Raw genomic sequence first — 120,033 nt, forward strand, 5'->3', positions numbered from 1 at the left:
TGGGTCCTGGTTATTGAATTGTATATATCTGACAGTTTATTTGTTTTTGAATTATTTTGTTTATTGTTCTTATAAGTTGTTTTTGATGATTTTTCAGTGACATATTTATTTTGTGCTTTTTGTTTTTGAGAGCTTAAGTTAAGGTGTTAAAACAATTTGATGTATTTGATTTATTATATCATTGTAGTATTAATGAAGCTGCGGTCACAGCTCCTTTCAGCATGGCCGGAGGAGAGGTGCACTGGCAGACACATGACACACACGCAGATCACATCCATATTTCTGTGTTGCAGGTATGGAGATGTTCTTATGTTTTGGAGATGCAGTCTTTCATTAATTGTTTTTATAAGTACAGTGTTGTATTGCCTGTTGCATGGCGATTATTAATATGATTGAACTTAAGTATAATGTTTGAATTGTAAGTACCAAAGTATTGGGTCCTGGTTATTGAATTGTATATATCTGACAGTTTATTTGTTTTTGAATTATTTTGTTTATTGTTCTTATAAGTTGTTTTTGATGATTTTTCAGTGACATATTTATTTTGTGCTTTTTGTTTTTGAGAGCTTAAGTTAAGGTGTTAAAACAATTTGATGTATTTGATTTATTATATCATTGTAGTATTAATGAAGCTGCGGTCACAGCTCCTTTCAGCATGGCCGGAGGAGAGGTGCACTGGCAGACACATGACACACACGCAGATCACATCCATATTTCTGTGTTGCAGATGTACAGTAAAGAGCCAAAGATCCAGTACTGTCTCCTGCCTCTTACTTTCACGCCAGAACACAACGCAACAACAACAGGCGTAACACTTGAACGGGTTACATATGGCTATGTCACCTCCCTGTTGTATTAAGAAATGATGAATCAATCATGACAAACATGACCCCCCAAAACAACATTAGAAAAAGATGTTAATGTTAGTGCTATAGTGTAAGTGCTATACAAAAGCAAACTGTCAGAGAACATAGTGACAAAGTCAAACACTATCAAGCTCAGTGATGAGATGCCTTTTAAACAAAGCGCATCCAATACACCTCAATGGTGTGGATGGTGCGAGACAACACTTACCGGAAAGCCTTCATTCTGATGTCATACAAGAGTCTGAGTCCCCATTGTTGCTGTTGGTACAAGGAATAGTTCTGTTCGTCTATGTGTAGCCTACATAAAGCTTAATCTGCAAACCATAAAGGATGCCTACGCTCCTCCAAATTTGCTTTCGTCGGTTCTGTGGGTCTTTGTTCTAGACCTCAGGTGCGGTTACTATCAGGCTGAAATAAAGGAACCAGACAACCCTAAGACTGTCATGATGTGCTGTGCAGACAGCCAAGATTTGATCCAAACGCTGGACTCGTAAACCGAAGGTTAAACTCAAAATACGACTTTATTAACAGAAAGGCAAAGGGCGATACGAAACTAAACTGGAAAGAACTAAAACTAACTCACAAGGCGGCACGGGGAAATGCACACAACACTGAGGGACAACGTGACACAGAACAGAGGGAGAGTCTGACATAAATACACAAAAGGTAATGAGGGATGTGGGAACACACGGGGAGCACAGCTGAGGACAATTACGCATAACGAGGCAGGGAGGACACGGAACTGAAAATACTGACCCATACTGACCTTAAACATAACACAAGAAGAACACAGAGCTGCAGAGAGGAGGGGGGGAGAGAGGGCACAGAGATAACGGGCTGGGGAAACATGGAATAAAACACAAGGCACAGGAACTCAGAGCTATATGAACACAGATACACAGAGGAAGACACAGGACCAAAGACATGGGGAATCTAACAACCAAAAGCTAAACATAACAACCTAGGGACTAAGACTAAACTTTAAATTAACAAGGTGGACTCAAACCAAAATACAAAATGACAAAACACAAGAGACCAAAAGCGCTGGGTCATAAGACCCAGGATCATGACAAAGACTTTATTTGTTTGCCCAATTTAATAGGATGCCGCAGGAGTTTAGAAATACACCTTCAACCTTCGAGATATTGATGAAGATGTGCATGGGCAATATGAACCTAAAACCCGGTAAAATACCTTGGCCACATTGTTTCTGAAAGAGGGGTGGAAACTGACCCAGAGAAAGTTGAAGTCCTAAAGACCTGGCCAATCCCCACAAATCTTATAGAACTTCAGTCCTTTTTAAGATTTGCTGGATATTACCAAAGGCTTATTCATGGGTACTCCATCATTGCCAGAGCACTTGTCACCACTTAGGAAACTGAATAACAAACCAAGGACAATTGCAAACTCAGATTATAACAACCAAAGGGAGCCCTTTGGTCACTGGTGGACACCCCTACATCAGGAGGCCTTTGATGAGATAATAACAAAGCTAACATAAGCTCCAGTCTTTGGATTTGCAGACCCCCAGCTTCCATATGTTCTATATACGGATGCCAGTACCACTGGCCTACAGAACAGACTTCCTGTACACAAACTGCAGTCGAAGGATTTCTTTACATAGACTGTACATCACTCTCCCTTGACTCACTTTCACTTCTGTCTTTTAGGTCCACTCCTCCAAAACAGGAATCCTGTCACGGGTTGCTTAGAGGATCCACTCGCAGGACTCCTGGGTAGCGTTCACACAGAGATAGTTTATTACAAATCTTCACCGAGTGTATGTATAGACAGTGCGGGGTTAGTGCTATATACAAGACGTGAGGGGCAGGGGTCCAGGGCTCCAGGGCTCCAGGGAAAACGGGGAAACCACACTCGCGCTCCAAACATCCTCTCTCCTCTCCACTAGCGACCTGTCACTCCTTCCACACACCACACGGGGAAACACGGGAACGGGTCCGGGGAATCTAGGAACAAAGGAACACGTTAAGTCTCAGAGACAGAGGCACGGGAAACTTGAGCTGGGTGTGTACTGACAGAAGCCTTCACAACAATCCAGCGTTGAACAGCTGATCTCCTCCTTCTGATATACCAGCTGGTCTGATGAGGCCCAGGTGTGCACAATCCGAGAAGGCGTGGACCAAGGGCGTGAACCCGCCATGAGTTCCGCCCCGGCAAAACAGGGGAGAGAGGGGGAGAGAGAGGAAAAAGAGGAGAGAAGGGGGGCTAGGAGTGGAGTGATGCTGTTCAGCGCCTTGCCGATCCCGCAGGCCGTGACAAATCCAGTCAGTCCTGCTGACTGCTATTCTGTTCCTGACCATTGACGTTGTAGTTTCATGTTCTCAGTCAGGGAAAGCTAGTTAAGCCTTTAATGTATCATACAAACTATGAAGAAATGTGCCTTGGAGGGCCTTTTCATCCCAGACTATATCCAGAAATCCACAGAAAAATCTACCACACTTCTCTTAACTTGTGTGTGCAGGTTCTCAGTCATCCAGGTCATGATAATCTAAGGAGCTTGGAAAGAAAGAGACAGGACTTCCTTAAAGTTCTTGAAGATGTTTCAGCTTTCGTCTCAGAAGATTCCGAGAAGGGTGTGAAGAAAGGCATGGGTCATTGTCAACAATGGCTTCAGGTGAAACCATTGTGAGACCTTGCCTCACCCTTCATGTAACCTATTGGGGTCACCTGTAACAAGTCTTGTAACAAGACTCAGGTGTACAGCTGCACCTAAAAGACAAATGTGACTCTTTGGAGAATGCCAATGTTCACATTTTGGTCAGAGAAGACAGATAGTTTGCAAAATGAGTGAAACAGGCAATTTATGTCCACCCCCTCTGTTTAAAGGTGGATGACCTTTGAACAGAGGGGGTGGCTTATGACACCAACAGTCTGCCACTTAGATCCCCTCCCAGGCACCTCAAACACTGCTCACATCTTGAGTCAAGTGACCTCAATAGATCACATGATAGGGTGAGGCAAGGTCTCAAAATGGTTTCACCTGAAACCTCTGGTGATAATAACCCTTTTTTCACAACCTAGCTCACAATTAATAGTGGGTCCCTCTTACGGGACAACACCTACTAGGCTTTAAATACCTGGGAGTATCCACCATGTGGTTTTAAAACTGAAGGAGCTTCTTGGATTAGAGGTAAAACATTTTCAAGAAACTTAAAGAAGTCCAGTTGCTTTCTTTCCAGGTGAGTGGCTGTGTCACTCACCTCACTCAGCCTTTATGAAACACATTTTTGAAATTGGCAATAAGTGCACAAAATAAATATTTGGATTAGTCTTTGATACCACCTGTCCCCATCTTAGTGCTTATCTCTACAGCAGTTTTACCAAAATGGCAATTTTAGCACTATAAGAAGCATTTTTCATTTTTCTGTCACAAAAAAACAAAAAAACAAAACCATTCTTGAGATTCTTGAGAATCACCAACTCCTCTCTGTCTTACCTACAAAGACTGCTGATGTGGGTAAAGTTCTCTCGAGAGGATTTGAAAATAGTGGTGATATGGATTTTGAAGGCCAAAACTGAGTGATTGGAGGAGTTATTGGGAGATATTGATCCAGATTATTTTATCATACCTTTAGGTTCTGCGAGTTGATGAATTATGGTGCGGTGTTCTCCAGAGATGAGGTGTGGCATATGCTCTTGTCTTCTAAGTTGAGCTTCCTGGATAAACAGTGAACTTGGAACCATTGCATTGTTGCCTGAGTCCATTTCTTGGCTGGATTTTTCTATCATAACAGCTCAGATGGATTGAATTAAAACACATGTCTCCAAACTAAAAGTCTAACAAGTTTATTTACGAACACACAAATATTGAAATGGTTCAAGCAAAAGATTAGTGCGATCCAGGGTTCCAGATAATTAAAAAAAAAACAAAAGTGAATCCTCATTTCCTTTTAGAATCTCTCTCACCAGATACAAGTTCAGCTCACTAGCCTCCAGACAATCTGCACAGAGGACAGCACGGTAAGTGTCATGTACTGTGTGCAGTAGGCAGGAATAGTGGAAGTGCAGAGTCACGGAGGCTAAAAAGTGCACTCAACACAGCTTTATTACTAAACACAACAATAATAACTAAACTGAAAATACAAATAAACTAAAAACTGGCAGACAGAACACACAGTATGAGATGAAGTAGATCACAATACAGACCGAGGGAAAGACAGGGCTTAAATACACAGAGGAAGCAATCGAGGAATGGGAGACAGGAGGGAAACACAGCTGGGACAAATCAGAGCTAACAAGACTGATTTGTTAACCAGACACTGCACACAGGACAGGGACTATCAAAATAAGACAGGAAACACACAGAATGAACTCAAGACACGCAAGCTTAACACAAGGGACTGGAGGAATGAAACAGGGACAAGATTCACAAAAGACAAGACAAGGCTAGACACTGAGGGAGGTAAACATAATTACTAACAGCAAGGAATAAACAACCTAACATAAACCACTCAGAGAACCTAAACTTAACATAAGATCAGAACAGGCATAGGTGAGTTCTTTACTACCAGATGTGGAACCAAAGGGCAGGAACCCTAGTTCCTCTCCTGAAACACAGGGATGAGGTCAACTCGCACACAGGTACAAATAGACAGAGTAGAGGAGAGAGAGAGAGAGAGAGAGAGAGAGAGAGAGCAAGCAAAAAGGAAGAGAAAGACAGAAAGTGGTGAGCCAGGACAGGAGGACCAAGAGACCATGACACAGAGACAGCAATTTGTGGTCCCAGCTCGGAAACTGTATTTAGCTTCGCGTAACTTGTCTTTCTAAAGACTGATGCTATTTGGGACATCCTCAGAAACTGTTGCACCACAAAAGGCTGAGCCTGATCCTATACCTGTCCCTGTTCCCAGGGTCCTGGGCAATCCCATCGCTTCAGCCATGAGCGGGCCTCTGCTAAGTTGCTCCTTCTCAGGGCCTCTCAGCAGGCCCCTGGAGTTTCTCTATATTCACCACTGGGCTCTCACCCAACCCCCCTATGGAGTTGTACTGCCTCTGGGAAGCAAAAGTGTCCTGGGTTCAAATCCAAAGACAGTGGATATTTGCACAAAGTATTTCTTAATCTCAAGAGTTCAATTACTGATTAGGGTTAGTAAAAGAGTGGTATTATCTTAATAAAATGGCCAACTATACATTTACCATTTCAGAAATGTATGCACATTAGGCAATATTTTGCAAAGTCTCTCCCAAAGTTATATATGATATAATGGCCACAACATGGAAAAGAACTGAGTCAAGAAAACCACTGTGGTTATGTATCTAGTGGTAAGTGTAAATGTATGAATTTGTTTCTAACTGCATTAAATATCTGCTTCTGCCATTCAAATGTACATGTAGACAAAACTATGCCTATCTGCAAAGCTTTCTGCAATTATGTTGGACACGGTCCATTGAAGAGAGAAAAACTCCATGTCAGTTAGTTATTTAAAAAGTTAATTTTATTCCTCACATTGCTAAGTGGTTCATACAATCATCATTGTATACTAATGATTATAATAACTACTTTACTATCATTTCTATAATCTTCAGTCTTATTCTTTTCAAATTCAAAAAACATACTGTATAGCCCCTGTACTTCAGTTAAGTGAATAAGAGGCTCTGCTGTATTACTGTCTACATCCCAGCTGATTCAGTGGAATGCAGCAGCATGGTGCCAAAACTCAGTGGTAACTGCACTGTTATGGATTCACCCTACTTTTGTTGTTGTTCCAGAGGCCCCTACGAACCTTGGTTTTAGGGGAGATAACAAAGCTCTTAGCAGTGCAGATGGTTCTGTCCGTCAATAAACAATATCTGGTCTGCATTTTTGGCTGTTTGAGCAGATGTGTGAAGTCAAATAAATAGAAGGGATAGTTCATTAGATCCAGATTTCTCTCCAAGTCAGAGAACAACAAAAAAATTTCTATACAATGTTTGCATTGTGTTGATAGCAGAGGTCGGAAGGACTGTATTATAAACTCCTATAAACGCTTGTACTTGCTATGAACTAAAAAATACATTTTTTAATTATAAACTGGGCCTTAAACATTGTAGCTTCTCATCATAGTATTCACTGAGATCTAGAAATACAGTTTGAAAAGTATAGAAGTGTAATCATTATGTATTCACAGTGGACAATTGGGTAAAAATCAAAGAATAACCCCTCTCTGTTATTTTTGCTCTTACATTTTGGTGAATAAATTTGTTTATAAAACCAGCTATAAAACACTGAAAACCCTCTCTGGCCATTAATAATAATAATCATCTCAGTAATCTAATCTTACAGATGACTTACTCAGAAAGTGTGACCTGTGGGCTCAACAACCCTGCGGTCAGTGTTAATGGCTGATTGAAGCGTTGCATTTAACTTTATCTTTTGGAAGTTTATTTTTTTTAAATTACTATTCAGTATAAACCAAAAAAGATGGTGGTTTTAGACATTCAATTAATACAAATATAGTTTAAATTGATACTAAGTTTGCATGCAAGCATCTGGTTAATGTCCTCTGTTGTCTCCTTAAGACTATGTAGTTCATATTACATACCTTGTACATACCTAGTAAAGGTGCTTTTAAATTGAAGTTAGATGTCAGTGATGCAAAAATGCACTGCATATCCTGACGTATTTCACTATATGCAAGTAGACCCCAAGTTGGCATCAGTTTTCCTTTCTCAAACGGGTGAAATTAAAACTGGAAGTTGTGTGAAAGGTTCAGGATTTCATCTTAAGATTTCTTCATGATTTGACACACACAGACAACAATACACAGAAAATGCAGCAGTCATATCACAGGCTATGAACAAGAAGGGAAAAGGTCCCTTTAAACAAGAAGAAACTTTGTAGAACTATACTTTGCCATGACTGGTTGGGGGTGAAGGGAGGGAGATCTGACAAAAGACACATGGTGGAAGATATCCAGAGATTAGTAGTAACTAATGATTAAATGCAAAGTGGTGTATAAACCACCACTCTCAGTATTAGAGAGTGAAAAGAGGTGAATAAACAAGCAACAGTGTATCGTGGAAAGCCCCCAGCAGATCAGGCCTGTTGCAATGTAACTAAGGAAGGGTTCAGAGTCAGATGAGGTTTCATACAGCACTTTCAAAATTAAATTTGTGTCTTGTGGCAACTGTCAGGCAAATACAACCAAAACCATAAAAAAGTCACAGAAACAAACAAACAACAAACAAACAAGAACTGCAGAAATATTAGCAAAAATCAAATACCACAATATACAAGTGACACCCATTTCATATTATCAAAATCTGTTCAATAGAATTATTGAACAATTATTGAACAAATGGGTTCAACAGTAGCTGGGTGCTATTTTTGCTCATTTAGCTCAGTGGTTGCAACTACATGCCACAGAGCTGGAGTGCAGCAGCTTGGGTTTGAGTCTGACCTGCGTCTTTGCAGCATTTCCTCCCTTTCTCTCTCTCTCTCTCCCTACTTTCTTGTCCATCTTCACTGCTCCACTATTCACACAAAAATGCCAAAAAATAATCTAAAGAAAAAGACCTCTGGGTGTAAGTTGTTGTCAAAGGTGGCAAAGGTGGTACTCTGCACCTGGTTTTGAAGCAAGAACAGGAGGGGTAACGCTCCAAAAGTTCACCGTATTATTTCCATCATGTCTGTCCTCATATTACGTCAGTGCAGAGCCTGGGGTGGATAGAAGCTTGGGAACCACTGTCTAACTTTGTTCTCTGCTATTGTTCTCTTTCAGGATGTCCTTCAGGAATGTTACACAAGAGGTCAGAGGAGCAGCCTTGTATTACTGTGTGGAAAGGAGCCACTCGGGCTCAAATGCTCTGATGTCTTTGCGAGACAACAACAAAACATACTGCTTTTCTTTGACTGGAACTGGACCTTTGTATATACATTGACAACTGCATATCAGAATCAGAATAGTTTATTAATCCCTAAGGCAATTATGTGGGTTACAGAGAGTAACAGTAACAGACTAAACTATTTAAATAATACAATATGGTACAGAGTTTACAAATGTAAGAAATAGCACTGATATATACAAATCGCACAATTATACATACAGTTATTAAGAATATTACAGAGGTGATTATACATAAATATCAAGACTCTACCCTGTGAAGTTTGTCATTTTCTATTTTACTGCAGTTATATATTGATTGACTTTCATGATATGTTCTTTGAAGGGTGATGTTACACAGCAATCCTCTCATGTTAAGATAAGTACATACTATCTTGAGCATATATATATATATATATATATACATATATATATACATAGATATAGATATATATATATATATACATACATATATACACACACTTATCTTAACCCCAAGTCCCCTTAAAATTAAACACAACTGTCACCCATGCAGCTTTGGACTATAAGATGTGCCTTTGTAGGTTCATCCACAGTCTAAGGAGCAGGAAAGAAAGTGACTATAGTTCTCTATAGGATGTGTATATGCAACCCATGGGGTTCAACCATTTACCACGTTTTTTTTATTAAAACAAAATAAAGTATGTTTACAGCAATGGCTATTATTTAGTAAAATTACAAATAGATTTTGTGAATAGTTACTTTCATTTGACAAATCGTCGGCATGTTACATGTTCGGAGGCATGAGAGCCAGATGGAATGAATGTATACATGTAAATGTCTTTTACATTCTGATCATTAATTGCTTTGGAGAACACTATGTTGTAGGGTTAAGGTTAGGAGCCTGGAGCCTCTGCTTGAAGCGTGTGTTACCGCCGGCATTCTGTTGGATTCAACTGAGGACCCACAGCGTCCCATAAGGACGCGGAAGGGTACTTTTCGCATTACTATGAGATGCCTCAGTATCATCGGTATGTTATACATTGGGAATTAGAATGCTCTGTATTAAAAAGACACATCGGCCCTAGAGGTAACAATACTATACATGTACTTTTTCCTGAAGACTGATGATGAAAGGCTCAGTCAGTTATATTATATTATATTATACAGTTTATCATTTCATAATCTTTTATATCTTTCTAAGTAGATTTGGTTTTATTTTACAGTTTTATAAAAATCTTTTTCTCTATCAGTATAATGGACGTAAATGTCTATTACCTCTATTCATACTGTGAAGTGTACTGTCATTTTGATCTTAAATAATTTGTAAGTCAAGGTATACCTTGTTGGTTGGTTCTTTCTGACTGATAATCCTATAAGTCCCTTAATTCCCTATAAGTGCTGCTGAGAGCAAAATAAACATAGATATTATGCTGGTTTTGACAGCTGGATTGATTAACACAAGTAGACACAGACAATATGCTATCAGAATCCAAATTACAACCAGTGATGGTTGGAAACATCTGTCTTTGGTGTGGTTTTCTCTGATCTCTGTTCCCTGTTAATGGAGCATGCTCTGCTCTGTAATTTGTTCTCAATGAGTCAGGGGTACTGTGACATGGCAAGAGGGCATGATTTGATAATTTATATTTGCGTGTATTTTTGTGTAATACTATGTAATACCATGTTGTGGGAACATGCATCTGTTTACAGTCACATTATGAAGTAACCACGACATTATTCATTGTGTTTTAGTACACAGACTTGGTTTAAGGTTAGGGTATAAGTTAGGTTTCAGTAAGTAGTAATTGTGTTTACGGTTAGGAAAATTTTCCAGGAAATGGAGGAAATTCATTATAGAGGAAGCATAACTGTATGTGTGTGTGCATGTGTGGTATTACTGAGTATTTCTTATGTTGTGGGGACCTAAATCAACTCACTGTCACATTAAGGAGATGTGCCTTCCTTATAGAGGAAAAAAAGCAAGTTTTAAATTATACGGTAAAGGTTAAATTAAAGTTAAATCCTTTGAAACTCTCTCTCTCTTTCTTTGTGTGTGTGTGTGTGTGTGTGTGTGTGTGTGTGTGTGTGTGTGTGTGTGTGTGTGTGTGTGTGTGTGTGTGTGTGTGTGTGTGTGTGGATAAGCAAACCATGATGGCATTTACTGTTCTCAATGTTAACATACACAACAAGAAACACACACAGGCTCACACACTTTGTGCATACGCTTGTAGGACCAGGCTAGACAGTGTTCTTCTTATCTGTCTATTTTTTTTTCAGTCAGCAGTGAGACAGTGTAATCTGTGCCATCTCATCATCCTAAGAACAGTAATTATCCACGTATGTAGATGTCAGTGCAAACATCAAACCCCCTTTTTAGTGCCTGGCTAGCTGCTGAAATCACACAGTAAATAATGGTATTTTTCATTTCATGTCCTCATTGGCTTATGTTGCGGCCAAATTACTATTCTTCTCCCGGCTCACTTAATTACAGTATAAAACCTGAAGAAAATGATAGTAATTATCTTAATTACTTTAATAGCTAGGAGTACAGTAACAGACGCTGTGACTAATCTGAAGCTGTGTTTTCTTGTCAACAGTGAAACAGATCTAAACAGCTAACATAAGAAATACGAAAATTTTAGCCACCCCTTTTAGATCTGACCATTATTTTCCCCGTATTTAGTCACTTTAGACTTCAACTTTCAACGTGCTTGTTTCAGTTTTACACAATATTTAATTCTCCACTTATCACTGGAACAATGATTCCATTCAACAAACAGGCTGCTGAGAAATGTGAAAAAGTGTACCTCAATCATTTATTATGTTAAAAAAAACATTCCATTAGAATGGAGGCGCTGCAGATCTCACCTTCATATGGGAATTCTCATGCACAAACGGTATGGCACAGGACCTACTCTTTTAATGAGTCCTGTACATAGATATTGGACTTGGCTGCCCCACTCAGAATGAGATACCCTTTAAAACTCAACCCTGACTGAATGATTCTATATGGTCTGTTTTCCAATGAGAGGAAAGATACTCTCCAAGTATAAAGAGATCATATATGCTTGGATATAATTCACTGTAACACTGTACATTGCAGCATTTTTTCTTTATTAGGAAAACTTTTTATATAATAAGCCTTGATGTTCTCACAATTCTAAATACAAGACTTGCTTCTGGTATAATTCCCATTCTGAAAGAACAAAATCTGGAAGTGGATGTGTTTATATCAAAACTGATATTTCTGGCTAAGGGAGCTGATTCTGGAATCTATACTGTGTAAATGGATTGAGTGTTGCTTTTCACACTGCCAATTATGGCTTACTCATCGAGCATTTGGAACAGGAGTCAGTGGCTTCAGTTCAATTTGATTTTAATTAGGGTGCTTTATACTGTAAGGAAAATACTTTACAATAGTAGAGAGAAAACACCATCACTCAGACAACCATCTACTGCAACCAGCTGGGGTTGATGGGAGGAAGACAAGATAAAAATTACACTCTGGAAGTTAGCCAGAGATGAATAATAATTGGAGATTATGTATCGGAATTTCACGAGCGGGACCACGCCTCCAAACACGCTCTTTCCAGTTCTCATCTTTATAGGTTACCCCAGTTCTGCAAGCTGTTCATTCTCATTTACATGCCCCACCCTTCCTCCCCTTTTAAATTATTTAACTTCTTCAGTTCTATTGGTATATGGGGATCTGCCAGGCCCGGGAGCCGTCACCAGTCCCCTTCGAGGCTTCCCCAAACCGCAGCTCATTTCATGTCCAAGCTTTCACCTTTACTTACTAAAATGCTGTCAAACCAAAAGTGAGGACGTGGGACCAGCTGGTGAACTAATAATTAAAGGAGAGTGGTGTATAAATGCAAAAAAGGTGAGTGAAGAAAAAATACACCAGCCTAAGCCTGTTAGCAGGGGTAGCTGCAGCTCAGGAGAATCATGTACTAATCCCAAAGTTGGTGGTTCAATCCCTGGCTCCTCCATACTGCATGCCAGATATCCTAACTATACATTTTAGCAAAAAGGACAGTTGTAAGCCTAATCTTAAAGACAGAGGGTGTCTGTTCTTCCAAATCCAAACTGGGTGCTGGTTCCACAGAACTGAAAGCTGAAGGCTCTGCCTCCCATTTTACTTTTAAATATCATAGGAACTATAAGAAAGGCAGCAGTCAGAGAGCAAAGTCCACTGTTGGGGTATATGGTGTGTGAGGTCTTTAAGACATGATGGGGTCTTTATGTTTGAGACCTTGTATGTGAGTATAAGGATTCTAAATTTGATTCTGGATTCTGGTTTGACTCTTTAAAGGTTTAAATCTTATCTTAAACAAATTACTTTCTGAGTTAACATTGTAAAATTCTAATCTGAATTAGCAGTTAAGACACTTGGAGTTTCAGAAATGTCTCTCTTGGGGCCTTATCCTTCTACACGCTCGTTCTATAGGTTAAGTTATTTGCAATCATGACATCTGTTGTCATTGCTATGCAGAGGACTTACAGCTATATTTACTACTGAATTTTGTAAATCGCTGTTGTAAAATCCACAGTGTGTAGAGGTGACGCCCCAAATCCAAGATACTGAGTTCCAAAAGCAAATGTCCTGATTCAAAACACAGATGGCCTGAGGATAAAAGCTCCTCTTTAGCCTCTCTGTTTTTGCTCGGATGGTTCGGAACCTTCTACCTGATTGCAGAAGCTGGAACAGTTTATTGCTGTGATGGCACGGATCCTTCAATATCTGAGCTGCTCTAGTCTAGTATCTCCTGGTGTAAATGTCCTGTAGGGAAGGGAGAGCAGCCCTGCAGCAGCGTTCTGCCGTACTGATCACTCTCTGAAGAGCTTTTTTATCCTTGACACAGCTGTTCCCTTACCAGGATGTGATGTTCTGTGTGAGGATGCTCTTCACAGCGCCTGTATAGAAAGTCCTGAGAATCCCTGGAGAGTGGAGAGTTGTCGGAGATGATACAGGCACTGCCTAGCTTTTTTGGACTGGAGCTGAATGTGGGCAGACCATATCAGGTCTGAGGAGATGTGGGCACCGAGATACTTGAAGGACTGCACCCTCTCCACTGGAGCTCCATTGATGATAATGGGCTCGTAGTCTCTATCCTTACTCCTTCTGAAGTCCACCACCAGCTCCTTGGTCTTGCCGGTGTTCAACTGGAGGTGGTTATCCTGGCACCATGATGCCAGATTCTTCACTTCAACCATGTAGACCGCCTCATCATTGTTGGAGATGGCGCCCAACACCACTGTGTCGTCAGCAAACTTCACAATGGTATTGGAGCCATGGGTGGCCACACAGTCTGAAGTATAGAGGGAGTAGAGCAGTGGTGATAGTACACACCCCTGTGGCGCTCCTGTGCTGCTGCTGCTGCTCTCCAGAGTAAAATTGTTTTTAGTGCAATTAAGGTTCTCATTACACTGAGGGTATGGGGTGGCTGGAGCTCAGGAGGTAGCAGCAGGTCATCTACAGATCACACCCATTTATACAGTGGCTTGCAAAAGTATTCGGCCCCCTTGAACTTTTCCACATTTTGTCACATTACAGTCACAAACATGAATCAATTTTATTGGAATTCCACGTGAAAGACCAATACAAAGTGGTGTACACGTGAGAAGTGGAACGAAAATCATACATGATTCCAAACATTTTTTACAAATAAATAACTGCAAAGTGGGGTGTGCGCAATTATTCAGCCCCCTTTGGTCTGAGTGCATCAGTTGCCCATAGACATTGCCTGATGAGTGCTAATGACTAAATAGAGTGCACCTGTGTGTAATCTAATGTCAGTACAAATACAGCTGCTCTGTGACGGCCTCAGAGGTTGTCTAAGAGAATATTGGGAGCAACAACACCATGAAGTCCAAAGAACACACCAGACAGGTCAGGGATAAAGTTATTGAGACATTTAAAGCAGGCTTAGGCTACAAAAAGATTTCCCAAGCCTTGAACATCTCACGGAGCACTGTTCAAGCCATCATTCAGAAATGGAAGGAGTATGGCACAACTGTAAACCTACCAAGACAAGGCCGTCCACCTAAACTCACAGGCCGAACAAGGAGAGCGCTGATCAGAAATGCAGCCAAGAGGCCCATGGTGACTCTGGACGAGCTGCAGAGATCTACAGCTCAGGTGGGGGAATCTGTCCATAGGACAACTATTAGTCGTGCACTGCACAAAGTTGGCCTTTATGGAAGAGTGGCAAGAAGAAAGCCATTGTTAACAGAAAACCATAAGAAGTCCCGTTTGCAGTTTGCCACAAGCCATGTGGGGGACACAGCAAACATGTGGAAGAAGGTGCTCTGGTCAGATGAGACCAAAATGGAAGTTTTTGGCCAAAATGCAAAACGCTATGTGTGGCGGAAAACTAACACTGCACATCACTCTGAACACACCATCTCCACTGTCAAATATGATGGTGTCAGCATCATGCTCTGGGGGTGCTTCTCTTCAGCAGGGACAGGGAAGCTGGTCAGAGTTGATGGGAAGATGGATGGAGCCAAATACAGGGCAATCTTGGAAGAAAACCTCTTGGAGTCTGCAAAAGACTTGAGACTGGGGCGGAGGTTCACCTTCCAGCAGGACAACGACCCTAAACATAAAGCCAGGGCAACAATGGAACGGTTTCAAACAAAACATATCCATGTGTTAGAATGGCCCAGTCAAAGTCCAGATCTAAATCCAATCCAGAATCTGTGGCAAGATCTGAAAACTGCTGTTCACAAACGCTGTCCATCTAATCTGACTGAGCTGGAGCTGTTTTGCAAAGAAGAATGGGCAAGGATTTCAGTCTCTAGATGTGCAAAGCTGGTAGAGACATACCCTAAAAGACTGGCATCTGGAATTGCAGCAAAAGGTGGTTCTACAAAGTATTGACTCGGAGGGCTGAATAATTACGCACACCCCACTTTTCAGTTATTTATTTATAAAAAATGTTTGGAATCATGTATGATTTTCGTTCCACTTCTCACATGTACACCACTTTGTATTGGTCTTTCACCTGGAATTCTAATAAAATTGATTCATGTTTGTGGCTGTAATGTGACAAAATGTGGAAAAGTTCAAGGGGGCCGAATACTTTTGCAAGCCACTGTATATGGGTAACTGTGACAGTATTTTGTATAAATGAATGCACTCATACAAATAAGTTTGTCGTGTATTTTTTAGATTGGTGTTTCCTTGTTGATATCCACACAGCAAGGACTATTGAAGATATGCCATAGGTCATATTATATTGACATTTATGTAAGTTGGTACTAAACAGAACAGAAACTGGGAATAACAATCTGGAAACAAATCTCTTCCTATGAGGCTTTAGAAGTACCATGGTTTTGTTATATCTAAACTACATTGCTATAATGCACTCTGCATTGCACTTGCTGTGGCATTTACCTTTACATTTAGATGATTCACTAACTTCAACATAAAGCGTTGGTTGCAGTGGTGTAAAGCACACCACTACTGGACTAAAGCATGACATCATAGGACTCTAGAAGCCTGTTTTCTGAAGTGACAAATTGGCAGTTTGATGGAAGAGTCTCGGTTTGGCAGTTGCCAGGAGAACTGCGTGGTGCTTCATCATAACTGCACTGTGCTAAATGCAAACTCTGTTAGATGGGGAATTGCGGGTGGGTTTGTTTTCAGAAGTTTTCCTTAGTTCCAGTGAAAGGACCTTTTCAGCATACCAACCATTTCATGTCCCCAAGTTTGTGGGACAAGTTTGTGTATTGTGTTAGTGTTCCAACATGACTGCGTTCTAAACCAAATTCACTCATCCTTGTCTTAATGGGCCTTGTTTTGTGCACTGGTGCACACTCATGTTGGAATATGAAGGGGCTATTCCCAAAATGTTCACACAAACTTGGGAGCATGAAATTGTCCAAAATGTCTTGGTATGCTGAACTTTGCACTGCACAGTCAAACAATTACTGTTCTCCTGACAACTGCCAATCCCAGAATCATCCATCAGATTGTCAGTCAGAGAACAGGTCTCCACTGCTCTAGAGTCTAGTGGTGACATTCTTTATGCCCCTGCATCCAGCGTTTTGCATTGCACATGGTAATGTAATGGAAACCCATTCCATGAAACTCACATTTATTCTTGAGCCAATCTGAAAGTCACATGAAGTTTGTAGGTCTGTAGTGAACAATTGGCAACCTTTGTATACTATGTGCCTCATTATCCGCTGAGACTGCTCTGTGATTTTACGTGGCCTATGACTTCATGAGGACATTTCATGAGTGGACTTGTTGTACAGGTGACATCCTATCACGGTATCACGCTGGTATTAACTGAGCTCCTGAGAGAGACCTATTCTTTCATAAATGTTTGTAAAGGCGTCTGCATGCCTTAGTGTTTGATTTTATACACCTGTGGCCAAGGAAGAGATTGGAATACCTGAATTCAGTTATTTAGATGGGTGAAGGAATTCTTTTTGCAAAATATTGTATATGTGGCATCTAGTGTCTTTATCCAGAGAAAATTGTAGAATTGGCTACATTTGGACCTCATACAGAACAAAAGCTACATATCGACTACTCCCAGTGTTATGTCTGTAGTTCTCCACAGTGAAAAAGTAGAGATTTATCCATTCCTGTGTTGTGTATTAGTGGTATGTGAATAAAATATATAAAATTAGAAAATTCTGAATGAAATTGAGGCAAGTAAATATTGTCAAAAATCAAATCAAATCTATAATAACGTTTACAAGAAAGTCCTACTATATAAACAGGTCTTTAACAGTCATTTAAAAGAAGATATCAATCAATGGTAAATTGGCTGGTTTTTATATATCAATTTTCTACTCTTCTTGAGGGCTCAAAGTACTTTATAAAACATTCTTCATTCATCCATTCATTCACATGAGTACTTTTCTATATGCCTAAGTAGCTGATATGTGCCACCGCAAGCTAATGCTAAGTTAGCCATGGAGCTGCTTCAGCGCTTCTTTTTCACTAGCAGGGACCACTTCCTTGGTAATGATGGGCAATGAGGGATGAGGAAGTGTGAATAGTGCTGCGGTTTGGGGAAGGCCTTGAAGGGGACTGGCGACAGCTCTCGGGCCGGGCAGATCCCCCTATACTAACGAGAAATAAAGGGAGGAAAGGAAGAGAGGAGAGGACAGGAGAAGAGAGGAAAGAAAAAGGGGGGGCGGGCATGAAAATGAGAACAGCAGGTATTGGAGAAGGGGGGTTTTTATAGCATGAGGCCAGAGGTGGCGTGAAGGAGGAGTGGTCCCGCTCCTGAAATTCAGATGATATCTCCACAAAAATGGCTAATGTCACACTCAGACTGTGCTGTGATCAAGGCAGGAGATTTTAACCATGCAAACCTGAAATCTGTCCTGCCTGGATTCTTTAAGAACGTGAGCTTTCCAACAAGGAAAAATAACACACTGGACTTGTCTATACCAACATTCCAGATGCTTACAGAGCCACCCTCCTGCCCCATCTCGGAACCTCAGATCATCCCTTTCTGTGCCTGATCCCTGCTTATATTGCACCTGCTCCTTATAAACCTCTAATTCAAAGACAAAGACCATCTGTAAAAACAGTATGAGTGTGGACCGTGGAAGCCACCACAGCCCTACAGGACTGTTTTGACAACACGGTATGGAGTATATTTGCAGAACGAACAGGAGGGCCACACATCTGCCGTACTCTCATACATCAACTTCTGCACTAAAAGTGTTACCACAACAACTACTCTAAAGTGTTCCCGAACCAGAAGCCATGGCTCAACAGCGAGCTGTGAGCTCTACAGTAGTCGTGACAATGCCTTCAAATCAGGAGTCCAACAAGCCTACAAAGAGGCACGCCAATCCCTGCTTAAAGACAAACAGCGCATGGAGGAACATTTCAACACAAACATCTTGATGCATGCTCAATCATCCAGATAAGTAAATGCCCAAAAGTTGATTCTGTTCAGCTGGACGTAGTGTTTTCAGTGTTAGAAACATTTCGTCACTCATCCAAGTGACTTCTTCGGTCTCAGCTGACTGCAGGTTTCCCCTATCTTATAAACAGTACATTTGCATAATGACTGAAACTAGCACCACTGAAGAAACAATAGGCTGGGAGGTCAGTTCCTTGATCATTAATATGCAAATTCTTATGACCACTGAGCAACAACCACTGATCAAAGCTCACTGATCAAAGACCACTAATCCATGACCATGAGTACCATGGCTGCAATCACAGCATTGTAAGATGACGAAAGATGTACCCTTAGGCCCCCTCCTCAATTCAGAGATGGTCTTTCCCTCTTCACGTAAATGGCCTCCTTGACTCCCCGCTCAAACCAGTGTTTCTCCCTGTCCAGGATGTGTACATCCTCACCCTTGAAAGAGTGTCCACTGGCCTGTAGGTGTAAATACACTGCGGAGTCCTGGCCTGACAAGGTGGCGCCTCTGTGTTGTGCCGTCCACTTCACAAGAAGTTGTTTGGTTGTTTGGTTTCCCTGATGAAAAAAAAAATGTGTCTCAGCTGTTCCGATACTCCTGACACATATGGGATCACTACAGAATTTCGCTTAGGTAGCAGTTGTCCTTCTCTCCTGGATCAGCTGGAGCTTTCTTTAGGCGCCTTCCCAGCTTTGACAAATGTCCAGCTGGGATAACCACATTTACTCAGGGCCTTCTTGATGTGATATTCTTCTGCTTCCCTGGCCGCTGCGTCTATGGGGATGGTGTTCGCCCTGTGTTGTAGTGTCCTGATGACACCCAAATGGAAATCTCACAGTCTAAGAAGGCTAATCTGCCACTTTTCATATCCTCCCTGGTGAATTTGATGTGTCGGTCCACCAAGTTAATGTGATCCGTGAATTGTGGTACGTGCTGAGCTGCCAGATCCTGAAGCTCCCATGCCACCTGGACCTGAGGCTTCCACCAACACCGGTCTTGAGCTATATTACCTGGGATATGACCCCATTATCACCATTGTCAGCCTCCAGCCATGTCAACCAAGGGTCTTTGTTGCTGTTGGCGGCCTCCAGCCAAGAGTCTGTTTCATCTACTTTTCCGTGGCTAACCAGCCAAGTTACCCTTCTAAGGAACCGCATTACCATCTCTTGTATTCACAATCTCATTCTTTCAGTTACTATGAAGAACTTGTGACAATAGGTGTGGGAAGCAATGTAGATCAGCCTATATCGCTGCAGTTTCCTCAGCTCTTTTTTCACAATGAGAGTACGGCATCTGTGCTAATCCATCTGTCAATATCCCGCTCAACTCTCCCCTTGCATTTAACCCATTCTTATTCTTATCTACTTCATCTAGCCATTCTACTTCCAGTGCTGCGCAAGTGGCAGCATGTCACAACAGCTATAACTATTGTAGTTATTACTATCCTTTTTTGTCCAAGTAGAGACCTGATATTCCCCGCAAGCTAAGAAGGAGTAGACGAAGAAGTCATTCCAGGAGGGAGTGCTGTGCTAGAAGGAGACGGTGCAAACCAGTTCTCCCCTCTGTTTTTATGGGGCGTGTAAGACCTCTGCCCAATAAATGGAGGAGCTAGCAGTGCTTACCTAGCATCAGAGGGATTATCAGGAATCTAGCTTCATGCTGCTAACAAAGACATGGCTAGTGCGCAAATACCAAACTCTAGTGCTACGCTGCAGAGACAATTGAGCTACTATTTCCTACTACCTGCTAAATTAAATTAACGAATGTTATTGCAATATTAGCATTTATCCAGGCTTCTGTGAATGATTTTATTAGCCTCTGCTAATAATAATGATGTTCTCCATTCTGTGACTAGTAAACTGCAGACACATCATCCTCAGGCCCTCGTCTTCATCTCTGATGACTTTAAAAACACTAGTCTGGACTCCATATTACCTATTAGTAAGATTTCTTTTTTCAGGGAAGAATAATTATAACCATATACCTTTAATGGCCTTAAAAAACAAAATTTAAAAAATCAGTAAAATAATTAAAAATTACGCACTCTTTTTGGCAGAATTGGTAGAGTTTCTTAAAATTGGTTGGTTTCCTGATGCAGATGTATCAGATTTGCATGTTTGGGATTGTTGTCCTGTTGGGCAAGCAGTTGTTGCTCTGGGTGAAGTTGAAGAATTTGGAGGTAATCCTTCTCTTTCATTATTCCATCCACTTTGTGCAATATATCAGTCACCATGCTTAACAGCTTGCACTGTGTTCCTAGGTTGAAAGCCCCACCTTTACTACTCCAAAATTACCCGATTATTGTGTCACATAGCTCAATCTTTGTTTTGTTTGACCATAAAACCTTCCTCCAGAAGTCATTTGACTTGACCATGTGGGAAGCTGCAAATTTGAGTTGAGCTTGAACGTGTCGGTTTTGGAGCAGGGGTTTCTTTCTTGTTTGGCACGCTCTGAGTCTATGGAAATATAAGACTCGGTTCATTTTGTACACTTGTTTCCATTTCATGGCAGGCTTGAGCCATAGTGGTTTCTGGATTGCTCCTGAAACTCATAACCAATTTCCTTTCATTTGAATGTGACAGTTTGGGTCTTCTTTAGTAGGCTTTAGCAACGTGATGACATATTAGAATAATATTTACTTATGTACAATTACTTGAACTGATGAATTTGGACATTCCAGTTGTTTAGAAATGTAGAAAGACACCATCCCTGTTAGTGCAACGCTGCAGGTTTACTCCTCAGATTTCAATGAGACTGTCCCATTGTTCTGATTAATGTTCAAACCAATGAATGCTGTCAGAGAAATTAACAGTTATAATAGTTACAAAAATGCCTAATCAAGGTATTAATTAGGAGGATGAGGTATTAATGATTTAAAGTTAGCTGTTAATTATGAAGCCCACTATGAATCATACACCATAGGAATGAGGCATATAACAACAACAGTGTTTCAATACAAAAAAAGACAATTTGTTTCCCTTAGTCCATAAAAAATTACCATCTTACCAACTTCAGTTTTTTATATCTATTGCAGACCTGTTGATGACCAAAAGTAATCAATCACCTTCTAAACGTGTTTTTAGTAAATAAAGGCGAATGACTCGATGGGGACTGGTGGCAGCTCCCGGGCCTGGCAGATCCCCACGTACTAATGAGAAGTGAAGAAGTGAAAGAACTGAAAAAAGGGGAGGGAGGGTGGGGCACGAAAACAAGAACGAAAAACTTGTAGAAACGGGGTGGTCATATATAGATAAGACCCGGAAGGGGCGTGTTTGGAGGCGTGGTCTCGTTCCTAAAATTTAGACAATTTATCTCCAATTGATTTGTGGCAATGCAGCGAAATAAAGTGGAATTAATGAGGAAATGTAGGTGATAGTACAGACATTTAACTGGACAGACCCATGTTCAAACACAATGAAATTTATTAATATACATTTATTTGAAGAGACAAGAAAGAAAAACTAAACTGCAGTTAAGAAAAACTAAACTTTAAATTAATCTAACTTCTCTACATCTAGTTTTGTTGTCCCTAACAACGGTTTCTGCTTTAATGGCTAGTATATAGTAGAAGACCAGAACTCCAGTGTAGTACTTCAGGTTGAAAAGTGAGTAGTTTTCCCCCCTATTATACCTTGTTTAGTATTCCTCCTCCAGGGAACAAAAATAAAAGACTTGCCACTGTGTTTTTTTGTGTATAAATGTTTGGGTGGGTGAGAGTAAGACTAAAGGGTATGATTTCAACAGTCTAAACAGTGTTTTGGTTCCTACCTACTTCCTTTCACACAGTATCTGTATATTGTAACCTTTATGGTATCAAGAAGTGCTATTTGGCAGGCAGGAAAAGAACCCCGATGCAGGACTCGCAATCGGGCAGAAACTGGGAACTGACAAGCCTAAAACTGCTTGTTTTTTGAATATTTTTTTAAGTCACAGTTTAAATGGACTCTGGCGCTTTAAATTCTGAGGGGCTGTAACATGTATTTGCCAGTTTACATGAATGACACCTCTTTTTAATCATTTGAGCCAACAGAATCCCAGTAAAGAGGCTGGGTTCACGTCACTTCCACCAATCAGAAGTTGCCAGGCGTAATCCAGTCACGTGTGTGTAACTGGTCCTAAAATGGTGATTGATGGAAGTGGCTCTGATGCGTTGTGTTAGCACTGCCGTTATCAGTAGCTACAGCGGTGATCGGTGGAGAACAATAGAGGAAACTGGTCCGGTACTGCTCTGTTTGGTGGTTGTAGAAATAGTTTATATGAGCATTTAGCTGAGGTTCTAAGGTTTCTGTGGATATGTCGATATTTGCATAGCAAAACTTGAAGTCATGGAGGCTTGCATACCTCTTAAGACATCATTATTATAATTATTATTATTATTATAATTATTAATAATATTAATAAAAAGAAGAAGAAGAGTAAGAATTCTTACTACTGGCTGTCTTTGGATGGAGCAACTTTCATTTCTAGAAATCTGGCCAAACCACCCAAAATGTGCAGCGTTCGATACTGTTGGTCATAATATTTTATTATTAGAGTATGCTGTAGGTATTAAAGGTGCTGCGGTGGAGTGGTTTGAATTGAATGCTGTTGGACTCAGGCCGTATTATTTGCCCAGGGAATTTACCCATGTAATCTTTGCTGCTAACCGCACAGCTGCCTGTGACAGTATTCACTCTGCCGTAGTTACAGACTCAGCACCAAAGTGTCTTCATTGCTGTCTGAGGTTGGCTTATCAATGTCACATTGGACACTACACTGCCAACTTTCACACAGTATGTGCTCTGTCACACCAGGGAGGAGAGAATTTCAGACCTATTTAATTTCAATTTTATTTATTTGGCACTAAATCACAACAACAGTCGCCTCAAGGCTCTTTATATTGTAAGGTAGACCCTACAATGATACATGCAGAGAAATACCCAATTATATGACCCCCTGTGAGCAAGCACTTTGGTGACAGTGGGAAGGAAAAACTCCCTTTTAACAGGAAGAAACCTCCGGCAGAACCAGGCTCAGGGCGGGGCGGCCATCTGCCACGACTGGTTGGGGTGAGAGAAGGAAGACAGGATAAAAGACATACTATATGCTAATGTTAAGGATGCTTACAGTTCCTCCTCCTGCCCCCCACTGGGTAGGTCAGCTCATAACCTTATTCCCCTTACCCTCTGCTATGTTTCTATTGTGAAAAGGGAGCCTGTGACCACTAGACGTATTATTAAGTGGTCAGATGAGGCCTTAGCAGAACTACAGACTGGGAGACATTGTGCAAACCTCATGGTGAGGACATCAGTGGACTTAGTGAGTGTATCACTGACTACATAACCTGCACCATAGACATCAAAGCCCTCCTCAATGACAGGAAGAAGGCCTTCAGAGTGGGCAATAGAGAGGAGGTGAGAATGGGTGATTGGAGGGCAAAAACAGAGAGGCTAAAGATAATTACAGGAGAAAACTGAAGTGGAAACAGCATGAGAGAGGTGTCGAGTGGAATGAAGACAATCACTGGACTCAGGCCATCCAACAGCAGGGGAACTGAGGGCGGTGAGGACAGAGCCAAAGAGTTGAATGTGTTCTTTAGCAAATTCAATACTGCAATGAATGTTCACCTGACTTACCTGACTTATCTGTAATCAGCCTGCAATCCACTGCAATCACTCTCTCGCTGTGTCCTCAAGGCCTGTGTCCTGAGTCTTTCATAAACTGTTTATGCTGAGTCTGAGTCTGCAGAGGGTCCCAGTGTTGTGGAAGATGTCATGTCTGGTTCCTGTACCAAAGACCCCGTGTCCCAGTGGCCCACAGGATTACAGGCCTGTGGCACTTACTTCCCGGGCCATGTTGGCCCAGGAAGTTTTCGGATTACTCTGCGGTGGTTGGATGCATCAGCGAGGGTAATGAGACAGAGTAACTTGCTGTTGATGTGTCTTTTGTCACATGGTGTGAGCAGAATCATCTGCAGTTCAATCTGACAGAACACCAAAGAATTGACTGTGGACTTTAACAGGACCAGGAAACCTGTGACCCCTGTTTTAATCCAGGGGGTCAATGTGGACATTGTGGAGGACTATAAATACCTCAGAGTGCACATAGATAATAAACCGGATTAAAAGCACCACTGCATTCTATTGGGTTGCCAGAGTCGTCTCTGAGTTCTTTTAACATCTGTCGGACAGTGCTCAGGATTTTCTATCAGTCTGTTGTGGCTGCTGCTATCCTCTATGCTGTTGCATGCTGGGGCAGCAGGTTGAGGGTTACAGATGCTAAAAGACTAAATAAACTGATCCGCAAGGCCACTAATGTTGTGGGGATGGAGCTGGACTCCCTTAAGGTGGTGTCGGAGACGCAGATGTTGTCCAAGATAAGGACAATGTTGGACAATACCTCCCACCCACCCCATGATGTGCTGGCCAGTCACAGTACAATAGTTACACACCCTTTTGCACATCCTGTACAGTAAAATAACAAATAGCAAAGTTTTACAGTTTACAGAGTAAATGCCAATCATATATATTTAATCTCTGTAATATTCTGGATATTTATAATTGAGCTATTTGTATACATTAGAGCTATTTCTTATATTTTGTATCTTGTAATATATTCTATTTAGTGCTGTCAAAATTAACGTGATAACGCAAAGTAATCCGTCATCACGATCAACGCGATTATATTTTTTAACGCAATTAATGTATCTGGAGTGCAGAATGGCTCAAACTCCCTGAAATGTTTCTGTCAGCGCATTTCGGGCAGTTTGTCCAAGTAGAGTTACCTTCGCACATGTGCAAGTGGGCAGTTGATCTGGTCGTGACGGGCAGCTGAACCAATCAACTCAATATGGAAGGTGATAAACACACATTGGCCCTCTCGATGGGAAATTTCAATACTAAAAACACAACAAGACGGAACAGAAGACTGACGTAAAGTATTATGCACATTGTGCAAGAAGGAATTTTCTTTTCACCAAAGCACATCCATCTTAAAATATCACATTTACGCGAAGCATAAGTTAGCCGAGGATGCTGCTAGGACTTTGGCTAACGCGTCACCCAGCTTGCGACAAACCACTCACGGAGCATCGGGGACTCAGTAAGTCTGCCTTGGAAATACTGACTTTGGTTCCTCGTTTCAAGGACTTGAGGTGCCTCCCCAAGAGTGACAGAGAGAGTGGATAAATGTTTACAGAGTTTTTTGTTAACATGAATGTTAAAGATGTTCAATAAACATGGTAAGTGTGTATATTTTCCCTTTTTTCTCGAGTCTGTTTGCTCACGCAAAATGAAATCCAATTAATATAGAATAAAAATGAATGATATTTATATGTGATTAATCAAAATTAATCCACACTAACCCTGTGATGAATCTGAATAAACATTTTAATTCTTTGACAGCACTAGTATATATTATATATTAGCGTATACTTGCCTATTAGTATATAGTTTTTTTTAAAGTTGTATTTCTCAGGAGAGAACCTGTGCTAAAATATTGAAGAAAACTATTCAAATACTCTTTGAGTTTAAGCATACATTCTTTGTGTTTATTCTGCATTTACTTCATTATATTGTGTAAATGTCAGTTACAAGCTTAAATATAAAGTTGAAAAAATGTAATTGCAACCAGGCTATTGATCAAGTAATTGTGATTAATCGCAATCAATTACAGAAAATTATGAGATTAATTAGTTTTTTGTTTTTTGTTTTTTATTGACAGCACTAATTCTATTATTTAATTTAATTCAGTGTTACTGTTCTTATTGTCTTGGAGCAACTAACCACATCATTTTCATAGGGATAAATTATTCTGATTCTGACTTCGAAAGACATAAAGAACTAGATAACCATGACTTTTCTGTTTCTAAATTCAGATAAAACTGAGGTTATTGTACTCGGAACCGAAAATCTTAGAAATATGGTATCTAACCAGATTCTTACTCTGGATGGCATTACCTTGGCCTCCAGAAACACTGTGAGGAACCTTGGAGTCATTTTTGACCAGGATATGTCCTTCAATGTATATATTAAACAAATATGTAGGACTGCTTTCTTCCATTTGTGCAATATCTCTAAAATTAGAAATATCCTGTCTCAGAGTGATGCTGAAAAACTAGTTCATGCATTTCATGCAGTGTTTCTTTTTCACTCACCTTTTTCATTCACTATGAGTTTATACACCGCTCTGCATTTAATTATTCGGTTGTTTTTTTCATCTCTGGCTCTCTTCCACAGCCTGTCTTCATCCTGTCTTCCTCCCCTAACCCCCAGCCAGTCCCAGCAGGTGGCAGCCCTTCTCTGAGCCTGGTTCCGCTGGAGGTTTCTTCCTGTTAAAAGGAGCTTTTCCTTCCCACTCTCACCAAAGCTCTTGCTCAAAGAGAGTCATATGATTTTGGAGTTTGTCTGTTTTCTTTGTTTTATTTTAGGGCCTGTACCTTAGAATATAAAGCACCTGAAGGGATCTGTTGTTATTATGACTTGGCACTATATAAATAAAACTTTATTGAATTGAAAAGATTTCAGTCTTTGGGATGTGGTGAAAAAGGAAAGTCACATCATAGATGTGCAGTTGACAAACCAGACCTAATTGTCTGGGGAATCAATCCCCCAAATAATTATGGTAATTCTGCAAAAGTGGGCGTAATCCAGTACTAGCAACATGCATCTAAGGAAAAGGCCATTGAGTATATGTTAAATAGTGGTTTAGCGGGTATAATAATAGTGTATATAATTATTAGTATTAAATTAGTTGATATAGGTTGTTAAGTGATTACACCAAAATGGAAATGAGTTTAAATGTAGACATTTGCATGTCAGTCAGACAACTATAAAGACTTGATATGAATAAAATACATATTCTCATTTAATACATAAGAACTCTGCAATTATAGCATAGAAAAATAAGGCTGACAAATATAACTTTATTGTGTGCAACAAATGTATGTAGGGGTTTGTTATGTTAATTCCACAATTATTTTAGTGTGATTTCTAGGTCAGACATTTATAATTTTTCTCCTCTTTCTTTATTAAAATTGCACCACTAAATCCTTAATTAATGATTAAAATCATTAATCCTTAAAAAAAAAAACAACATATAGTATCATGGTATTTATGGTATCCTGGCTGTGTCTAAGAGCATCAGAAAGAACAAATGTCCATCTGTTTGATACTTTCAAAGATACACACAAAGTGGAAGAATATCACTCAAAGCCCATACACACTCAGCAGAAGAAGGTCGAAGAATTTCAGATGGTATATGAACTGGATAGGATATTTGACTGTTTCTTGCAGGATGAGAATTTCAGAGTTGTCTTTCGACAATAAAAACTTGCAAGCAGTAATCAGTTTTACTCCCAAGGAACAGCCAGCCAATAAGTTTACTACTTTAGCAACTTGCTGACTCAGTCTTGTTAGTTAGAGTCAAGCCAGGCCACAAAAAGAAAGAACAGTTTCATGTAAAACAGTTCTCATGTAAAACAACTGGATGCTATACAAGATCTCTCTCACACATTCTCGTTCTGTGTGTGTGTGTGTGTGTGTGTGTGTGTGCGTGTGTGCGTGGGTCTTTGCTGCTCAGTCAGTGCTGTTCTTGCAATTGATTGTGCTGTGGTTTTGCCAGCCAAAAGCAGTTATAAATACCCAGCCCAACCAAATGAGGTGCAATTTGTTTGTTTCTCTTCAAGCCTGTAAAGTGGAACCATGTGAAGCAAAGACTTATATCTGCTTAAGGTTCTTTTTTTTTCTTGTCTTCTTTGAAACTAATTCGAAATCTCGATATTCAAGTTACCACATTTCAAACATAATTACAAGCTGTGGGCATTGTTTTCTTGTCTGATGTGGTGCCATGCCTTTTTTCCTCGCGCATAAAGAGGCTAAAGAGGATTGTACTTCATTTTTTTCTGTCTTTTGTACTATCCTTTTATTAAAACTGTGCATCAGAAAATATTGAAAAAAATGTGAAAACCTCATTGTAAAAGCAGTGATTTTATTATTTATACAAGTTTAGTCTTGATCTTTATGTCTGTTGGTATGAGTTGAGTCAGCCTAAACAAAAAATCTGTCTAGTCATGAACCCCACACTTCTGCTGACCAGAACCAAAAGTGATGAAAGATACTGGTCTGTCTGAGGATACTTCCTCGTTGCTCGTTCGACAACACCCATATAAAGTGGTGAGGTGGCTGAGATGAAGCTCAGCAATAACCCTATTGAAAACTATAATCAGCAAAAACTGTAATCACAGTAATCTGGTGTGAGCTGTTCTGGGACTCCTCTGTCAGGCCTGGAGCAGCTTTACTACTGGGTGAAACAGCAGAGGAAGAAACATAGTTTCATTTGTAGTTTAAGCATTGTAAGCTTGTGGGTAAAATTATATGGAATTGGAATATTGGGAAAATATAGCTGTAGTGCTGAGGAAAAGTGCCAAGGTTCAATTCAGTTAAGTTATATATATATATATATAGCACCAAATCACAATAACAGTTACCTGTTTATTATGAGGTAAAGACCTGTTAGGTGTATCCAAACAGAAAGAGGCCAAGGAGACTTGGTGGTGGGATGAGAAACTACAGAAACCTGTTGAAGGAAGAGGAAAAAGTAGGACAGTCAGTGAAATGAAGAAAGTACACGGGAATACTTTAAGGCTAAAGAAAGAGGCGGAAAAGGCACAGGAATAAATTATAGTGAGGCTAGATATACAAAAGCACTTGCACCGATTGGCTAGGCAGAGAGATTAAGCTAGAAAGTATGTACAGCAGGTTAGGGTGATTGATTATCATCAGAATGATGCTGAATAAATATCTTCTAAAGTATGGGGAAGTCGTTTCCTTTCCAGCTTATGGGTTATTGTCATGTGTAATGAAGAGGAGAATCTCAAATATGATTTACCCTTATCTAATAATCGGCTATGTAAGACAGGCCTTTCAAGCTGGCAGTAGTAAAACAATTACTTAAAAAGCCATCTCTAGACCCAGCTTTCAAACAGCTAACAGATCATTTGCAGAGGAATAGCTTATTTGAAGAGTTTCGGTCAGGGTTCACAGGTCATCATAGCAGAGAAACAGTTTTTGGAGAGGGGACCACATAAAATTTCAGGGTCTAACATTTTTTGGCTTCTTTTGGTTCTTTGGGTTCCTTCAATGTCACCTGCTCTGGTCCTTAAAGACAATGAACAACGGTTGCTGGTGTCTCTAACTTCATGACACCAAAAACAAAGTAACCAGTAACCAGAGTGTTTTCCTCAGTGGGTGTGGCAGAGTAGGAAAAAAAACTAAAACATGAACAAGTCTGGGGCTTCTGTTTAGGGCTCTACTTTTGGTTTGATACATTTGAGGGGAGTTATTGTTTCATATCACTGTGGGGTTTCACACATCAAACCGATTTGAGCCTAAACAGTAACGCATAAAAGCCAAACCTGTTCATATATTAATCACCAGAAAATGTCACAAAAAATGATTGAAAGAGGGAAAATCATGTGAGAGCTAACTCAGAGATGGAGAAAAACAAGAAAGATTGGACAGGAGAGGAAGAAGAGAGGTTAGATTTAGAGGCAAGGACTGCTCAGTCATATTTGATAAACTTGAAATTTAAAGTTTACATGTAAGCCCATGTGACATTATGTTTTTTCATATTGTGAAACATGCTGCAAAACAAACTGAGATAGATGAACTCTTATTTAAAGGCTGCATGAAAAAACTCTGCAGGTTAGTTTATATTACTTTGATTATACTGCCTAGTATACAGTTAGTGTAAACAGTATACCTCTGTGATCTTTTTATCCACAATGAGCCATTTTGAACTTTTTAGGGTTCCCCCACCTGCTGAAACCCACTTTAACCCCTTCTCTACTCATTTTCTTGTTTAGAGGCAATGTCACCTTCTACAGTGCAGCCAACTGGGGTGGCTGAAGCTCAAGAGGCAGCACAGGTCACCTACTAATCAGAAGGTTGGTGGTTCGATCCCCATCTGCTTCAGTCTGCGAAATGCCAAATATCCTGGGGCAAGATACTAATACCAAGTTGCTCTCTGATCCCTCCATCAGTATGTAAGAGGAAATGATAGGAAATGTAGAAATGTTAGACACCAGCAATATATAGAAAGCTCTTACCTAGAAAGAGCATGGGTTAGAGAGGTAAAGTGCTTTGAGTGCTCAGAGTAGAAAAGTGCTGTATAAAAGCCAGTCCATTTACCAAAATAGAGCTGTACATTTTCAGTTTTGCTTGAGAAAAGAAGTTGAATCAGTATATCAATGTATATGTATATGTATACACATGTGTAAAATAAACTAGCCAATATTTCTGCAGTTCTCTAGCCTGATGGCTGTGGGTAAAAACTTTTGCTGAACCTGCTGGTGCAGCCGTGGATGCTCCTGTACCTCCTGCCATTAGGCAATAGGATGAAGAGTTTATGGCTGGGGTGGCTGGGATCAGAGAAGATCCAGTGAGCTTTCTGGCATTTCAGACCATGCGATACGTTGTGCAGATCTGGCCACACTCCACAGAGCTTTACAGACCATTACAACTGCTGTACCAGGTCATGAATCGATAGAAGTTGGTGAGTATTCTGGGGTCCATGCCAAACCTCCCTTAGCCTTAAATGCAACTGATGATGGTGGCGATATCTGCATCTGCTGGAGCTGTGTGTGGCCTCACAGTTTTGGATTAGCAGTTTGTACAGCAGGGGACTGACCACACGTCCCTGGGGGCACTGATGCCGAGTGTCAGTGTAGATGACATGGCATGTCCGATCCTTACCACCAATGACCTGTCCGATAGGAAGTCTAGGACCCAGCAGCATAAGGAGACACTGATGCGCAGATTCCGAGCTTCGATAAGCCTAAATGGAATTATGGTGTTGAAAGGGGAGCTGTAGTCAATTAATTGGTCATTCTAAATTGGTGCGAGTGGCTGTCTGTCTCTCTGTGTTATCCCTGCAACAGACTGATGACTTGGCAAGGGTGTACCCTGCCTCTTGCCCTATGGTAGCTGGAATAGGCTCCTGCAACCCTGACAAGGAAAAGCAGAAGAGGATGGATGGGATTCTTGTTGATTTGTTCTTTTTCAAACCTATAACAAGCTGACATGGGTTTTTTTCTTAGAAAGCAGAGACTTCCTCTTGGCAAGCATTTCAAACACTCAAAGTGCTTTATACAACATGCCTCTTCCACCCATTCACAGTTTCTTCTATGTTTAAGTGCTTTCTATCTACCAATCACACACGTTCATTCATACATACTCCGATGGATGCATTGGAGAGCAACTTGGGGTTAGTATCTTGCACAAGGATATTTGGCACGCAGACTGAAGCAGCCAGGGATCAAACTACCAACCTTTTGATCAGTAAATGACCTGATCTACCACCCCCAAGTATAAGTCATGTCTTTTACTCTGATGTGATGGAAAACTGATCTTTGTTTGTTTGTGTGTGTGTGTGTGTGTGTGTGTGTGTGTGTGTGTGTGTGTGTGTGTGTGTGTGTGTGTGTGTGCGTGTGTGTGTGTGTGTGTGTGTGTGTGTGTGTGTGTGTGTGTGTGTGTGTGTGTGTGTGTGTGTGTGTGTGTGTGTGTGTGTGTGTGTGTGTGTGTGTGTGTGTGTGTGTGTGTGTGTGTGTACAGTCAACAGCCAAAAACATTTAACTGGAAAAGGGATAATTTCTTTGTTTCTGTTTCATGCTGACTGCATTGCCTGGAAACACCAATTTCACAAGGCATTTACGACCCAGGAACATGATAACTACAAAATCAAATAAACAGTCTCAGCTACAGGCAAAGAGTCTCAGACCTTTTATAACAATTTCACTGTCCAACCTTTTTAAAGCATAGGCATTTTTACACAAGTCAATTTAAACTTTATTATCCTTCATATGTTTAATCCTTCACTACTCATATTGATACACTATATTGCCAAAAGTGTTTGCTCATGTGCCTTTAGACACATATGAACTTGAGTGACATCCCATTCTTAATCTACCAGGTTTAACATGATGTCAGCCCACCCTTTTCCACTATAACAGCTTCCACTCTCCTGCTATGGCTTTCCACAAGGTTTAGGAATGTATTTATGGGAATTTTTGACTATTCTTCCAGAAGCATATTTGTGAAGTCAGAAACTGATGTTGGACCAGAAGGCCTGGCTTGCAGTCTCCACTTTAATTAATCCCAGTGGTGTTTTGCCAGGTTGAGGTCAGAACTCCGTGCAAGCCCATAAAGTTCTTCCACACCGCTGTCGCTTATCCATGTCTTTGAAGACCTTTTCTTGTGCACTAAGTCGCAGTCACGCTGGAATAGGAAGGAGCCGTCCCTAAACTTTTTTTTCACACACTTGGGAACATAATATCATCCAGAATGTCTCAGTATCCTAAAGCATTATCAGTTCCTTTCACTGGAATTAAGGGGCCGAGCCCAACTTCTGAAAAATAACCCCACACTATTATCCCCTACACCACAATCCCCCTTCCATCAAACTTTACACTTGGCACAATGCAGTCTGACAACTACCATTCTGCTGGCAGCCGCAAAACCCAGACTCATCCATCAGATTGCCAGTAAGATGAGCATGATTAGTCACTCCTGAGAACACGTTCCAGAGTCCAGTGATAACATGCTTTACACCACTGCATCCAATGCTTTACATTGAGCTTTGTGATCTAAGGCTGGGATGCAGCTGCTCGAGTGTTAAAACCCATTTCATGAAGCTCTCTAGACACAGTTTTTGAACTAATCTGAAGTATAGAGATCTGTAGCGAAAAAATTGGCAACCTTTGCACACTATGTGCCTCAGCATACTCTGATTGCATGTGATTTTACTTGGCCTACCACTTCGTGGCCGAGTTGCTGTAATTCTCTATCGTTTCCACTTCTTTCTAATACCACTAAAAGTTATATGTTGAATATTTAATAAAGAGGAAATTTTAGACCGGACTCGTTGTACAGGTAGCATCCTATCATAGTACCACGCTGGTAGGGCAACCCAGGACAACCCAGGACAAAAAAAGTGTGTATACAAGTTTCAAAGGGTGTTTCCTGCTAATAAAAACCACACAAAAAAAAGGGTTGTTGTGTTTTCATGTATGGTGTTTTTGGTCAAATTGAACAGTTATACTGTGCTGTCTGATCTGAATAAAAGCAACCTCAGCAACACCACACCACTCAGCTTGGCCAAAGTGGTTATTGATTTAATGCCACAGAATGACCAATCGGGTACAAAAGGTAATGGCATTGTAGCTTCACTGGTGGTAGCAATGAATTCTTGTGAATAGTAACTGAGGAGTGGGTATGTCGGAGGCCTCTGGGCCTCCTATTGCTCACCACTTGAAAAAGATGTTTAATTCTTTTTTATTAGGTGCAAGGAAGTCTGTTACACTTAACAGCAGCACATAGGCATTTAAAGACACATAAATATTTATTTCACCTTTATAAAGCTTCACTTTAAAATAGAAGTTAAAGTTGGTCTCTGACATTTGTATCTCTCTCTCTCTCTCTTTCACTTGGTGCATGTTTTGCACTATAACATTATACAGATACCTCTAGTAAAAAGTTATTTTATCAATGTAAGTAGATCAGGTAAGATAAGATAGACATGTGAATGTCTTATCTTAACTCTCCCATAACTGCTAAACAATTAGCTTTACTCTTTCAAAGTTCCACAAAGATAATAATAAATGTGTTCTGTGTAAGCAACTTCTTCTTTCAGCTGCTCCAATTAGGGATCACCACAGTAGATCATCTTCCTCTATCTCACCCTATACCTAGCATCCTCCTCAGTCACATCAACCCTCTGCATGTCCTCCTTACTACAGCCATGAACCTTCTCTGGGGTCTTCCTCTTTCCCTCCTGCCTGGCAGCTCCATATTCAACATGTTTTAACTTTCTTCAAAAAATCCAGAATCCCTCCTCTGCAGATGTTCAATCATCCACCATCTCAGCCTTGCCTCTTTAACTTTGTCTCCAAACCATTTAACCTGAGATGCACCTCTGATAAGCTGAATTCTATTCTTGTCCATCCTGGTCAATTTGAAAGAAAGTTGAAAAACATCTTTAATTCTTCCACATTCAGCTCCAAACTCCTTATTTTTTGTGAGTGCCATTGTCTCCAAGCCATGCATAATAGCAGACGTCTACTGCTGACATCTAGTAAACCATCTCTTTCGTTCTTGTTGCTACACACACAAATCACTTCTGACACTTGTCTCTATCTGCTCCACGGTGCCTGCACTTTCTTCTTCACCTACTCTCAACTGTATGTTGTTTTCAGTGGTGTAACACAAAATGAACCAACGAGTACAACCTAATTTGTGATTAGTAGCGGTATTTTCTGATTCTGCTTTATTCTGTTTAACTAGCATTTAGCAAAAAGTATAGATGAGTTTGTCCCGAAAAAGGCTCTTGCACCTCTCAGATGGTTGAAGTCATGACAGAGAGGATCTTTAGCATATAAGCAGCTGGGAACATCACCTCAAAAATAAGAGCAAGCCTCACTCCAGAGCATGTTTTCTGCAATTGTAAATTCAAGAACCGAATTGTCGGTAACTTTAGGAAACTTGCCATTTTGGAGTGGAAAATAAAATCTTTTTTATTTAATTTGACGCTTTATTTGAACTTATAGACATAAGATATTTTAGTTTTCTATCTGCACTTTTTTTTTACTTGAATACTACTAGCACTTTAATTTGTATTATCCAATATTTCGTGTGTTGTTGCTAGATAGGTGGTGGACATGCTTCTTTTATAGTCACTCCTGGCTTTTTTTATTCCCCTTTTCAGAACAGCTCGAGCAGCCCTGTACAGAGATCTGCAGCCTGACCTCAAGGCAGCATTGCGGGCTCTGAGAAGTGTGCCTGGCTGGTCATCTAGGGTTTTTGGTTTGGGAAAACCCAAACGTGTTTGTCCACAGTCACATTTCCAATGTAGACCTTGATATATAGTCCAGTGCTGATCCTGCGAATGTTTCTAGGTTTTTAAGTTGCACATGAACAGATTTATCCCAGGTAAGGATTGGACACTGTGACTTTTCCATATAATTTGTAAGTGAAGAATGTGTAATACATTTTCTAAATATTGTCATGCAAGAAATTACAGTCTACACATTTACGGCACAGAAACCCTGGCAAGTGACTCCTTTTTCTAGTGATATCTGGTTGATGGTATTGCCAGGTGCAATGAGGACAGGAAAGCAGAAAGGAGAGAAGGGACACACTCATATAGTGGCCTTCTTGGGCATGCTGTGAAATAGTGAAATACACAGTGCCATGGAAATACATTGGTATGCATGTTGCTTAGGAGGAGCTTTGTTTGGAGCCACTTCATGTGGAGAATCCGACTGTTCAGTTTAATGCAGTTCAGTTTCATTTATACAGCACCAAATCACAACAACAGGCACCTCAAGGAGAATTATATTGTAATGTAGACCCTAAAATAATACATGCAGAGACAAACCCAGCAATCATATGACCCCCTATGAGCAACCACTGTGGTGACAGTGGGAAGGAAAAACTTGCTTTTAACAGGAAGAAACCTCCAGCAGAACCAGGCTCAGGGAGGGGCGGCCATCTGCTGCGACCGGTTGGGGTGAGAGAAGGAAGACAAGATTAAAGACTGTGGAAGAGAGCCAGAGATTAATAACAAGTATGATTCAGTGATTCAGAGGTCTATTAACACATAGTGAGTGAGAAAGGTGACCGAAGAAGAAATACTCATTGCATCATGTAAATCCCCATTTAAGGTTATTATGATAAGATGGGGCCTGATTATTTTATATCTTGTATGTGAGGAGCAGGATTTTTAATTCAATTCTGGATTAAACAGGGAGCCAGTGAAGGGAAGCCAATATAGGAGAAATATGCTCTCTCTTCCTAGTCCATGTCAGTACTCGCTGCAGCATTCTGGATTAACTGAAGGCTTTTCAGTGAGTTTTTAGGACATCCTGATAATAATGAATTACAGCAGTCCCGCCTAGAAGTAAAAAATGCATGAACTAGTTTTTCAGCATCACTCTGAGACAGGATATTTCTAATTTTAGAAATATTGCGCAAATGAAAGAAAGCAGTCCCACATATTTGTTAAATATGTACATTGAAGGACATATCTTGGTCAAAAATGACTCCAAGGTTCCTCACAGTGTTACTGGAGGCCAAGGTAATGCCATCCAGAGTAAGAATCTGGTTAGATACCATATTTCTAAGATTTTCAGGGCCGAGTACAATAACCTCAGTTTGATCTGAATTAAGAAGCAGAAAATTAAAGGCCTAATTGGTGTGTGTTATCTGGCTTCATGGATAGATAGAGTTGGGTGTCATCTGCATAGCAGTGAATATCTATGCTATGCGTTCTGATGATACTGCCTAAGGGTAGCATGTATAATGTAAACAGAATTGGTCCTAGCACTGAACCCTGTGGATCTCTATAATTGACCTTAGTGTGTGAAGAGGACTCTCCATTTACATGAACAAACTGGCGTCTATTAGATAGATATGATACAAACCACTGCAGTACAGTACCTGTAATACCTACAGCGTGCTCTAATCGCTCTAATAGGATATTATGGTCGACAGTATTAAACGCAGCACTGAGGTCTAGCAGGACAAGCACAGAGATGAGTCCACTGTCAGAGGCCATAAGAAGATAATTTGTAACCTTCACTAAAGCTGTTTCTATGCTGTGATGAGCTCTGAAACCTGACTGAAACTCTTCAAATAAGCCATTCCTCTGCAGATGATCAGTTAGCTGTTTGACAACTACTCTTTCAAGAATTTTTGATATGAGAGGAAGGTTTGAGATTGGCCGATAATTAGCTAAGACAGCAGGGTCAAAAGATGGATTTTTAAGTAACGGTTTAACTACAGCCAGCTTGAAGGCCTGTGGTACATAGCCGATTATTAGAGATAGGTTGGTCATATTTAAGACTGAAGCATTAATTAATGGCAGGACTTCCTTGAGCAATCTTGTAGGAATGGGGTCTAAAACAGCGGTGTCCAACCTTTTTTGCCCCACGGACCGGTTTAATATCAGACAATATTTTCATGGACCAGCATTTAAGGTGTCGTGGAAAAATACAACAAAATAAAATGATACGACAAAGACAAAAACTGTAGTATTTTGCAAATATAATAATAAATGCAAATTCACTGTGTAAATGTGTACCTTTGTTAGCAGCATCCTGTAATGCACCAACAGCATTGATAGTAATAACCCCCCCCCCCCCCTTGATGCTCTCTGGTCGCTATGGTAACGTGTAAGTATTTCTTTCAAAATAAGACACACAACTACAACACAGGAAAAGACCCAAGGAAACGGAGTTAATGATTAAAATCCTGAAAACCATAAATTTCACACCCGAGCCTCAACTCTCCCGCCAGGTACCAAACAACTCATGGACTGGTACCGGTCTGTGGCCCGGGGGTTGGGGACCATTGGTCTAAAAGACTTGTTGATGGTTTGGAGGAAATAATTACTGAAGTTAACTCAGAAAGATCAACTGGAGAAAATGACTCTGAATGAAAAAAAATGGTACTGAAAGTGGCTGTAGATAATGCAATCTCTGTGAGATGATTATGGGTAAATTTATTTTCTCTAATGGTTAAAATTTTATTTGTGAAGAAGTTCATGAAGTCATTACTAGTTAATGTTAAAGGAAATGGTTGGCTCAACAGAGCTCTGACTTTTTGTCAGCCTGACTACAGTGCTGAAGAGAAACCTAGGGCTGTTCTTATTCTGAATTCTTAGATTCAGTGATGAATTGTAAGATGTTCTAGCTTTATGGAGGGCTTTCTTATAAAGCAACAAGCAATTTCTCCAGGCTAAATGATGATCTTCTAAATTTGTGACACGCCACTTCCTCCCCAGCTGACGAATTATCTGCTTTAGGCAGAAACCAGGGAGTCAAGTACCTCTAATATGAGGATCTATGTTTCAAAGGCCCACAGTATCCAGTGTCATATTTAGTGAGGAGGTAAAATTATTAACAAGATGATTGACCTCTGTCGGAGTAGTGTTCAGGTAGCTGCTCTGCTCTGTGTTGGTACAGGTCATGAAGATGATAACAGTGGGTAGATTATAGTCTTAAACTTAGTTACAGCACTTTCAGAAAGACATCTACTGTGATGAAGTCTACTCCCCGCTGATGTGTAATCAATTATTGTATATTTAATTGTTATTAGGAAATGATCAGAGAGAGGGTTTTCAGGAAACACTGCCAAATGTTCAGTTTCTATTCCATATGTTAAAACAAGATCTAGAGTGTGATTAAAGTGGTGGGTGGGTTCTTTTACATTTTGAGAGAAGCCAATTGAGTCTAATAACAGATTAAATGCAATGCTGAAGCTGTCATTTTAAGCATCTACATGGTATCTTGATGCATGGTCAATCATCCAGGTAAGTAAATCCCAAAAAGTGGATTCTGTTCATCTGGACATAGCGTTTTCAGTGGGAGAAAGGTTTATCCAAGTGATTTCTTCAGTCTCAGCTGACTATTTATTCTATTCTATTGTTTTTCTTAATTTTTGCTGCTCTTAACTTTGTACTGTGCACTTTATGCCATAACCAAGCAAATTTCACGCTTGTGGGACTAATAAAGGTTTATCTTATTTCATCCTATCCTATCTTATTGTAATAATATTAACCAATCTTTTTTTGTTTTGCAGTGCAGTATTAGTAACGATTTTTTCATATTTTACATAGATTTTTGCTTGTTCTTTGCAAATGACAGATGAGGGCCAGAGTATTTTGTTTTTCTGAAAAGGTTAATATAGCCCTCTAATGTCTTTGACTAAAGTAAGCAGTGCTTAACACAGCAATTGGTGGAATGACAAACAGAGCTAAAAATGAACAGATGGAATTAAAACAAGGTAGAGTAGAGCTTCTTGAAGGGAACTTCATTGCTAAAACAGCTTCAATTGGTCTGGCTCAGTTTGTACTCCAAGGCACACACACACACACACACACACACACATGCACATACGCACACACGCACATACATGCACATACACGCACAGACACACACACACACACACACACACACACACACACACACACACACGCACATACACGCGCGCGCACACACACACACACACACACACACACACACACAGTCAGCAATGGAGAAATGAATGCAGTAGCAGCAAGCTAAGAGAGAGGGCAAAAACAGAACTATACTTTTAACACAAGTCCTGTGTTAAATCACTCATTCTGTACAAAGACCCATTTAAAGACGAGCCATTGGAATTTTACGCAAGTAAGAAAATGACAGATGGGGGCAAGAGTATTTCCTTTTGTAATCCATTGTAAAGAAAAAGAGTCACTTATTTGAAATTCTTCTGTATGAGTTAGTTGGGTTACCCTGAGAAACTTTCACTGAACATCCTTTAACTAAATTTGTGCCTGTTTCCATTTTCTGCTCCTTTACAAATGGTCTTGTGTTTGGACTTAAATGTCATGTGGTTCCTCCTAATGCACTTTAAGCCCTTTCCAGTGCTTTGACACAGATGCACATACACATAAACACTGTAGATGTTGTAAAATGTAACAAGAATCATGCATTTCAGAAAGCAACTGTTAAATATCATAAAGTTGCACGTGATGAAGACTGACTGAAGTTCTGGTGCCTTTTGTTGTAGGCAGAATATATTTAATTATTCAAAATGTTTACCCAAAGAACAAAAGAAAAGAAAAGAAAAGAATGGAAAGTCATTTAGAATATATGATTATTGCCCCAGAATGCAAATAATTAACTCCTGATTATGACCAGTGAAAAGGGGGAAATATTGAATTGTTTGTTGTTACTGTCACTCTACGGGTGACACAATTTTCTGACGCCCATCAATCATCTACCAGTTAGTTCAGGAGGTAGAGACAGGTCATCTGCGAATCGGAAGGTTAGTCGTTCAATGCCTGGCTGCTCCAGTCTGCAAGCCAAGTATTGTTCTTCAAGATGTTAACACCGTGTTACAGCCTTTAGAGTGTGAATGTTAGAAAGAAAGCGGGAAAACAAGGGTTTGTATGCATTTATGCAAATGAGCGAATGAGGTGTCTTTAAAGTGCTTTTTGAGTCCTCAGAGTAGAAAAGTGCTAAGTTTGCAGCAATTCATTGCCCCAAACCTTAGCACCTGGGTTTGTTGCCAAGATTCCAGCTCAATTTACCATTAACCAGTTTTGATGCTCTTCCATAACCATAAAAACATGTAGTTTGTCGTCAGACCAAAGTAAAATTATTTGTGATCGAAAATAATTGGCAATAAAGAGCCTGCAAACTGATAAACATATTTAATCTATGATCTACAGTAAAAGAATTAGTGAATCCATGATCTAGCAGCTGAATAGGACCAAGCAAAAAAGTGATACATCTCAACAGGTTGCATACATAATGTATTGCTTTTGTAGAATACCTTTTGCAATTGACATACTATAAATAGAGTAAAAGAACAATTAAAAATGCAGTGCTTGAAATTGATTTTTATGTTCACTGACCATTGAGCACATAACACAATTGTGACCACAATTTCCTGACCATGTAACAAAATTATGTTAAGTGCTTAGCTTAAGTTACCATGATGATATTCCCATCTTTTCTCCTCCTGTTTACTAGCAGATCAGGTTTTTCTTACTGATCTGTCCGGATGTAGTCTGTGTTTTGCGGGCTTCAGTTGTCACACTTGTCTCCAACTCCAGTCATCAACCTTTCAGTATTTAATTACCTACAGATTGTCTTGTTTACTTGCAGATTCTTGTCATCTTTAAGGTGGTTTTAGAGTTCTCCATGGCAACTAAGACTAATTCTTTTAATCTTTGCAAAAAACAACCCTTGTCCATTTCTCTGGACCACTCTTACAATTGTGAAATCAGTGACTCTCCAGCCAGCTAAAGTCTACAACCTCTCACATCCCGATAGAGAAGGAATGGAAAAGTATATCAAGGAGCCACTGGCAGCAAGAATAATCCAATTATCTTCTTAAATAACTGGATTGTGAATGTGCTGTTTTTTCACTGTTAAAGTGTGCTAGGATTTTTTTCTTTGTGAAGAATTAAGGATAAGCCTCTCAGGCCATGCGCTGACTACTGAAAACTGAATCATATCACTATTAAAAACAAATACCCATTTCTTCAGCTTTTTGAAGAAGATGTGTAATGCATATCACCTAGTATGGATAAGGGCAGGAGATGAATGGAAGACTGCTTTCATCACCCCCCTTGGACATTCTGAATATTTATCAATGCCCTTTGGCCTCACCATTGCTCCTGCAGTCTTCCAAGACCTTGTGTTCTGTCCTTATTGTGCGTCCCTTTGCCCAACTTGACAGACAGCTAACGGTTTCAATGAACATAGGAGGCGGAAGTAAGTTTGAGGCTTTTTACTTCGTCAGTAGTTCAGTGATTGACATCGTTTTCTTCCCGTAAAACTAAAAACAAACACAAAGTAAATGTTACAAGATGTATTTTCCTTTTAACTCACACTTCTAGGATATGAACTACACTGTTATATAGAATGCGTAATCAACAGCGACTCAGTAGTGATCACAATACAACTTAGCGAGTTTAGCTTCCTCAAAGATAAACATAACAGATGAAATAACTGGTTTCTAAACAAATCTATGTAATAGAAATGCACCAAATAAACTTGTAAACATGTTGTACATTAATACTCACAAGCAATAACTCTCCAAGGCAGAAATGTTTTAAAGAAAATCTAAGGCGACAAACAGCGCATTCTGCAGGCTAACAAGCGACCAGCTTCCTGTTTCCTCTACCCACAGGAACACAGAAAAACCCCACCAAAATATAAGCTTGTGAGTATTCCCATTATGACCAGCAGAGGGTGCTGAAGAGAAAGGACCTATGCATGTCATAACACCTTGTGAATGCCATTTTGAGAGATTTTCTTAAAGTTGTGCTAAAACAACTTCACCGAAGAATTTTCTGAGTGCCTTTCCTGCTGGGCACAAAAGAATCGGTTATGGCCTTTTAAGGACTGCACTGGATAGATATGTACATGCAAAAGCACCTAAACCACCTACTTGATGTCAGGCACTTTAGGAGTGTGATTTTAAGGGTCCGCACTGGCCAGCTCTCCACCGCCGGTTCAGAAGCCCAACCACCTCCCTCGACGGTGCTGCTTGGTAGTCTTCTGCTAGGGTCACCACTGGGTCCAAGCCGGGAATTTGCCAGGAACCCCCTCCGCACACTGTTCCAACACAATTAATTAAACTAGCCAAACTTCCCCTTTTGTGGAGTCAGCTTGCAGCAACTGAGCTGCCACATCATCCAGCCACTTAGCAAAATGATTTTTTGGTGTGTGGCCTATGCGACTCATAACTGCACTGCCAGACATATGCGAAGCAGCCCCTCGCGCCTCTGGGCAGACTAAGGGCTTCCGTCTAGGCCTTCCAGGAAAGCAGCAGGGGGAGCAACAGAGTCCACTCTTTGGCTGGACACCGACATGCCTCTGCCAAAACCTGGAATATCTTCAGGAAGGCTTGAGGATCATCTCCTTCCCCCATCCGATGGATTGTTACCGTCAGGCCAGGGTAGCAGTCTAGTGCCTGGGAGGAGCCAGACCCAGCAACCAGATTCTCCAAAATTTTGGTCTGGCATTTTGCCTGGTCCTGTAGCTGGACTAGTACCTCCACAGGTTGCACTTGTTGCTAGTCTTTCATCACAAACATTTGGGTTTTGGTACCACTTGTGGTGTTAGGACCCAGTACCCACAGTCTTGCAGGTCACTAAACCTTTATTTGGAGGGTACTTTCTGTACAAAATGTTTCCATTTTCCAGTCTTCTCCCAGCTTTCTCAACTCTTGCTCTGTCCACTCTCCTCCTTTCTCTTTCAAGTCCCAGCATGTTACTAACATAGGGGTGGCATGATTGAAATAATGAGCCTCAGCTGTGCCAACCGGCATCCCCTAACACTGCCCCTTGAACACACTGCTCCACCCCTCTCCAGAGACACAAGCCACACCCTACCACAAGTAGATTTAGACAACAAGAAATTCCAAAACCTGAATGACATGAACTATTTAAACTTTGAAAATTCTCCATTTTGCCTATTATGAAAAAGTTGCAAAGTCTGCTGTATTACAGAAGTGGACTGTTTTCTGGAATAGCAACCTGGATGCTCTGGCCCTGTCTACCGATGATCATCAGTGTTGTCATAATGGTAGTAAGCAATAGTTAAAGGAGGAGCTAGAGTTGCTATTGGCTCTTGTAGAATAGGAGGTACTTGAAGGAGGATCAGGAGGACAAGAAACCCCTCCGGAGAGAAATTTAATCAGATCTATTAAAGGTCAGGCACCACAGCACCCAAGGAATTGTAGTTCCGTTCCGCATTTCAACACAAGTTTTTTAAAAAGGAATTATTTGGCAGAATTGTAAACAACACTACTGACCTAAGGACAGTAGCTCCCTTTAGAGGGGAATTTTGATGCTTTTGGTCATATGGTTGGTCTTGTCAACAGCCTTAATAATGACATGTCACTATAAATGCCATCTGGTTAGGCTTAACCCAGGGGACAGCTAGAACTGTATGAATTATTATTATGGCTTGAATATTTTATAAACCACTTCATTTAAACTATGAGGGCCTGAAGCCCTACCTTCCCATGAGGAAATTATATCTCAGTGATGGTAGCTTGTCGGTGGTGTACTGCCTTTCTACCTGCCCATCTGTTTTTAGATGGAAGTAGTGTCAAATTTCTGGTACAACCAGAAATGTCAGCTACTCTTGCTTCCTTTTTTGTCCTTCTTTGCTTTCCTCTACTGTAGAAAAATGCAGTGTGTACCGGAGGAAAACATGTTTGTAGTGTCATAAATTGCAGTTGGATGGCCTGGTGGTTAATTTATGGTACAGTGTTCATGCTAAGGGATACCAAAGTGCCCTTAGTATACCCTCTGCTTGCTGCCTGGAGTTTTTCCCAGTGGACAAGAGGGTTTGTTCGCTATGCCTCTGGCCAAGCCTGACCTTCCTCAAATCCCTGAGTGGGGTGCTTAAGGGGTGCTCCACCTGGGGAGTCTTACTTACTGAGAGACTGCAACGCTCACATAGGCAACGACAGTAAGACCCGGATGTACATGACTGGGAGGAATGGCCTGCCAGATCTATACCCAAGCAGTGTCCTGTTACTGGACTTGTGCGCAAACCAAGGTTTTTCCATAAAAAACATCATGTTTGACATTAGGATGTCAATAAGTACATGTGCACCAGGACACCCTAGGCCACAGGTTGATATTATTGATTTTGCAATCATATCATCAGATCTGCAGAAGTATGTTCTCGTTTGGCTCTCAGCGAAGGCGGTCGCACTTTTCTCCTCTCCTCCTTTCCCCTATCTTCCCTGCTTAGCTGCTTCTGTCCTTGTCTTGTCTCGTGTTTTTTTTTCTACACTTCCCTGGAACACTCTCACAGTCTGTGTCTAAAACCTAAAGAGAACTATGGATTTGATCAACTGGTCTCTGACTGCTATTGACACCCTTTTCTCAACGAGAAGTCTAGGCTCGGGAGAGCCCGAGTGCCCTGGAGGGACTTTCCCTGCCGGATACACGATGGACGGGTGGCAGAAATGGAGGATCGTGTGCCTGGCGGGACTGTCGATCGAGGACGCTGAAGATATCTACCTATTTGGAACCATGATAACAGGGTTCTTGCTGATCGGAGCTGGCTTGGCCCTGGCTTATCGGAGAATTAAAGCGGAGCCGGCTGTTCAGACCCCCACAAAGCTGCCCGCTGACATTGAATTGACGGGACGAGTTGCGGCTTCTCAGAAAGGGCTCACGGACGGGAGTATGGTTAAGAGCTTGGAGGCGATTGCGGCTGCAGTGAATACTCAGAACAACATCTCTGAGCGGATATTGGGACACATCAGGGAAGAATCCGCTCAAATCAACAGCTATGGGCGGAAGCTGGAATACATCACGGATCAGTTGGCTGCAGTCGTGAGGTCTCAGAATCTGCTCTGTGAGCAAAAGAGTGACGAGACCACGGAATTAAAGGTAAACAACATCATGGAGAAGCTGGCAGCTATCCAACGGGAGATGGAGAGACCAGTGTCGGAGTGCTAAAAAACAGCTCGAAATTCTTATGAGTTGTTGGAAAAGAAATCGCCATCACAATGCGGCTACCCCTCCGGCACCAGCTGTGGGCTCAAGGCTGGAGCCGAACAAAAACTCCCTGATAACGACTGTGTTGATACTGTTCCTTCCCATTCCATGCAAGGCCACCTGGGTTGGCTGGTAGACTGTTTACTTAGCCTGGCAGGGCGAAGGACGCTGTCTCAGCTGAACTATGGACACGCATACACATACACTTACACTGATAAGCACACACTCATCCCCCTCCCTTTCCAAACGCCTTCCACGCTTGTTTCCTGCGGGGGAACACGGCGGGTCTATGTGCCACGCTGGAATGATAGCGCTGTGCCGGGCGGCTGCTGTGTTCACTTCGGATTACTCCTCACCCCCCACCCAACCCCGTGGCTTGTCATGTCCTTCATAATGTTGTGCTGTGGACATTCATGTGCTTTTTTGTGCAGAGGAGTTTTTTTGTTTCCTGTTCTCATGCTGTCCTACCATGGAAGCACAGCATGAGTAGGGGTCTCTTTTTTTCCTCTTGTACTTTCTCATTGTAATGTACATTTCAATGGTTTTTTTTCTCTAATGCTACCAATCTCCGACCTGTATCCCCATGTAATGTCTGTGTTGTCTGTGTAAGGTCGGGGGGGTCCCATTTCACTGCAGGGCAACCTGCATGTGACGAATAAAGCTTTGATTGATTGATTGATTGATTGATTGATTGATTGATTGATTGATTGATTGATTGATTGATTGATTGATTGATTGATTGATTGATTGATTGATTGATTGATTGACACTCGGGTAAAGAGCGGTGCTGAGCTCTCAACTAATCATCACCTGGTGGTGAGTTGGATCAGATGGCAGGCGAGGATGCTGGACAGACCTGGGGCACCTAAACGTATAGTGAGGGTGTGCTGGAAATGCCTTTCAGAAGCTCCCATCTTCAACCTGCACTTTTGACAGAGCTTTGACAGCATTCTGAGGGAGACTGGGAACATTGAGCCTGAATGGTCCATGTTCAGTACCTCCATTGATGAAGCTGCTACACTGAGCTGCAGTGGTTGGTGCCTGTCGTTGTTGTAACCCCTGAATTAGATGGTGGACACTGGAGGTGAAGGGAACCATCGTGCTAAAGAAGGAGTCCTATCAGGCTTGGTTATCCTGTGGGACTTCGGAGGCAGCCGATAGGTACCAACAGGCCAAGCGGAATGTGGCTCAGGGAGTGCCTGAAGCAAAAACTCAAAAAGCAAAAAGGTGTGGGAGGAGTTCAGAGAGGCCATGGAAAAAGACTTTCGGACTGCTTGAAGGGGATTCTGGCAAACCGTCAGGTGACTCAAGGGGGAAAAGTGGTGCTCTACCTGCACTGTGTATAGTGCAGGTGGAGCGTTGCTGCCTTTGACTGAGAATATTGTCGTGCGGTGGAAGAAATACTTTGAGCGTGTCCTTAATCCCACTGATATGTCTCCCATAGAGGAAGCAGAGTCTGAGGACTAGGGGGACAACTTGTCCATCACCGGGGATGAGGTCACTGAGGCAATTAAACAACTCCTTGGTGGCAGAGCCACCGAGTTCCTGAAGGCTCTGGCTGTTAGGGCTTTCTTGGTTGGTACGCCTCTACAATGTTGTGTGAAGATCAGGATTGGCAGGGTGGTGTTTCACATCTTCAAGAAGAGGGACCAGAGGGAGCACTCCAACTATGGGGGATCACACTCCTAAGCTTCCCCAGAAAGTCTATGCCAGGGTGGTGGAAAGGAGAGTCCATCTGTTAGTTGAACCTCGGATTCAGGAGGAACAATGTGATTTGTGTCCTCGTTGAGGAACCTGGACAAGATCTTTACAATCTCAAGAATACTTGAGGGTTCATGGGAGTTTGCCCAACCAGTCTACGTGTGTTTTGTGGACTTGAAGAACACATTCGAATGTGTCCCTTGGGGAGTTCTATGGGACATGCTATGGGAGTATGGTGTGTCTGGTCTGTTGCTAGAGGCCATTCGATCCTTATACAACCATCGCAAGAGCTTAGTCCACATAGCCAGCAATAAATCAGACACAATCACGATGGACATTGGACTGCCCTTTCTCACTGATTCTGTTCATAATTTTTATGGACAGAGTTTCTAGGTGTAGCCAAGTGGCAGAATGCCTATAATTGGGTGGTCTCAGAATCTCGTCTCTGCTTTTCATGGATGATGTGGTTCTGTTGTTTTCATCAGGGAGTGGTTTGCAGCCAAGTGTGAAGCGGTGGGAATGAGAATCAGCACCTCCAAGTCTGAGGCAATAGTCCTCAGCCAGTGCCCACTCCAGCACAGGGGTGAGTTACTGCCCCAAATGGAGGAGTTTAAAAATCGCTGGGTCTTGTTCAGGAATGAGGCTAGAGGGGAGAAGAAGATCAACAGATGCAATACTGCGGCTGCTGATACAAGTGGCGGAAATTAGCTTTCTCCGAAGGGTGGCTGGCCTCTCCCTTAGAGACAGTTCAGCCATCCTCAAGGGACTCAGAGCAGAGCTGCTAGTCCTCCACATTGAAATGAGCCAGTTGAGGTACTTTGTGCATCTGTCAAGGATGCCTCCTGGACACCTCCTGGGTGAAGTGTTCGAGGACTTCCTATTTCACAGGAACATGTCTCACTGGGGCAGACCAAGGACATGCTGGAGAGATTATATTTCTCAGGTGTCCTATGAACACCTTGGTAAATGGTAAATGGCCTGTATTTATATAGCGCTTTACTAGTCCCTAAGGACCCCAAAGCACTTTACACAACCAGTCATCCACCCATTCACACACACATTCACACACTGGTGATGGCAAGCTACATTGTAGCCACAGCCACCCTGGGGCGCACTGACAGAGGCGAGGCTGCCGGACACTGGCGCCACCACCAGTAGGCAATGGGTGAAGTGTGCCCAAGCACACAATGACCGAGACTGTCCAAGCCGGGGCTCGAACCGGCAACCTTCCGATTACAAGGCGAACTCCTAACTCTTGAGCCACGATCGCCCTGCACCCCTGGACCAGCTTGAGGTGGCAGGGAGAGCGAGGTCTGGGTTTCTCTACTTAGGCTGCTGTCCCTGTGACATGGCCCCGGATAAGTCAAAGAAGATGGATGGTTGTGTCCATTTCCATAGGTATTTGTTTAATGACAGCTGGGGTTGTCTATAGGCCAATATAAGGCAAATTTGAGAGGCATTTTCGACCTACACAAATGTGTAACATAATTATAATAATACAATTATAGTATCATAATTATGTTTGGAACTGACCCAAACATAATTGTTTTTTCATTTTCTCCATCTAGGCACTTCAGGGCAGACTCACTTCGATCTCCACCTCTACCTATAGTTTAGCAGTAGCTTCCCTCACACCTGAAGGTACTTGTTAATCGTGATGGCTGTGGTGATCCAAAATCCATTCTGTCTATTCACAGAACCCCTCTGTTCCTCAGCACAGCCAATAGTTTCTGCCTCCTCAGCTTGCCTTCTTCCCAGCCACACTTTGTATATGTATACCTAAAACTTGCATCGTGATATCTGAGTCTGCTTGTTAGGTTCACTTAAAGTAAAGTTATTACATCCATATTAGCTTTTCTTTATGCCTCCCTGTTAAATCCAGAATTGCATTTAAAATCCTTCTCCTCACAAGGTCTTAATAATCAGGCCCCATCTTATCTTAAAGAGCTATCATATCATCCCAATAGAGCACTGCTCTCAGACTGCAAACTTACTTGAGATTCCTATGGTCTTTAAAAGTAGAAAGGGAGGCAGATTCTTTAGCTTGGTAAACATCTTATATAGCGCTTTTCTACTCTCCCAGACCACTCAAAGTGCTTTATACAACATGGCACATCTGGTCATTCACACGATTACTTGCTTTATGTTTGCTTATTTGACATGAGGACTGGGGGAGCCAGGGATCAAACTACTAACCTTCCAATCAGTAGATGACCTGCTCTACCTCCTGAGCTACAGCCACCCTTCTAAGCTTTTAAGACCAACTTATATGGAACTAGGTCACAGTTTGGATATCAAAATAAGATCAGAATACTTTACTAATCCCATAGGAAATTATGTGGTCACAGTTGCTCCAAGACAGTAAGAACAGTAACTAACTAAACTAAATTATTAAACTAAACTAAATATCCCAGTATATTGCAAAATGAAAAGCAATTTGGTTTCGAAAGATTTGCCTGGTACCTTTTATCAGCTTGCTTATAGTTGTGTGAGACTTGATGAACACCACCAAGAACCTCAGCATTTCCCAAGCCTGTCAGTCAAAGTAGTGACCCTGGGGGGTAAACTCAAAAATGAATCTTCCCTACCTCAGCTAATGATTCCTGCAACTCAGGAATTGAAAATTACTCTATTCTTCTATGTGCTTTTAATGATTCTGGGGCAAAACAAAACTTTTTGCATATAAATCTACCTTAAGAGCTTAACATCCCTCTTAAACCTTTTTCTTAAGATCTTGCTACAATCAACCATAATACAAAACCCATCTTGCTTCTGCTCTTGGGTAACCATAGTGATTACTTAACTCTGTTCATTTTTGATGCCCCGCACACACACATGTTCTCCTTGCACACCCCTGGCTTCAAAAACATAATCATTGATTGGTCCAAAAATAAAATCGTATACTGAGGGTGCGCTGGAAATGCCTGGCAGAAGCCCCCATCCGCAAGATCTTCAACCCCCACTTTTTACAGAGCTTTGACAGCATTCTGAGGGAGACTGGGAACACTGAGCCTGAATGGTCGTGACATCCCTCTTACACCTTTTTCCTAAGGGGGGAGGCGTTCTACCTGTACTGTGTATAGTGCAGGTGGAGTGCTGCTGACTTTGACTGAGGACCCCCTTAATCCCACTGGCACATCTTCTGTGGTGGAAGCAGAGTCTGGGGACAAGTGGGACGACTCACCTAACTCTGGGTGTGAGGTCACTGAGGCAATTAAACAAATCCCTGGTGGCAGAGCACCTGGGGTGGATGAGGTTCGCCCTGAGTTCCTGAAGGCTCTGGATGTTGTAGGAATGTCTTGGTTGACACACCTCTACAATGTTGTGCCAAGATCAGAGGCAGTACCTCTGGATTGGCAGACTGGGGTGGTGGCTCCTATCTTAAAGGGAGACCTGAGGGTGTGCTCCAACTATGGTGGAACACACTCCTCAGTCTCCCTGGGAAGGTGTGCTGTCAGGGTGCTGGAAAGGAGAGTATCCGTTAGTCGAACCTCAGATACAGGATGAACAATGCGGTTTTCGTCCTGGTCATGGAACACTGGATCAGCTCTTTATCCTTTCAAGGCTACTTGAAGGTGCATAGGAGTTTGTCAAACCAGTCTACGTGTGTTTTGGACTTGTATAAGGCATGTGGCCGTGTGCCTCAGAGTGTCCTGTGAGAGGTGCTTCAGGAGTATAGGGTGTCTGGCCCCTTGCTACGGGCCATTCAAACTATATACAACCATTGCAAGAGCTTGGTCCGCATAGCCGGCAATAAGTCGGATTCATTTCCAGTGGGTGATGAACTCCGTCAGGGCTGCCATTTGTTCCCGATTCTGTTTAGAATTTTTATGGACAGAATTTCTAGGAGTAGCCAAGTGGTGGAAGGCTTTCACTTGGGTGGTCTCAGAATCTCATGTCTGGTTTTTGCAGATGATGTGGTTCTATTGGCTTCATCTAGTGATGGCCTCCAGCTCTCACTGGAACAGTTTGCAGCCGAGTGTGAAGTGGTGGGAATGAGAATCAGCACCTCCATAGTGCTCAGCCGGAAAAGGGTGGAGTGCCCACTCCAGGTCAGGGACGAGTTCCTGCCTTAAATGGAGGAGATTAAGTATCTTGGGTTCTTGTTCACGAGTGACGGGAGAAGGGAGAAGAAGATCAATAGATGGATTGGGGCTGTGGCCACAGTGATGCGGACGCTGCACTGGTCCGTCGTGGTGAAGAGAGAGCTGAGTGTGAGAGCTCTTGATTTTCCAGTCAATTTACATCCCCACCCTCACCTATGGTCACAAGGTGTGGGTCGTGACTGAAAGAACAAGATCGCAGATACAAGCGGCGGAAATGAGCCTCCTCCAAAGGGTGGCTGGCCTCTCCCTTAGAAACAAGGTGAGGAGTCCGGTCACCCGGGAGGGGCTCAGAGCAGAGCTGCTGCTCCTCCACATCGAAGGGAGCCAGTTGAGGTAGTTCGGGCAACTGTCAAGGATGTCTCCTGGGTGAGGTGAGGAGGAGGACTCAGGGCAGACCCAGGACACACTGTAGGGACTATATCTCTCTCTGCTGGCATGGGAACACATGGGAACTGGTGTTTCCACGGACAAGCTGAAGGAGGTCATCATCGGTGTCTGTAATAAAGCAACAACACATGTACCAAGCTGAGTACCTAATACAGTGGCAACATGAGTATCTAAACAGATATGATTATGATTAAGTGCACTGCATTCTGTGTTGTGGCTATGGGTTGTTTATAACTCCTGAGGGCCTCTCTAATAATTTGACAATGAATTTTAATTATGCTGGTGTTAGATTTGTTGAGACTGACTGTGTGATTTGCTCTTATTTGCTAATTTCTGAGGCAGGATTGACGGACTGGTGATAGGGAAAGTGATTTTTTAGAGCATAATAGATTATTTTGGGGATTCCCTTCTATTACATAATGAACCTTATAGAATAATGTTGTTGTATTATGGGAGTTGGGCATTTGGCATTTGTAGTGAGACTAGTTCTTAAACAGCACTTTTCTACTCTACCTAAGCACTTACATGCCTCATTCACACAAGCACTTTTTCCAAAGCTTTCTAGCAAACATTCTCTCTGATGTTAAAACTGAGAGTGGACCACTATTTCACCATTAGTCTTTTTTGTTAACTTTGGTGTGTGTGTTTTTTTAAGGTGTAACCACTGACAAGACTGTGAGAAATTTTGTGGAGGCACCCAGTGAAAAGTTTTTAGATAAATATACTGAAGACTATTTGTTAAACAACTGCTGAGAATTATAAAATAGGTGTTGGGAATAAAATCTTAAAAGAATGTGTGAAAGTACATTGTAAAAGTATTTTAAGAATAATTAAATGTGTTGTGTGAGGCTTTAGACATTGCTTTTTCCTTGAGGACACTGAGGGCTTACCATCGTAAAGCCCTGGTGTTTTGTTTTGTGACGTTTTTGAAGAAGCTGGAATTGGAAAAAATAAAAGAAGCTTTGGAAAAGGAAAATCTAAAACCAGTAAAAACCAGAGGTGGAGTTTAGTTAAAGAAGGCATGCTGAATGATGGTGTTGTACACATGGACGTTGGGCATTAAGTGTCTGGTATCTGATTTTCTGCATAACTTGTAGTTGTTCCCTAAATTTAATAAGAGCAATTCAGAGAGTTTTTTTCAGTGTTTGAATGTTTGGCTGTGGCTCTGTTGCACTGGAGTTTTTTACCAGCAATACACAAGAAGGTTATTCTTCTTTGAGCAACAGAGATTGTTTAAATATGCTGTTCTGAAGTAGTACTAGATGAAAGTGGCCATGTGACTGATTTCAGGTGAGACAGAATCGGCTGTAGCAGAGGAATAGTCAGATTTTGCTCAATTCAAATAAAATGTGTAAATTTTTTCAAAAGTGAAGGCACTAGAAGAATGGTTCTTGCTCAGAAGGCTAAAGGAAAGAATAAAAAGTTCAGCATACCACTGACCCCGTCACAAGACACACACACACTCACACACTTCTTTGCCTTTTTAACTTGAGTCACATGTGGTCTTCAAGCTGCACCTTAGCTCTCTGCACACATGTGGTTTGATTTAGTGCTGTGGAAAGATTAAATGGGAAAGTTGGAAATGTGAAAAAGAGCCATGTCCTTCCTATTATGAAATTTAACTAAATTTGTCAGAAACCAAAGGTACCCTTTAAGAATAATTACCTCTGGAGCCCAGCAACTCTAATGGATCTGGATTATGACTTGGTTTAAGTGGTGATCAAAAAGTGTTGAAAGCATTAAGTGTAGAGTATTCTACAAATGCTATAACAGTGACATTATAAAACATCTAATCTTAAAATTGAAAATGTATTACTGTTAATATTTGGTAGTGCAAGTATAGCCCTGCAGGATGTTCAGTGTGTTTCATGTGTTTTACAGCACGATAAAAATCTGTCACTTGAGTATATGCATAGGAGTTGTACCTTAGTTTTTGGACAATGTCACATTCTTTGTAATCTTGCCTCTGTACACCACAACAGTGGATTTAAAATGAAACAGTCAAGAAGTAGGGGAAGTGCAGATTTTGATCTATAATTCAAGGAGTTAAATTTTTATGCATAGTAACACATTTTATAATATATCATTCACCAAACAAGTGAAACATACTACAATAAAGATAAGCATATATAAATTAAAAAAAAAAATCAAGAACTGTATCTAAGGAAAAATATTAATTTTACTTGGCAAACTTGCTTGTTTATTGCTAAAAAATATTATTCTAGTAATAAGAGCTGTCAAAAATATAAATCAGTCATACTGTCTGACAATTGACCTGCTCAACTCCAGCTACATGCAGGACTTGCAATGGGTTCAGATATAAATAACAAGTGTTATTTCTCTTTAAACTTTAGCAAAAACTGAAACCTAACTGACCATAAGAGGTAAACTTAAATGACATATTATACAATAAAGGGCTATTCTATTCTATGCTATTCTATTCTATTTTAAACATGTCTAAATATGTCTGTTCTACAAATGTTATAGATGAAAAATGTCTTTTGTAGAATAAGCCTCGATTAACATAACATTAATCAAGCCCAAAAATTGTATGTGAGGTAAATAAGTATTTTTGAAAACATCTTAACATAGATGACATAATGTACATTAACAGTTCTTTATTGGCAGGTGTTTAGTTCTAACAACAGCAATGACTAATAATGGCCACATATTAAATAAAATCAATCACTGCTTAAGAAAGAAAAATGTTTATTGGTTAAAGAAGTATTTAAAAACCTTTATTTTACCATCATATACTTACACTTTACAGCAGTGGACCCCACACATGAGCATTGTCTGAATACTTGCAAGAAGTAATTATTGCTTCTCTTCTGTCAGTGAACAACATTACTGTACCTCACCGAGATATTTGGTGATTAAAAGTCTGATGTTATTGATTATAATAATGTCTGTGTTATAAAATAAATTAGTAACATGTTCATCATGTCATCAGAAAACCACATACTATGTGTATCATAATGCTTCTCAATCACCCATGTCTCAGTGCAACTCCTATTGTAGCCAAAATATCAGTTACATATGCAAATACTCCAAAACAATGACCAACTGGCAATTGAAGCAAAACCGCAATAAAAGACATTCAAATTGAGATTTATCTTAGTGTTTGGTAGTTGTGGAGCTACACTGGCATATCTTTATTAGAAATGACTAAATATTAGTCCGCATCTATAAGCAGTCTTCTACAAACTCACATTTTGATTGCGACACAGTTAGCTTGATTTACATTACTAAATATCTACTTCTTAAGCAGCAAATTAAATTGAACTACACTAAGTTTGAAAAACAAAAAAAATCTAATATGTAAAATGCAGAAAATCATTCGAGTGTCTTTGTTTCTCACAATAGGTAAAAAAAAAAAGAACACATTTCAGCAAATGACTGACAGTAATAAAGCCTTTCTTAATAGAACAAACATATTTCGCTGAGTGACAGCAGCTTGCTACCATCATCCCTGCCACCCCTGTGCACACTCCAAAACATGATAAAAGCACTAAAACCTTACACTACACAAATTCAAAGTTTATCAGATAATAAACAATATTACCTGACATATTACCTGATAATAAACGGCAATAAACAGTTTGTGGGGGGCTTTTTTGCTTTACTGAGTAGTAGTCAATTTTCTTTGTCTTAGTGGTAGTTGTCCTAAAGATGTCTGGCAATAAATATTAATTTACAAAACATATAAACCCTTTACTGTTAGTCACTGTCAAAGAATTAACCAAGTTATTTATACAACAGCATTGAACAATAACTTTGTGTTGTGACTAGGGCAACTGACAAATTAGAAGAAATCAACACATCTTTGGGTGAATGAAAATGAGAATGAAAGTAAAGAAACTGAACCAAACTGCACTCATTGGCTGTGATACCACACTTCATAACTGCACTACAAAACTCAATTTTAAACAGTGTGTTCTTGTTATCCCAAATTCTCTATCGCATGACATTTATATCACTTGACCACATTAGGAAATTTAGATGCACAGGTATGAAGATTTGTAGCTCGCTGTCGTTTATCAGACAAATACAGTGTTCACTGATCTCGACTAAACATAAATGAAACTGAGTGGGTAGTAGCCACTTTACAAAACATAAAACGCTGCAAAGCTACTAATGCTTCATGCCATCGTATTTCATGAAAAAGGACATCATCAACTGGAAAAACATGAGGAACATTGAAAGAAACAAAAACAGTAAATCTTTTATGTAATATCAGTAAATTAAAACCAAAGCTGTCAACTTATGGGGCTGTGTTCTTGAACAGATTATTAATGTTGGTTGTGTTAGACTCTTTCAATCCCAATTCGTGTGGCTACAATATTCTCTTGAGGCTGGGTTAAAAGCACTAAAAAGTAAAACTCAGTCAGAAAATACTTGTACCTTTGATATTATTACATAATGGTTTTAATGTTTCTTGAACTGACTAAAAGTCTCTATATTGAAGACGGTGATTGAGATTAGTCGCACCTCTCAAATAAACCTATGTGATAAAGTGTTTCCTGATGTTTCTGGCTTCAACCAGAAATTCTGTCAGCCAGAGAGAGGTGGAAAGAGGAGAAACCGTGTTTTAAACATCCAGGTCATCTGGCCTGGCTCGGCTGCTCATTCTGCTGCTGGCCCTGCTACAAGGCCTGGCATCCATCAACGCTAGCGGCTGCAGCTCATGTCCTGCTGAGGAAGACAGTTTCTTATGCTCGTGGGTATCATCGGGGAAATCAAAGGCTTGTGCGTGTGAGTTTGAAATAGTGCTTCCTCCACCATTCTGTCCAAGACGGTTCTGTTCTGTAGAGTAGTTAGCCCAGTTCTGCTCGTTGGCCTGCTTATTATAATTACGGCACGAGCCAGTTCCCCGCTCCCCTGTGGCAAGCTTGTAGCCAGGGGGGGACATTGGTGAGAGTGGGGCAGTTGGGGATGAGCAGCCATTATAGTAGGCATACTTTGTAGTAGAGAGTTCTTTAGGGGTAGGGCTTAAGGTGCCTCCGCTGGGGTAGAGTGTGGGTTGTTGTTTGCCTTTTACACGATCTTTGATCCTCTTAAAGAACACATAGAAAAGTTCAATGACATTGAGCAGCAATGACACCAGTGAGACCACCAACATGAAAATAATGAACACGGTCTTCTCTGTGGGACGAGACAAAAAACAGTCCACTCGGTGTGGACATGGGTTCCTCTCACAGGTGTAGACTGCACTCAGACTGAACCCATATATGTACCACTGAATAACCAGGAAGCCCACTTCAAACATAGACTTGAAAAAAATGCTCACTATATAGGTTCTAAGGAGGGCTCCTTTCATCTTGACTTTGCCATGTTCCTCAATACCATACTTCAGCTTTTTCATCTCGATTTTCTTTAAAGGTATGTCAACGTCACCTCCGTCATTTTGCACAGCCTTGAGGTCCTCTTCTTTCTTGTTGAGTTTCTGCTCTTTCCTGTTCAGATAGAAGACATGAGCCAGGTAGAGAAGTGTAGGTGTCGACACAAAAATAATTTGGAGAACCCAGAAGCGAACGTGGGAAATGGGGAAGGATTTATCGTAACAGACATTTTCACACCCAGGCTGCTGGGTGTTACACTTGAAGGCTGACTGCTCATCTCCCCAGGCCGATTCGACTGCAGTACCGAGCACCAGGATCCTGAATATGAAGAGCACCGACAGCCAGACCTTCCCACCAGCAGTAGAGTAGGCCTGAACTTTGTCCAGCAGACGACCCAGAGCACTCCAGTCACCCATGTTCAGGGAGTATTAGCTAGTGGGAAAAAAGAACAACGTTGAACTGGTTGTAGTGTACAAACTGTGTTACACAAACAGTGGATAAAAGTTAGGAGCAGGAATTGTTTTTTTAGGAAAGATCCCTAAGATTCTTGCCATTAGCTTTGTTTTGGGTTATTTTTTCCAGAACTATGCAAAAACCTAAATTGCGCTGAATGATACAAAGTCTGATGTCTCATCAGTACTCAAAATAATTTGGTATATTCAGTTTAACGTGGCCTTTAAAAGAGGTCTTATTATTTTAAGACGTCACAGAATCGTTTTCAGCGGGCACACCAAAAAGTAGCAGACTATACTGTTAACTTTACTATCGAATGATAAATCACATGCTTGTAACACATACTACGCACACATTAAGACATGTTACTTCAGAGGGCAAGGGCAGCGTTGGATATATGTTTGTAAGGAAACTTTTGCGGGGAAGTGTGAAACAGCAGCCTAATCCCCATGGTGCCAAAGTAACTGCATGTGATCTCACTTATACATGTAAATGGACTAGTGCTTTCTATCTAACATTACACACATTCACACTCCAGTGGATATGTATCATGCAGACTAGTGCAGCCAGGAGTTGAACCACTAATCTTCTGTTCTCTCTCCTTAGCTGACAGGTTATACACAATGCAATGTCTTTCTGTGTGGAAATGTGAAAATTAAGTTTAGTTTGGGAGTGTTCTGCCTTTACATTTAAATATAAGAAGTGCAAAATTTGAGCTACTACGAATTTAAGGTAAATTAAGAATTCATTGGTATTAGATGGGGAACACATCCCGCCACTTTCCACTTGAATTAGTTTGTTTGATGGAAATGATCAGACAAAGCAGAACAATGGACTCCAACACAATGACCTACTCAGCAGACCACTCAAAAGTACTAAGAGTACTATGGTTTTCATTGAAAAGAAACAATGTTCACGGGGAAAAAAGAGTGAGCCCTAACTCTGAGTTTCCTGTCTTCAGTGACTTTTAAGCAAAGCAATAAATGGCTACAAGAGAGGCAGAGAATTTGAAATATAAAAAGTACTTTCATTAAATTAAAATCGAAAAGAGGTCATTGGCCCACTACATATATTAAAAATCGAGATAGTAAAACACACAAATAAATAAATAAATCTGGCTTTTATCAGCCATTGCTCCTTGTAGATGTAAACCAGGTTGTCGGTTTGATTTCTAGAAAAACGAAAAAAGCTGACAAAGCATTCACCTTGGAGAAAGGGATACTCAAAGTTTCTAAGACAAGGCGCATGTGGTCTAGAGCGCACCGGAGTTTATCCGAATATTTCTAAGAGCAGCAGGCGGACAGCGTTTTCCTTCGGACGCGTTTTTTTAAAAGCCAAACTTTCTTTTACTTACCTGGAAAGTTACAGAGACAAAAAAGGTGGCCCGTTCCCCGCCACTTGGCAAAGTTAAAATCCAAGTTTGGCATCAGTAGGAAAACTGAGTCGAACTTGTCAAACTTCCCTTATAACGGTGCCGTCAGAGAAGTTACAGTCACCTGATCTCTACGTCAAGACCGAAGCCCCTGCTGCTGGGAGGGCAAAGAAAAAAAGACTCCTACAGAAACAGCCAATGTGTGGTGTTTCGAGCTTTATTGCTTCATAAGCAGATGAGAACAGGAACGATCACGTGGAACTAATGTTAAAACGCAGCGTTACAAATACAAAATACCTCGAACCAACAGATATACCTTCTGTGTGCAAACTACTTTATGACATGTATTTGCATCAGTACATCAGTAAGAGAATGTAACTATGTAGTTAGAATTCTTCTTCACATTTCTCTGGCAGCTGGAAGTACTTGCTACTGTGCAGATAATAGTTAAATCAAGGTAAAGAGGTCCATGTGAAAAAGCCAAAAGGTAACGTACACACCTACCTATCAGTTCAAAAAAACACAAACACTTTAAAAGAGGCCCTTCTACAACTTATATATATATTATATGTATATATATATATATATATATATAATATACTTAGATGTACTTGGGCGGTTTCTGTTTCACTGTGTATAATATAGTGCTTATAACTCATATTGCCAATAAAGCCCGTTTTTTAGACCTTACAGAGGGTCCTGGTTATGCTTCACCGAGCACTCAAACTGAAATTCCTCATTTAATTTTTAGTAACTTTCCATTAAACCATTCTGGGGTCCCATAACGCACTTGATTGGTACACAGCACCATCTAGTGATGAAAATAAAACAATTCAGGTGTGATATCAACTAGAATACAATAGATACGCCTTTATTGTCATTGCACATGTGCAACGAAATTTCGGATGCTCCGAATATAAATATAAATAGAAGACAGCAGGAATAAATTCAAACAGGAGAGATATATATACAAAAACAAAAGAAAGTCACACATTAGAGAACAAGTTGCAAAGTGCTTGGAAGTAGTGCAAAGAAAAAGATTTGGCCTGAAGAGAGACTGTGAGTTACTCATTGCATTACACTCAGATATGTCTGCAGTATATCATGCTATTAAACAAAGTATACATATTTTTGGTATATATCAGGGTCATTGGCCTAAAATTTTGTTTCACATTTGCACTCTACTACAAGTCAGCAAGTAATATCAGTACATAATTTCCTGGTATGATTCAGCAGTATAATCTTACATTATACTACATATAATGCAATAATACAAAGCATGAATATTGAGTATGTAAATATTAAAGCAACTCAAAATTGGATGATGCCCACTCTGTCTTACTAACGTTTCTAGGGTGCTGGTTTAGCTCAGTGCGTTGAGCGGGTGACCATGTGCCCAGGTTTAAGTCCGACCTGCGGCCCTTTCCCGCATGTCTTCCCACTTTCCTGTCCTCACTTCATTGTGTCTATCAAAATACAAATTTGAAAAAGGCAAAATCTATATTACTAACATTTTCAAAGCCTTGTGTTGGCACTCTGAAATACATTTCAGAGAGAACAAATTTATGCATGTTGTCACCAGTCAGTTAAAGTAAAACCACTTTAGACAGGAATTTTTTTTAATAGCCACATTAAAGGATATAAGCATTACAAAGAGCTGTTGCAGGAGCATTAATATGGCAAAGAAAATCTTGCATATATTGTACAACATACCCTTATCTAAAAGCTAAAGATCTGTCAAGTCGTGTCGGTCATTTTGTGATATTTGTGGCAACTCTTTGTAATAATGTGGAAAGTAACTTGTGGCAAGTATAAGTTTTGGCAGTGGAACTGACAGTACTGATAGGTTTCTGTTCTTAACTTTGCAAATTATTAGTCATTCATCATGATACTGTTAAGTAAACAACCAAGTAGATAGCGAACATGGCTCTATTCACGATTTACATTAAAGCTGCATATTTATCTAGAAAGCTGCAGTTGGCTATGAATAATGAAATGTATGGAAATGTGAGCATAAACATTTATTGCAGAACAATACATCATATAAATATTAATATTTCCAGTCAACATGTAAGACTTACAGTTACATGAAGTTAATGATAGATTGAATGAACATATGTGACTCAGTGTAACTGCTATTAAGGATATTTGAAGACTCGAAGACGGCAGCTGTGGTGTTGGGTGTTTCAGATACCATGGCATACATCCCAACCAACTTGCAGCAAAACTTTTTTCCTCAAACATCTCCTATGGTATTTTGCACTCAGGTACTCCCATCGCAGCAGGTGAAATCACTTTATCACAGTCCACTCAGTCTAACCAATCCTGTCTGGCCCTACTAATGATGTCATCTGCTTACTAATGCTAGCCCTAATCAATCTCTACTCATCTCTGTGAGATGCCAGACGGATCAACTGCTAACTGAGATTTCGTCGTGCTTATTTTTGCCATGTTAGATTCAAGAGGATTTGGATTTCTGTTGTCTTCCTGCTGGATTACAACTTTCAAGGAATTCCACTGTTTTTCTATGGATTATAACTTTGAGAAGATTTGGATTTCCACTTATTCTTGATGGATCGAATCCACTGGACTATTATTATCAACATGAACCAGAGATAAGTGCATCTTCAGGCCTGGATGCGCATGTTCTCTCCTCAACCTCTCTCATCTCAAGGACCAGAACAGAATGAGAATGGAGAATTCAAGTGCTTTGATTATTTTATTAGTTTTGATTTGGCTTTTGCTTTTCTCCTACTAAATTGCTTCAATAAAATAATCCTGCATTCAACAAGTCTAAATTGTGGACATTCACATTTTAACCTTTTGTGAAGCAGTAACAGTGAAAACCTGCATATTATAAGATCACTCAAAGGGATTCTTACAGGTTACAAGATCCTTGGGGTCTACTAGGCCACTAAATTAAACCCAGTTAGTTACCAAATGCACATATTTAGAGGAGAGCTGCTGATAACGGGTGTGGCTAAAGAGGAAGAAGACTTGACCAGAAGGCCCCAGTGGCAAGCACGCCTCCAGAGGGAGCAGGATCGACATCCAGAGGACCTTAGCAGCTAAAGCTGGCCGAGTCTCCTCACTGGGTCTGTTTACCTCTTGGTAATGCAAACTCCATGAGGTGATTTTATTTCTACACCAGTCTTTGACTGGGTTATGTTGTTGAACCAAAGGAAAGTGAGGGGAATCAAAAAGAAATAAAGTGATATACTCACAGTGGTTTCCTGAGAGAAGAAGTGAGATGGGTTTGATGTGAAGCATGATGTTGGTGAGATCTTGGCCGTTCAGAGTCTCGGGGAGAGAAACCTGAGTTGTGCCTAATTGCTTAGCTAGATAGAATCCAAAAAACGTTGCTCTGCCCTGGAGTTAATATTTCAAAACAGATCGTAGCAGGAATCAATAATCAAGTTAGGGATGAGTTTATCACAGTGGCCCTATTTCTAGCCACTATCCTCCTGCTCTGCTCCTCAAGTGTCAAATGAAACACTTAAAGAGCAGCACTGCTCAACAATTCATTTGAAACAGTTATTCATTCCAGTGAGAGATATCTCATTGGAATTAATAACTGCCTGTGCCCACTGCAGCGCTCTGCCTCTCATGCAAAATAATAGTCAGAAGTTTCGCAAAGCCGTTCAAAGACCATCATACACAGAGTTATGAAACCCAGTTTGTTTTTTCCACCTCACCAGAGAAAACTTCGGGTGAAGTCAGAACTTTCTCAGTGGGCTCTGGCAGAGAAAGCTGAGGTGGAGAAGTAGTTGAATTAGACAGAGCTGACTCCACCCCAAGTCACAGCAGCTTTGATTGGCAGGTGCAGTCTGCTGTGAATTGCAGAGAGAGTAGGAACGCTGAGAGGAGGTCCACCATTTACTTTCTAAAAGCAAAGAGTTTAGAAAGTAAAGATTTTAGAAAGATTTCACTTCTTTCAGTAACTGAAATCTGTGTTTTCAAGGCTAATTTATGTCCTTAGCTAGATAGCTCAAATGAGCCATTGGCTGTTGGAAAAGGTTCGTGTTCGTTAGCCAGTCCATGATATGAATGAAGTGGCCCTTACTAAAGAAATCACTTTGTTGTCCTTAAATGTTAATAAAGTCATGGCTTAAGACATTAGAGCACTAAGAAGTTTAGAGACCTGCAGCAGGCAGCTGAAGATGAGGCAGAAACAGAAAAGTCACTGGAACTGCTCAGTGTCCAACTAACATTACTATAATAGTATTAGTTAGCTGAACTTTACCTCAGCCTTCTGCACAGGGCTGATCATTACATATGTGCAAATAGAAGCGTGTTTCTGTCTCTCTCCACACAAGCATTAACACCAACACTAACATTTAAACAATTGTGCACTACTATCTCTTATTAACAGCAGATGTAATGCAGCTTTAATGAAAGATGAATTACTGAATGGACTGAAAATGTTCTCACTGTATTCTTCACTCACAAACTGCCTGTAGTATCAGATCCAGTTTCTGAAATCTCAGTGTGTTGATAACTCAACACACTGGATTCATGAAAAATTATTGGAAATACTAATATTTATGTGCTGTAACCAAATGGTGACATTCGGCATGATAAAGCAAAAGTTATGTTTAAGTTTTCCACTCTTTACTTAGTTTGTTTCAAATATTCAGGCTAAAAACCAGGGTAAATTATTCTTAATGAGGTATTGTTAAAATAAACATGCGCAGTATTCTGCACAGCTTACATCCTTTGAGAGAAATTATATGAATATGATACATTACTATGTTGTTAATAATTATAATTGCTGTGGGTTAGCCACTCCAAAATGGCTGAAAATGGTGAAACTGTCCCTGTCATTATAATTGGGTGACAGTAGTGACATCAGTAAAGAGTGTGGGTGAGACAGTCAGACAGAACAGGGAGGAATCTGATGATTTGGCAAGATTAGCCTGAATTATAACAAGGAAGTGAGAATAAACTGAGTTACAACCCAAGAAGTGACTGGACTAGAGAGGACTCTTAGCAAGGTAGGAAAGATTTTAAAACAAGAAAAGTCAATTTTGTACAAATAAAACTTAATCTTAGCTTGTATTATGAAAACAGAATTTAATTCTCTGATTATATTTAACAATGTTCAGGAATTGAATTTTAACCAGATTTCACACATACACACAATCAGATACTATTGATGTAATTCAGACATCTGAAAATCTTTATAAAATAACAAAAACATGACAATATGAAAATGTATTTGATAAACTACAAATCACATACAATGAACTGTTAACTCTATCTGTATTAAGTCACAAAAAATGACTACACACACACACACGCACTAAAGCTATATATGCAATATTGTACTGTGCCATTAAACACAATCTAAGTAAGAGGCTTAAAATGTTTTGAACATATACAGGGTAAAGGTTCAGTAGATTGTCTTTATTCCCGGGCCTCCATTAACATTAGTGTGGCTACTATCAGCAAAGAAATATTTGTGGCAGCAAATGGAGTTTCACTGTCTCTTGGTGGATCAGGAGAAAGCATATGATTGGGTGCCTAAAGAGGAACATGACATGAGGAAGTCAGCAGTAGAAGAGAAGCATGTGATAGTGATACAGGAGATGTGTGAAGAGTGGGGTTGGATTACATCTGGGATCGGCTCTAAGCCCTTTTTGTCTGCAGTGATGAAGGACAGATTAACTGATGAGGTGTGGTAGGAGTCTCTGTGAACTATACAGGTGACAGACATGGTTATGAGGGTAGGGAGCAGGTTGAAAAGAGCCTGGAGAAGTGGTGGTATGCTTTGGGAGAGAGGAAGAATGAAATTCAGTATAAAGAAGACAGAATACATGTATGTAAATGAGAGGGAGACAGAAAGGTGAACATGTAAGGAGGAGAAATAGTGTGGGTAGATGAATTTACTTGCCTGGGTTCAGCAGTCCAAAGCAAGAGACAGTGAACAAAAGAGGAAGCCAGACAGGCTACAGTGGTTCGACTCAAGTGTCGGGGGTGATTTGTGACAGGAGGATGGTTTTGAGATCTGCCATGATGTACAGTTTGGAGATGGAAGCACTAACAAAAATAGAGGAGACAAAACTGGAAATGACAGAGTTGAAGATGTTAGGGTTTTCATTGGGTGTGATCAGGATGGACAAGATTAGAAAGAGTATATTGGGGGACAGCTGAGCTGCCAGGCACGGGAAAAAAAAGAGGAAACTCACAAAGAAGATTCATGGATGTATTGAAGGAGGACGTGCAGAGAGTTGGTGTGACAGAAGAGGATCCTAGGCTATCACATTCTTTACTGTGTAATAATTGTAGTGCTTAATTGCTTATGTTGTCAGTATATTTATTTAAAATATCAAGGCATGCACATCCACAATACAAAGTGTTCACCTCATCATGCATACAGAGTGGAGACAGCTCTGTTTCTCAGCAACTTAGCATAATGCAACAAGAGAGATGGAGAGCAAGGAAAGAGCCATGGACATAAAGCTTTAGTCAGTCAGAACTCCTCCCCTTTACTTCTCTAAGGGTGTGTTCACACCGAACGCGATAGACGCGAGCGAAAACGCCCCAAACGCCCCTAATTTGACGCGTGCACATTCGCACCTCAACGCGTGTCCAAGAAAAATCCATCGCGCGTCAAAATTGCATATTTTGAAGCGCGTGAACCGGAAATGTGGGAGGAATGTGGGAGGAAGTTTTATTATGCTGTGCTTGTTCTCAGTCTGCGCGCCACTTTCGTGCGCCTTTTTCCCTCGCGATGCAGGTGTGTATCTCCGAATGAGGGTCATAGTTATGAGTGTTTTTGTGCTGTTTTTTCTATTGGACGTGATGGTTATCAAAACCAAACATGATAAGTTTGGCAAGCGCAGGAGACACGACACGGAGGAGATTTGTCAATCAGGCTGCAGAATGCAATGCGCATTGTTGAAAGCTGTACAGTGCAATAACAAAAATCAGCGAAATGTGACGGGTGAACAGCGGGACCACTGTATACTGTTTTATTAATAAACAAAATATATTCCTATATGACAACACGCATAAATTAACTGCCTACATTAATTCACTGTAAACCTTGTCCTTCTGACTGACACTCCCCTGCTGCCTCTCCGGGCTGTCCCTGGTCCTCGGGGGGGAAGTTCTCCACGGTCCGCACCATATTGCCGCTAGTCTCCCGCGGGGTGAGGAAGGGGTCCAGAAACCCCATGACCGCGAAGAACTTCCATCTCTTCCCGATCCTGCTGCAGACCCACCTCTTCTCCTTCTCTGTCCTCTTCTCCTTATTATATGTGTCCCTGAGGCTCTTCCACTTTCTCCTGCAGATGTCCTCTGAATAAACACATTATCTTGTTAGCGGAAAGGTATTTGTACATCAGTGGGAAAATAGCGGGACAGTACGCGTCAGTACCTAGGTCAGAGCCACGTCACCAGCCTCCTGATTGGTTGTCGCGGCGCGATTTGACGCCGGAGTTCAGATTTTCCAACTCGAGCGCTAGAGGCGAAACACGTGTATGCACAAAATGCAACACAAAAACTCACGCGCGTGGTTTTTTTCGCGAGTCAAACGCGCCAGACGCGGTACACTGACGAGCGTTTCACAGGTTTTGGCGTTTTCGCAATGCAAATCTGCTTCCGAATTTTCGCCGGACGCGCAATCGCGTGTCATCGCGCTCTTTCCATTGACTTTACATGTAAGCCTGAGGCTCTGGCCGCCTCTATCGCGTTCGGTGTGAACGCACCGTAAGTGTCAGTCTTCTCCATTCTGCCTATTTGACAGTTTCATAATTTGTAATTTGCTTCAGTTTTTGTGATTACAGGTGGAGCTAGCTTCTAACAGGAGGACTTTGGCTTCAGGACAACCTTGAAGGCAGCATATTTTTTTCATTTGAATTGCACAAAAAGTAATCATTTATTAAAAATTACTTTCTAAGTAGTACTTCAAAATAATTATACATTTAATCAAGTTGTACAAATTATATGTTTATATACGAATACACATGTATATATAAGTATTGTATCATATATGTAATATTATATGTTTAATTAAAGAGTACCAAATACTCCCTTGTTCAAGTTTTAGCTAATGAGAATTGAGAAGCCTAAATTCAGAATATACGTGGTAATGTACAAGTCATGGGTTGTATTATATATATATATATATATATATATATATATATATACACATGTATATGTACATATATATATATAAAGTGGAGGATGAATGATCAATAAGCAGTATTCATAATTGTATTAGTGTAATAATAAATGTAACTCCTGAAGAGCCATCATTGTTCAGCATAAATTTGATTGAAATTTGTATGAATATATCACTTTAAATAATCCACCCCGTTTCAAATATGACTATATATTGCTCGTCTTTTTCTCGAGATGGACTTTTGTCACACAACTGCATATTCATTGTTGTGTTTTGTTTTCTCTCTTGAAGGCTGCCATTATGGGGGAGTGGTCCTTTCTGTCTGATTTGTTAGACAAGGTGCAGTTTCACTCCACCGTCTTGGGAAAGGTCTGGATGAGTGTTCTTTTTCTCTTCAGGATCTTCATTCTGGCAGCTGGTGTCGATAAAATATGGGGAGACGAACAATCAAACATGAAGTGTAACATCCTAACGCCTGGATGCAAGAATTCTTGCTATGATCACACCTTTCCTTTGTCTCATACACGCTTCTGGGTGCTCCAGATTCTCACTGTCTCCACGCCAACGCTCATCTATCTGGGCCACGTCTTACTAGTGATTCGTAAAGATAACAAACGGAGAAGACGCCTGGAGGAAAAAAGGAAAAAGCAGGAGATAATTAAAGCCCCCAAGTATTCAGATGAAAATGGCAAAGTGCACCTCAAAGGCGTCTTGCTGGTCAGCTACACGATTCAATTGTTGTTCAAGATTTTGCTTGAAGTAGCATTCATTGTAGGACAGTACTACCTCTATGGCTTCATACTTATGCCAAATAAGGTTTCTTGTTTCAAGGACCCATGTAAGACAGAGGTACACTGCTTCATTAGTCGCTCCACAGAGAAAAGCATCTTTATTATCTTCATGTTAGCAATGGCTGCGTTTTCTGTCATTTTAAACATTATGGAGATATTTTACCTGATGATCTCAAAGATAAAGGAGAGGAAAAGAAGAACCAGCATCTCCATTCCACCAAAGGGATTCAGTCTCAACAACCCGAATCCCAATTCAACTGACAGAGTTACATGGTGTTGAAAGACAGTGAGCTGACATAAACATTGACATAGGTCACTATCGTTAGTTACAACATCACTCAACATCTTCATCTGAATTTTACATCTTATTTCAGGTTTCAAATAAATCAACCCCATCGGTCTAATTATACATAGACAGCCAACTATGTTAAATGCAGAAACTACTGAAAATGAAATGTGCTCGTATTCAAAGTTATAAACTGCCAGTATTAAACACTCACATACTGATCAATCTATCTTTAAAAGTACTAGTAGTTAAAAGCTCTGTGTTTGTATAAAAGATCTAATACACACTATTTCATTGTATTGTGATAGTTTGGTCTTTCATTCCTTACAATGATGGAAATGAAAAGCTGTCTGTAGGGGTTATCATGGCTAAGCAAGCACATACCTGACATGTACACTACATTCCCATGTTGCACATCAATTTTCAACTAGAAAACCAGAAACTTAACCTTCTCTTGAATAAGATCTACAAATCTCATTTGTAGTTGGGACACTAATATCTGTTATTTGGTCATTTACTTCAACTTTCATCTAACAGCGAAAAACAAAACAAAGTGTCCAAAAGCATCTCAATCATGAACTAAGTTAAACAGGTTCTAGATTATAATTCTCTCTGGATTTTGTATTGTTCTCTAATTCTCCCGTATTTAACTTGTTGTGTAGAGGTACGGGGAAATAATATAAAAATATGCTAAATTCGTTTTTCATATTACAAAAAAAGGACAGTTGGTGTTACATACAAAGTTCGGTATCTTCTTCATACAAACTTCTTATTTTTACAGTCAAAATTATTAAAACTTCATGACAGGGATGAAAGGGGTCATTAAACTCCGTGAGGTGTTTTCAATGTGACAAGTCATCTCTGTTATATGTTGTTGTTAATGTATATTACATATACTCAGGAAGCAGGTGCATAACTACATGACTGAGCTATAAATATGTGAAGGGGGTGGGAGTAAATGCTCCATTTTGTATATATGTATGCATGTGCTCGAAATAAACGATCAATCAATCAAACACTGAAACGCTGTGTGTCAAGTTGGTCCTAGCCTTGGAAATGGTGCACATTTTGAAAATGTGTCAACAAAGTTCAGGAGCAGCATACCGTTAGACAGTTCTGAATCTTGGCTTCCGTGTATGAGCACTGACCCATGTACTAAGCCTTAATTATACAGTGTTGATGACAGGGATAGCTAAAGGGCACAATGGAAGAGTAGTCATTCCTCTTATATTTCTTTCAAGTCTGCTTGATGATCGGTGTCTGGGGCGCATACACAGTTTGTCCTTTGTAATACAACGTTTCTGTGGACCAGTCTGCGTAGTCACAAAAACTCCAGACCCTCCTGCTCATTGTGTGATGATACATTTTTTGCAGATGTGAACCCAAGTTGATCCTAGCTAACTTGCAGAAAGTATAATCAAGGCCTTATATTTTGTTGCAAGGACCTGGGTTAAACATTACTAAATGCGATCTTTAAGTCTGACGTCATTAGCCGTGTCTGGGCCCAAACTCCGCTGTCTAAATTCTTTCCTCTGTAATAAAATGATCGGTGTGGCTGGTTTAACATCCAGGCATCCATGAAAACGGAATTTATGGCATTTAACAGAGTTAGAAGTTAGCAGGGAGTTAGCTCGCTAGCTTCCATTTAAATAGAGATTGAAAATGTGACGTCATTCAGGGGTAAAACCGCAAAGGATTCTGGGAACTCGTGGCAAGAGGTACTAGCGCATGCAGGCTTTCAATTGAAATCAGTTACACAGCCATAAAAAGAAACACAAAAAATGGCAAGAAGCTGTTGTATTATTAACTGCAATAGCCGGTCGCATGACAGCCACGGGAAGCCGACGGGTAAGGAGATCAGTTGTTATCAGATTACGTCGTTGAAGAGAAATTGTTCAAGCCATGTTTCCGAAGTAACAAAGAGCCGACGGATGGCCTGGATTGCAGCCATTCGAAGACGAAATATAACGTCCCAGAACACTCCAGCTCACATGTTAGTCTGCTCCAAGCATTTCCACAAAAGTAAGTTTTGTAGTAGTTAATACGTCATTTTTCATAACACAATTGGTGATATAGGTTACAAGCAAGTCTGGCGCTGAACAGAAATTGTCGCGCTATGCTCCTTTGTTTATTGTGCATAAATAGTGAATTGTCCTGACAGAATATTGCTTTTCGCTTCTGTTATTACCATGGTACATTGACAAAAACATATACTTTTATTCACAGGATAAAACAGTTTTTTTGTATCACTAATTGCCCAGTACGATTACAGCATACAATATTATTGTCACTGCTACATTTCTGTAATGCGTACCAGAAATTATTTCCACTACTAATTAATTACCGTTGAGCTCAAAGGTCCTATTAATAAACGGTTAACGAATGTGTATTTATGAAGACGATTTGTGAGACTGGTAAACTTACGATACGTACGATGGTCTTTCGTTCTACACGGTGCATTTCAAGGTCCTGTACCCATCCGTCGATAAACTGTACCTGGGCTTGTTGCAGTGACCTGAAGTTACTAAAAACTTCATGAGTGTATGCACTTTTTGTACATACCTTTTTTGGGGGGCAAAGAAAAAGCAAGAAGGTATTGGAACCGGAGAATGACCGTTTTGCGGTGCTGCAAATGCTTGCGTTTGATGCATTGCTTTGATTGTTTTGCCACCAGTGCCCGGCATGCAATGCGCGAAAGTCACGTGGTCTGTCAATCTCTATACAATATAGCATGTCCTGACTGAGGGATTTCGGAAACAAATGAAGACGTACAGCTCAGCTATCACTTCCGACATAAATGATGACAGGAAACTAAACAACAGTGACGTTTGTAGGGTTACTGAAGTTTGGCTAGCTGTGCTACGTGATCGCTAGCGACATAGCTATGTTAGCATAATATAAACAGTGAAGCTGGAGGATGAACGTTAACTTTTTTCCACTCGATAAAAGTTAACGTGAGGATTCTTGATGGTCAGGGACAAATGCAATCACATGGCAGGATGCTGTAAACGGACAGAACTTCAGTCAGGAGAACAACTGAGATAATCCATCCACAAGGTTAGTCAATATACTGCTGCATGGGCTGGGCTGTAGTTACATCGTAAGGTTTTAAAAACTGAGCTTTAAAATGAATAGCGGTAATAAAAACCGAGAGAGGCCAACAGTGATCACTAACTATTTTCAGGGGCTTTTTGAGATTAAATAGAACAAGATACAAAGTATTAAAACATGTTAAAAACACAAAAGCCTTATTAAACACTGGGTAGTTTGGGCCCGGAAGCAGGATTCGTCACGCCATCACTTAAAGACCGGATATGCTCTGAAAAAGATTTTTTTTTTTTTTTAATTGATTGCAGTTTACATGATATGTTTGAGAAAGTGTGTTCAAGAACCCTACTAACTAATAAGCTAAAACAATGCTAACAAAAAGGTGAAGAAAATTATACATAATTTTTTAAAACATCAGAATATTTATAAAGAAAGGACTTTAAGAAAAATATTAACAAAACACATGGATGTGTCTCACATTATATTTATTTTATTTGCTGCACAAAAAGATCTCGGTGAGCAACTCACTTTTAAAAATGCCAACAATACATGTAGGTGTAATGCAGAACAACAAGCAACAAAAAGTTGTATTGAGCACATGTAAGGAAGAATATCTTACAATTATGAACAGAAGTTTTTCTTCTGGTTTTCAATGTACAGGAGTAGAAAAAAAAAAATCACACTGCAGATAGCTGGTAAAAACTCTGTGTGACTAGAGCTATGCTAAAGATCTAAACCCAAGTTAATATCCCAGGAAACGTTTCTGTCAAACTTATTCATTTCCTACAACTAGATTATGTTTTCTTCAGAAAAAAAGTTCTTTATCTACAAACAGTGTGATTTCAGACTTTGGCTTTTTTCAAAACCTCTTGGTCCCAGTCAGTGTCAAGAACATCATTATTTAACTCGGCAGACTCAAACAGAGACAATCCTGAGAACAGGCCTTTGGAGGCACCACTATTACTATCCTGAGGACTCACAAAACACTTTCTCTTTAGACTGGCAGTCCTTTGACCGGTAACTGAATCCCTAGTTACCATTGTTACATTGTCAGTGTTGTTTTCAGTATGACTGAATTTGGTCTGTTTTACTTTGCACTCGGACATTCTAGTACTTGTTGACTCCATCCCTAGTTCACATTTCTTTGCTGGTGTGTAATCTGTTGCTGGGGGTATTGTTTGGCACTTCTTGCCTATGTGGTTGGCGATGTTTAGAATTTTGTGGACTTTTGAATTAGCTCTCAAACAATCAGCATCACCTTTTTTAAGGGTACTATTTTCTATTTTTGTTTGAGCTGTTGTGGGTTCACTTGTCCAGATAGACGAGAATCCTGAGAGTTTAATTTCTGAGCTTGAGGAAGTTACACTGGTCTTCATCTGTTCTGATTGTAATGTAGTTTGATTAGTGATGCAAGCACTTGATTTTGAAAGTGGGGTGGAAGTAAATATATCTCTGTCATCACCAGTGCTGGCTCTGGTTCTCTGACACAGGTGTGCGTCATTATGACTAATTGGTTTCTTTGTGTTAACTCTCATTGTCATTTGCTTTTCTGGACTGGCATTATTGTTATGGTTATCAACTGAAGTTCTCATCTTATTTGGTTTGAACATGAATCTTGACAACTTTCCACGCAAGTCTATGTGTGTTTCAGCTTCGACTGCCATGTTCTCCCTTGGAACAGTGCTGCTCTTCCTACTTTCAGTCAGGTGGAATTTGTCCTCCTTTACATAGCTGTCTTTGTCAGTGGATAGGTTTGTCTCAAGTACATTTTCACTTTCATCCCCAAACACCACCCTTTCTCTGTGTCCTTTCCCAACCTCTTTGTGAAATCGCTGATGTTTCAGGTCCAGTTGCCCAAAGCCTTTCTCTCCCATATTCTTAGAGTCCATTGTGCTCCTAGAAACCTTTTTAAAATGATATCCCAATGGTTCTGGATGTGCTTCATGCTTCTGTCTGTCATATTTCAGTATCTCCTCTTGGCTTTTAGAGATTTCTTCTGTAACACTTTCATTTTTCTCACCTTGTATGTTTTGTTCTGAAACAGAGGTAATATTTCCAAAAACAACTGGAGCAACAGTCCTTCTCGAAGTCAACTTTTCAGATCGACAGCTTGATTGTCTGGTTACTTTAGACACATCTGTTCCACTTGAAATAGTTTTTGTATTTTCTTGAGGTGATGTAGTTATGGGCGAGGTCATATCATTTGGGGACAGTGACAGAGAGGTGTGGAACCAGTTTGAGTCACTCCTCACTGTATTATCACTTTCCAAATTGCTAGTGTGTGTTTTGGAGTTCGCGTCACTGAGTAGATGCTTCAGTTTAGTAGTTGATGAATCACATTCAGGATCCTCTGATGTCTGGCTTTTTGACCTTAAGAGGAAAAACAACCTGCAGTTAAAATGATGATAGCTCAACTCTTTCTGTTTTTTAACTGCCTAAGCTCATGAACAAGAGGGTTTTAAACACTCATTGTGCACAAAGTTGAATCCATAAATAACAAACATTTCTAATCTGCTCCCAATTTGAACTCCACTGGCTACATTCATCACAAAGAATCATGTCATTAAGTGTCAAAGAATAGTTATCTTATGTGTTTACGTTTTATCCAAGTACAGACAGAAAATGGGGCCTAAAAGACTATAGATTATCAGTGGACGTCAAATCAGGTCATGATTTGGATGTCACCGGGGATTTCTTGGCAGAAAAGAGACAGTTACTAGCAGCACTGCTTATGCACTCAAATGTTGTGTAGCAGGAGGTAATAATCTAACATTAGGATTATCTTTGAGAATTTACAAATAAAAAAAACAAACAAAAAAAAACAAAACACCAATTTACTCACCTGGATAGTCTGTCTCTCTCTTTCTTAAGGAACAGTGGGAGGTTCAGTCCTTCGAGCAGTATCTGACACTGAGTTTGATACTGCTCAACAGGGTCAGCAGGAAATGAGGTGAATAAAGTATTCACATTTCCCTGCAGAGCGCCACCCTAAAAGAAGAACGCAATATGTAGTTACAGACTGACACAGCAGCATGATGACAAGACACCACAAAGTGAATGATATTTGGTGAGTTCAAGTGACGATTGTGTCACGGGGTGGAAATGGACAAGTTACTGTGGGTTTTTGGTGCATGTTTTGCTGTGTTTTACTTTTTAATATTTTAATACTGTACAGTGTTTTATTTTTATGAGTTTTATTGCATGTTTTATTGTATTTATCGGTGACTTGTCCGGAAAGACTCCGCCCCTCCCTGATTATGAACCATATACACCTGCGAGGTTCCCGGAGGCCAATAAGAGGGCCTACCAGACTACTGACATCAGGGGGGCAGAGACAGAGCGGCAGCGATGGCGTAGCGAATGGGGTCAGGCGGCGGCGCCTGCAAGCCCGCAGAGAGACGGTAGAGCTTGGCGTGAAAGGAGGGAAAGCCAGCGACGCGGGGCGAGCGGTCCGACTGCTGCAGCAACGGAAGCCCAGATTACGCGTCTGCGAAGAATTAGAGGCGGCGAGGCAGGCCAGTGCCATTTACCGGTCACAAGGAAGCGGCGGGCAGAGTTGAGAGCTCTGCCCACCCGGGGTAAGTCTTTTTGACTTGTCCCCTTTTAATGAACGATAGCTCCCTAAAAGAGTAGTGACTGCTGCTGCCTTTCCTTTTTTAGCGCATCGGGGCGCAGAACGTGGAGAGGAAGGCGAGGACGCCGCCGGGTTCCCTCCCTGTATCGCTTCACCGGATTTGTTATTAGTGACTTTTATACCGTGGCGGACGCCACTGGACTTTTAACGTTGTGCTTTATTAATTTTTATTGTTGTCCCGTGGCCAGGGCTGTTTTAATCTATTTTATATATATTTTTAAACTGTTTAAATGTAATAAATTATATTTTATCCTTACAGTTTTTAAATTTGTGTGCATTCCCTTGGCTGCCCCACTGCTCTGTCCGTTTTTAGGAGGGTTTCTCTCCTTTTAATAACATCTGTGCAAAGAAACACCTTCCCTCTCGTTACAATTGCAATCAACCAGCTGGAACACTAAGGAGACTAGAAGTGAGAGTGTCATCTGTAAACTCATTTTACATCGTGGACCACATACAGCCCACTTTATTTTTAAGTGGGCCAAAATGCTGAAAATTAGTATATCAAAAAGAAGTGTGACTTCACTCATTTACAACAAGTGAATGCTGCTGTAACTAATGAAAGATCTGTCAGCACTCACTCTTTGGGCTTAAGTTATAAAAAATAAATGACAGAAAAAGTTCTGTTATCTCATTAGCCAGATTGTCCTGTAATTATAAAACAATATAAAGTTTGTCTTATCATACAAAAAATGTCCTCATTTATTTATTCATAGTAGATAGTGATAACTTTTCACTTGTTTAATTGTTTATTCATTACTTGATTACTTTGGTGTAGTATGAATAGCTGTGAGGGATGTCTTTATAAGCACTTCACCAAAATTTATAGAAATACAATTCAAAGTTTGTCCTCCTCTACATTCTTCAGAGATGTCCAGTGGGCCAGATTGGAGTCTTGCCAGACCAATGCTGGCCCCCGGACCCTAACTTTGACACCCCTGCATTAGAGGGTCACCTAGGTAACCAGAGCCTTGAATATCTGCAATTAAAGTGGGAGCTTCAACACAATATACAACGAACAGATTACTTGCAGTATTGTATACAACTTTAGGCTAAAGCATCAAGTCTCAGTTTCATTGTGAGTAGATTTTCAGCAAGTAAAACTGTTTTAGACACGGTTATCTTGGGATTCTGTTTCAGTAAAGGCAATGAAAACCAAAAAAATGGGCAAGAAGTGATCAGATGTGGTATTTAATTTTTCAAACTTAACAGCTGGTTTCATTCAAAAAAATTGCACAGAGTTTAGTATCCTACCTTTAGTATCCACCCCTGCTAATTATTTTAGTATAATGATCATAGTACATACAAGTGGTGTGAAAACATGTTTGCCCTGACTGAGCATAAATGCCAGGATCAGTACTACAGTCAACTGATAACAACAAATTTTTCTGGCAAAACTTCTACTTCCCCTAAGAAGTATAAAAGAGGGCTTTGTTATCCTACCCTGGAACACCACCAAGTCATTGGTCCAGGTATGTGGATGACACCTGGGTGAAAATCAAATCTCAGGGATGTGCCACAATTCACGGATCACATTAACTCAGTGGAAAACCACATCAAATTCACCAGGGAGGATATGAAAATTTGCAGGTTAGCCTTCTTAGACTGAGATCTCAGTAATGGGGGACATTTAAAAGTTGATGTGTACTGTAAACATACGCATACGGATCGGTACTTAAGGTTTGAGTCTCATCATCCACTGGAGCATAAACTGGGTGTCATCAGGACGCTACAACACAGAGCGAACACCATCCCCACTGACACAACAGCCAGGGAAGCAGAAGAACATCACATCAAGAAGGCCCTGAGTAAATGTGGTTATCCCAGCTGGACATTTGTCAAAGCTGGGAAGGCACCTAAAGAAAGCTCCAGCCGATCCAGGAGAGAAGGACAACCGCTGCCTAAGTGAAAACCCGCAATGATCCCTTCTGTGTCAGGAGTATCAGAACAGTTGAGATGCATTTTTTCTAAACACCGGATCTCCGTGGTTTTTAAACCCCAAAACACGCTGCGGCAAAAATTGGACCACCCCAAGGATCGGAGACACTCCAGTGGACACTCTTTCAATGATGAGGATGTACACATCCTGTACAGGGAGCAGGGAGTCAAGGAGGCCTTTTACGTGAAAAGGGAAAGACCATCTCTGAATTGAGGAGGGGGCCTAAGGGTACACTGTTCATCAGTGGGCTGGTTTCAGTCATTGTGCAAATGTACTGTTTATAAGGTTGGGGAAACCTGCAGTTAGCCAAGACTGAAGAAGTCACTCAAAAGAGTGAAGAAATGTTTTTCCCACTGAAAATGCTATGTCCAGATGAACAGAATCAACCTTTTGGGATTTCCTGCTAAAATAAATACAATGAATACAAAACCCTTTAAATTGAAAGAGACCCATAGACAGGTTTTAATTTTCAAAGTAACACATAAAAGCCTTACCTGCATAGAGCACTCCATAACAGAAACAGCAATGACAGCGTCTTCTATGGTAACTGTCTCTCTGTACATGAGCTTGGCATGGGCTGTAAAATTAACAAAAATTTCTCTGCCACTGCTGCCGTTCCACTTTTTTCAGATTTGTATATGCAACAAGCTTTATTGTAATTACATATCATCAGCAACTTGACAGTTAACAAAACTTTAGTTTAATCATATCATTATTTAAAAGCAAAATGATTTTAATGTTTAGTAACTAATTAAAACATTTGATTAAAAAAAAAATCTCCACTCGCTCCTGTGAAAGGTCTTTAACCTTCAAGATCTGGTCCTCTAACTGAATCGAATCGGGCCCTTGTGAATCGGAATTGAATCGATTTTAGAAATCAGTGACAATACCCAGCCCTAAGGCAAAGCATGCTGTGCAAAGATACCCCTGAGACAATCAAGCACATAACAGCAGGGTGCAAGATACTAGCAGACAGGGCATACATGGAACGCCATAACAAAGAGGCTAGCATATTAGACATGAACATCTGTGCAGAGTTTGAGAAGTCCGAAGGCCAAAATGGGATACAGCTCCTAGGGTGGTTGAGAAAGGCCAAGCTAAGTCATGTGGACTTCTACATACAAATGGACGGCTAACAAACCGAACATACTAGTGATGGACAAGCAGAGGAAGGAGGCTACAGTGATAGATATAGTTATACTAAAGTGGCAGCAACAACAGGAAGAAAGAACACAAGCAGCTCGAGAAATACCAATAACTGAGAGAGAACCTAAAGATATGGAGGGTAAAAGCAACAATGGTTCCCATGGGAATCAGAGTATTGGGGCAGTGACCACCAAACTGGGCGGGAGGCTCCAGCAGATCTCACGTGTCATTCCTGGGATCTGCTGGAGCCTCTGTCCAGAAGAACACAGTCCTAGGAACAGCAAAGATGGTGCACAGGACCCTCAAGCCTCTGGTTCAGTTTGAAGGTTAAAAACTGTCCACAGGGCGTATTTTTATACGTTTACACACTTTTTGCCCTTCCCCAAAAAAGCAGAAGCAAGTTCTCAGAGAGAAAACAGAATTGTTAACATTACATTGTAAATAATTGTAATTCAAAACTTAGAAAATGATACCTAGTACAAAAAAAAAAAAGGAATAAAAACATCTTGTATGCCTTTCAGTGCTGCAAGAGCAGTGTGTAAAATATTATCAGAGGACTCGTTTTAGACCTGACCACAATCAATGACTTGGCTTAGACTCAATTTATGAATAAATATGACCAAACTAGTCTGAAGTCAAACTTCTCATCTTACCTTCAGCCAGTCTGCTCAGACTCTCCAATGTGCGAATAGTTGTGCGGGCAGCACTAGTGCCATCACTCCGTCTTTGTAGCTGGTAGTAACGTGTCAGTATACAGTTGGCTTCTTCTGACATCACTGGTTTTAAATGTTTAATCAGGCTGAAATAAGCTTTCATTTTCTCCATAGACCACAGACTCGAACACTGATCAGGTAGTCCTTAAGAAAAAAAGAGACGGGGCATTTTTACCACGTTCTCTCCATTGAAGGGTATGTAAGAGAACAATAATAACCAATTTTTTATAACAACAGACATTGTTTTAGTCATATTTCACTTCTAAATTTAAAAACATGTCTTCTACCTCTGTCCTCTATAATGAAAGAGGAGATGATGTGGTCCCACTCTGCATTTCTGGTATCCAGCAGAACTAAAACTAGGTCAAAACGACTTAGCAAAGGACTGGCCAGAGCTATGTTCACAGACAGTGGCTCGTTGGGATCATACTGGCCTTTAGGGTTGGTAGCTGCCAGAATGGTAGTTCTGGTATTCAGTTTACACACCATGCTGCAGAAAAGAGAGCGCAGTGGATCACACAGAAAAAAAACATAAAAAACAAAACAGAGGAGTAAATACTTTTTTTTACTTAAAATGATCCATTTAAATAATCCAGTATGTGGATTAGGAGATTTATTAGTTTATCTAAGTTCATTTGTTTATTAGATTCCCCTTGTGTTTTCTGCCCGTGTTAAGTTTCCCTTGTCCTTTATGTGTTTCATGTCTGCATGTCTTTTGTCATCAAGTTCATGTTGTCATGTCTGCGTTTCATTATGTTTCCTGTTTTATTTTGAAGAGGTCCTGTGTTCTACGTTCAGTGTGTTTAGTTTTACTCCTCCCCTGTGACGTCATTATGTTCATGTGTGTCAGCTGTTTCCCAATGTGTTCCCACTTCCCTCATAGCTGTGTGTTATTCTCCCTGTCTTCCATGAGTTTGTTATTATTAGTTTCCCAGTTTAGTTTTGTTCTTTGTTTCACCTCCACGCCTGCAATAAAGCAGTGTTTTTCAGTTCACGTTTGTCTCGGTGAGGTTTGCGTTTGGGTCGTTTTCCTGCCTGCACACAGCCGTTTTGTGACAATATGTATAAAAAATGCTGTATAATATTGCTGTGAGAGTTTGAGTACAGTATTGTTGTGTGAAATAACTGTAAATAAGAAAAGGAGGGGGAAAAAAAGAGTTGTTAAGATCTCAGTGCTACTTAGGAGATGTTTACAAACTTACAAGGTGAGTAAATGTTTAAACGATAGGAAGGAGAGGAATGTAGAAGACTGTAAATGAGACCCATGAGCTGAGCTGTTGTTTGGGAAACTGGACTGAGTTGGTCCTGAGGCCCCATTGATGAGAAGCAGAAAAAACAAACCAAACAAAATAACTGTCGGCTGGATTAAATGATGTTCTATCCAAACTGGCAGCTCACATGTAGCTCTTCAACAAAATGAGCCAATAGGAGAAAGAAAAGAGAAGATTCTGCTGAATACCAATGAGCATGCCTTTAGTAGACTAGGTCATAAACAAGGTCTTAACAAAATGAGCTACTTGGCACAAGTAGAACAAGAAAAAAAAAAAAAAAAAAAACAGGAAACCCTGCTAAACACCCATGAGTGGACGAGGTCATAAACACAAAACGAGCCACTGATAACCGTGACTAGATGCCAGGCCCTTATGAACATACTTAAAAGTGGACATTGTTAAGGAGAGTTTGCATAGATATTATAATGACTAAAATTACTTCAGTAGGAGAATTAATTAGAGCCCAATGCAGGTTATATTTGCTAGTAGTGTAGAATATTTAAGAACAGAAAAATGAGGTCATTTTTTATAAATCGTTAAAATAAACAATACTGAACAAAAAAACTTTCAACAATAGCAACATCAAGACAATAAGACTCCAATGATAATAAACTACATAATCAAAAGTAAGTAAATATCAATAAGGCAGAGGTCTACAACTGAAATGTCATATTTGGTCAGTCTTAACCTGCTGGTCAGCAATTTTGAATTTAAAGAGTATTCCCCCAAAACCCGCATCTCCTTAGAGACTGTGTCTGCCCCAAAACCAACAAAAAACACTTTGGGAGTCTTTTGCTGATATATGGCATTGAAAAAAATTTCCTTTTACGAGTATTCCCTGAAAACCCTCTCAGCTGATCATTTCCAGCTGCTACCTTGGCCTCCACTGACACTTTGAGGAATCTTTGAGTTGTTTTTGACCAGGATATTCAATGTGCCTTCAATGTCCATATTAAATGTTTTCATCTATTTTCACAATATCTCTAAAATTAGAAACATCCTATCTCAAAGTGATGCTGAAAAACTAGTTCATGCATTTATTATTTTTAGGTAGGACTAATGCATTTTGTTATTAAGAAGATGTCCTAAAACTCTAAAACTAAAAACCTTCAGTTGATCCAAAATTCAATTTATTTTAATTCAATTCAATGTTATTTATATAGCCCCAAATCACAACTCAAGGCATTTTAAATTGCAAGATAGATCCTACAATAAGAATGCTGCAGCGAGAGTACTGACAGGGACTAGAAAGAGAGAGAAGATTTCTCCTTCCCTTCGTTGGCTCCCTGTTAAATCCAGAATTGAATTCAAAATCTTGCTCCTCACATACAAGGACTTAAATAATCAGGCCTCATCTTATCTTAATGACCTTATAGTACCATATCACCCCATTAGAGCACTTTGCTCTCACACTGCAGGCTTACTTGTTGTTCCTAGAGTATTTAAAAGTAGAATGGGAAGCAGAGCCTTCAGTTTTCAGGCCCCTCTTCTATGAAACCAGCTCCCAGTTTGGATTCAGCTAGGGTTAGGGAGAACCTAAACAGGCTCTCTTCTTCCACACAGTCCTCATTCATAAAGTCCTTTACAAACCCAAACATTACAGCTAACAGGTGGATTTATCCTGTTTGAGTGCAGCTAGTCAAACAGCGTAGAGCCACTTGGTGCTAAAGAGAGACAGAATGAAAGTGGACACTATATCCTTGGTTTCTTAACATAAAACTCATAGTTGCTGTCAAGGGCAGTACTGGAGTGAGCCCTTTAATCTGATTTTTAGTTTTAGTGTCCTAATTTTCCTCTGAGTTATCACTTCTGTCACTAGTTAACTAACATAAACTAATGTATGTCTATTAGCCTCAACCAACAAAACCAACCAACCACATGTTCAGTACTGACAGAAGCTGGCGCTAAACATGTTTTTAAAACCTTAAGCACTTATTTTCTAAATCAAGCTTAACAGACAGTGCTATATTTCCTTTATGTAAATTAGCCTTTGATTAGTTTTTCATGTTCTCTTTAATTCATGATTTAACAATTATTTTTCCCCACAGGGCCAGGTAAGTTTTCTATGATAAATGAAATCATTATTTAAGTTATGTTTGTCTAGTATTAATTCATGGTCGTTCTGTGGTGTTTGAAATTCCTAACTTCTGGTGATGTGAATTTATATGTAAATGCATGAGAGTCCTACCCAGCTTTAGCAACACTAATAGATTGTTGCTCCATAGCTTCATGGATGCTGATGCGATCCTGCTCCTTGATACTGTTGAATTCATCAATGCAGCACAAACCACCATCTGCCAAGACCAGGGCTCCTGCTTCCAGGTGCCAGTCACCTCCATCCTTCACAGCTGCTACTGTCAGTCCTTTGGAAACACATTCACTTTATGAAGTAATACATTAACTATATATTTTTACATATAATACTAATCACATGTCTGAGTCACCCTCCATTTCTTGACATTGCTTCCAACAAGGCAGATTTTATTGTAATTTTTTTTTTTTAAATCATCATGAGCGATAGTTCTCGGGCCTTTCAAAGTTTTGGGGTAAATTGGATGTGTTTTAGCTCATTTTCAGTCCAGTCCATGTATCAGAGGAATATTTTGTTTGTTAAGCCACTTAACACAAAAACATGTAAAGTAATGAATCACTGTTGTGTCTACTCAAAGAAACAACACATTTTGAAAAGCATAAACTAGTATTTTTGCATCAACAAGGTGATTCCAAAAGAGCCTTTAGCCCAAAACCTGGTATATTTTGTATACTTTATTAATCCCCTGATATTATTCTCTGCATTTAACCCATTTACTCAGTGAAGCCGTGGACAGCCAATCAAGCGCCCAGGGAGCAGTGTGTAGGGACGGTACCTTGCTCAGGGGTACCTCAGGGTAGCCGTTCGGTGGATTTGAACCCCCGACCTTCCGATCATGGGGCGAACTCTACGTACTGAGCTATCTCCACCCCAATATCTCAAAAAAGTTTCAGTGTGTCTTAAACAATGTGAGAGTGTGGGGTGGCTGTAGCTCAGGTGGTAGAGCAGGTCATTCACTGATCAGAAGGTTGGTGGTTCGATTCCTGGCTTCCCCTAGTGCAGCGGTCCCCAACCCCCGGGCCTCGGACCGGTACCGGTCCGTGAGTCGTTTGGTACCGGGCCGCGAGAGTTGAGGCTCAGGTGTGAAATGTATTGTTTTCAGCGTTGTTTTGTTATCGTTTTTATCGTTAACTCGGTTTTCCTGGGTCTTTTCACCTGTGTTATGAATAAATCTTCTTTTTTTCGGTACCGGTACTAGTTTTATTTTGTTGTATTCATCCGCGACACCTTAAAGGCCGGTCCATGAAAATATTGTCGGGCATAAACCGGTCCGTGAGGCAAAAAAGGTTGGGGACCGCTGCCCTAGTGTACATGCCAAATATCCTTGGGCAAGATACTAACCCCAAATTGCTCTCTGATGCATCCATCGGAGTATGAATGTGTGTGAATGTTAGCTATGAAGCACTTAGAAAGATGTGTTGGTGTGAATGGGTGAATGCACAAGTTGTGTAAAGCGCTTTGAGTGCTCAGAAAGAGTAGAAAAGCGCCATATAAGAACCAGTAGACAAGTTTAGGACAAGTAGAGGACAAAAGTGGCAGACCTAAAAAACTGCTTACAACAGATGAACAGTATCTGAAAGTTGTTACAAACACACATGACAAAGAAGTCAAACCATACATGACCATAAATTAAGTTATGTGTAATAATGGGCCCCATCTATGAACTCAGGTTAGGGTTAGTTCATAAAACTACTTTTTACACCTCTGTCTGAAATCGTGCAGGGGAGCACCTGGTCATGGATGGTTCATGGTGATATTATGTTCTTTCACCTTCTGGGAAGTGGAACCTTGAAAAAATATGACACCTTTGTATAGGCCATCAGTTGGGACGGGCCAGATAATATTAACTCACAAGTGTTAAGTGACAGGATTGTTTTCTAATCTGACAGATTTTACCTGGTGCTGTGTCTTTCCATTCCTTTTTGCACCTATTTTTCTTCATGTGTTCAATACTTTCCCCCCCTTTCATTTTTCGTTAATACACATTGGTTATGTGCCCAATAATTTTATATAAATGTAATTGGAATATGTTTCGGTAAACAAAAACAAAAAAACAAAAAACTTGTCTCAGTGTCCAAATATATATGGACCTGTCTATGTGTGTGTACACACACACATGGGTGTATTCATATCCTTATGGGGACATCTCATAGACATAATGCTTTCCCTAGCCGCTTACCCTAACCCTAACCCTTTCTCCATACAAAACCAATTGACGTTTCCCCTCTGCTTCCAGTGGTCATCACGTATGCTCCTTTTACCTGCAAATTGGTCAGGGCTATCAAAAACAATTTCCAGAATCTAGCTCAGAATGTACAGACACTTCACAATCACAAGGTAATTGCTGCTTTCAGGAGGCATAAGAACCTAGGTGACCTCCTCATTAGAGCCCAAATTTAAGCCTCTCTCTGTGCCTAGGCGCAGAGATCAGGGCAATTTTTCCAGCATCGTAGGTTGGTGCGCAGCCATTCTACTGGCTTTGTTTTTCTGTCTTTGTGCAAAGGGACCCCGAGGTCCAAAAATTGTATATATTTGATTACATGTAAGAGATGTGGAATCCAGTATGTGGGAGAAACAGGTAACACACTGCTGACTAGATTCACTCAACACAGGTACAATATTACACAAAAAAAAAAAAAAAAAAAAAAAAAAAAAAAAAAAAAAAGAACACTCATACCTACCTGGTGAAACACTTTTTAATACATGGTTGGAATTCTGTCACGGCGACAGTTATCCAAGTGAACTCGAGGTGGACAACGCAGCAGAGGAGGAGAACTGAGAGAGTTTGGATAGCTAAACTGGATACAGTTTATCCAAACGGACTCAACGAAAAGGGATTCAGGAGATATTGATCCCACAGAATGTATATAGTTATTATTCTAATGTTCTCAATTGTCATTGCTGCCATTGTTACTATGTGTCTCACTCCCTTTCCACAATTTCCCGGGGAGCATCCCACCCCTGAAACTGACCCTAAACTTAACCTCAGTGACCCCTAGATAAAACTCAATTCCGGCCCTAAACCTAACCACTCGGACACCTGGTTGGAGATGAGGGCTGGGCATACCCCCACCCCTGGGATGGGCCCTAACCTTAACCTCCCCCCTCTCCTCTTCACCCCTCCTCCCCTTACCCCTCGCTTCTTCAACCCCATCCATGGGACCCCGCCTGGAGCTTCGCTGGGGGTTTCTGGAGACCTGAGACGGGAGCAGGTATGGTCTGTGCACCGGAGCCCGGCCCCCTTCGGGGACCGTGCTCCCAAACTTGATTTCCCCTAACCGGCCCGTGCCGCCTGACTGCCCGCTTAGATTCTCTGGGACCCCTCACTGTGATGTTCTATAGGAAAACACAAACAACACACACTATGGTATCAACTCTACAACCTGTATAAAGTTCAAGGGTCATAAGGTCAAGTAGGTAAGACGGTATGGATTTTATGCATTACATGCCTGTTCTTTGCTGTTGTTATGACTGTTCCTCAACCCCTATGTAAATTTCAGGTTGCACTAACCTCTCTAATCTGTGACAATGGACCATCAGAATACTTTATGCCAATCATACATTGCATATATGAACTGGGACATTCTACTGTACTGGATGGACTATTTGTATGCAAACGCCTCATGATCAGACAGTTTGGACTGCTCTTTGTGAGAATCTCACTCACGCAATCTCCCTACAAAGTTGAACTGTACAATATTTTATTGTGGCTGAGTGCAATCAACTCTCTGTGTTTAAAAGACTGAGTGCAGCCATGTTCTACACCTAGATTCAAGGGTAAGGTTTTTTTCAAAATGACGCCTGACAGTCTGTTTCCCCGAGGTCCGTGAACGCAGCACCTGCGCGTGCGACCCTTTACGGCTCTAATGCCACAGCGTCCTTTAAAATGTACACTGTGTGGACCACTGATTGGTTGCAGAAACGCGACCACCCTGAGCATTGTGGGCAGTGTGGTCCAACCCACGTGCAGACTTTCATGGACGTTATTCGGACAGCACGAAATCTGCTCCGGACACTTGGTGAACTTATGAATATTGCTTCTTTCACAAGCCAGCCTGAAGAAGGTTCATCTGGAACCGAAACGTCGCGACTTTGGCTTGTATTATATGTATATAGTTCATGTTTTTTTATTGATTTATTAACTTTGAGCAACAATAAATCGCTCAGTGATCAAAACCAGTAGTACGAGTTGTCCGCTAGCATAGAGCTGCCTAGCATCACCCACACGGTCGAGTGGGACCAGTGGAGAGAGCTAAAGGTATTAGTGGAGGCATAATCATGCCCACATATGCTACGGATGGAGAGTGGACCCTCGTTCGGCGACGCAGGGGCCAGAGAGGGGACCGCGACTGGAGAGCTGAGGAGATCGCACACAGACCACCTCGCCGAAGCAGCTATCCATCTCGAGAAGGTCGGAGGACCTACACGGCGGCCTGGAGAGATGATCACCGCAGCGGTGAGTCAGACTTTTTCCACGCACCACAGCGGAACCGGGGGAGAAATCAGCCGGCAGCAGACCGCTATGCAGCCCGCCAGGAGAGCTGGAGAGGAGACCGCGGCTGGAGAGCTGAGGAGGACGCACGCCGACCACCTCGGCGCAGCAGCCATCCATCTCGAGAAGGTCGGAGGACCTATGCGGCCGTCGTGAGAGAGGAACACCGCAGCGGTGAGCCAGGCCTTTTCCACGCACCACAGCGGAACCGGGGGAGGGACCAGCCGGCACCGGGCCGCTATGCAGCCCGCCAGGAGAGCTGGAGAGGAGACCGCGGCTGGAGAGCTGAGGAGGACGTACGCCGACCACTTCGACGCAGCAGCTATCCATCTCAAGAAGGTCGGAGGACCTATGCGGCGGCCGTGGGACAGGATCACCGCAGCGGCGAGCCAGACTTTTTCCACGCACCACAGCGGAGCCGGATGGGAGAACGGCCGGCGACAGACCGCTATGCAGCCCGACAAGGGAGTCGGACCGGACGGGACCGACGATTCGAACGGAGAACGGCTCGGGACAATCGGTATGTGAGACGCACTCGCGCTGAGCGAGCTGGACCTCCTGTTAACAAAATAATTTCAGATGATCCGGACTTTTCTACAAAAGTCCGCATTATTCACAGACTTATTAAGACAGTACATCATTTGAAAAATGTGACTAGTGACATTTATCCTCCTTCTTTAAACAAAATAGCACACAATTTAAAGACTGTTATTAAACCTGCCGTCCCTACCAAACACACACAAAACAAGATTGAGGAGAACGCTAAAAACTGGGCCCGCACAACCATTGTGATCCTTCGGCAACATTATACTCAGAGCGTAGAGGAGGAATTAAAAGCTCTCTCTGAGTGTTCTAAACAGGACTGGGAGGGCCCTTTCGAGATAGCAACATCCTGGGCCAGGAGGAACCTGGGCCGCCGCCTCCAACCTGACTCTCTGGAACAGGCCAGAGCTGAGATCGTGGCCAAACTGGGGGACCTGGGGACTGCCACTCCAACAGAGGAGGTAAACACCACCAGGGTACCTGCACGACAGCTACAAGGGTGTGTGAGAGGGATACAGCAGGACACCATTGAACTCCTTAATGAGATACAGGGCCCACCTGCACCCTGCACAACATCCAAAACAACGACGGCAACGATGACGGACCACGTCGCTGGAGACTGGTCACCTTCTTCTGAGATGGAGCAGGAACAAGAGAGGGAACTGACACCTTCCTCCCCTCCAGAATCTTCACAACCAGCAGAGCCCAATCTGGCTACACCGCAGGAGCAGAGGGTGTTGAGATTCGCCACCTCGATCCCAGAGACGCCATCCCAGGAACGGCCATGTTCTCCCTCCATCCAACCACCACAATCTGGTGAAATGATGGACACTGGGGTACTGGACCTCACACAAGGGGAATTCACCCCCAAAAAGACAATGCGGGTTAACACTATAACAGTGGCTAAACCGCAACCAGTGTCTCACCCGGGCCCATCTCGCAGCGGCTTAGCTAGACTGACTTCCTGTGTGCAAACCCGGCTTCAGCTTCAAGCAGCAGAGGAATCGTCATCTTCTTCATCATCTCTTCCTCCTTCACCAGCCTCACCGGGACAGCAGGTGCGGACGCCGACCAGACATCCCAACACACACAGGAAATTGAGAGACTGGCACCTGCATGTGAAAGAGCCCTGGCTCGTCGTCGGCGATTCTAATGTTAGCAGACTGCCCCCTTTGCAGCTGACAGTTTGCAGATCGATGGCTTCCGGGAGCCAAATGGTGGCATGCAGAGTACCTCCTGGAGAAAGCCACTATTGCCACACCGGTGACAAAACTAATCCTGTCTTTTGGCATTAATAACAGGTCCCAGAGAGACAAGAATGTGCCAGTGTTGGAACTGAAAAGGGCCCTGAAAGTAGCCGGCAGAAGTTCCCTGAGGCTAACATTTATGTGCCTGAGATTAACTTTTCTTCTGCTCTTCCTCAGGTGGAAAAGGACACTTTGATGCACTTGAACACTTTCATTTCAGGACTAAAAGATCACATTCCAGCCCTCACCTCAGACATTTTCACTACAGAAGAGGATGACATTCACTGGTCATATGGAACTTCAGAGGCAATGTTACAGCACTGGGAAATGTATGTAAATGGGGAGTCCCCATAAGCCTGACACATCGGGAGGGGTCAAGTGATTTACATGTTGTTGACGGTGTTATGAACTTGTCTAAAAATTCCATCCTTCCACTGCTCAGCGGACCCTACTGAATAGAGGCCTGACTTTTATCCCCACAAAAGGCTACAACAAAAATTTACAATTACAAAGCAAATATGACATTCAGCAGTACCATAGGAGGATCAAATTGGCTGCCTTTTATGGAGATAAAAATGAGACTCAATCTCAGCCCTTCACTCCAAAATCATACTGGTCTCCGCCCAATGCTCAGCTTCCACCCCAAATTCTTGCTTTGATCAAAGCGGATAATGAATATTTTCAAAACCATTTTCATGTAGAGCGAATTAAATCCAATTTGACAATAGAAGAGACCAAGGCTCTAACAGAATTGAAAGAAAACAAACAAATTATTATAAAACCGGCGGACAAAGGGAGCGCAGTTGTAATTTTGGACAGGGACCAGTATTTGGAGGAAGGCTACAGGCAATTAAATGACAAAACATATTATTTGAAATTAAAAACCCATATACCACGACACAATTCCAATGGTGGAAAAAATTATTAACAATTTACACCAAAAGAAATTTATAAATCTAAAACAAAAGAACTATTTGCTGGGCTCCGCTGAGCCAAGGGGAAGGCTCTTTACATGCTGCCTAAGATCCACAAGGATCCGGCGAAATGGAGTGTCCCTTTCAGGTGCCCCCAGGCGACCAATCGTCTCAGACTGTGATAGTGAGACTTACTATACAGCTGAGTATCTGGATTATTTCCTGACTCCTTTATCCACAAAACATGCGAGCTATATTAAGGATACATATGATTTTGTGGATAAAGTGAAGCAAATAGAAGTCCCCATCGATTCTTTTCTGTTTTCCATAGATGTTGACAGCCTTTACACAAACATTGACATTGGTGAAGGCATTGACTCCATTAAGAGAGTCTTTCAAAAGTACCCGGATAAGAGAAGGCCAGAAAAAGAATTACTAAAACTTTTAGAAATAAATCTCACAAGGAACGATTTTGAATTCAATGGTGACTTCTATTTACAAGTCAAGGGTACGGCCATGGGGAAGAAGTTTGCCCCAGCATATGCAAACATCTTCATGGCAGAGTGGGAGACTGCTGCACTGGATAAATGTATCAAAAAGCCACTGCACTATTATCGCTTTCTGGACGACATATGGGGTGTCTGGCAACATTCTGAGCAGGATTTTGAGATGTTTCTGAAAACTTTGAATGACCACAATGCTTCTATCAAGGTTAAATCAACCATCAGTAAGGCCTCTATTGATTTTCTTGACACGACCACCTTCAAAGGCCCAAATTTCATGAATGACCGTAAATTGGACATAAAGGTCTTTTTCAAACCTACAGACACCCATGCCCTCCTATTTAAAACAAGTTTTCATCCTAAACACACATTTGCGGGAATAGTCAAATCCCAACTGTTAAGGTTCCACAGAATTTGTACACAAAAGTCTGATTTTGGAGCTGCTGTTAAGACCCTGTTCTCTGCTCTCTCCACTAGGGGGTACTGTTGGTCTTTCCTAAGGAGATGCTTTAATTCCTTTCTCCATACAAAACCAATTGACGTTTCCCCTCTGCTTCCAGTGGTCATCACGTATGCTCCTTTTACCTGCAAATTGGTCAGGGCTATCAAAAACAATTTCCAGAATCTAGCTCAGAATGTACAGACACTTCACAATCACAAGGTAATTGCTGCTTTCAGGAGGCATAAGAACCTAGGTGACCTCCTCATTAGAGCCCAAATTTCGCCTCTCTCTGTGCCTAGGCGCAGAGATCAGGGGCAATTTTTCCAGCATCGTAGGTTGGTGCGCAGCCATTCTACTGGCTTTGTTTTTCTGTCTTTGTGCAAAGGGACCCCGAGGTCCAAAAATTGTATATATTTGATTACATGTAAGAGATGTGGAATCCAGTATGTGGGAGAAACAGGTAACACACTGCTGACTAGATTCACTCAACACAGGTACAATATTACACAAAAAAAGAACACTCATACCTACCTGGTGAAACACTTTTTAATACATGGTTGGAATTCTGTCACGGCGACAGTTATCCAAGTGAACTCGAGGTGGACAACGCAGCAGAGGAGGAGAACTGAGAGAGTTTGGATAGCTAAACTGGATACAGTTTATCCAAACGGACTCAACGAAAAGGGATTCAGGAGATATTGATCCCACAGAATGTATATAGTTATTATTCTAATGTTCTCAATTGTCATTGCTGCCATTGTTACTATGTGTCTCACTCCCTTTCCACAATTTCCCGGGGAGCATCCCACCCCTGAAACTGACCCTAAACTTAACCTCAGTGACCCCTAGATAAAACTCAATTCCGGCCCTAAACCTAACCACTCGGACACCTGGTTGGAGATGAGGGCTGGGCATACCCCCACCCCTGGGATGGGCCCTAACCTTAACCTCCCCCCTCTCCTCTTCACCCCTCCTCCCCTTACCCCTCGCTTCTTCAACCCCATCCATGGGACCCCGCCTGGAGCTTCGCTGGGGGTTTCTGGAGACCTGAGACGGGAGCAGGTATGGTCTGTGCACCGGAGCCCGGCCCCCTTCGGGGACCGTGCTCCCAAACTTGATTTCCCCTAACCATCAAAAGGCTAAAGGTCAAAGAAAAGAGACACACAGTGTGAAATCCCAGTAACTCTAGGCTCCCTCCACAGAATTGCATGGCAGCATTTGTTTGAACAAACAGATTTAAATACTAACAGTATGTTGTCATATTGTGATTTATTAACTGCATGAGTGTGGAAATTATGTTTTTTATTATGAAAAAGAAAAACCAAAATGATAAAACTTTATCTTTGGAGGCTGACTCTCCTCCAGAGGGTGTTGGGAGACCTATGTGGGTGAGACTTGAGTGTGTACTTTACCATACTTTGATGGAGATCACAGTGTTTCGAGAGGATTAAAGAAATGGGGGTGATGGACAAGGTTAACAATACATTAGAAGGTATGCACAAGAGGAGATGGAGAAGAAGGCGACGGAAAGAAGAGGAACCAAGGGGAAACAGGATGGTACAGCCAATCCCTAGGACCGTGCACCAAAGTTTCAAAGAAAAACACACTAAGCCAGAACTTCTAAATACCTAACCAGCTGTGCCAGGGGTCTGTGTCTGACATCCTCCCTGAAATGAACTGAAAAGACATTTTTAATAAAAAGACTGGTTTCCTTCAAGGTCATATTGTGCCCCTCCTCAGGTTACACAAACTGTTTGGGTGATATTGAATGAATAGCTTGAAACCATTGCTTTCTTTTTTAATAGTGGTTAGGATGAGAGAATTGTGGGAAATTATGACCCGACCCAGAGAATATAACCCGAATTTTAAACTTTTTTAAGGGGGGGGGGCTGGGAACGGTCCATGGGGCAACCTCAAGGAGGAAGAATCCCATTCTGGGACGTATAAAGACCTAAACCTAACCTCTTTGTTTAAAAGAACCCTCAAAGTCTGTGAGATTTTTAGAAGATAACCCTACTCAGGCTGTATGACCCTAAGCCAAACTTTTCGGGGACCTGATAAAGTTTATGACAAACCCTGAGGAGAAATAACCCTGCTCTGGTATGTTTAAATTCAAATTTTTTTATTTTTTTCCCCTCCTTTTTATCGTCTCATCTTACTCACATTTCTGTTCTGGATGTTACCTGGTTTTGGGTTCTCCCCCCCCCCTTGGTCCGCGACAACCCTAAGATTCCCTCACGGACCCCACTCCCCTACCCAGTGACTAATTAGTGTCTCAGATTTTGTTTCTTCTTCTTTTTTTATATAACTTTTTTCCCTCCTTTTTATTGTTTCATCTTACTCACGTTCCTGCTCCGGATGTTACCTGGTATCGGATTCTCCCCCTTGGTCCGTGACAGCCCTAAGACTCCCTCACGGACCCCACTCCCCTACCCAGTGACTAGTGTCTCAGATTTAGTTTAGTTCTTTTTCTTTCTTTTTTTTCCTTTTTTCATATTTATTTTGATTAGTTTATTTTACTGAACAGTCCCATTTCATTCAGACAGATGGGATATCTAAGTAACACCCAGAGTAGAATGCATGACTAGGTAGGAGTGACACCACACAGTTTTAGGATTTTTGTTTTTGGTACCTGAACACACCTGAGAGGAGCATGTTGCATGGTAGCAAATTGAGCGCTCCCATGTGATTTAATGGTGACCTATCCTGGGAGAGGCCCACAGGATTGGGCGTCTCTCAGGAAATGATTTAATGCCTCGTTCTGTCCTGGCCCCAGTAGCGTGTATCCCTCTGAGGAAGCGGGAGATCCGCGAAATGTCAGGGACGCGAGGCCAGACCAGTGGAAGAAAGGCGATTTTTTTTTACAGCTCTCCCAAGTGACGGGCGCTGGGGACAATTTTTAACCCGCTCACAGAGTTCAATTTGAAAAAGAAAAATTTTTTAAACTGACTTTTTTAGAAAATCATTAGTGGGGAGTTCTTTTCCACCTGTTGTGATCCCTGTGGATATAACTCCACCTGGAAAAAGTTTGTGTTCTGTTCCAGCTGCACCCTGACTCCTGGATGGCCAGGAACATGGACATTTTATACAAACATTATAATAATACCATTGAGTCCTTAAATAGAATAAAAAAATAATGTGGTGTCACTCTAGCAAAGGGGTGGGCTTTTAAAAGGTACGGGGCCCGTTTGAGAACATCCACACTAATGCTGGTGGAGTCTCTCCTCGAGGCACCAAGTGACGAGGGAGGGGGGGAGACTTCATCGGAGTGCGGGTGCGCAGAGAGATAACATGTAGTAGAAGGGAGGGAGGGGGCGTTCGAGTCGGCAATAATTAATTTAAAGGATGAAAACGAGTTCCCGGCCCTAACCACAATGTTGGGACAGCGTGAGGGAAATAAAAGTAAATTAAATGCTTCGTATCAGAAAAACCTATCGCTGGGTAAAAGAAAAACGATAGTGGAGGAACTGAGGGAACTACAGGAGACAGACACCCGCGCACCGATCCGGTCGGGAAGCTCTGTGGGAGAAAATGAAAAAGTGAGAAGAGGAGGTGGATGGAGGTGGGGGGAAGACAGGGGAGGGTGAGGGATCGGTGGGTGTAAAGAGGGGGATTAGATCGAATGTAGCGGTGGATTTAGATGTGGATGATGATATTCTGCCTGCTTCTCTGTGTTCTCCCTCTGCATGCTCTGTGGGTGCTGCAGGTCGTGATCCCCACCGGGCCGCTCCGGCTGGGATGTCTCCGCTGTCCGCTCCTTCAGGCCCTTTTCCGTCTCCTCCCGTAGGCAGGCGGGCGGGCAGGCGGGCGGGCGGGCAGGCGGGCGGGCGGGCGAACGAACGAACGAACATGTAAGCTCCACCCGTGGAGGACGGGTCCGCAGCGAATCAGCAAAAATGGTTAAAAATCAAAACTATTACTCAAACAGGTGGAGAGGAAGTGGGTTAAATGATGATCGAGGTCCCGCAACAACAGGACCAGGCGGCCAATATGAGCAGTCACTCACTGGACCGCACAGATCCCCACCATTTTAAATTAAATGTAAATTTCCACCTTAGTGAGGACGGCAGCGAATGTGACGGGTTTGCTGACGATTTTAAAGCCATAGGGCCAAAAATGCAATCGGGGGAGCACCTCCAGGTAGATTTGACATGGGATGAGGAGATGACTGGGGGAAGTGTCGGAGTGGGGAGTGGCGGGGTCGCGTGGCACACGCCTACATAGTTACAGGATTGGAAAATGAAAGCAAACAAGCCTGTGGTGTTTGGGGAGAAACTCCACTCCCCTGCCAGATTTAAATTGGTCTTCCTCTTCTAATATTTTAAATTTATCAAGACTCTTTACTCCGTCTGCAGCACAAATAAGCTAATCAGAGAAGGGCCTGACTTTCATTCCAGCGCCATACAAATTTTCACATGAGGAGCTTCGTCGGGACCTACACTGGTACCATAGAAGACCGAAACTACAAGACTATTTTGAAACCGACGACTTCCACAGGGAGCCCTTCGTCCTACCATTTGTGTGGGAACCAGAGTGGGGGGGTGTTGAGCGAGTCGCTCAAAGAGCTAATAAAAAGAGATATTTGGTTGTTCCACTCATTTCAGCCGCAGGTGGGGAGGGAGGGCAGTCTTACAGTGGAGAAAGAATGGGAACTTAGAGAATTAAGAGGTAACCAGAACATCGTGATTAAGCCGGCGGATAAAGGCTTGAAAATTGTAATTATGGACAAGCAGCGGTACAAACTGGAAGCCCAGAGACAACTGGGAAATGAGAAATATTACAAATGCAATTCAAATTCAATCCAGCCCAAGGTGCAGCAGCAAATTAGGAGGCTCGTCCACTCACTACATCACAAGAGATATATTTCCGCAAAGCGCGACTATTTATTAGGTCCTGATGATCCTCGCCCACGCTTATTTTATTTGTTACCAAAAAATTCACAAGAATCCCGATACATGGACTGTCAAATCTGAGATCCCAACTGGAAGACCTATAGTCTCCGATTGCAGTAGTGGAACATATAACATCTCTCAGTACATTGATTCTTTTCTCAGGCCCATCTCTAATAAACATCCAAGTTATCTTAAGGACACGTATCATTTTTTACACATTATTCGCTCCATGACTGTTATGGCCCTGGCCATAATCTGTTTTGGTGGCTGTTTCTTTGTCTGTGTCTTTAAGTCTTTGCAGGTCCTGGATTGGATGAGCTGACGGCTGCTGATTGGTCCCCTGATCATGTGGTCGCATTCAAAATCCCTCACCAGCAGTTGTCCCGGGGAAGCCACTGACAGCAGCAGCAGACCTGACCCTGGCCTCCAAACTCTGTGATATTTGTGATTCTCGTGACCTATTGAGCTTGTATATAGTGTGTAAACTAGCCTTCTCTTGTAAATAGCACCTTGTAAATAGTCACTGAAGCCAAAGGGGTGAGCTGCCTTGTTGTTTTCTGTATTGTTTCCTCCTGTTTATTCAGCTAGGGAGTTAGGTGTAGCATTTGTCTTTTGTTTGTTCTTTTCATCATGTAGGGTTTAGGTAGCACATCCTTGACTGATTAAGCTGGTTTTGTTTGTTATTTTGGCCTTTGTTCACCCCGGAGTCACGCTTCAGTTTAGACAATAAACCACTGTTCACTAAGAAATTGGTTTTCCCTCTGTGTATGGTTTTGGGGACCAGGGCGGGGCAATCTTTTCAACTCTTATGTTGCGTTCCTGTACCCCTAGACTGGGGCGTAACAATGACAGTACCGAAGAATTGCTTTTTTTTATTCACAATAGATATAGACAGTTTGTACACTAATATCAATACACAGACGGGACAGAGTCGTAAGTAACATCTTTCAGCGGTATCCGGATGCTGCGCACCCTGACGCGGCAATTCTCCAGCTTTTGAAGAATTGTCTCATCAATAATGATTACCAGTTCGACAATAGGTTTTATTTGCAGATGGAAGGAATGGTTATGGGCCAGAGATATGCACCGTCCTACACAAACATATATATAAGCAAGTGGGAGAGAGAGGCGCTGGCCAAGTGCTCATTACAATCGGTGTTTTATTTGCGCTTTACAGATGACATCATAGGTGCATGGGCACACGGGAAGGATACGTTCCAACAGTTCGTACACATCTTGAACACACATCACCCGTCTATAAAACTTAAGCAGGAGCACAGCGACTCTGAAATCAATTTCTTGGACACCACAGTCTTTTTTGAGGATGACAAAAGGATGGCAAGAGGTTGCATGCAAAAGTTTATTTAAAACCCACCGACACACATGCGCTCCTCCATAAATTAAGTTATCACCCGCCACACACATTTTGGGAAATAGTGAAATCCCAATATTGAGATTTTACAAAATATACAGTAAGGAGGTGGATTTTCACAATGCTACTTCCATATTGTTTAGGAGTTTGAGGAAGAGGCGGAACTCACGCCCTTTTTTGAGGAAGATACACAGGAAGACGCTCTCGGGCCTTTGTACGCCTAACGCGTGGACACAGGGTGATTTTCGGGAAGGGGTGGGGAGGGGGGGTGGCACGGAGAGCGAGTTGATGCTCGGCGGATGGATACTGAACTTGGGACTCCTTTTAATTAAAACACCATCGAGGACATAACGGGAGGGGAGAGACTTTTGCCCTTTGTTAGTACTTTCCACAAGAACAATATCACTAATACACAAGAATGGTATGCACAAGAGATGACGAAGAAGAGGAGGAGAATGGTGGCAGAAGGAAGAAGAGGAACCAAGGGGCAACAGGATGCTACAGCTGATCACTAGGACCGTGCACCGAAGTTTTAAAGAAAAACAAACTGAGCCACAATTTCTAAATACCTAACCATGACCTAACTGTAATCCTGACACTAAAACCACATTTTGAGTCTCAAAAATGCCTTCAAACTTGTGGGGACCGGGATTTTGGTCCCCATAAGGGCTGTTGGTCCCCACAAGTATGTCTAAACAGGTTCATACACACACACACACACACACACACAAAAATATATATATATTTTTACATATTCCAATTATAGTTATAGTGGACATGGACATAAAGTGTAGACTCTCAGCTTTCATTTGAGGGTATCCACATTCGAATTGAATTGATCTTTTAGGAGTTTCAGCTCGTTAACATGTGCCACCTTCTTTTTAAAAGGGATCACAAGTAATTGGCCACTGGACTGAAAAACAATTCCTTTCTTTCATGAGAAAGAAAGAAAGCACTGGTGAACTTCAGTAACGCAAAAAGACCTGGATGTCCACGGAAGACAGAACAGTGGTGGAGGATCATAGAAACAATTCCATGGTGAAGAGAAAACACAGTCGAGGCAGCGTAATGGCTTGGGCGTGCATGGCTGCCAGTGTCACAGGGACACTAGTGTTTATTGATTATGCTGACCCCGTAACTGTGTGAAAAATTGATTGCCCCCTAAACCTAATACCTGGTTGGGCCACCCTTAGCAACAACAATTTTTTTTTCTTTTCTTTTAAAAAACACCCTGTGGAGGAATTTTGGCCCACTCGTCTTTGCAGAATTCAGACACATTGGAGGGTTTTCACACATGAACCACTAGGCCAGTCTTAATTTTGTTTTTCTTAAACCATTCAGAGGTGAACTTGCTGGTGTGTTTTCTATCATTGTCCTGCTACAGAACCCAAGTGCGCTTCAGCTTGAGGTCACAAACAGATGGCCAGTCATTCTTCTTCACAATGTTTTGGTAGACAGCAGAATTCATGTTCCATCTACCATTAGTTCATTTGTTCCTTTTGCTTAGGCATAGTTTCGTCTTAGAACTCTGCCATGCTGTCAGTTTTTTCCCCAGTTTTTCCCTGTCTTACGGTGGAGCTATGAACACTGACTGTAACTGAGGCAAGTGAGGCCTGCAGTTCTTTAAATGTTGTTCTGAGGTATTTTGTGGCCTCTTAGATGAGTCATTGCTACACCCATTTGTGGATAATGGCTCTCACTGTGGTTCACTGGAGTCCCTCAGTTTTAGACATGGCTTTATAACTTTTTCCAGACTGAGAGATCTCAGTTACTGTATTTCTCACTTATTCCTGAGTTTCCTTGGATCGCGACATGATGTCTGGCTTTTGAGGATATTTTCACCTACTACACTTTGTCAGGCAGGTTCTATTTAAGTGATTTCTTGAATGAGAACAGGTGTGGCAGTAATCAGGCCTGGGTGTGGGTAGAGAAACTGAACTCAGTTTTTCAAAGATGTGATACAATATTCACACAGAGCCATGTAGATTTGGATTTTTTTTTTCCCCTTAATAATAAACAGCGGCATTTTGTGTTTCCGTGTGTGCATATATATAGCTTTTTTTTGTTTTGTTTTTTAAAGGGAAAAGCAGGACCTACCTGCACTTGTTGAGCCAATTCCAGCTGTGAGTACAGAACGACACATAATCTTGGCAGCATACTTCAGGAACTGAGACTTCCCTGTACCTGGGTCACCAACCAGCAACATATGACACTCGCCTAGAAGGAGCAAATCATGAATACACACATTTCACAGAGGGCCATTTGTAAAACACAAAAAACAACATAAAGGCATTGATTTGTCAGAGTTTACATTCTGTCACAAGACGGTCACAATTTTAATTTTTATGAAGCTATTGAAGGGCCTCTCTCTGTGGCCCTCCTGTGGGTGGTGAGCCCACAGGTGGCCTCAGAATCTCATCATTGCTTTTTGAGGAGGATGTGATTCTCTTGACTTCATCAGGTGGGGAACTTCAAGCTCACACTGGAGCAGTATGCAGCCGAGTGTGAAGCACCGAGAATGAGAGTTAGCAACTCCAAGTCTAAGACCAACGTTCTCAGTCGGCAAAAGGTGGAGTGCCGATTCCAGGACATGGATGAGTTATTGCCCCAAGTGGAGGAGTTCAAGTATCTGTTGTTCACGAGTGAGAGGACAGGGGAGTGTGAGACTGACAGACTGATTGGAGAGGTGTCTGCAGTGATACGGATGCTATACCAATCAGTTGTAGACAAAAGAGACCTGAGCATAAAACGAAAGCAGCCCATTTACCAGTCTCTGGGGAGTGACCAAAAGAATGAGGTTCCAGACACAAGCAGTAGAAATGAGTTTACTGCAAAGCGTAGCGGGGCTCTCCCCTGGAGATAGGGTGAGGAGTTTGGTCATTCGAGAGGGACTCAAAAGGAGGTGGTTCTTCTGACATCTGACTAGGATACCTCATGGACTTCTCCTAGGTGAAGTATTCCAGTTGTCTTACCAGGAGAAGGCCCAGGGTTTGGAATGTCTCAGTGTCCCCTCGGATGAGCTAGAGGAGGTGGCTGGGGTAAGGGAAGTTTCAGTTTTTCTGCTCCAGCCACAACCAGAACTTAGATGAGCGGCAGAAATTGGATTGATGGTTGGTTCAAAAGAAAATGAACTGCAAAGGGCCAGATTCCACTTCAAAGGCACAGCTTAGAAATGTTCAAAGTTTAATTACTGGTTTGTAGGAGTCATTCTTTGCAGATATTTAAGAATATTGATATGTATTATTTAAAAATTAAAAAAGAAAATAGAAAAATCACATACCCCTAATTTTGGTCCCAGAAGAATCTATTCTCTGAACTCCCCCAGCCAAAACCATGGCCACTGCCAGTTTAATTACATACATGCCAAAAACCTGTGGACACAGGCTCAATAAGATATGGTTCCTACCTACAAATAAGAGAGAGGGAAACAAAATAAATGGATATAGAGCAAGATACACAAAATAATAGTCTTACACAGTAAATTATACATACCAGCTATAGGATTATGTTTGTAGCTATTCCAGAATTCTTCAAATTCTTCCTGAGCATCCTTTACAAGCTGTCCAGCAGCAGCCTGCTGGTTGTTTACCTCTATGTTGTTAGCTTTGAGGACCAACTCCACATCACAAAGTCCGCCATCATAAAAGGGTTTCCAGCGCAGACACATCACTCCATAAACAGTGACATCATCTCCTGGGAGCATACAGTCCAAAAGCCAATACATAAGATAAATTAATTATTAAAATTTTATTTTCAGTTCTGATTTTGGCAAAGTAATCATAATACAACTACCTTTGTTGCATCATTTTTCACTGCAAACATCTATTATGAGTTAGAAAACAGCACTGATACATTTCCAGCACTGATGTGGATTCCCAATGACAAACTCATGTTTGCTTTGCTACTCATTTTAAACTCAACTTGCCTCGAGCCACAAACTGTAAGATATCAGGAGAAGCGTATCTGGACAGTTCTTAAATATTAATGTTTCTTACCAGATTTACAACTGTCGACGAGGTCATTCTCCAGAACTACCAGTAAAGAACGAGGAATACTGCCCACTGAAAGTTTCTGCACCTGTTGTAAGATGGGTACAATTCGATAAAAATGACATATTTTACGCACTCAGCAAGTGAAGTTTTATTTAGTCGCATAAAACAACAATTTAACGCTTTAATTATGTTTAGAATTTTTTAAAATCAATACATAAATTAATTAAATAAAATCAAGAAGCTCATGTTTAAAAGCCTAACCTGCTCTTGAATTTTGATCTCCTGGTAATCCCTGCAAGCAGCAGGCTCAGATCCTTCAGACAGACAAGTGAATTTATATGAGTTACAGCTATCAGGGTTAGGGCAGACTACGGGTGGGACAAACGTGTAGAATTGCTCAAATTCTGCCTGCACTGTGAAAACATGACGACACTTTGTGCACATGTAATCACGCTCATATTCCAGAACCTACGAGAGGAGGAAAAAGACACGACTGTCAGTAAAACTCAAAGAGAACAAACTGGACCTGCGTATGGCTCTGCTCCTTGTCCAAACACCACCTCAAACACCACCTCAAAGTTTACAAAGTGACTTTTTGTGTCTCGTTGAATTTTAACTTGCATTCAATTTATTAATCGAACAACTGTTTCAACAGTTAACCTTAACTGTAGAAGGTTTGTTAGACATTATGAAACATATTTCTAATATCTAATATATAACTAATAATGGTCATGAATAAGAATAAAAACAGGAAGTTGTCTGTGGGGAGGTGTGGTTTTGGCTAAGCTGCAGAGGAGGGATGGAGCAGTGGGTTTAGGGTGTGACGTCAGGGGAGGCTAACCCACACAGCTGTTCTCAATCACCTGGTCATGCCTTTCCCATTTCAGTAGTTCACCAAACCCTTGGTGGACACTGACCCCCTGTTGGGGCAGTGTGTGGGGATGCATTCACAACCAGTAATGGTGTGTAGTGTCTACACTGCACTAAGCGGTGACGTGGGGTCATCGAACGCTGACTCTGGGCTGGAGGTGACGGCAGGGCCTTCTTTTGATGCCTCATCAGCTAAAGAAATTCCCTCCATGGAAGATTTCCTACTAAAGCAGTCTTATGATGACACTATATGCTAGGCCTTTGACCAAGTGATAAAAAATGATGGTCACATGTTGCACCCTGACCTACCCAAAAAGATGGGTTGTATCAACTGGGTCCTTTCACAAATATTTAAACATTGACACGATGTGTCAATGTTTGAATGTCTAAATCACTACTCCACTATTAGTTGATAGCTTATATGTATACTGCTCATGTTTTTTGCAGTGTTGGAAGCAGCATTCAGTTTAATTGAATAGCACATGTACATATATGAAATGCTGTTACCTTGGCAATACTGGTACGTATTACAGTACCAGTTACAGACAAAAAGTGTCCTACATCTCTAGTCCTAGGAATTGTATCTCTTGTCAGCTCTGGGCATACTGGCAGACCTGGACACAGGAGAAAAAAGTAATGTGAAGTGACTCGAACAAGCAACAGTGACAAGCAACAACGCTCGAAAACCCTCAAATGTGGCTGTATTACAACAATTCTGCAAAGATGAGTGGGCCAAAATTCATCTACAGTGGTGTAGATGCCAGTCGACACAAATGCCTGATTGTAATTGTTGTTGCTAAGGGGGGCCCAACAAGTTATTAGGTTTAGGGAGCAATAACTTTCTCAAACAGGGCCCTTAATGATAAACACCGTCATTTAGAAACTTCACTTTTACATTTGTTTGGTGATCTGAAACATTTAAGTGTGACAAACATACAAAAAAAAAAAAAAAAAAAAGGAAATCAGTCAAGGCATGTAATATTCACTACTTTTAAGATTAGGTTTTCCTTTTTGGACAGAGCTTAAAGTTAGGCCTTTATCGGGTGACCTTGTAGCTACTCTTAGTTATGCTGCAATAGGCTTAGGCTCCTGGGGCTTCCCATGATGCACTGAGCATTTCTCCTTCTCACACCCTTTTCACTCAGAAAGACCCCGAAACGGTCACAGTAGATGGCTGCCCCTCTCTGAGCCTGGTACCACAGACGAGGGGCCAGAAAGCTGAAGGCTCTAACTCCCATACTACTTTTAAAATGGACATGAAACACTACAAGTATAAAGGGTAATTTACACCCTGGAGCCCTGCACTCAAAAACTGACACTGATGTAACACTGTCTGTGAACCTGGATTTAAGAAAGAAATGCTGATAGAACATGTTTAGTGCCATCTTGTGTAAGTACAGAACATGACGTGACCAGCTTGGTTGGTTGTGGTCAATAGACTTTAGTCTAACATTAGTTTATGTTAGCTAACTAGTGACAGAGCCGATAACTCAGTAGAAAATAAGACTAAAAATAAGGAGCCACCTAAGAGAGGGTCAATTTTGTACTGCCCTTGGCTGTAGCAATGAGTTTTATCTTAGGAAACCAAGGATCTACTGTCCACTTTCACTGCTTGTCTCTTAAGCAGTCAATAGTTCTTTATTGTTTGGCTAGCTGCACTAAAATGGGAAAATATAGCTGTTAGCTGTAATGTTCAGATTTATAACACTCGGTAGATCAGGCATCTCCAACTCCAGTCCTCAAGAGATACTGGCCGGCAGCTTTTATACGCATCCTTGTTCCGACACACCTGAATCAAATGAATAGCTCATTACCAGGCCTTTAACAAACTTGATGGCATGCTGAAGAGGTAAAGTAAGCCATTTGCAGGGTTCATATGCCTTTTTCAGGGTCAAATTCAAGCACTTTTTCAGCACTTTCAAGGTCCCTTTTCAAGCTTTTCCAGCACATCCCCCCGCCCCCAAAAAAAGAATGCATGTTTCAATTCGCATCACCTCAGTAAGACCATGTGAAAATTAAAACAAATCATCCTAAGTGAACTTAAACACCTTCGTTCCCCTTTTGTTAAGACATAGAAAAACGCACCACACAAAAATACTGCAAAAGGAAACGGTCGCCTTATATGCAAATAGTGTATAAACTCAAAATGCACATTTCACTTAAAAATAAAGATGTGAAAATGTGAACAAATCAGCTTCTTAGAGATATTCTTCTCCTGTTGAAAAAAAAAAAAAAGGAAAGAAATAAGTCTTCTCATCAGCTATTGATGCTTCTTTCCTGTGTGACAAAAAATAGGAGACAGATGTTTGTTTGTTTGTTTGTTTGTTTGTTTGGGAATTAACTTAAGTTTTTTAAGTTAATTCCCAATAAAACTGTTTTATTGCTAACTACATTGCTGTCTGTATTACTGCTGAAGTCCTAAATGATCACCTTTAAAGTGTTTGTGCTAATAACATCATGTACAGTCAGACGGGCATGGAGAACAGCACTGACTGGAAGAGGCTTTGAACAGATCACAGTTCAATTCAACATATGAGACTTTAAGAATGCACAAGCATCTACTTAAAATCTATTTAATTTATCATCTGTGATATTATTATGTAAAATTCAAATGTATTTTGTTCATCTCCCTTAAATAAACAGGCAGCCTTATAGTATGAAATATTCATATACAAATACACATATAAATGTGTGTACTGTCTCAGTGGCTGATAGTACCCCACAGGCCTCAGTGTGAGCTTGAAGACATTTATAATGTTTAAGTAGTTTAATGTGTAGGTGCTGACAATAAACACGTTTTGAATGAAAGCCGGGGAACTTCGGTAGCACAGAAACAAGTGGCTATTCTTTGTGACCATATGGATCGGTCCCTCATATTACCATTATTTCACCCAAAGGCACCAAGTTAATACTCAAAAGAGCTGCGGCAATACACACAAATATAAACAGTACTTGGTGACAACTTTGCTTTTAGCCTTTAACCCTGTGGTGTCCAGGGTATAATTGGCCGTTTTTGACTACTTTTGATTTGGCCTTTATATTTCACCTTTAAAAAACTGTTTATCTTGCCAGTCTGTTATTTTCTCATTTTGACATACTGTATCAGCACAATTTATCTAAATTCAGACAAAATTTAAAATACGAGTAGAAAGTGATATTTTTGACTGTAAAAACCACAAGCATGTTTAACGAATCATTTTCATAACTTGAAATGCAAATAGAAATTGTACATTTTTTTTTAAAATATGCACAAGTTTTGCAAACAACAAAGTTATATGGTACTATTCACCTAAAAATGCAGCCAAGGCTCAGACATTTTTTATATAACCATTTAAAACTATTTACAGAACAATCAGGTGTTCTGCATCAAATAAGAAGGCACACAAATTATTTATGCAACTCCAAAAAATAGTTTGTGTCCACTATAACACAGAGGAGAACAGCACAGGGATGAATCCTGCAGGTCTGACAGCAGGTGTATCACTCCTGTTTTCCATGTGGAGACAGCGTTTATACTGCAATCTGCCTTTGGTGGCTTTTTTGCAGCAACTGTGACATTCACTAGTAGAACTGACACACAAAACAAAACAACGACTACACTACACACTAACTACACAAGACAACACACTAACTTGAGACTCCAAACACGGTAAACGTCACAAATCTCTCACGTATCAAAACTCTCTCTCTTTCGCTCACTCCTAAAACTGCCCCCTCTCCCCAAACAACCAAATGCCACATGTTGCCGTATCATTTTTTGATTGGTCGACATGGTACATTTTTCCACCAATAGGGAAGGAGTGTTTTTTCTTTTTCTTTTTTCACTCACAAGCAAAGCGTGTTTGCTAGCGCGCTCCTTAGAAAACGTCGTTTTAACTGTTTCTTCCCGGAGTAAACACCACTGTTTTATTAAAAAACAAACAAACAAACAAAAACAAACATCGGTTTTACGTGGCCTATCAACACAATTTAAAAACTGGTATATAGTTTGAAGTCCGCACGTTGGACCCAAGTTGAAATGGAGACTCTGGGTCCGTCGACCCCAGAGAGTTAATCAGAAAGCCTTAAGTTGGCTAGTTATGTATCGGGCTAATGTTTAAAGCTTTCACTTGAGTAAATTAACTCATATTACTGCTAAGTAATGTTAGCTAAGTTCACAGCAAATTCCATAATAGCGCTGCCATACTGCATCACACTCAGTGCATTTCAATCATTTCTCCAGCGAGTTTGATAGCTAGCAAAATAATAATCATAATCATAAGGATTTCAAGCACCCATACGAACCCTGCATTTGATTGATTCAGCTGTGTTGGAGTAGGGATGCATCTAAAAGCTGCAGACAGTAGCTCTCAAGGACTGGAGTTGGACACCCCTGCATTAGATATATACATATAATACAAATACATAATTCCAGTTTTGGTTATATGGACAGTTATACCGATATAACTGTGGGCACTTGGACTTTGAGCTTAAGGCAACAACTAACGCACAGCTGCATGCTGAAATCTGGGAACTAAGGTTAAAAACATTTGGGTGTCATTCTCTAATATATTTTTCTGTGTGACGGCATAACCATGTTTCCAATAGTTGGAATTCTGTTTCCAATTTGGTATTCTGTGTAAAATTTTGATCTCTGCCAAGAAGGTTATATTTTCAGTACCATTTGCTCCATGTGTGCCTCTGAACACAGTAGCTCAAAAAGCTTTGAATGAATTCGAATAAAACTTTGCAGGAGTACAGAGTGGGGTCAATGCGTTAAAATGTAGTTTGCATTTACCAACGTCTTCAAGGTCAATTATTGGTCGAAAAAGTACTGTGCCGAAAAAAGATTTGAAATAACTGTGACCTCTCCTTCAAGGTCAAACTGATCTAAATGTCAAAGTGATAATAAGCCTATATTGGACTCTCAGATTCTTACTGCCACTGTTTGCATTGACAACATATAAACAATTAGAAAACGATATATGGAGATTCAAGGTCAAATAGGGTCAAACTGGCAATATTTAGAAAATGATATTAGTATATGAGGATTCTAAATATCACATTATAGTTTGCAACCAAATATGTCAAATTTGACCTCACCTTTACATTTCAGAAACAAAATAAAAGGAACATATACAAACTAAAACTGGAACTTAATACTGCCCAAAGAGATTGAGCAACCAAGGCAGAGATTTCTACTCAGAGTGCTTCTTGTTTTTAACATAACATTAACATAAAATATTTTATATTAATAGAAATTTAATTTTAATGCACCTACTAAATTATCAAACTGGGAAATTTTGTTTTGTTATCTTTTTTTAAATATACATTTCTGATTAAGCACTCAAACTCTGGGACAAAGAAAGGCAACTATTCCTAGTTAATTAAAATAACAGTTTATCTAGTTAAATATTTTAAAAATCAGACTGATAAAGGCTTTTTCTTAGCTTCCTGAAAACTATAATAATAAACTGCTTTTAAATGTAATCAATTGAATCAATGAAGTTAATATATAGTTTACTTGGTCACCATCTTTAAAAAAAAAAAAAAAACTGCTTTTGACATTATGTGCCCAGACTTACAGCATAGATTTATATTTAGGCTTGATGGCATTTTGGTTGATATAGTCCAGTCCTGCTCACAATTCAAACTGAGAGCTGTAACTTGTATAACTGCATGACTAACCTGTGATGCGAGCATGAAGAGTGTGGACCAATCTCTGTTCTTGTTTTCTTTGCCCTTCGTTATGTTTGAGTGAGCTGTCGTCTGTTACCGCTTTGGCTTTTCTGTTTAATACTTTATCAAATATAGCCAGGACATCAGTGGGATATGCATTGAAATAGTCCCCAATCTGTGGGAAGACAGTACAATCAACATGACATTAGTGCAAATCCACATTACATAATGAAGTGTAAGTATGCCAAAATAACAAATGGAGTGATTGGATAAGAAATACTTAGAGGCTAAATATTCAAGAACGAAAAACAATGGTGTTTCAAAATGAACTGCTCACTGGATTCCAATTTAGAAAATTAAGTTTTTAATAGTTTAACTGCATCTGTTAAAAAATAAATAAATATTTTAAGAAAATGTTTTTTCTTAAATGCAAAAATAAAAAACCCCAAGTACAGAAATGCCTACTAAGCCATAAAATAAGATACTGTTTTGTCTTTTTACCAGATGGAGCATCATTGTTGAGAAACATAAATCTGATCATCTGGGCCTGATCATTTTGTTAACATGTTATTGTTAGTTCTATTAAAGTATAACTTGCATAGTTAATTTTCAATTAACTATGCAAAGATTTAATTCATAAATTTTAAAAGATATTTAATTTCGTTTTGATCCTCTGTAAAACCATACCTCCTTTATTAGGATATGGGATAGTAACATTTAATGTTTCAGTGTATCCAGTTTAAAGTGGATACATTGAATATCCAATATATTAATTCTTCCCTGATAACAGACTGTTTAGACTCTTCGCCCCCATCCTACCCACCCCCATCCTGGACTCCAAACGCCTTCGAACGCTTATCTCCAAGGCCGTGGTCAGACAGCAGGTCTAGGCCCAGCACTGGATTAATAGCGCTTGGCGAGATGGCTGTCTACATCGGCTCACCTCTCACCCACTTATCCCACCGTTGCTTGTCATGTGCTTCATGGTTTTGTGATGTCAAGATGTATGTGCTCTCTGTGCAAAGGAGTTTTTTTTGTTTTCTGTTCTCATGCTGACCTCCCACAAGGAGCCCAGTATGAGTAGACATCTCTTTTTTCCCCTCCTCTATTTGCCCAATGTATTGTAGAGGTTTGTTTGATAAACAGCAATGATAATAATTAACTAATAATTAACCACTCTGTGCCTTAAGTCCCAAAAGGATTAATCTCTTGTCTCATGTCCAACACTGTTGCATTTTACTGGTATATTCTTTACAGATTTTTTTTCCATTGGACTGGAGCAGTCGGTATTCCTAGGGATGATTTTTGTGTATAAAAAGGTTCATGACCTGCAGAAGACCCCTTTTATATGAGCGTTCACAGAGGCTAACCCAGAAAGTCTTGCTTAACAGAAAAAAATTATCCCCACTGTCGATATACCCTAACTAAGACAAATAAAACTTGTCTGTGTCAAACTTTGTTTGATGTGAAACATTTAAAAGTGACAAATGTGCAAAAAAAGAAGAAGAAATCAGGAAGCAAATAGTTTTTCACAGCACTGTATGTGGGTTCTTCTTAGTATGAGAAAGATTTACCCTGCATTTGTTGATGGCATGATGAACTGTACTCACAAATAGTGTTTTCTGGCAGTGTTCCCAAGCACATGCCGACAGTGCAGGGCCACCTGAAGGCCAAAAGATCACAAGCTTCCAGACTTGTCACACAAAGACTTCTCCTGGTCCTCAGAATTATTTCATATTATGAACTGAGATATAAAAAGTCTATATTCCACAATTTGTAGACATAGTGTTTGGCAGATGAATGGTGAAACCCTGCCCATGTTTATTTCTGAGAAACATTAGCTCTCTAAGCTCTTTTTAAACCTAATCATCTTACTGACCTGTTGACAATGAATCGAATTAGTTGCAAAATGTTTTATGATTTCTTCACTTTAGTATCACTTACTTTTCCAGCCTTTTCTTCTACAGTTCCCAACTTAAAATGTTACATTTGGTAGGTTTAAACATTTGATATGTTTTTGAGGTGCTATTGTGAATAAATGTGGGTTCGAGAATCAGAAATCATTGCCATCTGTGTTATTTAAACTTTATACCCCAAAGCCCATCATTTTAGGAACTGGGATTGTAATAATACTATTCTGAGTTTAACCATGACACATGACTTTTTTTAAATAGACATCCAAATCTCAAGGGGCTTACTTTACCTATATTCCAAACACAGAAACCTGTGTTAAAATTACCTCCATATTAGCCTCAAACAATGTCATGGCATTAACCACTAGAGGGCGATGAGTGTCTTCATTATCTTCAGTCTCTTCAATAAGTTGGAGAATGTCATTGTGATGATGATTTGTCAGATAGGTTTCAAACACCCGATCAATCAGTGCCTCCTGTTCCGGGCTTATCAACATGATGCAACAATTTGAAACCCTGCAAGAACATAAACAATGAGACTGAAGTTTATAAAGACTTTTACACACACGTTGTGTGCTAGACTTGGATATGGAAAATTCCATATCCATGTGCATTCACAGTTAAAAATCTTTCTTTCTGTGTGCTCAGCAATCAAACAAAGATGTTAAGCTGCTGGCTAGCTGCACACAAAAGACATGGAATACAAACGTGGACAGGTCTATTGGCTGCAGAGTGGCCCACTCTCAATATTAATATTAATATTAAAAACCCGTAACATTAGAAAACATGATTAGGTTAAACACATAATTGCAACACAGCTATTGCACAGTTAAAGAAGCCGTGATTAAGTGTGTGTGAGAGGAAATCAATACAATTCAAGGGCAATACTGCTCTATTAGAAGTTCTCAACTTTGTTCTAATTGCCTAAAACTGCGCGACAAAGCAACAAATAATGTTCCCATGTATTCCCGGTGCTCATCAGGCAAAGACAGAGATTTTAACTACAGACACTCCTAAAGTCTGCCCGAGAGTTACTAAAGGCACTTATTCGTAATTCTTATGAACACTTACGAGCTTACATTACATAGTAGCTTAACTCTGATAGGCCTTATATAAACATCCAATACATTTCAATCCAATAACAGACTTTACCAGTCAGCCTACTAAGATGCAGTTTGACATGTTGATATGTGTTTGGATTAGTACACATCAGTCACATTGATCAGTACTGTTCGGTACTATACATTTCAAACAAAAATACCACTTTATATGTTATCTACTAGCGTAAACACCCTGCATACTAAAAGTTGTATAACAAGTTTTTCCCGCTAAAAATTACGTTAATATCCTGTCTCGCTGTAAGAATATAAAGACTCACATACCTATTGTCAGACACACGAACATTTTCTAATAAGAAACCCACTTGTACAGCCACAGCGACTTGTGTTGCGCGGGCTTACAGCTGTCTTCTTCTACGTCTAAACTGGCTTTTGCTTCTTCTTCTTCTTGTTTGTAAACGGTTGGCAAACAACGAAAGAGTCTGTCATTGCCGCCAACTGGTATGGAGTGTGTATCGGCATATTCTCAGGCAGGATTCAGTCTTGGAGTTTGGAACGGTGCATATGTAGATCCACGAGTGCCAAAAGGATAAATAAATCATTACACAGTTAATTTAATATCTCATTTATTAATGATGAAGTTAGATTTGTTGTTTGCCGATTTGATTAGTGGTCATTTCTCAATACCCCCAGCCCATTTGGACTTAATGGAACCCAGACTGTAAGTAATCTTTTTCTAAGCAACAATTTTGTGTTGTAAACTTCAACCATCTGGTCGATCAGGTGAAATGAACCCTATATGCAAAAGTGCTTTTTCGGAGATGTTGTTTCCGATGTTTGTTCCCACTAGTCTAACAGCCAGCTTAAAGGACATTTTTAATGTTGGGCTCATTATCTGACTGCTATTGAGCTCATAGTGATGACATGAGTAAGTGACATTATTTAAGGAAAGTCACTGATTACAGTAATTTGGAATAAACGCATGGGATGATCCATGATTTGGAGCACATTATAGCAATAGTAGTGGGTTGAATGACTTGAAAGAACAAGGGGGGAAAAAAGAAACTGCATATGACACTTGTCTTTGTATTGCTGAATACTTTATTACTCTTTTGATCTACAGTTGTTTGCAATTGTGAAGTTTGATGTAGCTTACAGATTTGTCTTCTAGGATACAGGCTCCAAGCGGAGCTGGAAGGTGAACAACTTTAACGTGAAAATCACTGGCTAATGTTTTTCTTATGACAGGGTTACAGACTTGGAGTACAGCTGCTCCGAGGGACAAGCCCTGGGAATCTTCAAGAGAGAATGTGCAACTTTCTTGTGTATGTCTAATTGTGTGAAGCTGACACATGGACCTGATAACAGCATCCCAAGGTATGGTGTATAAGCTGATTGGTGAGACGTGTTGCACATTTATCCCAGACGGATATTCCACAGGCGGCGACATCTATAAGGCCCTGCAGAATCTAACAGCACTCCAGAAGTATGTGACCAATCACACGCCAGGAGCCTCAACACAGAATTGGCTCACATGGCTGACTTCTGGACCCTGGTGGCATATGCTACTGAAGATCTTGACCCCAGTATTTGTTTTTTTACTCTCTATGTTTGTTGTGGTGACCTGTATTCTCCCTTGCATTAAGAGCATGATACAAAGGATGGTGACTAATACCTTTATCTACTACGCATTAGCCCAGGAAGACCCAGAGAAGGGCATGAAAGATTGTGTTCAAATGAAGTAAGCATTGAAAATGCACCTGCAAGTGATGCTGTACTGATAGTTGACAACACAAGCTTTTAAAATGTCAAACAGGAGGGAATAATGTTAGGTTTAATGTATGTGTTGTAGGTTGCCATTTAAAAAGCTAGAATGCTTCTGTTTGCGCTCTATGTAACCCACACATATGAGTACGTGCACGACCTCGATAAGGGGAACAGCCTTGAGAAAGAACAGATTCTACCGACAATATCCTGGGAGAGCTGCACTCCCATCATAAAACCACACACATTGTATAACCATGCTTGCTCAGCACAATCACACTTTGTAACCAGTTATAGTAATTTCTCATAGGTAATACAACAACAAGCTTTATGAATATTCATGTGTGTAACCAATAAAAACAACCTGCAGGGGGAAAGCAAGTTGAAGTGGGTTGGAGACAACTGCTTCCCTCTCGCAAGTGAAAACTTGAGCTCTGTGTGACCCCGTTCCTGAGTGAGTTTCTGTTTATCCAGCAGTATCAGGGGTAAAACTCTGACAAGTAGTGTGTCACACAAACAGCAAATATTGTCAAAAAAAGTAAGAAAACATGGGGGTGCTTTGATTCATTTTGGGGCTGCTTCAGCACCCCGGAAAATGGGCTAAAAAACACAAAAAGTAATCACTGAAAAGTCCACAATACCTGAAGTTTTTAATAGTTTCTGCAGCTGAAAGTAGCCGTTTAAACAGTTTAAATCTTAATGTTAGTGTTGGAGCTATTTGTTCTTGATTTTTATTATTTTGAAATTTGTTAAAGTTTGTTGTTGGTTTCCCAAACTGGATAAATAAACCATAAAACGCGACTTTCAAGTTTGGACAGTCGACTTCTTTTGCCTGCGTACAAGATCTTATCTCAGTGCAGCAGTGCCTTGTGGATTTTTAATTGTTGGACCTTTGGTTGGTCAAACTAACGGAATCACCACTACATAAAGTAAAAACTCTTGCCCGTGGACCAGAAGGAATAATCCTTCATTAATGGATATGTTGGATATATAGATTTCATGGATCACCATCGAACAAAAGTTATTAGATCGTCTTTGGAGTAATCCAGAAGGAGTTGCTGCTTGAGGCTTGGATCAACACGTCACTCATTGATCAAAACTGGTGAGTGATAATATTGTTTAGGCCGTAAAGGAAAACGGTGAAGCTATTGGAGTTTAAAGACATTATTTCAGTACAAGGACTGATGAACTGAGTTTTGATGTGCTAAACTGGTGCGTAATTGGATCGCTAATTGAAACATGCCCACGCCTGTCGTGGAAATGTTTGTTCACTGGAATCAGCAGGTAAATAGATGACATGTTTGTGCTTTATGCTGTGGATTGGCAGTGTGCTGTGCATCTTTGGAATGTTTGATATAATTCAAAAGAACGATAAAAAAAATGTCGGATAAGCGTAAACAAAAGGATGACACTCCGATGCAATTGGAGAAAAGAAGCATCAAGTTCACACCAAAAGGTTTAGATATGTATATAAAACATGTCCAGAAAAGCGGAGTTCAAAATGTAAGCAAGCCTCTAAGTCAGTGGGAAAAAAATCTCCTCCTTGGATGAAATAAATCCTGAAGACAGTATCTCTAATATCTCAGGCGTAAAGCTGCGTTCAAAAACATTTTCAAAGCAAAGCCGAATTTCATCAACATCTTCTTCGCGCATTAAAGCTGCGGCTGACAAGGCAGCGCTCATGGAGCGACTCGCTGCATTAAAGAAAAAAATTTTTTTTATTGAAGCGCAAGAGGAAAAACTGAGAAAAGGAGAAATTATCCTTGGAAACGGAGTTGGCAGCAACAAATGCAAAGCTTTGTGTCTTAAAATAAAAACTCGGTTCGGCCCCCGGTGAACGTTCTGATGGAATGAACTCTTATTTTGAAAGAGGGCACGTACAAGAAGGGTCTAGGTTAAACCCTTGTGCTGACACATTTGTTCCAATAGAAAGAGATTACTCTGGTATAAATGCTGCATCTGAATCACAGGTCTTCATACCTAAACAAAGTCAAAAACAACATCAGGTGGATGAGATGATGGTAAAAGTTGATGCTTCAGCTCAGGTGACGCAGCAAACACAGCCTCAATCTACTGAGAACCATACTAATGAGATTGTTATTATTATGTAAAAACACAATGACATCACTACTTTACTTGTAAAACAAAACTTATCTTCTGTGCTCCCAGCCAGAAACATCCCTGTGTTTGATGGAGACCCTTTACAGTATAGATCATTTATAAATGCCTTTGAAAATGGAGTGGAAGCTAAAAGTTATAGCGACTGTTTGCATTTTTTTTAGAGCAGTTCACTGGGGGGCAGCCTAAAGACTTGGTGCATAGTTGTCAGCATTTACCTCCTGAGGAGGGCTATTCCAGAGCCAAACATCTTCTTGAAGAACATTTTGGGAATGAAAATTAAATTGCCTCTGCAGATTTGGAGAAGATTATGAGTCGGGCACCTATTAAAAGTGAAGATGTGAAAGGTCTTCAGTCATTCTCTCTTTTTTGTCAAGGATTTTGAAATCTAACACAGTAAATTGTTTATATGAAGGAGTTGGATTTGCCCTCAAACATGAGAATGATTGTTATGAAACTTCCTTACAAATTGAGGGAAAAATGGAGACGAGCTAAAATGCATTGGGATAAGTTGACTTTTATCAAGGAGAGGTTGTTTCCTTGTGTTTTGGTTCTTTTAAAGTTGGTCACACAGGCAAAGACTGTAGGAGTCGTTTGGATTGTGACGTGTGTCACCAAAAGCACCCAGGGGTCCTTCATATAGAGCAAAAAGATCCAGGTGCATCCTCAGAACAAACTCAACAGATGACAAACTCTGATGTCAACTTCTCAACTGCAACCACTCAGACATGTGGGTATATTTGGCCCGGTTAAGAGGTTGATGCAGTTTTTCTATTGTTGCAGTTCAAGTTAAGAGCCAAAAGAGCAGTAGAATTGTGCAAACATATGCATTTCTGGATCCTGGACATTCAGGTACATTCTGTACAGAAACCGTGGCAAAAAGACTGAATCTAAATGGTAAAAAGACCAATATCCTTCTGAGAACAATGAGTCGAAGTAGGATTGTTAGTGCACTGTCTGTCTGGTTTGGAAGCAAAGAATTTCATGGCGTTGCCAGATGTTTTGACTCAAAAGACCATGCCAGTTTCTGCGGTGAATATTCCCATGCAAGGGGATATTGATCAGTGGCCTCACCTGTTAAACTTCACAACATTGATGCAGATGCGGAGCTACTGATAGGCACTGATGCCTCCAACGCTTTAGAGTCATGGAAGGTGATACAGTGTGGAAGGTGGACCTTATGCTGTAAAAACCAAAGTTGGCAAAGTTGTTGTGGATGTGTTACCCCTCAGAGCTGCCCAAGCATATGCTGCTCCTAGATGTAAAGACCATATGGAACTCTCTGTATTTGATGAAGGAGAGATTCTGCAAGCAGTTTCCTGCCATCCAGGCTGCAGCCATCGATCCACGGATAAGAAAGTCCATGTAAAAAGAAAGGTGAGTAGCATTGAAACAGAATGATAATATGGTTGAAAATGGACTCAGGTTTTAATTTTGTTTGTTTTATGCAACATATCTGTTGTATTTTTATTTTGTTGATGTTGCAGACTGGCTAAAATGGGCAATGATGACTTAAGAAAAGCAGAGGAGTTTGTGGTGCTCATGCGGAAGCACTACACCTCCACACTAGCAGCGACAAAAGTCCGACCTGTGGTGAGATTCTGCCCATCCTGCAAAAGCTACTGCAACACTACACCGTGCAAGAAGATGACTGTCTTCACAAGGAGCAGAACATTTGGAAAGATCTTTCCAAACGATACCAGGTACAATTGATGATTTATTTATCATAAATAAAATGACAGTTATAAATACTTAAGGATAGTCATGATGTCACATTTTCCTCCCTTTTAAAATTTTAAGGATGCTGATATCCAGAGATTCCAGGAGGAGGCCACCATCTTGGACCCCTGATTTAAATCCAAAGTGAATAAGGATGAAGTCTGGGACAGGATCAGGGAAGCAGCAGGGAAGCAGCAAACACAGAGGCAGGACCAGATGAGGTATTTCAATATGACAGTGTCTTACTTTGTAGCCAATTTCCATTGTGAGAGTGAGACCTTTAGTTTGATTCGTTTGTGTATTTGTCACTTTCTACACAAGCACCTGGAGCAAGGAGACACACAGGGAGAGTTGTTCGAAGATGAAGATGAGGATGAAAAAGACTATGCAAGTTTAGTTCATCGTGAAGTTAATTTAGATGTCATGGATTGTTCATTTTCTGCTTAACATTTTTATTATGTCTATTTAATTTCAGTAAAGCAGAAAAAAAAACTGCCTTGGAGGAACTCTTTGAAGAGGAGGACAACAGGCTGCAGTCATTCCAACAACGGCAGCCCGTTCTTTCCCTGGCCCAGAGAGTGGATCAGGAGATCCAGCTGTATAGAAACCTAACCCCCATCCCCTGCAAGGATAACGCCACCCTATGGTGGTGGAGCAAGAGAGAGACTCTGCCCCCGCTGTCAGCACTGGCTGAAAGCTTTCTGTGTGTGCAGGCATCCTCCACCCCGTCTGAGAGGTGGTTTTCCACAGCTGGAGAGACCATAAGTCCAGAAAGATCACGTATCCTTCCTGAAAAAGCAGATATGCTTATATTTCTGCAAAAGAATTTGTAATTCTCCATAGTTGATGGATGCAGAATTGCACAGTGTCATTGGACTTGAGTTGATTGTATTTTTTGCTGGCTGATGTAGTTTTATTTTTGAGTGCTCAGCTCATATATACGTTTAAAAAGGAGAGTGTAAATGTTACTGGGCATTCTTGTGTAACTGCCACAGAATAATTTATGTTATACTTTGTTATTGCTACAGAAGAATATTTATTTTATTATTATTTTACATTTACATTTTTTTTTCTGGGGACCTGTGGCACCCCATCGAGGAGCCGTAGGCTGTGGATCTCTTAAGATCTCACTGTTGGATTTGTAAGGTCATGCTAGTCTTAAATTTTGTTCAAAGATAAGATAAAAAAAAAGTTCTAAGCTAATCGACCTGTATGTTCTCCTTTTTAAAAAATAAGAATCGATGGGAGAATCAATAAAGAATCGATAAAGATTCGAATTGTTAAACAGAAACTAAAATGGAAACAGAATCGTAGAGGCATGAGAGCTGGGGATTTCCTCAAATGTAGGAGGTGGATAAATGGGCAAGACTTTCTCTACAAGTCAGAGGAGGAGTGGCCTAAACTGGATGTGGATTGCAGTGTAATTTCTGCAGATGACCCAGAGGTCAAAAAGGACCTGACAGTGAATGTCATTGTGAAGGAATCACAAAATCCTACAAACTAAACACTTCTTGTCTTGGGCAAAACTCAAAGTCTCTGTAGCCTGGTTTTTAAAGCTGAAAGAGACCTTAGTGTTGCTCGGGCAGAAAGAGGAAAGAGTTGGTTGCTGCAGATCTGAATAAGAATGATCGGGAAAGTCAGAAGCAGAAGTGTAGGCAAGAATGGTTGGAGCAGACAATACCCAGGTCCTGAATGTAATGACGCTGGTAAAATGTACAATCCTGAACTCTGGCCTGAAGAGGCTCTGGTCTGGTGTTTTTATGAACCACGCAGGCCATGGTAAGGTGGTGTCAAGCACAGTGGATCCAGCAGGGGAGATAACTGCACCTTCTGGTGCTAATGTATCAACATGAAGATGTCTCTTCGGTTATTATCTTACAACTGTCGTGGCCTGTGTTTGGGACAGAGTGCAGGGGATAAAGCTCGATGGATTGTTGTAGACAGGTGGAATGCAGAATCTGACATTTTATGTTTGCAGGAGACATGGTAGGCCAAACAGGACTTGGGAAAACTCAACTGCCTTAATGCAAGATTTTGGGAGTGGGGGAATCAACAACTGATCCCAGCACAACTATAGTCAGAAGCACAATACCAGAAGGGGTTGCTGTGCTCTGGGACAAAAAAATAGACCCTGTGATAAAGCCCATTAGACTGGATGTAGACTGGTTTATTGGTATACAATATACACAGAATAATAGCTTTATTATTCTTAATGTTTTTACTCCCTATGAATCTTTTGAAAATGAGGAGGAATACCTCAGTAGTCTGGCTTTTATTAATGCATTTATTCAAGATAATGATACTTACAGTATATACGTTGTGGGTGATTTTAATGCCTCTCAGACATCAGTTCTCAGTTTGCTAACCACTTAATCCATTTCTGTGAAAATAATAATCTTATCCTGTCTACCAAATTGTTACTGCCTGCAGATAGCTACACATACATAAGTGAAGCCTGGCATAGTACATCATGGCTGGACCATTGTATCTGTATAGCTGATGGACATGCAGCTTTAGAAATCTCATACTTAATAGTCATGTTAACTGTGTCAGACCATATACCTTTTGATTTTACTCTGAATGTGGAACCAATGCCAGCAACAACTGTAAATAATATAGCTAATATTGCTACCAGTGTAAAATTAGATTGGCCAGCGTTTAGTGGCTCAATGCGAGACTGTCTTCAACACAAAGTCACTAACAAGAATTGAGGCATGGAATGTAAGAACTTTACTCCAATGCGGGAAACTGGCCCAATTGCTGCATGAATTCAACCGGTACACAGTACCGGAACACATCAGAGGAGTAGGCATTGTCACATCCAAGAAGGCAGGGACAGATCTTGTAGGCTGGAAGCCCATCAATGACTCACAGCCCGATTTCACACAAACGTCACAAAGATCACGATCGTCCAAGTATATGCTCCGACTTAAGATGCAGAATACACTGCCAAATATACCTTCTACGACCACCTTCATGAAGCCTTACGCGAAATCCCTCACGATGACATCGTCTTGCTTATTGGAGACCTCAACGCAAAGATCAATAAAGAGCGGCTTGGTTTGGAACACTTTATCAGTCCCCACAGTTCGGCCTCTTGAGTCGCAGCCACTTCTCACGTGGCCAGCCCCCTGAACCGTTTCACCTGCTCCTGTGCTGTTGCCCTCCTGGTCATGCTTCTTGGCTTTGGACAATTGAGCAGTCAACCTTAGGGCCGGCCTCCAGAATTGTATTTTTGGACTCTGTTTTGTTTTGTTTTTGCTCGTTGCTCCGACTGCTCCAGTCGTGCTCCATGTTCCCTTTGTTTAGTGTGAAGTCCACGTCTCTGTGTTATTCTTCCTGTTTTACTTTAACATAAGACAAGGGACTGTCAGTGTGTCTAGTTTTGCTTCACCCTGGCCTCATCATGTTGATTGCTCCCAGCTGTGCTCCCCTCATGTGTCTCATTTCTTCATTTCCCTCAGTGCATTTTAGCCCTGTGTTTCTCTCTGTCAGTGTCATGTCGTCCCCTCACCATGCTGTGTGTTTCTCCTTCTGTGCTCCCTGAGATCTCTGTCCCTAGTTTCCAGGTTTCCCCATTGATGGTATTACAGAGTTTTGTTTTGTTTTTGCAAGTTTATTTTTGTGAAAATTATTCAACCGCTATAAAGCAGCCTCTTTAAGTTTATTCCTCCGTTGAGTGTTTTGCGTTTGGGTTCTACATCCTGCCTACCACACAGCCATACCCTGACAAAAAGTAAGATTATTCTTTTGTTGTATTTCAATACTTCTGTTTCATCAAAGCAATTTCTTTTTTTCCTGTTTGGGAGTTACACATTTCACAGATTTCAACATTTTCTCAAAAATGTAAATTACATCAACCAGCAATACTTTTAGCACTCCCTAGTATTGAAATCTTGTATCAAACAAATCTAAATTGTGTCTATGTTCTATATTTGTGGGTGTGAAATTGCACTACTTGCATTCTCTCACTACTGCAGAAGACAATATTTTCATATACAGCCATATGAATACATAATAATACCTTGGCCTCCAGTAACACTGTGAGGAACCTTGGAGTCATTTTTGACCAGGACATGTCCTTTAATGCACATATTAAACAAATATGTAAGACTGCTTTCTTCCATTTGCGCAACATCTCTAAAATTAGAAATATCCTGTCTCAGAGTGATGCTGAAAAACTAGTTCATGCCTTCATTACTTCCAGGCTGGACTACTGTAATTCATTATTATCAGGATGTCCTAAAAACTCGCTGAAAAGTCTTCAGCTAATCCAAAATGCTGCAGCAAGAGTACTGACAGGGACTAGGAAGAGAGAACATATTTCTCCTGTTTTGGCTTCCCTTCATTGGCTTCCTGTTAAATCCAGAATTGAATTCAAAATCCTGCTCCTCACATACAAGGTCTTAAATAATCAGGCCCCATCTTATCTTAATGACCTTGTAGTACCATATCACCCTATTAGAGCACTTCGCTCTCGCTCTGCAGGCCTA

General features: G+C 40.9%; 3 protein-coding genes and 1 long non-coding RNA gene across 8 annotated transcripts; 2 read left to right on the forward strand and 2 right to left on the reverse strand.

The window, feature by feature from the left end:
• Nucleotides 1-54,432: 54,432 nt before the first annotated feature.
• On the reverse strand, nucleotides 54,433-59,113 carry gja1b (gap junction protein alpha 1b). Its single transcript, XM_031741643.2, has 2 exons — nucleotides 58,981-59,113; nucleotides 54,433-57,605 (listed from the first exon to the last, which is right to left on the reverse strand). Exon 2 carries the CDS (start codon nucleotides 57,587-57,589, stop codon nucleotides 56,423-56,425), a length of 1,167 nt encoding a protein of 388 aa, XP_031597503.1. The 5' UTR covers nucleotides 57,590-57,605; nucleotides 58,981-59,113; the 3' UTR covers nucleotides 54,433-56,422.
• A 4,830-nt stretch (nucleotides 59,114-63,943) lies between these two features.
• Nucleotides 63,944-69,219, forward strand: LOC116321729 (gap junction Cx32.2 protein-like). 3 transcript variants are annotated; one of them, XM_039598503.1, is made up of 3 exons: nucleotides 63,944-63,992; nucleotides 66,774-66,872; nucleotides 67,418-69,219. In XM_039598503.1, the coding sequence occupies exon 3, from the start codon at nucleotides 67,427-67,429 to the stop codon at nucleotides 68,195-68,197; it is 771 nt and encodes a 256-aa protein (XP_039454437.1). In that variant the 5' UTR covers nucleotides 63,944-63,992; nucleotides 66,774-66,872; nucleotides 67,418-67,426; the 3' UTR covers nucleotides 68,198-69,219. The 3 variants fall into 3 exon arrangements, with proteins under 3 accessions (XP_039454437.1, XP_031597504.1, XP_031597505.1); XM_031741644.2 differs by having other exon boundaries at nucleotides 63,952-63,992; nucleotides 66,789-66,872; XM_031741645.2 differs by lacking the exon at nucleotides 66,774-66,872 and having other exon boundaries at nucleotides 63,963-63,992.
• A 2,500-nt stretch (nucleotides 69,220-71,719) lies between these two features.
• On the reverse strand, nucleotides 71,720-110,352 carry mcm9 (minichromosome maintenance 9 homologous recombination repair factor). Of its 2 annotated transcripts, XM_031741692.2 has the most exons (15): nucleotides 110,264-110,348; nucleotides 109,208-109,397; nucleotides 106,978-107,143; nucleotides 101,818-101,924; nucleotides 100,702-100,908; nucleotides 100,444-100,525; nucleotides 99,941-100,141; nucleotides 99,729-99,854; nucleotides 98,546-98,665; nucleotides 82,140-82,314; nucleotides 78,968-79,170; nucleotides 78,621-78,824; nucleotides 77,316-77,398; nucleotides 74,094-74,239; nucleotides 71,720-73,621 (listed from the first exon to the last, which is right to left on the reverse strand). In XM_031741692.2, exons 2-15 carry the CDS (start codon nucleotides 109,376-109,378, stop codon nucleotides 72,094-72,096), a joined length of 3,519 nt encoding a protein of 1,172 aa, XP_031597552.1. In that variant the 5' UTR covers nucleotides 109,379-109,397; nucleotides 110,264-110,348; the 3' UTR covers nucleotides 71,720-72,093. The 2 variants fall into 2 exon arrangements, with proteins under 2 accessions (XP_031597552.1, XP_039455118.1); XM_039599184.1 differs by lacking the exons at nucleotides 106,978-107,143; nucleotides 109,208-109,397 and having other exon boundaries at nucleotides 110,264-110,352.
• A 686-nt stretch (nucleotides 110,353-111,038) lies between these two features.
• On the forward strand, nucleotides 111,039-117,175 carry LOC116335690. 2 transcript variants are annotated; one of them, XR_005608414.1, is made up of 5 exons: nucleotides 111,039-112,805; nucleotides 115,054-115,198; nucleotides 115,309-115,524; nucleotides 115,622-115,761; nucleotides 115,862-117,175. It is a non-coding gene; the product is annotated as an uncharacterized LOC116335690 (long non-coding RNA). The 2 variants fall into 2 exon arrangements; XR_005608413.1 differs by having other exon boundaries at nucleotides 111,039-115,198.
• Nucleotides 117,176-120,033: the final 2,858 nt, after the last annotated feature.

This window comes from Oreochromis aureus, linkage group 15 (assembly GCF_013358895.1).
Source record: "Oreochromis aureus strain Israel breed Guangdong linkage group 15, ZZ_aureus, whole genome shotgun sequence".
Taxonomy (NCBI): Eukaryota; Metazoa; Chordata; class Actinopteri; order Cichliformes; family Cichlidae; genus Oreochromis; species Oreochromis aureus.

Coding starts and splice junctions, on each gene's coding strand:
- LOC116321729 (XM_039598503.1), top strand. CDS start 67,427: ATGGGGGAGTGGTCCTTTCTGTCTGATTTGTTAGACAAGGTGCAGTTT.
- gja1b (XM_031741643.2), bottom strand. CDS start 57,589: ATGGGTGACTGGAGTGCTCTGGGTCGTCTGCTGGACAAAGTTCAGGCC.
- mcm9 (XM_031741692.2), bottom strand. CDS start 109,378: ATGTTGATAAGCCCGGAACAGGAGGCACTGATTGATCGGGTGTTTGAA. Junction 101,925..106,977: donor TCTTCATGCTCGCATCACAG/GTTAGTCATGCA, acceptor TCCTGTGTCCAG/GTCTGCCAGTATGCCCAGAG. Junction 77,399..78,620: donor TCTGAGCAGACTGGCTGAAG/GTAAGATGAGAA, acceptor TTAATTTTACAG/CCCATGCCAAGCTCATGTAC.